The sequence below is a fragment of the Pteropus medius genome, unplaced genomic scaffold (assembly GCF_902729225.1).
Source record: "Pteropus medius unplaced genomic scaffold, Ma_sr-lr_union100, whole genome shotgun sequence".
Taxonomy (NCBI): domain Eukaryota; kingdom Metazoa; phylum Chordata; class Mammalia; order Chiroptera; family Pteropodidae; genus Pteropus; species Pteropus medius.
This window is the reverse complement of record NW_024352787.1, coordinates 16,082,326-16,212,734: the sequence shown is the minus strand read 5'-3', so window position 1 is coordinate 16,212,734 and position 130,409 is coordinate 16,082,326. Positions and strand designations below refer to the sequence as shown.

Genomic DNA, 130,409 nt, shown 5'->3' with positions numbered 1-130,409 from the left:
GAGAAAAGTCAATAGATCCCAAAGTGGATTATGTCTGTTGTTTAGTTTGAAGCTATAATAATAAAACTACCATTATGGAGCACAGCATTTTCTTGAAAGTTTTACACTCACTATCTTAGTGAATCCTTGAAGTAGGTATTAGCCCATCATACATATATATGAAGAAATGGAGGCCCCACGAGCTTAAGCAATATTCTGATGTCCCAGAGTTAGTAAGTAACAGAACAGAATTGAAATATGTATTTGTCTGACTCTAAACATTATACTCTAATCATTAGTTCAGGGATACCACTCTGAAATGTCCATGACACTCAGATATAGTCTCCCATTATAATACAATCTTCCATTGATGACTGTGGCCTTCCTTGTGCATGAGCTATGATTTGAGAAATAGGAAATAATAGCCACACTCAGATTTTGTGTCTGTTCAATCTGTAATCTTTCCTTTGGGTCCTGCTGGCCTCAGGATACCGGCAACTGCAATGTACTCTACTATATCTTAAGGTCTGTGTCTGGGAAAAGGGCTGAGGTTAAGACACTCCATTCAGAAGTTTAGATCATAGGGAAATAAGATGTGCTGACTTTAACAATAAAAAACACTTGTACAAGAACATTTAAAATCTGGAAAAGGGAATGTTTGACTAAACCATTAGCTATTTCCCTTAATTTTGCTTGTACTGGATGATTTCTATACATTCACGAGGATGGAGATAAGACTGATTTTAAGCAGAACCACGTGGTTGTGACCACATTCATAACTGTCTCATTTATGAATCTCAGCACACCCATTGAGTTTAATGAAGTAGAAAAATTAGCCCAGAGAGTTATTGAGCTCTATGGCTATGTGCAAATACAATTAATGCACATCTCAGTAACGGTGTTGAGGAAGTATTCTTACCTAATATCCGATTCAAGCCAATCAACAGGACTAACCCAGTGCTTTGTCTGAAGAGACATCTAAAATACATCAAGGAAACAAATTAACTGTCAAAAACTTCATTTGTTCTACTGAGATTATAAAATGCAGCCAGAGAATTCATCTGAAAGATAGCTGTGGGAACTCAGAGGGAGTTGTGGTTAGTACCCACCATAGAAGGTCTCCAGCTGAGGTGAGGAAGCCAAGGATGAATGGAATGAGGCAGACCTGGCATGACTGTAGAACTCGAAGAGAAGAGTGATTTGAGAGCAGTGAACTAGGGCAAGTTATGGCCAGTGCTGAATTACCAGCACAACTAATGCAGTTGTGGTAAATACCTCTATTCAAGTTTTTTGAGGAAATAAGTCATACTCCGTTCAGCTTTTTCAGAGTTGCCAAATCTCTCCCCTCTTGGTTCTTAAGATTATTCTTTTGTGGGTAGTATATCAGGGGAAGTTGGGGAGGGACAAATGTTTTAAGTTAATGGTTTTCTTTTTCAAATGCAAATTTTGTACTGCAATTGCTTAGGGATAAAACCAAGGGACAAACAGGTGAGGTGTTTTATTTCATTAGAAAGTGGAATGAGCCACATGTGACAAAAGGAACCCATGGAGATTGGGCTCCATGATGAAAAAAATGGGCAGTATAAACAGTGACACTTTTGCACTGTTTACACATTTGTAGTCTTTTAACAACAACCCTTTCCTCTACCCTTCTATCATGAATGTTCAAGACTCAAACCTTTATTCCTTCTCCCAATACTCTACAGCATGGAGCATACACTAGGTGAGCAGCTAACACCTGCCACTTGCCAGTGCTGAACTGTTATCTTCTCTAATCCACTTAGGAACCCTGTGAAGACATAGTATCTCCATTTTGCAGACAAGAAACAGCAGTTTGGTAGGTTTAAGCAGCTTACCCAGGGTCACCCAATTAGTAATGGTGAAGCCATAGCTTAAATAGCAGACCTATTAAAAAGAATAACTAAAATATTAGAATGGCCTATCTGAATTAAATTCGAATGTCTTTACAAAAGGAGAATGATCCTGATGTTTAATTAATCTTGAAGATTAATATTTGTGGATAGCCTGCAGAGAAAAATTAACCCTAGCAGAGTAACAAAGCTTCCAGAAAACATAAGAAAGGTATAATATATATAAATAAATGTGCATATAGGGACAAAGATGGAGGGAAAGAAGATATTTCCAAATGAGATAATGTTTTTCGAACATTGACTAGGAAAAAGCAACAGGTCAGGGGAGAAGATCTGAAAGATGAGACATGAGGACAGAGAATCAGATGATAACTAGAGGGAACATGGGCACAACTGCTCCATGAGCTTATCATTCCTCCTTAGCAGCTCTGCTCTCCCTGGTTTAACTGGGCCCTAAACCCAGAAATTCCACAAACTGTTCTTGGGGTAGTTTTGGTTAGACTAGAAGCAGGAAACATTAGAACTCTTACAAGGAAATGATTGTCTTGACAATTCCTGCCCTGAAGATTCAAGGGGCTCCAGCAAACCTCTAAACTTGAGGAAGATTGGTGAACTTCCCCAGGTTCACTGGATCCAGGGAGGGAAAGCCCTAAAGGCTGACAGCAGATCTCACCAGCAGCAAGGATTTATGAGCCACATTTCAAAGGACATGCATTTTAAGAATTTCTTGCTATGTGAGAAACCAATGGGACAAAATGGAGAATGAGAAAAATACACCTGATTGTAATTAATGCTGACAGTAATCTCCAGCTTTTATTCTGAAAATAGCTAGATAGGAAAGTTGGAACTGTTAATAATAGAAAATGATGCCATCCACAGTTCCTGGAGTCATAACTCTTTAAAGACTGTTTGGATTCCAAATCTCTACAGAGTGGCCCAAGCCAGCTGCTACTCAGACTCTCCACAGCTGCGGGTTGTATGAAAGGAATCAGAGAGGAAAGTTGTATTCTTAGTCCCCCAATCCTGATGAGAAATCTATGTGTGGGAGGCCTAGAGTTGACGGAAGAGAGGTAGGTAAGGAAATGGCAGGAAAATGTGGGGTTGGACTGACATTGAAATATCTTAGCTAATAGTCTCCTTGTACAGGCCTCAGCCAGGGAGGAGCCTGGGAATTGTGTGGGGTCCCAGCCCAAATGAGGTTTAAGACTCGTGTTGGAAAATGATATCCTCCACTGGCCTGACAAATCTGGCCCAGTAGAAATCAGGGTGGGGGTTGGGCCTGGGGTGTTTGAGTTGGAGGATGCATTACTATTATAGGAGGGGGAAAAGGCTGCAAGGAGACAGCTTCCTGAGAAGCTGTCTTTCTCCCAGGAGCAGCAGCTGTGAGGTCATCTCCCTTCCCTTTCTGACTGTCCAGAGAGATCTCCACAGAGCTGGAGAAGCCATGGACCCTGCCTGCCTGTGTGCCCAGTGGTTGGGTACGTCCAGGAGCAATGAGGGAAATGAAGAATAGCACCTCCCACCCCAACCCATGCTCCCATGAGATCTCAGAGAAAAAAATTGGGTGCTAAAAGATTTTATGGCCAGAGAATTCCTAGGTCAGATATGTAACATCTGGGTCCAAGGTGGCCTTTGACAGCAGAGGGCAAGTCCTTGGTCAAAGCAGGCAGAGGAAGGGTGCTGCTGTGAAAGCTCTCTACTCAGTCCCTTTCCTGTTCTTTTCTAGAGCATGGTGGGAATCAACAACACTAAAGTCCTCTGGCTTCGTGGACATTTGCAGAGGGAGGGAGGTTACAAGGACATGGGAGGCCATGCAGCCCTTCCAGAAGTTCAGCCTGACTAGACAAGCCAGACTAGAATTGGTGAGCAGCACCTTGGGAGGAAGAAAGAGGCCACAGATGTGAACCCTTTCACACTCAGAAAGAAGCACTTAGCCCTTAGGGAGCAGCCTGTGAGGCATTAGGGGAGGTAGAGGTTAAGCAACAGAAAAGGAAGGAGATAAATTTCAGCCACAGAATGAGAGTCCTGTGTTCCTGGAGAAGCTGCTACACAAGAAGGTGAGCACTCAGCTTTGCGGGCTCCTCCTACATAGCTGCTAGAGTAGGAAAGCACAATAATGGAGTGCTCCCACAGGCTGCGGGTGGAGGAAGCCCTTTTAAAAATGAACTTACAATTACACTGAAATGTGTGGCTACACTTTAAGAATGGATGTGAAAGCTCTGTGTGTTCAAGGATTTCTGGCACCGGGCTGAGTGAGGTGTCAAAATCCTTGCTAGGCTGGCAGAGATTGGTCTGTAAAGGTCTGTAAAGGTAGAAGGACTGAGAAAAACAACAGATAGGGGAAAATATTCAAGCAAATACTACTGGCAACCCAAACCATAAAAAAATGGGGTTGTATTTCTACCAAATAACTAGATTTAAAAAACCCAACATATCTTTATTTCGTTCTCATAAATATATCCTAATAATTTTCACTGACAGTTGGGTAAATGGGGGAAAACATGAGTGTGGAAAGCCAGGCATTAGGGATAGCCTCTGAATGGGATGTGCTTAGGCAGAGGAAGGGTGCTGCTGTGAAAGCTCCCTGCTCAGTCCCAAAGGACATTAAGAGTAAAAAGTCTTAGTAATATTTTAATCTAATTATTTTCAGACAGAAGAAAGCTTTTCTTCCCCAAATAAAATCTCATGGGGAACTATACATAGATAATAGTAGAGTAGATCTGATCAAATCCAAGACCCTTCTCCCCAGCAGGCTTCCTCCTGCCCCGTGGAGTGGCCACAGATGTCCCTTCAGGAACCTAATGCCTGGGAGGAGCAGTCTGAAAACCATGGACTTCATCAACTTCTCATTTTGAAAATAAGGAGGCTGAAGCAGTTTAGCTAAAAAAAAAAAAAAAAAGAGAGAGAAGAAGAAAGACAAGTTAGAGGCAGGAGTGGGTGAGAACTCCTTGTGCCCTCCCAGAACATCTCTCCAGAGCCTTGGCCCTGGTTTCGGGCTCAGTTCACCCTTGGTATGGTGCTGGAACCACAGAGAGGAACTGTGGAATACACTTGCCACAAGGGTTTGTAGATTCTTCTGTTAAAGTAGATTTCTATATATTACAAACCTGGCCAAACCCATGTCAGTCTCACAGCAGCTCTGCCTGAATGAGTGTACCAGGAGCATGTTATGAAACCCCATGGTGCCATCTGGTCACCTTTGCCTGCTGATGCAGTTTTTCGAGTAGTGCCCTTTAACTCAGGTAATTATAGAGCCCAGGCCTACTCAGGGGAATTAGATGAAGCAACAGCTCTTGTTTTCTTTCTTTGCAGCAATAATAATATGTAGTACCCCTGTGACACCTTTCATTAGGAGACTTCAAGCTACTTTCCAGGCACTGCTTGATTGTAAATCCTTTACCACTGATTTGCAATAAAGAAAATAAAGAAGAAAAAAAAGTATCTTGTCAACAAACAAGTATCAGCCCAGCAGTAGGAGTGGGGAGGCCTCTAAGATAAGGGTCTTAGCTCTGCTTCCCCAGACAAAGTGAGAGACTGCCTGGACAACAAGGCTGAGGTTATGGACACAGATGGATAGGTGGGTGGGGCTGAAGGATACAAAAGGTAATGATGAGAATTGCTAGAAAGCCTCAGCATGTCCACAGTGCCTCCCAGGTCAGCACCACCAGGCTCTAGGCTCACAGAGAGGGGGCTGAGAGAAACAGGAGAAGGCCTGGGATGTTTAAACAAGTTCACTGAGTTCAAAAAAGGCCCCTGAGGAGATGGGCTGACTAAGACCACAAAGCCATGGTTTTATAAAGAAGCCCATAGGGACACACAGGAAACTGCAAGCCAGTCAGTTTGATATGAATTGTGGGACACTTTGAACTTCTTTTAAGAGTCAAAGAGAACATTTGGAAGGGTACAGATTGACTGCAGTGACTGGGCTGTCTTCAGGAAGGAAGGGGCATTAGATTTCAGGAACTAAGGGAATTCTTTATAGATCTGACTGGTCTGGCTGACAGAGGGGGCAATTCATAATGCTTGGAAAACTCACCTCCCAGAGGCAAGTAGACAGCATCCACGGTACAACTGTGCTGAGGAAGTTGTGATAAGAAATGAAGACATTATAACAAATAGAAAGGATTTCAAAGATTTCTCTATCATGCACACTTCTATTAACCTTTGCCATCAATTAACTCAGAAAACAGAATACACGACCCTTTTTCCACAGTGCATTTTGCAAAATGTGTCCTCAGAATCCTGATTGTGTGTGATGACCCTTGAAAATTGTTTCATACTAAAATAAATTTGGAAATGCTGCAGAGTGCTTAGATTCCTCTCTTGAAGATGAATAATACATATTAGCTTATTAAAGGACCTAAGAATTTATGTAGGAAAGAAACATTTTAAACTCTTTATCCTTGTGTTCCCAAAACTAAATTGGCCATAGGACATTTTTCTCTTTTGCTAGCACTTATTGCTGTCTCATAGAATAGCTGGTCCTCAGAACACTATAGAGCAGCATTAATATGGAAAAATGATGTCATGGCCTGTCCAGTCCTATTTACTGTTCAGGCTGTCAAAAGAGCAGAGGCTGTTGCTTGAGGCACACTGGGACCACGTGGTAGCCCTGGGCAGGTAGGAGACAGGAGGGCTGGGAGGAGTCCTGTTCAGTAGTGTAAGAGAAGGTCCCACAGCATGCAACCCAGTCACAGAGGCTGGCTCCACATGAGACAGATGAGCGATCAATAAAACAATGTTCAGAGAGTGGTGTGAACTTAGGTGTGGACTGGGCATGGGCATCAGTGAAAGGCAGCCACCAATTGCCGGAAGCGCTGATGGAATTGTCACTGTCTGAAGGAGTCATAGTAAGAAAGATAAGCATTTGATTGTTTACTATGTGCTTGGAAACAGTCTTAAGCACTTTATGTGCTTGTATCTCACTGAAACCTTTTAAGAAGGGCATGATGTCGATACTAGTAATATATCTGAGAAGTCAAGTGATTTGTCTAAAGCTGCACAGATAGAAAACTGTTAGAGCTCGAATATAAACCCAAACATCCATCTTCTGAGCTTTCCCTCTTAACCTTTATCAGGGGTTGGCAAACCACCGCCGTGGGTGAGCCAAGTTCAGATCACTGCCTGTTTTTGTAATGAGTGTTTATTGGAATATACTCATTCATTTACCAATTGTCTAAAGCTGCCTGCACTTCCTCAGCAGAGTTGAGCCTTTGTGACAGAGACTGTAAAATCCTAACATATTTGTGCTCTGGTTCTTTATAGAAAAAGTATGCTGATTCTGCTTTGTTCTATTCTACCTCTAGCTGGGGTCTGGGAGCACCTGGAACAAAAACTGTCTTCTGGGAGAATAGAAACAGTTTCTCAGGGTCTTAATGAAATGGTTGACTATCCTACAGCAAAAAGATAACTGGGCAGGTAATGTGAGGGCCCGGTGATGCCCATCCCAGGCATTGAGTCGATGCTGTGGGGTGGGCAGAGGTGGTTTGTGACTTGGAGTATCACAGTTTCGTTCATTAAAAGACTTTTGATTGAGTGTTTATAATATGTCTGACACAGCTAGGAGATCCCTGGCATATCACAGAACTCAATTCTGAGCCGCACCAGAAAGTGGGTTTCAGCTGCTGATAATTTTTTGCCCAGTCTGGATTGCTGAGAGCTGAAGTTGTCCCGGGCCTGTAATTATTTTCTTAAGTGCACCAAATGTAGCCTGCAGTTGGGTGTCTCAGCAACTTTAGCCCCAAGGAGCTGGGAAAGACAAGATTAATGCAGGAGGTGGAGTCTGGCACAGGTCCCAGTTTGAGCTACAAGCCCCTAGCTTGTGACCATAGGAAGCTGGAGCTCTTGTCCCATGTGGGGATGAATTCCTGGATGGGTGCTGAGGATTAGCCTTGGGGTAATGAGCCTTGTACTAAACTAACTGTATTCTCAGTTTTCAAGTCATTTTGTCCTGTGTACTCCAGGCCTTGGTGACAGTCTTAGATATGGCGGCCTATGCAAAGGCTGGGAAAATAAAGCAAAGCTCTGCTGAGATATTTTGATTCAGTCTTTCCTTCTTTCTCTGACCCTTGCCCAAATCAGGCTAACTTGCAGACCCTGAGAAAGAAGATAACTACTAAGAAGAGTTCCTGGAGACTAATCGGGCTCAAGTTAAAACAAACAAACAAACAAACAACAACAACAAAAAACCCAGAAAAACAGAGCCTAGCAGCCCTTTCTATACAGGGACTTCTCAAGCAAGCCATACTTCAGGGATAAGCCTGCACTGAACTGCCTACCTGCATTGTTTTTTGCCATCCGAGCCAACACTTATAAAAGAGTTCTTGGAACTGTATTTCAACCAATAAGACTAAAACATTCCTCATTCAATGGGAGCTGCACGGATATATCCCCATCAGCATTTTCACCGACCAATCAGAGTGGGTCCATTCTGACCAACTGGGACAGTGCTTTTTAGATCAATCAAATTGAGAAGATTTGGAGTCCTTATTTGCATGAAGACAGACCAATCAAAAACCAGAGGCAGGTATTTTTCTATATAAGTCATCTGTCCTCTGGCTCAAGTAGTGTACTTACCTCTTTGACTATAGACTGGAATTCCCCAGCTGGAGCTGAAATACTGAAGACTTTTTACAGAAGCAGAGTAGAGTAGACTGGCCCAGACTGGCATGAAGCAGGGCAGGGCAGGGCATTGCAGAGCAGAACAGAGTTGAGCTGAACTAAGCTGTCTAGCCAGAGAGGGTCCTTGCACCAGGGCCACCTCAAAGCAGTGCTGTTTCATAATTGAGCTATAATACTATTGAGCTGTTCCATAGCTGTGCTATATCATAATTGAGCTGTTTGCACTGAATAAAGTTTCCTTCTTCACCTCACCCCAAATTAGGGAGTCCTACTGGCATTGAATTTGTACCAGTGACAATTGATTGACACTCCAAAGATTTTGCTTCATAGAACCTAGGGTGGAACCCGGCAATCTGAATATCTGACATATAACTTGGGATTTCTTACAGTGTTAATTCTTGGACCACATTTGAACTCTAGTGTGAGCTGGCTGCAGTTCCCTTCTCTGCACCTCCCTCCCATGCTGGCTTGTCCTGGCCCTCATCTCTTCCAGCTCTACTCTTGAGGCCACCTTGATGGAGAGCCCCCTCTGTCCTCTTTCATGTTGTGACCTTCATGTTGTAAGACTGGATGCCTATATCATGGTACTCCAGATGCCTAAGACTTTATGTGCCACAAATTTTAGCATCCTCTCTCACCCTAAATGAAAATTCTTGGCTTCAGACCCCAGCTTTGCACAATGCTATTTTCAGGTTGCTCCAATTTCCACATGTCCTGTGAAAGTCATAGATCTGGGCAAGTGCATTAGGGTCTACCATTCCCTGCCTGTCTCTTTTCTCTCCACCCACCACCCAGTGGGGCAGGAGGTGAGAGCCTAGCCATTTCTAACCCCAAACCAGAGGAAGACACCTCTCCTATCTATCAACTGACTTACATTCCTTCCTCTGAGAATGAGGGAAATAGGTGAGAGTCTTAGTGAGCTGACAGGGTTTCTCCCACAATGGCAGCTGTTTATGGGCATGTAGGTGTGGTATGAGGGCTGTAGAGCAAATGTCCCTTCCAGGGACTCTTACAAGTGGGAAGTTTCTCCTTCTGTGGAGCCATTGTGAGAATTCTGGTAGCCCTATAGCACAGATGTCCAAGGTGTCCCTATAGACTTTCACCCCTGGTCCACTGGCATTGCAGGCCCAGTTCAATGAAGGACCATGAGAAGATCACAGGATAGAGCTTTTCTGGTCACCTATATCCTCTTAAAGTACTTTTAGGTGTTCCCAGTCTTATAAGACTTTCTTCAAAATACAGATATTCATTACTTCACAGAGACATGTAGCTGCTGAGTTGTTGGCCTTTCTTTCTTGTCATCAACCAAAAAGGTCACATTTATAATCATGGTCAATTGGGAGGTGGAAATGAGAGGTTATTAATTTAGAATGTATAATAAATGTCCCATTGCAACATTTACATGTTTTTTTAAATATATGATTTTTAATTTGGAGCAAATAAAAATTATATAATAATAATAGTCTCATTCATATTGTCTTTCATCTCCTACCTTGCAATGACCCAGCAGTATCCAAATTCATGTTTTTCCTGGTGAGTGTCAGCCACTTTGGATGCTGCAGCAGGCTAATATAAATGCAAGCAGAATATTTGAATATTTTATTATTTTAGTTACTAGTAAGGACTGAGATTTAATCAAAACAGTATGAGGCTTGTCCCAGCCAGAGATCCCATATTGATTAACCAGACTCTCAAACCACCATTTGCTTTTTCTTGTGCCTCTGGGCTGAATCTTCAGGTGTACTCCCTCAGTTTTATTCTTCTCCTTCTTTCTCAAGGTGAAGACTTGCTTTATAAAGCCAGTGGCCTCTGTGCACACACTTTCCCAAGCACAGGACTCTTTGCTCTTGCCAAGGACTTTGAGCAATGGTGTGATTAGGGAAAAAAATGTAGGACAGGCAGTTTATGTCATGGCTTGGACACAGGCTAGCAGAGAGAGACTAAACAAGTAACAGTAGTCCCCCTATCTGAGGGGAATAGGGTCCAAGACCCCCATTGGATGCCTGAAACCATGGATAGTACTGAACCATGTATATACTGTTCTTTTCTATATGTACATACCTATGATAAAATTTAATACATAAATTAGGCGCATTATAAAACATTAACAACAATAGCTAAAATGGAACAATTATAATAATATACTGTAATAAAAGTTAGGTGAGTGTGATCTTTCAAAATATCTTATTGTACTGTACTTACCTTCTTCTTGTGATGATGTGCGATGATACAATGCCTTTACGATGAGATTAAGTGAGATGAATGACTTAGACATTGTGACAATAGCATTAGGCTACCTTGACCTGACAATACATTGGAAGGAGGATCGTTGAACTATGATAATGTTGTTAGTTGGATATTAGGAACAGACGATGTTTATAGATCCTTGATAGCTGAAAAATTTTTTAAATATTTTCACAACACGGGTGACTGAAACCGCAGAAATTGAAACCATGAACAAAGGGTGGGAGTGACTGCACTTATGTACTCTAATCCTCAGTTTCTTTATTTTGGAAACGGAATTTTTGGTAAAAATTGAAAATGAGGTAATATATCTAAAGTCCCTCACCTGAACTATTTAAATTGGTAAATAAATAACCTAAACTATTATTTTGAACACTAATATTATGACAATGTACTTAGGCTTTCTATCTACTTCTGTGCTGCCTCTGGTGTGCTCTGATTGATCCAGGCTTGTGCCAATCCTCCTGCATTCAGTAAATAAATTAATTTCTTTAACAAATATGTATTAGAAGTCTGTTATATATAGATCCCAAGCTAGATATGGAAAATACAGTGATTTCAAGGAAAATAAGGCTACATTTCTGTCTTCAGAGAGTGCTTAGACCAGTGATTCTAGATTGGGGTTTGCTCTTCCTACACCTCAACAGCCACTGTCCCCCTCCTGAGTTGAGGTTACCGCCTCCCCCCGCCCCTCCCACCACTAGGATATTCTGAAGCTAACAGCCCTATCTCATTTGCACAGCTGGTTCAAGGGTATGTTTAGTAGTAGCCAGCTCTGCCCAGTCTATCTGATCTCTGTTAAAGAAATGTAGGCAAAGAAAACAACAATTGATAACATTAATAAACCCTCACTATGGACCGGGTACTATTCTAAGCATTCTGCATGAATAATTCCATTTTTTCTTACAACTACTCACTGAGATGGGTGCTATCTTTACAGTAAGGAACCAGAAGTATAGACATGTTACCCTGCTTAATGATCTACAGCTAATCTTCCAGTAGAACCAGGATTTGAAAATATGACTTACTGTTGAATAGTACACTTGAAACTTATTGTATTTCGTTAACCAATGTCACCATAATAAATAATTAAAAGAGAAGAAAAGAAAAAAGAAAAAAGAAGCAGCCAAAGTCCAGCACCTGTGTCCTGAACTCTGCCTTACCAGCTCACATTATCATTTGGCACTACTTCTTAGACAAAGACCTCCTTCCAGCAATCCCCTGCTTTATTAGAGCAGCTGCTGCTTTAGTTAATTCTTCTCTATTGAGGAATGCTGAATGTGAGATGACTGCATTCTCCAGCATTGATTCTTGCCTACTTTGATGATCAGTGGGCAGGATCATAGATTTGGCGTCCTATTTTTGCCTGTTATTTTTTATTTCACTAGGTAAATAAGTTGTCTCCAGTGTAAAGAAAGGCAAGGGGTCTAACTTTCTTTTAAGATGTTGTCATATTAATATTTATTGTCCCAGTTCCATCTTCATAAAATCCCTATGAAGATGAACTACCCAGATAAGATGGCAGATAGTTAGGAGCACATTATTTGCCTCTCTAAATTCTCATTGAAATAATTATGAAAATTGAGGGAAAGATAAAAGCTCCCACAGTACTGGAAATGAGGAATACAGACTAATGATTTGTTAGATGCTGGGAGGACTTTCTACCAAATAAAGATTGGTTGGTGCCTGCGGTAGACAAGTTGGATCAAGCAGAAAAATGTTGAGAAATTTCTATTCCATCTTACTGAGTTACGCAACCTAGAATTCTGGAGCTTTCACCAATTAAATGGTGAAGCAATTGCTCTCTGTCCTGACTAAGGTCATTTCATCCAACCAAATTCTTTCATTGGTACTTGTCTTTTCAAATCCATTTAGGGAGTACCATTTGGTAATGCTAGACAGTCAGGTCAGAAATAGTCTGATAGGGATAGGACGCTGACAATAATAAATGAAGGAAACAAGGAAATAGTGAGAAGAGTGTACTGTGGGAATAGCGATCTAAGCCTGCACCTGAAAAGGAAAGATATGCAAACTATCAAATTATCTATGAATGAATTGTGTTTCCCGTATAAGACAATAAGGCTGGGAAGCACACCTCTTATCAATTCAAAAGGGCTATACTATATCATTGATTTTTAAAGACTGCAAATTTAGATGGAGCTCTACAATAAAGCAGCCTTCCAGTTTTGGGTGTGGAAGGAAGATCCCGATGGTGTTCAGATGATAAATGATGAAATAAAGTGACTCCTTATATTTGTAAATATTGGCAAACTTCAGGCATGGAGGACCGTCAGATCATTCAAGAATGCATAAACTGGAATAGAAAATCCCTCTTAGGGCAAATGAAAAAATAAAAGAAATGTAGCATTAGTGTTACAGAAAGAAAATGTAATTCTGAATAAAGGTTTACTATAGGACAAGCTCATCAAATCAATCACCTGTATACTCCTCTGAAAAATGCTCCAAGACATGTGGCAACTGATAATAAACAAATTAAAATTAAACAGGTAAAGTAGATAAGTAGTGGTACTGTGGAAGCCAAATAAATATTGTGTTAAGGTCTAAATAATTGTTATAATTGAGATTAGAATATTGAATGAAAACGTGAAAACAAAGGAGGGAGAATATAAATAATGTACCTAACAGTGATAACTATAAACTTCATCAGAATTATGATCTATTCCGAGGGAACCAGGAAGGAGGAAAAAAGGAGGGACAGTTACATAATGATCATTTGTCATCTTATTTATTAAATGCAAATAGTCAACAATTCTGCTTTCTTTTTATTTTACAGAGTTGGACTTGGTTCCTTTATGGAAAAACTGAAAATATAATAAAAAATAAAATAAAACCAGTTTTTAAAAAGGCAAATCCTGGAGTTTCCACCTCTTGCCTCTCCAAGGTGATGAGGCCCTGACCCCAGGGCAGCAAAAGAATGAGGGCTTTCTGTTCCTCCTCTTTCCCCATCTTTATCTCCACAGTGGAGATGCCAGGAGGAACCAAACCTGGGCAAAAGTGCAGGAACCCAAGGCCCCGTGGCCCAGGGAGGGAGGCTTGTATGCCCTTAGCCCCAAAGCTCCCGGCTTGCAAGGTGGGTGAGGGCAGGGCCCCTCCTGGCCAGGCCCAGTTGAGGTTGGGACTATTAGTTCCAGATTTTGAGGAAGGAATCCCACGAGCCTGTGGCCACAGCCATGCCATCATCAGTGACCCCAAGGCAGCTCACAGAGTTGTCATGGCCGGAGAGGATACCTGTACAGTTGCCCCTCATGGCATCCCAGATGTTCCACTTGAAGTTGTGTTAACCAGGGAGCAGCAGATGGCCACTCTGCCAGAAGGTAACAGAAATGATGTCGCAGATGATGTCATGGATATACACAAGGAGCTCCTGATCAGCCCGCAGGTCAAAGAGGTGGCATGTGGCATCATTGGAACCTGTGGTAAAGGCATAGGCGTTTGTGAATAAAGCATTGATGTCAGATTCATGGCCGATTAAGGTCTGTGGGCTCATCGAGTCCCACACATCCTACAGCTTGAGAGAGGCATCACAGGCATCTGACACAAAGGTGTGGCTGTTGGGTGTCAGTGACAAAGACATCACATCCCCATTTATCCAGCAAAACCTACTGTCTGTTGGCCTGTCTCAATGTCTCACAGGGCACAGGCAGTGTCCCCAGAGCTGGTGATGATTTAGTTGTCATCCAGGAAGCAACAGCACAATAGGCACCCAGTGTGGCCAGGCAGCTCTCAGCTGATCCTGACATTACCCTATGGGTCTTGAGACTGTAGATGGTGCAGATGTTGTCTAACCCCCCACAGGCCACAAAGTTATCTGAGGGTGTGTAGACACAGGTCAAGACTTTGCAAGAGCACAGTAGGATGACTTGGACCTTGTATAGCTGTCTCAGATGATGAGCTTCCTGACCTGGAAGGTGCTGACCAGAAACTTTGAGTCTGTCCCTCAATGAATAAGCACAGATTTTTGTCAGGTGCCCAAGGAAAGTCCTCTGTATCCTCATCTGCATTATCCCTACTGGCTCTAACCCAGCTGTGATCTGAGTCAGTGTTGAATCCCCAACACTGCTTTTCGGGCATTCTGGATCTGATTCTGGAGCTGCTCAGCCTCCTGTCTCAGTTGCTCCAGCTAGCTTGTGGCAATGGGCCTGTGGGTGGGATTGGGGATGGCTGGGGGGCTGTGGGATGGGGGTTGGGGGAAGAAGCTCCTTGCCTCTGGCCCAAGGCCTGTGTTGGTGAGACTCAGCGTAGGGTTGCCAGAGGTGTGCAGAAGGTCCTTCTGCTTCTTTTTTGAGAGAAAATTGTACCCTGCAGCACTTGAAAATTTACACTTGAATTAATTTTCACTGTACCTAAAAACAGAATATACGTCTTGAAAATTACCAGATTACAGAAAGATTAGAAAACATTTCCCCTATAGTAAAAGACTAAAAAACGAAAGTGACAGTCACAAATTATAAAATACATAAAGCATAAAACATAATAAAAGATATACTATACATTACTAACACAGTAAATGTAATTGGATTATGTTAAATATGGACATGTACAGGAGGCATAATGAAATAAGAGAAACAGATATACATAAAATTTTAAATAAAAATAAAATAGAAGTGGATAACTATATGAACCAGAAAGCTTTTTAAGAGGATGCTTAGAAAATATTAACGTTTAAAGGAAACTATTTATTCATTATTAAAACATAAGAACTATTTTCTCACTAACTCAATGGGTACTGTCTTTCAAAAACTCAATATTGAATACTATTTTCTTTGATATGCATGGTATTCTCTACCCCATAATTTTCTGTAACTAGGTTTTCCAGTCATCTTCACATCTCATCAACTGAACCCAACTTTTATTGCCCATGAGCAAGGGTAAAGTGGGTTCTTATAGCCCAGTTTGTGATTTTATAAGTTCTACCTTGGATAATAGTGTGCTGAATTGTTCAAGATCAAACTTTGGTATTGTGATTAAAACTAAGCTCATATTAGAGCAATTATTCAGTTGTTTGTACCTAGATATAATCATCTTAGACAAAAAATCCTATGCAAGTCAAAATGTCAGTCATCATCAATATCACTGTGGTGTGAAGTAAATTCTGCAGTTAGTATTTCATATACAGTACATTCTGTACTTATTTACACCTTACTCAACATAATCCCTTTAGGCCAAATAGATCCTCATGTGATCTGAATGTCAGCATGTTTCTAGGTATATGTGAGAATGAGGGTTTGTTGTCATTATTTATTTGAATAGAATCATTTTAATTGAACCAGTCTTATTATTTTAAAAACAACTACTGGTGTTCTAAAGTGTATGTCTATGTGCAAATATTAAAATGTTAAAATGATCTAATTCTGATATTCTTGAGTAATTCCTTGAGGAATCTTTAAGCTTACATTTGCTTGTGAGCTGACTCTTAGATTTAGGATCTATCTGTACTGATGTCTTCAGTAGCAGCAAGCATATACTGACATTTGCTAATGTGTTAGATAATCACAGTTTGGGATTTACATTGAATTTGATCATAACACATAAGTCAATGTGTTGGTGCAGCAAAAGAAATAATTTATTTTTCCACCAGTAATGCATTAACTAACTTTTATGTGTTAGGTACAACCATCATTGAGTTTATATTTTAGCTATAAGGAGCTATAAAGTTATAAAGATCCCTATATATAAAGATCCAGGCAGAAAGTCCCCACAAAGAGATTCAGATGAAAGGCTAGGTGAATTGAGAATGAGTTCTGGCCTACAATGCTGAACCCAGGCTTCTGATCTTAACAGTTTTGGGCCCTACTGTGCATCCAGGCTATGGATGATTCAGGGATCAGATGGACTACGCTGACAAATCGAAGGTCTTCAGGACTTGCCACTGACTGGAGCTGAAGAGTCAAGGATTATTTTCTGAAATTGGCTCTCTGTTTTGTTATTTTCCTTGTACTTTTCAAATCTCACAAGCATTTGGCAGTGTCTACTAAATGTTAGGCAAAGAGTGATGAAATGGAGTATATACAGAATTGAAGGGACAGAGCTAACTTCAAGGATCATAGATTACAATGAAGAACACACACTAACAAATAATTTAAAAGTATTTGGTGTCTACAAGATACTGAGCAGAGAGGAGGGTTAATTAGAACAAACTGGTTGTTTATGGATGGTTCCTTGAGGATAGTAACATTTTAGATTGATTGCTAAATGGTCAAGACAATATAGTCAGGTGAAGAAATGAGGAAAGGGTGTTCCAGGCAGAAGAAAGAGCAAGAGCCCTAAGACTAAATGATGTGCACAAATATTTGCCTACTACCCCCTTGAGCATTGCTCAATCTGGGTGGGCCTGTGAGGAAAAACAGTGGGCTTGCAATTGTGGTCCATGGAGCTGTTAAGGATAGAATCCATATCTTGAGGAGAGTGGCCAAGAAACCAAGGGAAGTTCCTTAGTAGTATCATCTCACAATTGAGGGAGAGATGTTATTGAAGAAGAGTCTCCGGGGCAGTCAGATGCAGGCTGTGGACATCTTTTGAAGGGAGTAATGTTCAGCTTTACTGAATGGGTCTGCAAAAATGTTGAAGGAAACAGAGGTGGATAAAATGGAATTTGTAAAATTATGAGTGGTTTATATTATTAGCGTACAAACCAGCAAAAGGTGAAGCCAAGAAGGAGGTGAGCAGGGTATAAATAACAAGAATTTGCCCAGTGCTCTCCTTTACTCTGTAGGTAACGAGGAGTCTTTTGTTTTGTTTGTTTTTTAAAGGGATCTAATCAGATCTGGTTTTTGAGAACATTTCCAGCTAAATGTGTGGAGAATGTATTAGAGAGGAAGAGGAATGGTGGGGAGACAAGCTGGGGATGTTGAGCAAGGCAGGATCTGAGATGCTAAACTAGGTAACTCAGGCTGGGGCACAGAGACAGGATGTATGTCTGTGCTCCCTTCTCTTCAGGCTTCCTAGTGGGCTTCCTAGTTCTACTGCCATCTAGGCATGAATGTGGCCTGCCATAAGGTATGCCCCCTTAAGTGTCAAAACTAACACCCCCAAATTAGCAAGGTTCATAAAGATTAGTTCTAGCCTCTGTGCACACATTCCTACTACACAATTTTCAACAAGTGGCTAACAAGCTGCTACTCAAAAACCTATCTCTCCAAACTTGATTCCTGGGACTCTCTTCCATAACCAGTGTGCTCCAGATGTTCAGGAGCTGGCAAAGCTCTTTCCCTGCCCTAGGTTTTCATACATGCTCTCTCCCCTCCCCAGAGACTACAGGTCTGGATAAATGGGCACCTCCTAGAGAAGCTATCTCTGACTACTTTTTCTAAGCATGTTCACTATACCCTTTTATTTTCTACTCTTACACCATGTACTTTCACTTGTGCCACTTGAAGTAGTTGGAAAACATAATCTATGTTTTTTTAAATCCACTTATTCTCTTCTTTTCCCAAACTGTGAACTAATTACACAGTGATGCAAGACAGGGCAAATTTAACTGAGCTGGGGGGAGACCAAGCCCTGTACCAAGAGAAGAAGGGGGTCTTCTGGCGGAGAGTGTAGAAAGAATTCAACACACATGCCAAAGTTAGAGTCAAAAGGAAAGTTTATTAGAAAAGGGCTAACATTCCACAGCCAGAATGTGGTCTCCTGTCAGAGGCAGAGAGCGAGAGGGACCCTGAGTCTGGGAAATTCAGTTTATATTTATATATCATTCTTTAGTTCCTATTTCCTTTGATAGGACATACAGTGAAGAAGTGGAAGGAGAAGAGTATGTAGCCTGAAAGGCCTGCTGGCAATTTACAGCCTTTAATCCATAGGTTCCCCATGGTTTTAGCCATAGGGAATGAACAATTTTATTTGTGTAAGGCAGCTACTTAAAGACTCTGTTGTTCTTGTTTTTTCCCCCTTCACAGATGTGGGGAATGGGTTGTTAGTAATCTCAGTAGAAATCTTTCTTTGCTCTGAAGGTGTCCTCTTGGCCTGGCTGCAGAGTTGATGAGCATGTTGCAGCCTCTGAATGTAGCTTAATTAACATTTTAATTCTCTTGCCTCTTCTCTACAGTAGGAGGGCATGGAGTATATTTGTTTTATGCACTAGAAAATATCCAACATTTTTCCATAGATCTTCATTGTTTTGAAGTTCTTAAATGTGAACCTAAACAGTCTATCCTCTAGTATCTAAATCTGCTTTACGATATCTACTTGAAGTCAGCTCTCCAGCTCTACAAGTTCTTAGTTCCTGGCCACTGAGGAAAGCTCACTGAGCAATATGAACTCTTCTCTGGTCCCTCCAGTGTCCTCCTAACTCCTTGGGGATCAGCAAGACATGACTGAAACCTACACTGGATTCTGAAAGCAGGTCTTGCTAATTTAGATCAATTTTTTGCCTCTCAGTAATAAAACTTTTCATCATTTAAATGATTCTAAGCTTCATAAGGGAGAAGATGCTGGTCTATTACTTCCAAATTCTCTCTCTGAGGATATATCCAAAATGGAATTGCTAGAATAATGGAATTGCTAGAATAATAATTAAACTCTGTTTAATTATAGCCCAATAAAAATATAAATCAGATTATCAGTCATTTATAATTACCTCTTGATCTGATCCTCCTGGGAAAGAAGGAGTGAATTATGTTCCCTTTGGAGGTAAATTAACCCCTTTTCGTCTCCTTATTGCGATACAGCTGTAATTTTCCAAGTGCAATGCTTGCAGCAAAACAGTTCAATTATAACACAAATGCGATCAATTTACTTACTAGTAGGATCTGTGCCTTTAGTTCATATTTAGGAGGAGTCAAACATCGGATGGAACCCTTCTCTGTTATAACCACTATGGCCAACATCATTGGAATGTGGTCGAGACTTGTTTAGAATTCAGAATCTCTAATAAGTGAGGGCCCAGCCATCAGAACAAAATGGCCCAGCTGGAGAGCCCCACACTACATGGTACTAATGGCCTGGAGCCTGCAGCTAAGAGGGCCAGTGGTGCAGATCTGGTCTTCGTCCTTCTTCAGTCCAAATTATTGGGCCAAACTATGGTGCTCTGAGAATACAGTTCAGCATATTTGTGGTCAAAGCCACGCCTGTGTCTCCTTGGAGGCTAGCACAGATAGGTCCTGGGATAACAGTGTTGTGGACACTATAAGATGGGAGGAGGACTGAGGGGCACAGGCCATTTGGCAAAGAAAAAAAATGGTTAACGTCAGAAAGATGCCTTCAAATACAGCAAGATTGGGGACAGAGAACCATAGGTCATTGATCCTGTGTTTCCTGTAAACATGCTCTGACACAGCCTCTACCTGGGGAATAACTGCTAAACAACAGTATATGGCCACCTGGAAACTGAGCAGTTCTCACAGAGCCCAGGAGCCCATCAGAGAAGGATACTCAGCTTCCCCTAAAAGTGGCCTTTGGCATTGCTGGGATGGCACTGAATAGCTTTCTGTCATTTTCTCTTAATCCTCATTAAGTGAGCAGAAAATACAGATCACAAAGTGCAGTGATAAAAAGCAACACTGTCACAATGGCTTTGGGTTGCAAGGAGGTTAATGGAGTGTGGAGGTGACTTTGGTCAGGCACGGAACTGGTTGTGTGAGGGTTTTCATCCAGCTCCACCCCTGCATCACCAGTTGCTAGTTAAGGAAGACCCTTCATTCGTCTCCAGGAGCCCCAAGTTGAGTTGGAGGTGTGGAAGCTAAAGAAGCAGGGCTGGGTGAAGTGTTGAGTGACACAGTCTATCAGTGAGCCCAGGTCACCTAGCTCCTTGTCAGGATCTGGCCCTCACTGGTCCTGACCACTCCATGAGGAATCCCCCTGCATTGACCACTACAGAGTTTGCTGCCTGCTGCAGCACTCGGGCCGATTGGGTGGCCTTGTCTGGTTTCTATCCTCTCCAGCTTTCTGGCTTTCCCTGGCATCTTGTTATGGAGGGGAGAAATTATACTTTCTTATTCATTTTGAGGGGGTGTTTAAAAAATTTTTTGCCAAAGATTGCATAAGGGCATTCAAAGGGAGGAAAGGAAGCAGAAATGACACTAGGGATAACACACAGATATTTGATTACATGCTATGCCTTTTCCTTCTTAACAGATGGCCCTCCTTCCTTGGATCTTCACCTCCTGACACCACTCACCCTGGCCAAGGGATCTATTTTAGCTCTTTGTTTACACAGGATTGTGCTCACAGTTACTCTCTGTTCCCTGTCATCAAATGAATCTCAGCCTCAAAGATTACATATTATTGAATAAGAGCTTCATGGGCATGTCTTCTGCCAATCACACTGTGCTAGGTGCCAGACTCCTCTCCACCTAGTTGGAAATACAATGAATGCAAAGAAAACTAGTAAATTTCAAGTCAAGGCCAGGCTGAATAGAATTTAACAGCAAAGAAGGTTAATTGTATCTGGAGCAGCCCAGAAAGCCAGATACTGGGTGGAGGGTAAGATGTAAAGCAACAGATAGAGGGGAGAGAGTGTCCTATGAAGCATTGACACATAGGCGAAGGCAAGACATCTGGAATAATATCTGTTCCAGAGTGAGAGAATGTGAGAGCGGCTGGAGTAGGGCCTTTATGTGAAGGTAAGGGCTGTCTTTGCTGGTTGCAGCCAAATCATGGAGCTGTTGCTCAGGAGTTGGGGAACTATATGTTGAGAACCACATGGAGAAACAAAGAGATGTTGAAGCTAGGCAACAGTCTTCTGAGATGAGTCTTGGAATATTGCTTTAAACAGTCAGTACACTCTTGTGAAGGGCAAGAGCTGAATGTTGAATGCAGTTATCAGGATCTGGGTTGGAAGCTAGTCGGGAAACATGGGTGTCCCAGGTGGGCGAAGAGTTTGACATCCTTTCACACCAATACTTTACATTTGGTTTAACATTTAATTAGTGTGTGTGTGGAGGGGGTGGGTATAAACTAATTTTTATAAAAATTTTAATTCTTTTTTAAGTTCAAAATAAAAATTTATTAAATGAACTTCACCAAATACAAAATGAACTTTTGAAAATTATTATTTTATTTTTTATGTTACTCATAATCGAACACTTCAGTTGTTTTTATTCACTAAAGATATATTTATAAAGTGGTTCTTAAAATATGTTGAAAGCTCCTTTTCCCCCCCTTGGATGGGAGGTCTGTAAATTCTGCATGGATTCAGGGGATATAACACACTCAGGTCACAGCACATTATAGTGATAGGAAATGATAAGGAGGACAGGAGATGCAGATTTTTCAAGGTCTTAGTCTGGAAGCAATCACTGCAGTTGAGTTGAGTATTCTCTGAAAAGAAAGACAGGGAGATTACAGAGCGGGAGGAGGACAAAGGCTGTGCCCATGTAAGGGTATCAGGTAGGGCTAAAATTCATCTACACATAATAAGATTGGTGGCTTAATCAGCCCTGGTTGCTAGAGAGGTCCCCATGATGACTTCAGTGGTCTATATTCCTTCAGTTTTTCTTCATTACTATCCTTTGCTTGTGGCTCACAGTCTTAAGATAGTCCCTGCACCTCCAGGCATAGTGAGTGCCCACATTCCAGTCAGGAAGAAAGAAGGAAGGGCAGAAGGTTGAATTGCCAGATCAACAAATAAAAGTACAGGGCACTCAGTTAAATTTTAATTTCAGATAGATAATGAATTATTTTTTAGTGCAAGTCCTATATTTTATCTGGCAACATCAGTGGAGGACAGGAGGCAAACACTTGAAAAAATATAGACTGAGTCTAGCTTCTTCACCAATTTTCCTGCATGCTTATCCAGGATTTTTGCTCACACATTGTTGATGTGTGTGAGACAAGAGTCATATGACCATCCCTGGCTTCAAGGTCCTCTGCGGAGGTATACATTTTTAACCAGACTCATTGAAGTCTTGGATGAAAAGATTCTGTCAATGAGAAAGAAGGGGGAAAAGGTACGAGGCAAGCAACCAGCAGTATCTGTCAGAGGGGAGAAACTGAGTCCAGAGGCAAAAAGAAGCAGAGGATCTTATAACATTTCAAAGAGCTAATATCTCCTGAATACTTAGTATTGAGCGATCACTGTTCTAGGTACTTTACAAATAACTACAACTACCTCTAAAGGGTAGATAATATCATTATCCTCATATTTACAGAAGAAGAAATTGAGGCACAGATGCATTAGACAATTTGCCCAAAGTCCTCCAGATCTATGTGACAGAACCAGAATTTGAGCTTATGTTACATGGAACAGGTGTTCAGGTAACATCCACATGCTTGAGACATGTGTGTCAGACCAGAACAGTGGGGACTGACAAAGTTCTTCCTGCAGCAGATCCAACGGTTTCTCTCACAATCCAATTGTGAGAAACTGTACAGTTTGGAGCACATGCTTCCTCTGGAATAGTGTGACCATGTCCTGTTTTCTCTGGGACTGAAGAAGTTTCTGAGATGTGAGAATTTCAGTGCTAAAGCTGGGAAGTCCTAGGCAAACTGGGATGTGCTGACTATCTTACTCTGGAATAAAAGACTGACCTTTCTTATTGGATCTCATCTTGGTCCTAAATCCTAATGGGGAGATGGAGATCTAGGTTAAAAATGACTCCAGTCAAATAAATGTCCTCATGAAACTATTTAAAACTATTTCAATAGATCTAGTGGAAAAGACATGATCTAAAAGTCAGGGGCTTATTTCCACCTCTGCCTCTACTTCTAGCTTAATATGGGATCTTGAACAATTTTCTTTATCATCCCGGCCCTCACTTTCTTCATTGACAAAATAAGGAGGGTGAATTTGGTCCTTTTAATTCTCAAATTTTAGAACCAGATAGTCCCTTAACGCAGGAGACTATGACTGTGTGAATTTTTGTCTAGAAACAAGTTATTTCCTTGTTCCCCTAGGAATTCCTTTAGGTTTGGAAACAAGTCTATTATGGCCATTGGGAAAGGAAAAGATAAATTTAATTAGAAAATTTTGGTTAGATCTGATGATCTATGAAAAGTCATAGCAAGAACTCAGTGGCAACGAATGAATAAATATGGAAAACCTAAGGTGACATATTTGCTTTCCCTTTTTGTTGACTCCTTTCCAAAGAATGAGACTGAAATGATCCCTTCTTTGGAGTTTTAGCTTACTAACTGTCTGTAGTAAGTATTTAATGCTTAATCTATATACTTTGTGTTACATTTCTAGCTATGTTGATTTTGAAAAGTGCAATATATGTTAGGTTTCTACTATGAGGCTGCATTGGGGTACCAAAAGCACACCACATAGTTTCTCATCTCAAGGAATTAACTGAGAAGGAGTTAAGATTTATATACACTGCAGAGAAGACAGAAACGAATATGAAAAAGTACAAAAAAGAGTATCTAATAAAAGTAAAAAATGTATATGTTGTGAGGATTGTATTTTCACGGACAACCTTGTTTTCAAATATTCTGCCCTTTTGTTCCTATCAACATATCCCAAGCATAGCAGCATTTTTTAGCACTGAAGTTATAATTTCATTGTTTCCCATATCCCAAAGTAATATATAATATTTCTTAGATCGTGTTCTGATTTTTGGTACTGAAATATGAACTTATTATGAATGGAAGAGATCAGTATTGGCTAAATTTATATGAGTGTCTTCATAGAAGAAGTAGCACTTAGATTTAGGGGTGTCAAACTTAGGTGAAATTTCAGAAATTTTGTAACCTAGCCATACTTTGTACAAGCCAGGGAGATGAATAAGCATGTCCAGGCATAATTCTAAGAAGTAATGGAGTCAAGGATGGAAAGCAGAGTTTTTGACTCTCAATATAGCTTTTGCAGAAGTGCCATTCCCACAATGGGCTGCCTTCATTAATTTAAGATATAATGACTCTGTTCCTACTTCCCTCCTAATAGGATGAGTGATAAGAATACAACCTTGTGCTTGTTCATAAATAATGACAACACGTAACAGTACATGCTAAGGGCCTAAGTGAGATATATTTGGAAGATTAGGAAGTGGGAATGAGCAGTAATTGGGAGTGGAAGGATATAGAGAAGAGAGGATGGTGATTGCAGACAGCATTAGATGGAAAGGAAGAGCCTTACCATGGAGAGCCTGGAATCCAGAATGAGGAATTGGGACTGGACTGCCTAGGCAAGGTCGAGAGGTGGAGTAGCATAAGGCGGAGTTAAATTATCTGGGTTTAAATTCTGGTTTTGGTTTTAAGACCTAGTTTGCTTATCCATGAAATGATAATCTCCCCAAAGGAGAATCTAGTGCAAAACTTTATGATACAGCATGATACTTGACACATAGAAAGAGACTCAATAAATGTTTGTCTTTTATCATTATTATGTATAAGGGCTAGCAGTATTTTTTTTTTCCTTGAACAGAGGTTGAGCATGACAAAATTAGTTCATCTCTTGGAAAAAGATGTCTAAGATGAAACTGCCCAATGTTTCCTGAGAGAAAGTTGGTATAATCCTTAAGAAGAAATGGTATAAAATGTAAGGATCTGAGGATTCTGTAAACAACCACAGTGTGGCTAGCTTCCCCCCATGAAGATGAGACAGCTGGGTAACACTAGGTGATGTGGAGAGAACAATGCAGGATAGGGAGAGGTGGAACAAGGAGTAGGTAAGAGAATAGGGCTTCCGAGTGTGGCTGCCCAGGGTTAACATTTCACAGAGTCCTGTGCAAGGAAGACAAACATTAACAAGGGTTTGGGGCAAATAATCAAGCAGATTCTGGGATTAGAAAATGAAAGATGAAATGGGGCCCACTAAGGAAATAAAGTTCTGAAGTCTGCCTAGGCTTGCATTCAGTTTCTACCACTTATTCACAAAATTTCTGGTGGCTCTTATCGATCTAGGAGTTTCCCCAAATTAAGTGTTTCCATAAACCACATTTGAGTCTCATTAGACACATGGATCCGGGATTTTGATTTTGCAGCTCCACGATAAGGCCCAGGAGTTCATACTGTAACAAATTTCCAGGTGGTTGCAGGCAATTGTTAGGCCAAACACAGAGAAATGCTGACTTATTTCCTCTGAGCTTCGCAAAGTCCTCATCTTTAGAATATAGGTAATAATATGACAGCCATACACCTGTTGTGAGTTGAATTTTGTCCTCCCAAAAGAAATGCTTAAGTCTTAACCCGCGGTATCTGTGAATGTGACTTTATTTGAAAGCAAAGACATTACAGATGTAATCAAGTTAGGAAAAGGTCATACTGGGTTAGAGTGGGCCCTAATTCAATGACTGCCATCCTTATAAGAAGGGGAGACACGACACAGATCGATGGAGGCCATATGAAGATGAAGGTAGAGACTAGCATGACGTATCTATAAGCCAAGAGTAGTCAAGGATTGCCTGTAAGGACCAGAAACTAGAAGAGGCAAGAAAGGATCCTTCCCTATAGCCCACAGAGAGAGCTTGGCTCTACTGATACCTTTATTTCAGATTCTATCCTCCAAAGCTGTGAGAGAATAAAATTCTTTTTTGTGTGTTTTGTTTGTTTGTTTGTTTGTTTGTTTTTAACGCCTACAGCACCCGGTCTTCCTAGACAGTCTCCCATCCAAATACTAACCAGGCCCAACCCTGCTTAGCTTCCGAGATCAGATGGGATCGAGCGTGTTCAGGGTGGCATGGCCATAGAAATTTCTCTTGTTTTAAGCCACTCAGTTTGTGGCACTGCTATGGCAGCCCTAAGAAACTTGCACAGTTCCTTGCAGAAGGTGGAAAAAAATCAATTGAATTGTTATAACAGTAAATCAGTACATTGTATGCAGCTAATATTTTAAGGAAAGAAGGTAGAAAGCATTTATTTAATTGCTTGTCACATGGTGTCAATTTTAACATGGTGGAACATCATAGATAAAAAAAATAATTTAGTAATTTTGCAACATATAATAAAGGGAGAGTGACATAAATTTTGAAAGAACATTTAAATAGGCATTGAGTTCTAGTCTCAGGTCCTCCATTCACAGGCTGTTGACTTTGGCCACGTCAGGTAAACTTCCACTTCTCAGTTTACCTGTGGAGATGAGAAAATGCCCTCCTTCCAGGGCTGTTGGAAGATGAAATGATTTAATAAATATACAAAAGTTGAAAGCTCTTAAACTCCAAAATGCCATACAATTTATTTTTTCTTTAACTTTCAGTAGGATTATATTTGGAAGCTTACTGAAGGAGTCACTCTTGAAATACTACTTGATCTGGACCTTGCAAATAAATTAAGGTTCTTTTGAGTGAGGATAAATTTCAAAGCCGGCAGGTTACAGAACCACAGGGGTATGTGGGTGATGGGAAGAAGAAAGAAAAAGAGAAGGGTATTTTGTGAAGAGGCACTTCTGACTTTGAGAAAAGTGGTTTTGCAGATAGCAAGGTGTCTGTCTAAGGCTATTCCAAGGCCTCTGAGTGGATCTTAGAGAGGACGAAGACAGAAGCAGAAATGGCAGGTAGATATCCCGTACCATCTCTGTGAGGTTAGGGCCAGCCTGCTAGGGTGTGACACATCAGGGCAAGAAATCTGGTTACTCCAGCAGAATGACTTTAACATTATGTGTCATGAACACAGATCAATTTGGAGGTGAACCACAGGAAGCATCTCCAGGGATAATAGGAATGTGTGCATGCATCAGCCCATGAGTACCTGACCAACCAAAGGATGCCAGGTCAGGACAGGAGACAAAGCAGGTTGCCAACCCTGCACCATGATTAAAAGGCTAGTCCAAGGACTTTTGTGATCCTGAGATATCTGTCAGAAAAGATTGAGATATAAGGATGAGTGTAAAGTTGGGGTTGAGTGAGAGTGAGGGGAACAAGGCCATGTCTAAAATAATTCTCTCCATGCCTGCTCGTTATGGCTCAACTGTGCCCCTCAAATCTACATGTTGAAGCCCTGATCAATCGATACCTCAGAATGTGACTTCTATGGAGCTTAAAAGAGGTAATTAAGGTAAAACGAGTCATTAAAGTGGGACCTTATCCTATCTGACTGGTTTTCTTAGAAGAAATTTAGACACACAAGAGAGACACCATGCTGTGTGCACATGTGGACACAGTAAAAAGGAGGCTAACTGCAAGTCAAAGAGAGAGGCCTCAGAGGAAACCAAATGTGCTGTCTCCTTGATCTTGGACTTCTAGAGTCTAGAACTATGAGAAAATAAATGACTTTTGTTTAAACCCCACAGTCTGTAGTATTTTCTTATGGTAGCCCAAGGAAACCAATATGCTGCTTTATCTTTATTCTCTATTAGAGCCTAAAGGAAATTTTCTTCTCAGAGAGAAAAACTTCCAAACAATGATGAGACTAGCATCCTCCCTTTCCTTTCAGTCATTTCTGAAATGCCAAGGAGAGCTATTGGCCTCTTTGTAGCTTGTGACAGTCCATAGAGTGAACATAGAATTCTGAGTGAATGTATAAATGTGCCCTAGCAGGGGTTGCAGACCATAATGAGCCAAGGCAAGCACTTCTTGATTTGGTAATAGTGTTGTCTGATTCTAAAATTTACAAGCGTATAAAGGAATTTTATAAATACTTCTAGAAAGGCATATCTCTTATCCACATGCTTTTTATGTTTCACCTCCAAATTTGTTGTAGAGATATCACTGGTTGTCTACTTCATAACTAGTTACTTCAAGAAATTCAGAAACATCTTTTCCTAGGCTTCCATGGTAATCAAATTGAAAAGGGACATGAGATATTTCTTTTCTTTTCTTTTTTTAGATTGTCATAAAGAAATGTATGTTTGAGATTTGATATTGGAAAGATGACCCTAGCAAACAGAAGTAGGAAGTAAGAAAGAGCGAGACAGGGAAGTGAGAGAAGAGAACCGAGACTGCGTTGATGAGCTGTTTACTGCTATGAGCAACTGGGCTTGGTTCCTTAGAGAGTCTCTGAGGACCCATGGAAAATTCACCTCAGGATTGTCTCACCGAAAGTTGGCAGGCTGGGTATTTATTCATTAAATCTCATCTTCCACTGCTTAAGGATGCAGCTGGCAAACTAACTTTCCTGGGAGGCTGCACTCAGGCTCTGTGGCTTTCTGTGGCTTCAGAGATATTCCTGTGGTTTCCAAGCAGAAGGATGCAGTGGTATGCTCATAATGTAGGAGTTGGCGACACACGTACATGAAACAGTTCATCAGAGATGCATTGAAATCAGGTGGGTTGAGGGCATGGAGCATGGTGAGGAGCATTCCAGGCAGAGTAAAGAGCCAGTGCAAAGGCCCTGAGGTGAGAGCGTGCCCGAGGCATTCAAGAAACACCAGAAGACATGTGTGGCTGAATAAGCAAGAGAGTAGTAGGAGTTGCAGTCAGAGAGGCAATGGAAAAGCTATCCTAAGGGCAGACTCTGGTTTTTACTCTGTGAGAGATGCAAAGCCTTTGCACAGAGTTTAACCTGGTCCAATTTATGTTGTGATGAATGTAGACTTGGGTTGGGTGAAGGGTAGAAGTGGAGGCTGTTTAATAATCCAGATGAAAGATAATAGTGGCTTGTACTGGAGTGGATACAGTGAGGGGGCGAGGAATGATACACATTCTCTGATTTCCTCGATAACCCAGACAGATATTCTAATTTTTAATCCTCAGAGTTCAATTTTTTTTGAGAGTTTTAAATCTCTTCCAGTTTATAGATAAGGTAACCATGAATCCTATAGGTTAGGGAACTCATACAAGTTTCTTTCCCCAAAAAGTGGTAAAATTGAACTTTCGTCCAGACCTGCAATTCCTGAGCCTCCATACTTTCTGACTCTTTCCCCAAAGATCTCAGAAAGCCTATTTACTTTTTGTCTCCTACATCATTAGCCATTAGCCTAGATATGCTTACTGACAAGCAGTAAGACAGGATAGGAAGAGTAAATAAAAGGACAAAAAGTCCAAATGGTTTTTCTAACAGAGAGCCCACTTTTTGCCTCACATTCCAAGATACTGAACAAACTAGACGCAAGACCTCAGAAATTATATAACAGCAAATTATTGAGTTGGGAAGTGATAATTAGAAAGGAAATGAAGAAAATGGACATTGGGGGCTTTAATGTGAAATATGACATTGATAAATCAAAGGAAGCCTTGAATTAGAGATGTGGATATTTCAACTGATTATCCAGGATAACTCATATCCTCCATTAACCTCGTCCATCTTGTTTTGCTTTTGTGAGGACAAAGAGAGTCTTTGCAAATTGCTAGGCCACAGGATTATGTCTCCAAAATGTTTATTCAAAGAGGGCAGTTGAAAAATAATTTGCTTGTTAAGCAGCCTAGTGGAATGTTCTTCTTTCCACTGCGTCTAGTATATTTATGGGTAAGATAATAGAGAAGCTTATGATAGATTTTCACAGTACGTCAAAAGTAGACAATCAGTCCAGGTCAGAAAAATTAGATTCACATACTTGTACTTTTGATACTTATCCTAATAGTTGAATATAAACAAAATGTCACTTGACTGTGAAGAGTAAAAGTTGCTGAGCTGCTTTCCTTCCTGACGATTCCAAAGCAAATGGAGTTTATTTGGAAGACTTTGTTTTTATGTCTTTTCTTGTCCCTAGATGTCACTAAGGACAAAAGCCATGTTGGGACATTAGTGTGACCACATGTCTCCAAATTGTTTTGATTCATGTGATGAGAATCTAAAGGAGACCAAAGAAGTGGGAATAAAAAAGACCTGACTGGATAATTTCATTTTAACCACTCCACCCTTCCTGGCAGGAGAGTGTCCCTCCACAGAAGATGTAATGCCCAGCCTTAGCTAAATATCCCAGTAGTCTGGAAACTCTGACAATATGACAGAAATTTGAACTGGAGCCAGGAGACACCTCATAAAACCTATTGGCAGAGTTAGAGGATTGGATTTGTTTTGCATGAGTGTGTTTCTTGGGTGTTTTATAAGTGCTTTGGTGCTTGTTTTATGGCAGGTGACCTTGTGCAAGATCCCAGAGAATCCCTTCTGGCCTTTTTCCAGACCTGTGACTATTTCTCTGTTCTGTCAGGTGTTGTTTTTATGACTAGAGCTGTCCAATGCCAGGCTTCATGGGAAGTTGGTCTGATTTTCCAAGCAACCTAACAGCAATTAGAGATTCTTTGTTCCTGCTTAGCTCTGGGAACCAGGGTCTGATTTTGCAATAAGCATGAAGGCCTCAGGTCTGCTAGAACTGACATATTGTGCCACCAGTGTACTACATGTGGGATGTTGGGACTCTTCCTCATTCTCAAAATTAGCTTTCACTTAATTTCAGTCAGCCTCCTTATCATTTTTTACATATGCCCACTTTTAATCTTTAAAAATTTTTCATGTGATACTGTCCTCCTAAATTGCCTTTTACTTTCCTTCTTATTATTTATAAACCAAATATATATGACTTTCTTGAAGAGTTTTTCTATGTATGTTTAATAAATGTTGAAAGTTATGTAACTCATTATTTTTCCCATTTTTTTACCTTGGCTTATTAAAAATTCAGGGTGAAAACTAATGATTATTCTTAGATACCTATTAGTATTTTATTGATACTTTTACTTGCTTTTTGTACATATTTTCTCCTATTTCAATTTTAAGTTTTAAATATGTGCATCCTTTATTATAAGCTTTCTCATACTTTCTTATTGAAGCAGCAGAGACATAAAGCAAAAATGATCACACGATATGGTTTCCCACCTAAAGAAATCAACTCCACCAAATCTGGAGCAGTTGCGATGTCTTGCAATGGGCAGCCTCAGCTATTTGTCAGCATAAGTGAGCCCACAGCAAGAGTAAGTCTACAGCAGGAAGGCACATGGCTACTGTCTAAGATCAATAGGCATCCTCTGACCATGTTACTTGGTGCATCTGCCGATCCCATGGTTCTCAAAGTTCATCTCCAGACCCAGAGCACCAGTATAATCTGACTACTTATTAAAATGCAATTTCTCAGGTCATACCCCACACCTACTGAATCAAAATGTCTTGGGAGGGTCTCAGCAATCAGTGTTTTACTGAATCCTCTAGTTGATTCTAATGCATGCTCAAGTCTGAAAACCACTTGCTAACCCATATATTATATGCCTAATAAGACTATTAGAGAAAACTTCCTTCTGGTTCTACCTGCTCAGTTTGAACTTTGATATACCAGCCACTGAATATGCATTTTATTTCTCTTTGTACTTTCTTGCTCAGTCTGAGTTTCACTGATTCCTTTTCATTCACTTAGGGGTCATTTCTCTGTGTCCCTTTTGCTTGGCCCACATAAATAAACACTGACCTTAGTTATATTTTGGACCCAGAAACTTGTTTGTTTCCTTTAACTTACATGTTACTGAGACTTCAGGTAGATTCTTCGTCTGTGCGCACATACTCCTCATTAATTCATTCCTTGGTGGCCCTGCTGATTCATACTATTTTCATTCACTGTTCTTATCATCTAGAACTTTAAGACAGGTATGAGTAGGCAGGGAACTTTTAGGTAAGTGGCTATGAAACAATGAGAAGCAAAATTCCAAAGCAGAAATTACAAAAATATGAGCCTTTCCTTCTCCTGGCTCATGGCATTTGCTATAGGTACAGGAAGCAACTGTTGAGTAAACGATTTCTGAAAAATGGAGAAAGTCAAGTAACACTCAACCTTGAAGTGAAGTGAGCTCTTCTCTGCCTAAAACCAAGGATGTTTGTAATACCCTTTTTACTACATAAGTGCAAAGAAGGCTTTATTTTTTCCTCGGCAGACATTTGACAGAGAGCAACCACAATGGAAGAAAGTTATTCTCCACTTATCATCGTTGCACAAAAACATTAGTATGCTCATTTATTTATTAGGGATTCTGAACAAATAGCCATCCATGACTGAAGTAAAATTGGCCATCAAGGACAGAAATAGGTTAAGGCCTATACAAGTGAAAGCAGTGAGACAGGCAGCTCAGATCATCTGCTCAGAGTAGGGTTTGTTGCCTTTTAAATGTATTGCCATCTGTGAAATCCCCGCTCTTATTATCTGTGATATTGAGTGCCCTCCTTTAACTTCTCATCAGGCTTTTGCCTTCCTTGTCTTCACCACATTATTAGCACATAATCCTCAGGTATTCTGAATGCCATGATGCCAACTCTATTGTGAAGATAGAAGAGTTGCAACATCTTATATTAAGCAAAGAAGAGTAATCTCGGCTCACCTGGTTAGGCCTCAATTTCCTGAGCAGTTGCCATCATTACACCTAACCCAGCATTTTTGTGAGGTTTAAATGAGATAACGTGTGAGAGACGGACCTAATTTGCCTGGTGTAGTATGCACTGGATAAATTTTACATTTCTTTCCTCCAATCCTCAAGGATCAAATTACTATATGAATATTTCTTTACTAGGCCATGAACATAATGGCATTATAAGGGTCGAGGTGCATTGAGGCCAGTCAACTTGCCGTGGAAATGGCGATAGGGAACATTTTGTTTTTAATCAGAATTGGCCTCCTCATTAACGCCATTTTTTCTTTCAACTGCTTTTATTCCAGACTCTCTGAAACAAACACATCTAGATGCCAAACACAAGATTTTCACTGGTTTTTTTTTTTTTGGCTTGTAGATTTAGCCAAAGCAATCTAAACAGCAATGAAGGTAAGAAGGAAGGTACTCACTATTTTATTTTGGGTTCCGAACAAATAGGCATCAATGTCTTAAGTAACTATTATAACTCATGTTTAGGCAAAATTATGTTTAAAAAATCTATAACAGTTGAGATAATACCACTACTTTCATTAACATGATCAACGCAGGGAACAGTATGTCCTTATGAAGCATAATAAAAGATCAGGAATGTGATCTGTTTCCTAGCTAAATATGTAAATCACGTATCTTTTTAAAAAGTTTATATACATTAAAATATTCATTGAACAGTTATGAGCAAATAGGTACAAACTAGATTTTATAGTTACTCTGTTCTGTGAGTTTGATGATATTGATTTGATTCGAAGCAGACATTTCAACTTTTCAGAACCAGGATTCTTTATTCTAAATGTTAATCATGTAAACAGAACTACTCAATCAATGGTTATTCACAACATTTTAGACATAAATCTAGGTGCCATTCCTATGTTATCACATTTTTTTTCTCCTTTCTTCTCAGTGAATCCACTTAGTCCAAGACTCCTTCCCAGTGGATAGTCACTAGTAGAAATTTCATTCCATGGATAAGGAAAGAATAGACAAACTCAGAGCAGCTATTACATAGGCTTATCAGGGGCTTATAAAGAAGTTTACTGTAAATAGAAGAACTCCCTTAAACTTCTTGAACTAGGAATACAGAGATAATGAGGCAATTAGTTTCTCTTCAATGAAAGTTGAAGCTTTCAGAATGCCATGTAGAAGAGGAAATTTATGGTTGCCGTAATGGGCCATATGCAAATTGAACTGACCAGGGACAGAAGCAGAATATATACAGTACAGGCATTATGTAGAGTAAAAAGTATAGATGCTTGTTGGCAACAAAACAGGAAAAAAACAGATGCCCAGAGGGGCTGAGTTGTATCAATCAACCTTGTAACACTAGCACTGAGATAGACTTCTACTGCTAATGTTTTTAGAGCATCCCTACACTCAGGGCTCTTCCAGTCTAGTGTCCATGATACTTGCTCCAATTATAACTCCTGGTTACCCACTCTCTGTTATTACCCTCCATGAGTTTTTGCTTCTCTTATCACTCCATGTGTGTCCTTAGTAAATGATTTGTTAAGTTAAACTATTTACTTGAGTGTGTCTCTTAAACTTGCAACCAAAAAAGGTAATCATATTTTATATCTTAGCTGCATGTTTAGCCACATTAAAATATTGAATATTATCACAGATTTAGCCTTTGAGCTCTTCTTACCCCTTTCTTTTAAACAAAGAAGGATGCTTCTTCTGGCTTCTAGAAAGCAGCATAACAAAATTTTAACTGAAAATCCATGATAAGTTTTTTTACTTTTTACAAACAGTAATCTCTATTTTGCCATTCTTCTGTAAATTGGGCTTCATGGTTTCAAGTCTCTTTGTGAATTTTCTTAGCTCTGGTTTAGGCTGGCTCACATATTATGTTACAATGGCTCAGAGCCCTTTTATTCTCAATGTCATCTTGCCTCATGTAGAAGAAGACCACGATGAAGTCAAGTGCTATTTTAGAAGGGTCACCTTTAAAAATAATGTCTTATATTTTTTGTTATAAAAGTTATATATGGTTACTGAAAAGAAATGAAGACAGCAGAAAAGTAAACAAAAAATCATCTATAATCTCAGAGAAAAAAATCAGTTAAAATTTTTTTTAATTTTTATTTCATTGTACATGTCAAGAAATAGTTGACATATGGCACATACAGTACCGAAGTCTCATACTTCACTTAACATTATAATGCATACATCTTTCCAAGCTTTAGAAAGCTCTTTGTAAACATCAGTTTCAATGGCTGCACAATAGTCCAGCAAATAGAATTTCATCACTTTCTTTATACCTAATAATTCTAGTGTTGAACATTTATTTATAATATTAGGCTAATATAAATAATTATGTAATGGACATTTAATCCATATTTTGGATGATTGTTTTCAGATGGATTTCTAAATATGCAATCACTGGAAAAGTTTGCTTTACCATTTGTAAGCCCTTTAAAGGCTCTTTTCAAACTAAGAGACATTTGAGATTAAACACTATGTCTTCTGAGGAATCATGAACTATCATGAAAATTTGGTAGCTGGATAAATATCACGAAACCTAGATGTCAGACCCTCTGATAGCTAAGACTGCTTCTATGCCTACCTATCATTGTGGTTTAGAAATATCACACAGGAGACTTTCGGTCAAGATGGTAGAATAGGCAGGCACTGTGCTAACCTCCTCCCATGACCACATAAAATTACAACCAAATTACAGAACAACCATCACTGAGAACCACCTGAAGACTAGCTGAACAGAAGTCCTATAACTAAGGATATAAAGAAGAAGCCAAAACAAGACTTGTAGGAGAGGCAGAGAGGCAGAGAGTCAGAATGGGCAGGTCCCCTTAACCACCCACAGTGGGGTGGTTAAGAAATGGGAGGGATAACTTGGCTGTGAGGTCCCCCCTGAGGAGTAAGGGGTTCCAGCTCCACATCACGCTTCTCAGGTCAGGGCTCAAGTACCATGCAGAGGAGTCCTCATAACATCTGGCAGTGAAAATCAGTGGGTATTTTGGCTGAGCAAGATGGAGGACTGCTGGAGACCAAGAGTTTCGGGTCTTAATGGGAGGGTGCACAGACTCACTTGCTCACAAACTCACTTGTTCTGGGCTCCACTTCTGGGGTATCAGCTTAAAAAGTGGTAAGAATTATGGAGGGGAGTTGAATTGACTAGCTTCAAGGTGAGGGTTGGAGGGGCAGGAGTCATGGTAGCTTGCTCTGGGGACAGAAGCACCAGCAGGCACCATTGTTTCCTTATTGAGTCTTCTCTCTACCTAGCTAGAAGGCCCAGGTGGTGCCAAATCTGTGTCTCTGGCTACCACTGCTCCACTTGCCTGGAGAATTCTCTGAGACCCTGCCCCAAATCACGTGCCTAGCCCAAACCTCTTTTAGCAGATTTTCCACATGAGTAGCCTTTCTCAGATTGTGCTGTAGACTCTTCTCAAATATCTCAACAGTCTACAAACACCAAATAAGCAGCAGCTTACCTCAGCCTGCACTGTATCTCTTGCTAAGAGGCCCCAAGCTTGGCACTAGTGGTAGTCAGCCTCAGTTCCTCAGTTCCTAATCTAGGCTCTTTGAGGTTCCTCTGAGTCTAGCACAGGTGGCAACCAACTGCAGATCACTTCAGAGCTTTTATCAGGTGGCCCCTGACCAAGTACAAGCAGCAGCTGACCATGGCTTGCACCAGGGCCCCTTCAAAGAGGTCCCAAAACCAATACATCCAATGGCTACCTTGAAACCACAGCAGAGCACCACTCAAACAGTTCCACAAATGACACATCTAAAGGGTAGACTTGGCAGGCACCAGAGCTCTGCTAAAATGAATTTGACTCGGTGGGGTAAGCTCCTACAAAATAGCTCATCAGATGTAGTCGCAGCCATTTCTCATAAACACTCTGCTAGAGGGCTACTAATACCCATTGACATCCCATCAGAAATTGAGGCTCTAAATGAACAAAAAGGCATACAAAACCCACACAAGAAACACTTCTGGAACACCCAGATCAGATAACCAGTGAGACCATGCCATTGGGCCCCATAGGACACCTATTACATAAGGCCATTTTACCAAGACTGGAAGACATAGCAGATTGACCTAATACAAAGAAACAAACACAGAGAGTCAGCCAAAATGGGGAGACAAAGAAATATGTCTCAAATGAAAGAACAGGACAAAACTCCAGAAAAATAATTAAAGAAAATGAAGACAAGCAATCTGCCAGATGCAGAATTCAAAACACTGTTTATAAGGATGTTCAATGAACTTAGGATAATAATAGGTGAACTTAATGATAACTTAAACAAAGAGATAGAAAAAATAAAAATGGAGACAGCAAACATAAAAACCAGCCTGAAATGAAGAATACAATAATTGATGAATACATCAAAGGGAATTAACAGGAGGTTAGATGAGGCAGAGGACTGAATCAGTGATCTGGAAGCACAACAGTAGAAAATACCCAATAAGAACTGCAAAATAAAATAAATTTTAAAAAATGAGTATAGTTTAAGAACCTCTGGGCAACATCAAGCATACCAGCAATTGCGTCATAGGGGTACAAGGAAGAGAAAAAGAGAGTAAGGGATTGAAAGACTATTTGAAGAAATAACCAAAAACTTTCCTAACCTTGCAAAGGAAATACATATACAAGTCCTAGAAATGCAGAAAATCCTATACAAAATGAACCCAAAGAGACCTATACCAAGACACATCAAAATAAAAATGCCAAAGTTTATAAACAAAGAGAGAATCTTAAAAACAGTAGGAGAAAAGCAGTTAGTTATCTACAAGGGGGATTCCATAAGACTGTCAAATGATTTCTCAACAGGAGAACATAACTCTCATTAACATCTATATACCCAATATAGGAGCATATAAATGTATACAGCAAATATTGATGGACATAAAGGGAGAGAGCAACAAGAGGACTTTAACACCTCATTGACATCAAAAGATAGATCTTTCGAACAAAAAAATCAACAAGGAAATCATGGTTTTAAATGACACATTAGATCAGACGGATTTAACTGATATTTTTAGACCATTTTACTCCACAGCAGTAGAATACACATTATTTTCAAGCAAACATGGAACATTTTTCAGGATAAACCATATGTTAGGCTGCAAAACAAGTCTCAATAAATTTAAAAAGATTGAAATCATATCAAGCATCTTCTCTGATCACAATGGTAAGAAACTAGAAATCAATTACAAGGAAAAAAAAAAACCTGGAAAACAAAATAACACATGAAGGCTAAATAACATGCTACTAAATAATGAATGAGTTAACAATGAGATCAAGGTAGATATCAAAACATACTTTGAGACAACTGAAAATGAAAACACAGCAACCTAAACATTTCTATAAAATACAGCTAAAGCAGCTCTAAGAGGAAAATTCATAGCAATATAGGTCTACCTCAAGAAACAAGAAAAATCTAAACAATACAATCTTACATCTAAAGAAACTAGAAAAACAAACTAACAACGCCCTAAGTGAGTGGAAGGAAGGAAATAATAAATATGAGAGTAGAAATAAATGAAATAGAGTTTTAAAAAATAGAAAAGACCAATAAAGCCAAGGGCTTGTTCATTGAAAAGATAAACAAAATTAAAAAACCTTTAAGCAGACTCATCAAGAAAAAAAGAAAAAAGACCAGAATGAATAAAATCAGAAATAAAAGAGAAATGACAACTGACATCACAGAATTATAAAGGATTATAAGAAAATACAATGAACAATTATATGTCAACAAATTGAACTACTTGGAAGAAAGATAAATTTTTAGAATCGTAGTCTTCCAGGACTGAGCCAAGAAGAAACATAAAATATGAACAGAGAAATAACTGTAGAAATCAAATCAGTAATCAAAAACCCCCAATAAACCAAAATCCTATACTACATGGCTTCACAGGCGGAAAAACCAATAACTGCTAATTAAATTAAATCATTAATCAAGAAACTCTCAACAAACAAAAATCCTGGACCAGATGGTTTCACGGGTGAATTTCACCAAACATTCAAAGAAAAATCAATACTTATTCTTCTCAAACTATTTCGAAAAATTTGAAGAGAGGCAAAAGCTCCCAACCTTATTTTACAAGGCCAGTCTTATTCTAATATGAAAACCTGAAGAAGATCCTTCAAAAAAAAGAAAATTATAGGCCAATATCCCTGATGAACACAGATGTGAAAATTCTCAACAAAATATTAGCAAACTGAATTCAGCCATAAATTTAAAAGGCCATACACTATGATCAAGTGGGGTTTATTCCTGGGATGCATGGTTGGTTCAATATTCATAAATCAGTTAATGTGATACACCACATAAACAAAGTGAAGGATAAAAATCATATGATCATGTTAATAGATGCACAAAAAACATTTGACAAAATCCAGCACCCACTTATGATAAAAACTCTCATCAAACTGGGAGTAGAGGGAACATATTTTAACATAATAAATGCCTTATATGACAAACCCACAGCTAACAACATACTCAACAGGGAAAAGCTACAAGAGTTTTCTTTAAGATCAGCAACACGACAAAGATGCCAACTTTCATTGCTTTTATTCAACATAGTATTGAAAGTCCTAACCACAACAATCAGACAGGAATAAAAAATAAAAGGCATCCGAATTGGAAAGGAATAAGTAAAACTGTCACTATTTGCAGATGACATGATAGTATATATAGAACCCCGAAGATTCCTCCAAAAACTATTAGAATTGATAAATGAATTCAGCAAAGTAGCAGGATACAAATTAATATTCAGAAGTTGGCTGCGTTTTTATACACCAACAAGGAACTATCAGAAAGAGAAATTTTTTAAATCCCTTTTACAATTGCATCAAAAACAAAAAAATACTTAGAAATAGATTTAACCAAGAAGATAAAAGACCTGTACTCAGAAAATTAGAAGACGTTCAAGAAAGAAATAGAAAAGGATACAAGTAAATGGAAGCATATACCATGCTCATGGATAAGAAAAATTAACATTGCTAAAATGTTCATAGCACACAAGCAATCTAACGACTCAATACAATCCCTATCGAAATATCAATGGCATTTTTCACAGGACAAATAATCTCTAAAATTTATGTGGAACCATAAAAGACCCTGAATAGCGACAATATGGAGGTTCCTCAAAAAATTTTAAAAAAGAACTACTTTATGACCCAGTAAATTCACGTCTGAGTATTTATTCAAGAGATTTCAAAACATTTATTTGAAAAAATATATTCATGCTATGTTCATTGCAGCGTTATTTACAATAGCCAAGATATGGAAGCAACCTAAGTGCCCATCAATGTACAACTGGATAAAGAAGATGTGTTACATATGTACAATGGATTATTATTTGGACATAAAAAAGAATAAAATCTTAGCATTGGGATGACATGGGTGGACTTGGAAGGTATTATGCTAAGTAAAATAAGTCAGACAGAGAAAGACAAATACCATATAATTTCACTGATATGTGGAATCTAAAGAATAAAATAAACGAATAAACAGAAACAGAGTAATAGATCAGAGAACATACTGATAGTTGCCAGATGGTAAAGTGGTTGGAGGACTAGGTGAAAATGTGAAGGAATTAAGAAGTACAGATTGGTAGTTACAAAATAGTCATGAGGATGAAACGTACAGCATAGGTAATATAATCAATATGTTGTAATAATTATGTATGGTGTCAGATAGGTACTAGACTTATTGGGACGATCATTTCATAAGTTATATAAATGTCAAATCAGTAGGGTGCACACCTGAAACTAATATAATATTGTATGTTAACTGTAATTGAAAAAAATATTTAAAAAAACCCAAAATGTCATAGAGTAATAACCTAATTTTCTCCTCAGAAAGTTTGACTAAATGAATAGTCTTGGTTAACCTCAAGTAGGAGTTTGGTGAATTAGACTTCTGTGTTGAGTTCTGTACAGATTATTATCAAAAGTAAAACAGAATAAATCAAAAGTTTTTACATACATGTATACACATTATAAAATGCCCTCCTCCATCTTCAAGATTGCCTGCTTGGCAGTAGATGTGGGGAGCTAGAATTGAAAAACAAATGCTCAACCTACCCCAGTCTCACCTCAGCTTCAACAAGAGGACTCTGCTTTATCTTCTATATATTTACCCTGTAAATGAACTAGCTTTTGAAGAAACGTACTTGGAGTTTGGAGGAAGCAAGAACTCCAGAGCACTAATCTTGAGGATAAGTTCATAAAAGAGAGACTGAAAGAGTTTAAAATCATTTGGAGCATATTTTCAAACTTAGGTGAAAAATACAGCTTTTAATACATGTATCAAAATCCATAAAAGGAAATATTAATGATAGAGGATTGATTATCTGTCATTTAGTTTTTTCAATGTTTCTGTTTAAATTACTTTAAAAATATGCTGTATTATAGATATGGGCCCTTTAAATACATATCTCTAGAAATTCTAGAAATATTGAGCCATTGTGGTACTTATAGTCTTCTAGAACTATTCTTAAAACTAATCAACTAACCAACCAACCAACCAACTCAATCAATGAATATAAAATGAAACAAGCAAACAAAAAAGAAATAACAAAAGCATCTCATAGAAAAGAAGTTACAGAAGCTGGGGTAGCTCATTTATTCAGTTAACAAGTCCAGCTTCAAAGGGTCATTGCAGGACAATAAGAAGAACAGATATTTGGCAAATAGATGCTTGCCCTGCCCTATATATAGGTCAAAGAGGTTACCTCTGATAATCTCTTATTATGAGCAAGGCCTCTAACTCAGGTTCTTATAGGTAGTTAAGGGAATGGCAGAAGTTTCTCTTGAGCCTATGGCTAAAGTCACCTTTGGCTCAAAACAACCCACATACCATAGAGCACATCTTGGGGTGACTCATTCTGAACTCTTATCACCTAGAAAAAGAATTAAAGTTTAATTTTTGAGGTGATGGCATCATCTACTAAAGTGCCCAATTTTTTGCTTAATTAAAATTTATTTGCACAATCCCATTCCATGAACAACCAAAACACATGGGTCCACTGGTCATGTATGCCTGTTGAACCAAAGATGGGGCAGATACCATACAAGTTCTCCTGTGTAGGCTGGGGCTGTGGGCAGGAGACCAGTAGGTCACAAGTTCATGTTGCTTTGTGTTTGGACCGGAGTGCCTAGGACTTTGCTTCAAAAGAGAGACCCCGTTTCCTTTGCAGTTCTTTCTTAAAAGTGGAATGAGAATTCAAGTGACCTGGTAGTCAGGAGATTAACATTTGGGCTTGAGCATCAGACAGTCTGGGCCCAGATGCCAGATGTGTAGGGGGATGCTGAGAAATGTCAGCAGCTTTGAGCTTGGAGATGTGGAAGACCAGGGCCTGATGGAAACTGAAATAGGTGCAGTCCTTCCCCTGGCAGACCTAGAGATCTGAGTATAACTGTGCTCTGACTAGCTACCTAACAATACCATGGCGGTGAGGTCCAAGAAGCATCAGCACGATGAAAGGTGACAGGCCTGCAGCGACTGCAGGGGTGAGGGCTCTGAGTAGTTTCCCCGGGGCGGGGTATTACTCAGAGGAGAAGGAATATAAAAGTCTAGCTGTCTCTGCCAGGCTGCTGGGGTGGCCTGGAAGGAGCGAGTGCATTACTTCTAGGAACATCCACCCTCTGGGCTGCTAGCCCCAGAGTACTTTGAGAATGGGTCACGTTTATGGAAAATCAGTCTTCCCCAGTGCTCTCCGTGCGGCTGTGATCACAGTCAGTTCGATGCTCTCCAGCCAGATAGCCACATTCAAGGCCAGCCTTTGACAAGGTGTCTCCAGGAAACAGCACCAGAAACCATTCTTATCGGGGCTGCCCCTGAAAATCTTGCCTCTGAGACTTTAAGTTTCCTTAGTCTCCTCTTGAGGGCTTAGGGGCTCTGGCTCCAAAAGGCCCCTCTCTGCAGAGTAAGTAATTTTCAAACTGCCAAGCTGAGTTCCTAGCCACCTCCTGTCAGGCGACTTCAAGAGGCCTTCACTGTGTGCTTTGGCTAGTTTTCAACACCCTAAATCACACGCACTCAGGCAGGGCGGTCTCCCCGGAAAGGGAACAGGATTTATTGCAATGGGCGTGGTGCATGCTGCTCCTGAAATGAAAGAAGGCTTTGAGAAAATGTTAAGCTTTTCACTTGACCTATTACCTTTCAAAGTCTGATTAATGCATCCACAAGCAGAAAATTAACCTAGGCATTTTCAAATACTTCTGGTTATGTAGCCTCTCTGTGAACACTGAGATGAACTCTGATGCTCTCTTTTTCATTACGTGTCTCTGGAGCAGGCAAATCTGGCCCCCACCACCTGGGTCTAGAAGCCAGACTGGCAATGCTTCCCATCAGACAACTCTGTTTTGAGCCACCATTTGAAACTATCCCCAAGGCTATTGTGTTCAACCTTTATTTAAAGATCATTTCTAAGAGGCAACCAATGTCTGCTGCTCCCTTGGGCTGCTGTTTACGACAGGCTCCACAGTATTTACTGTTTATAGTTTTGAGTTGACAGCTATTTAAGGGCAAGAGATTTCAGCTGCCACCTCTTCACAGCTTTTGCCACCAAAGCATTTGCCAGATGAAACTAGCTGAATCTTTGTGGAACCAAGGATGCAAGTTTTATATGGCACAGGAGAAAGAGTTTAGAATTTGGAGTTATTTTCCTACTGATATCTTCTGTGTCCTCTGTCCCATTGAAATGTGGGGGAGGGGGAGGCTTGTTATTAGTGGCATCTGTATGGCTTACAGTAATAATCATTTATTTGTCATGCTTCTGGGGTGGTTGGCTCTGCTGGGGTCACATTCTTGGCTGGGGTGAATGGGCGACTGATTTCTGCTCCCCAAACCTCTAAGCCTCCAGCAGGCTAGCCTGGGCGTGTTATCAGAGTGAAGGAAAAGTGCAGCAAAAACTTTCATAGTTTCTTGAGACCTAGGCTCAGAACTGGCACACCCTCAAGTATAAAGAATTCTTTTGACCACAGAAAGTCTCAAGGTCAGCCCATTTTTAAGTCATTGGAAAATGAACTCTGAAAACTCAGAAAAGAACTATAAAGTCACAAGACAAAATGGACGGATACAGGGAGGGTTGAAATATTGGTACTATCAGTCCAATCTACCACAGTTGAATGTGTGCCACTCCCCTCTTCCCAGGAGTTCTTTAATTGTGTCTAATTCATTGTTCTTTCTGCCGATTCCTAGGACAGGACTTGTATGTAGTCATTGCTAAGTAAGTAATGTATTAGTTTGAGCACAGCTGTACCCAGAATAGGCTCTGATGCTACAAGGGCATTTTAAGCTTTTTCTTATAACAGATACATCAGTGTTAGACATGCCTCATTGTTTTCCACCCACACCTACTTCTGGTATTTCCTCTAAACATTTCCCTATAATATGTCTAGGTCTGAATTCTTTTAATTTATCTATTTGATATCCAATATGGCTTTTCATATATTTCCTCATTTCGAGAAAATATTTAACCGTTTTCTCTTTGACTTTCTTCACCATTCTCTCTATTCTCACTTTCTGGAATGTTTATTAGTTATATGTCAGACTTTTCTCATTTCATCCTTAATGTTCCTTACTTCTCTTGTATATTTATCATCTCATCATTTCTTTTTTCTCTTCTGTCTCAAGCTGTGTCTAGTTTGATTATTATTATTATTTGTTATTTTCTCTCTTCAGCTATGTCCAGTAATTTATTTAACAAAGTACTTCACAGTGCTGGCTGCATCTCTGAATCATCTGGCAAATGAAAAAACATATTACTGCTTGGTCCTGCCCCAGAGTTTCTGCTTTAGTTGATATGACTCAGGGAATGGACACCAATATTTTTTAAAGCGTGAAGGTGATTATGTGTAACCAGAGTTAAGAACCATAGATGACATGCAATACATGTCATCATCTACTATTAAAAAAAAAAAAGATAAAACGTTTTTTAGATTTTTTTTTCAGTGACCATATCTTTCGTGTTCAGCATTTCTTGTTTTAAAAAATCCACTGGTTCTTATTTCATAATCCCTATTTTGTTTTGTGGATACCATGTCTTCCTTACAACATTTTAAATATCCATAATTTGATTATTTTAAAAATTATTCCATTATCTGTAACTTTCAAAATGTAAATTCCCCCATTGGTGGCATCTGTCAGTGAACTGCCTCACCAGCTTTGTCATTTTTGACTGTGGGTTCATCTTGCATCCTGTGCCTTGGGATATGAGGACCTCCTAATGGGCTGTTTTCACACTTGCTTGTAGCTCATCCTGTGGATTTCACTGGCTCCAAGTCAATTTTTATGTAAGTATATCTTCTCGGGGTTTATATTGCACATACAGCTAAAATTCAGAGTCTGCATGTAGTCACACATGGGCTTAGTATTCTGAACACACACAAGTTACACATTTCATATTCACTACCTAAGGCAGGAGGCTAATTTCTAGTCTGGAAGATAAAGATATCTGGGCTCTTATTCGTGAACTTACAAAGTATTTCTGGATTCCAGTTCACATGCAGAGCCCAGTTCTGTCTCGTTGGCTGGTGTTCCTGATGGGCATCCCTAGGCCCAATTCCTGGGCATTAATTTGGCCACACATCTTCAAAGTCTATGCACAACTATGGGTTTTCTCTCATTTCTCTCATGTGGCAATTTCCCTTTCTTGCTCTTAAGATAATGTGTATTCTCTTAATAAAAATTCTATTTTATTACAGTTTTAGATTTAGGGAAAATTGCAAAGATAGGTGGGGCTATTGGTGTTTGGAAGGAAGAGAGGTGGCATTTTGTCACATCAGCTCAAGGGTACATACTATCAATACAATATAAGGATATTGATGGTAATCTTGATTTCCTGCTGGAGGTAGTGCCTATAAGGTTTACCAACTGTCAAGTTACTTTCTTCCCTCTTTTGGGAAGGAAGTCACTAAGCTCAGTGGACACTTAAGGAGTGTAGAATTATGCTTCACCTCCTCAAGGGAGGAATGTCTGAATAAATTCTTTGGAATTCTGCACAGAAAACTTTGTCTATTCTTCCCCATTTGTTATTTTATTCAGTCACTAATTTACTTACGTCAGTATGGCCTCATGAATATTTCACACTTTGGGATATAATCCAATACTATGTTACTTATTTTTTGCTCAAAGTGTTTTTGCTTTTACTATGGGAAGCTGTTTCAATTGGCTCCTGTTTCTTTGACATACTCCCATCACTGCATTTTTTTTTTTTCTTTTGAAGAACTTACTTTCTGGCACTACAAGATGTTTCAAACTCATCGTACATAGTCTCTGTGTTAGTCCTTGAATAAGCCATTTCTCCAAAGATCCCTGGTTTCTTTTATTGGAAAGTGGTATCAGAAAGTAAGATCTGGAATGCTTGGTGTGCTGGTTGCTACTGGGGTTTATTGCTTCTAAGCTCTCCCAGCTAACAGAGCAAGGAAATGTATGTGTATATACTAATCCATCTATATACATATGTCTATAAATGTTTCTATATGTATCCATTTCTCTGTATATGAAACTAAACATGAGTTCATATATACTGAATGACTCCAACTCTAATTCGTTGCTACATAGATCATTCCTGCCCCACCTTGTATGTCTTTACCTACTGCCTGATTCCTACCATCCACCATCCATTAACTTAGTTGTATAATTTCAGTATTTGTATACCGGTTCCAGAATTGTTTACCTGTATCTCCTTGGGAAATAATTTTATCAACCCAAATACAGTACATATGTGCAATTCCCTTTGCCTTTAACTTCACTCGTTTCCAAAGTTACTTAGGTTAGCGCCTTTTCCCCCATCCCCTTCAATGAGGTTATTTTATGCATTTGTAATAGAGTTAAATTCTTTTGTCACAATCTGCATTTCATCCCTTGGATATAAGACCTCCTAAATGATTTTTTTAATTGCATACATAAAGATTCATTTTGTATTAAAACGTTCTATAGGTTTGGCAAATTCATAGAGTTGGGTATCCACCATTCTGTCACACTGAATAGTTTCTCATTCTAAAAAATTCCTTGTGCTTCATCTATTTAACCTTCTCTTCTACCCAAGCTTCCACTACTGACCTGTTTGCTGTGTCTATCATTTTCCAGACTGTCATATAAATGAAATCATACAGTATGTAGCCTTCTCAGAGTGGCTTCTTTCACTTAGTAATATGCACTTAAGATTCATTCATATTTATATGTAGCTTGATATACAAATAAAAAATATTTTTAATGCTGAATAGTGTTTCATTGTACAGATGCACCACACTTTATTTTTTATTCACCTATTGAAGGACATTTTGTCTCCTTCCAGTTTTTGGTGATTATAAATAAAGATACTATAAACATTTGTGTGCAGGTTTTTGTCTGTATGTAGCAAATGTTTGTCTGCATGTTTTAAAATGTATATAGACATATTCGCTTTAATAGTATTTGTACGTGAGTTTGTGAAATTTAACTTATGTTCATTCTAGCACCTTGATACAGAAGCCTTTGAGAATTAGTCCAACATTCGGATCTTGAAATCTTAAAAGGGTTCCATGCTCCATAAATAATTGGACCTATAGTGACAGAAAATAAGAGTTATACTCAAAAGTTGAAGTTGTCATGTTTCACTCATTTAAGCATGGTCATGTTGAGCAAACAGACCTGTATGCAGACAAAGGAGCTCTATAGTGGAATAATCATAGATATATAAAGAGAAGCAAGACAAATAGAGAAAGGAATAGAGAAGGTGTCTGTCTCAGTTTCTGATTAGCTTTCCAGTTTTCAATTTACTTCCTGTGGTGTCCTGCTATCCTTTCTGTTTATATTCTGTGAGACTCCTCTTCATTTGTTCAATAATCTTCCTTTTTACTTGAGTTAGCTTGTGTTCTTTGCATCAAAAAAAAAAAAAGCAAAAAAACAAAACCTTGAGAAGAATAATTCTATTGGTTGTGTTTTTGATGAGAGAAAGAAAGAGAAAGAAAGATTACTGGAATCTCCAATCCCCAAATCCTTACCAGTTCCTGCCTGTGGTTAGAGATACTCTGCTAGGTCCCTGAGACAATTTCAACAGATTTCTTCAGGGACTCCAGGAACACTCTTGATAAAATTAGAGCATAATCCTTAATGCCTCAGTGGCATTTTTCCCTTGTTATCTAGATCATGCTACTTTTGTACCTCAAGAAGCTGATTCATTTACCTGCTCTATTTTCTTTTCTCCAACTCCAAATTAGTTCTTTTAGAACTTCTAAGGACAAGGAACTCTTTTTCCAAGCATCCTTAGCACATAGTTATATAGGAGCTATAGGAGTGAGCAGCAAAATCCAATAAAAGGAACCAAGAGGAAGAATTATTATTATTTTTTTTTTACCTTTTGAGCCTCCTAGAGTAATCTCCAACCCTTGAACATACCCTACTGTTTTTCTCTTTTATGTTATTTTACATTTCATTTTATTTTCTGATGAGGAATAACTAACATAGAATAATGTTCACTAATCTTAACGGTACAGCTTGGTGAATTTTTACATATATACACACTAATCTTACCACCACCCAGATAAAGATTTAGAGAATAATCATCACTCCAGAAAGTTCCCTGAACATCATGTAAATGGAATCCCATAGTATGTAGCTTTTGATATTTCATCTATATTGTTGTATGTATCTATCAGTAGTTATAATTTTGTTGGCTGTGTAGTATTCCACTATATGAATTACCACAATTTATTTATTCATTTTTCTGTAATTGCATATTCGAGTATTATGAATAAAGTCATTTTGAGCATTAATGTACAAGTCTTTTTTGTAGGCATATGCGATAATTTCTTTTGTACACGCACACACACCCCTATGGGTGGAATTGTTAGAACATAGGATAAGTATATGTTTAGCATTTTTGCCAAACAGTTTTCCAAAGTGGTTGAATAAATTTATACTCTACCATCAATGAATGACAGTTCCAATTGCTCCGCATCTTTGCCAATATTGATACTGTAAGTTTCTTTAATTTTAAACATTCTAGTAGTTGTGTAGTGGTATTCTTTCTCTTTTCTCCTTGATCCATATCATGACTCTTCCTCTTCAAACTTAGTTCTTCCCAAAGGTAGCTGGTTTGGCAAAAGAGATTCTTCTTCTATAATAACTTCCTTGGATTAATAATGGATTCCTTTGGAAGGAGAGACATGATTGATTAATGATGCCTTTCACCACTCAAAAAAAAAAAAAAAGCTTTTTAATACATGTAAAATATTTATTGTCCTGAGATTAAATTATGCCACTAACAAATTTTGAGGAGCCGTGATGTGATCTGTTCTTTTCTCCTCTAATGTGTGAAAGCACACAGTCAGCTCTAAATCCACAAGATCTTGTTGGATTAGTTAATAGACATCTCACAGACATATTCTATATTTTAGGAATTGAATTATTAATAAATGAGTGAAGAATGACCTCAGGACACTTGTTGAAGAATATAATGTAATACCTTCACTTATCTTTTGATGCTGATTATCTTTTGATTAACTCTTTCTGTTAGATCAGAGAAAATTTTCTCTATTAAACACAATACTCACAGACAGAAATTGGACCATTATATTCAAAAGTAAGTGGCAAGTAATCAAATAAAACTAATTAACTTAATGCTATTTTAATAATTAAGCTTTTAAAAATATATCTTAGATAATTATATATTTTTTTCAAATCCTGAGTGATATTTCCAATGTTGATCTATTATGTGTGCCATTTTAGGTGTAACAGTAGGTGTAAATGAGGTAATATTCTATAGACCTTTAATATTCCAGAGAGATCAAAGCCTAGACTTTTCACAAATATGGAAATCAATGACTTGAAAATATATAATTTGTAAACATTTCCAATTCACACTTCATGGGGCTTTTTGCTCATATTCTTACAGTGTGAATAAACCACATTTTAACTTTGCTAATAGAATTTTTTTGGGGGATGTCACATTATGGCACAAAATTAGTTTATTTCACAAAATCATGATGTAAGTAATAAAGAGTGAAGAAAGGCAAAATCAGGTAGTTGTCTGGGTTCTTTCTGAAAGTAATGCTCACTTTATATGACCACCAAAAATATTCAAATCCATGTTTCAGGAAAATTTCAATTATTACATTTCCAAAAATATTTATTAAATGAAATAATGAAAGATATTGTGAGGGACTTCTGCCAGGCTCAGACACAAAGGCCTGAGATATCCAAACAGGTGACCTTGTCCTGACCTCTACCTTCCCATAGCAGATTCATCATCTTGGCAATGATTCACACCTTCACAGACAGCACATTTCATCTGCTAATCACTGAACCACTCCTATTCGTATGAGGTGCTGTTACATTAATCATATAACAAAATTTCTAATACAAGGGATTCGATGCATTTTTCTGTATTGTTGTGATCTGAAATAATCCCCCAGAAGACTGAGGTAGCTCCTTACATCACTTACATCTTTATTATGAATATGGTTTCTGCACAATTTTCCTTGGCATAAATATCACTGAGTAGCTTGATAAAAACCCATTTTCCCGCATTAACCAACAACAAAACTCGGCTTTCTTAAGAGGGAAACGGGCATACATGGTTCCAACAAGCATTCTAGATAATGGTTATGATGTACTAAGTTTTGGAAACACCTGTATAGTGGCAGAACTTTGATTTTCCCACAGATTTTACATACAGTGCATTTGAATCATGGCATGCCCACTTATTAAAAAATTCCTCTATCACTCATTTTTCTCTTTGTTCCTTTATCTGTCAGCACATCCATCCATCCATTCATGATTTTTGATTGTTTACTTAGTGTTTTAATCAATTAATCATAATTTTACTGAGTTGCTAAAAAAGACATGACAATAAATTTGTGTGACTTCGGGGAAAATTAGCCTCTTTGAGCTTCAGCTTTCTCATTTATAAAATAAAATGAGAATATTTATATTTCAGGTTTTTTGATGGCAAAATAAAAAAAAACATGAATAAATGCAAACAAAGCCTCAACAAATGTTAATTCCTTTCACCCTTTCGCTAAAAGATTATAAAGCTTTATGGAAGCACTTCAAATAGTGGTCCACATTTACTCTTTAGCATTTGATGTTATTAATTTTCCTCTAAGCATTGATTAACTGCAGCCCACAGATTTTGATATGTTGTATTTAAATTTTCGTTCTCTTCAAAATATTCTCAAATTTCTCTTGTGATCATCTCTTTGATCCACAGATTATTTGTTTTATTTCCATATATTTGAAGATTTCCCTTTTATTTCTGTTACTGATTTCTAGTTTAATTTTTTTAAGTCAGATAACATAATTTATATAATTTTAATTGTTTTAAATTTAAGTTTTGTTCTATGACTATGTCATCTGTCTTGTATGTTACATGTGCACTTAAAAAGAATATATATCCTGCTATTGTTCTTCTATATCCTTGCTGATTTTCTGCCTACTAGTGTTCTCAATTACTGAAAGAGTAGTTTTAAAGTCTCGATAATGTGTGGATTCTTCTATCTCTTTTCAGTTTTTTTTTAGCTTTTTGTTTCATTTTTTAAAAATCTATGTGTTAGGTACATGTTTAGGATTTTGACGTTTTCTTGGTAAAGTGACTATCAATACGTAATGCTTCTCTTTATTCCTTGTAATTTTCTTTGCTCTCAAGTCTAGTTTCTCTGATATTAATATAGCTACTCCAGTTCTCTTTTGGTTAGTGTTTTCATAGAATATCTGTATCCATTCTTTAACTTTTCACCTATCTATATCATTATATGTGAAATTAGTTTCTTGTAAAGAACATATAGTCAGTCGTTCTGACAAACTGTCTCTTAAGTGGTATACTTTGACCATTTATATTTAATGTAATTATCATGTTAGGACTTTGTCTTTTGTTTTAATATCATTTTCTGTTGTGGGTTGATTGTTCTATTCTTTAAATACTTAAAAAAATGCCATTCCAAATCTATCTGGATTAAATAGTATTTTATAAGAAATCATAATCTTTCAAATACTGTTTTTAGCAATACATCATTTTTCTTTGGCTGTTTCCAAGATATTTTCTTTGTCTTTACTTTTCATTGATTTAATTAAGATATGTCTGGGCATGATCCTTTTTATGTGTGTGGTTTATGTAGTTTGGAGTTCATTCAGCTTCTTTAATTTTTTAAAAAAATTTTTATTATGGTGACATTGGTTAATGAAATCTAGTAAGTTTTAGGTATATAATTCAACAGTAAGGCATATATATATTGCATTGTGGGTTCACTGCTCACAGTTAGATTTCTGTCTGTCACCACATATTTGACTTTTTTTACCCCATTTACCTCCCTCTCCTGCTTTACTTCTTACCCTCTTGAAACCACTTGTCTATTGTCCATGTTCATGAGTCTCTGTCCTCTTCGTTTGTTGCTTTTAGGTTTATATCACACATATAAATGATATCATGTGATTTTCAACTTTTTTTGTCTAGCTTATTTCGCTTAGCATGATTATCTCAAGGTCCATCCATGTTGTCACAAATGGCAGTATTTCATCTCTTCTTATGGCTGAGTAATATTCCATTGTATATATGTACCACAGCTTCTTTAGCCAATCATTTACTGTAGGACACTTTAGTTGCTTCCATGTCCTGGCTACAGTGAATAATGTTGCTATGAACATCAGTGTGCAAACATCTTTTTGGATGTGAGTTTTCAAGTCTTTGGGGTAAATACCCAATAGAGGGATTACTGGGTCATATGGTAGATCAATTCTTAGTTTTTTGAGGAACCTCCACACTGTTTTCCATAGTGGCTGAACCAAGTTGCAGTCCCACCAGCAGTGAATGAGGATTCCTTTTTCTCTGCATCCTCTCCAACATTTGTTATTTCTTGTTTTGTTGATTATAGCTATTCTAACAGATGTGAGATGGTATCTCACTGTGGTTTTGATTTAATTTTTCCTTAATACCTAGCGATGTTGAGCATCTTTTCATATATTTTTTTGGCTATTTGTATATCTTCTAGGAAGAAGTGTCTGTTCAGGTCTTCTGCCCATTTTTTAATTGGAATTTTTTTATTGTTATTGAGTTGTATGAGTTCTTTGTATATTTTGGATATTAGGCCTATATCAGAGGCGTTGCTTACAAATATATTTTCCCATTCGAATGATTGTCTCTTTACCTTCTGAATAGTTTCTTTTGCTGAGCAGAAGCTTTTTAATTTGATATAGTCTCATTTATTTATTTTTGCTCTTACTTCCCTTGCCTTTGAGGTCAAATTCATAAAATCCTCTTTAAGTCCAAGGTCTATGAGTTTAGTCCTATGTTTTCTTCTATGCAATTTATTCATTCAGGTCCTATATTTAGGTCCATAGTCCATTTTGAGTTAATTTTGGTGTGTGGTGATAGACAACAGTCTACTTTCATTCTTTTGCATATGGCTTTCCAGTTTTCCCAGCACTATTTATTGAAGAGGCTTTCCTTTCTCCACTTTATGTTTTTTGCTACTTTGTCAAAAATAATTTATGCATATACATGTGGGTTTACTTCTGGATTTTTGATGCTGTTCCACTGGTCTATGTATCTGTTTTTCTGCCAATAATCAAAACCATGGAGTTTTTATTATTGTCACTTTGTAGTTTAATTTGAAATGGGGCAGAGTGATACCTTCTGCTTTGTTCTTTTCTCTCAGGATGGCTTTGGCAATTTGGAGTCTTTTGTGCTTCCATACAATTCTGATGATTTCTTGCTCTATTTCTTTAAAAAATGCCAATGGGATTTTGATGGGGGACAGCATTAAATCTGTATAATACTTTAGGTGATAAGGTCATTTTAAATATGTTGATTATTCCACTCCAAAAACGAGGAATAGCTTTCCATTTCTTTGTATCTTCTTCGATTACTTTTAATAGGGTTTTATAGTTTCCATTATATAGGTTCTTCAAATATTTTATTAGATTTATTTATAGGTATTTTATTCTTTTTGGTGCAGTTGCAAAAGGAATTATCTTTTTCTACTTTTTTTTTTCCTGATGCTTCATTATTAGAGTATAGGAACACTATAGATTTTTGAATGTTCATTTTGTATCCAGAGACTTTACTGTATTTGCTTATTGTTCCTAGTAGTGTTCTTGTGGACTCTTTAGAGTTTTCTATATAGAGAATCATGTCATCCACCAATAGTGACAGTTTGACTTCTTCATTTCCTATTTAAATGCCTTTCATATCTTTCTCTTGTCTGATTGTACTTGCTAGGACCTCCAATGTTATATTGAATAACAGTGGCAATAGTGGACAGCCTTGCCTTGTTCCTGAACTTAGAGGGAAGGTTTTTAGTTTTTTCGCCATTAAGTATAATGTTGGCTGAGGGTTTGTCATAGATAGCCTTTATTATGTTAAGGTATGTTCCTTCTATATCGATTTTGCGAAGTGTTTTGATCATAAATGGATGTCATATCTTGTCACAGGCTTTTTCTGCATCTATTAATATAATCATATGATTCTTATTTTTTAATTTGTTTATGTGATATATTACATTAATTGATTTGCATATGTTGAACCATCCCTGTGCCTCTGGGAGGAAGCACACTTTATTGTGGTGCATAATCTTTTTAATATGTTGCTGTATTTGGTTCGCTAGTATCTTATTTAGGATTTTTGTATCTATGCTCATGAGAGATATTGGTCTGTCATTTTTTTTTTTTTTTTTTTGCTTTATCTTAACCAGGTTTTGGTATCAGAGTAATATTGGCCACATAAAATGTATTGGGAAGTATTACCCTCTCTTGGATTATTTTTTGGAAAAGTTTGAGGAGAATAGGTATTAAATCTCCTTTGAATGTTTGGTAGAATTCAATGGTAAAACCATCTGGTCCCGGACTTTTACTTTTTGGTAGGTTTCTAATGATTGTTTCAATTTCCATACTGCTGATTGGTCTATTTAGATTTTCCAGCTCTTCTTGATTCAGCTAGGAAGGTTGTATTTTTCTAAGTACTGGTCCATTTCTTCTAGGTTATTAAATTTGGTGTTATACACTTTTTCATAGCATTCTTGTATGAGCCTTTGTATTTCTGCGATGTCAGTCGTAATTTCCTCTCTTTCATCCCTGATTTTGTTTATTTGTGTCCTTTCTCTTTTTTCTTCAGTGAGTCTAGCCAGAGGTTTGCAATTTTAATAAACTTCTTAAAGAACTAGCTCTTTGTTGCATTTATTTTTTCTATTTTTTTGTTTCAATTTCAAGTATTTCTGCTCTAATTTTAATTATTTCTTTCCTTCTGCTGACTTTAGGACTCTTTTGTTCTTTCTTTTCTAGTTTTTTAAGATGAAGCATTAGGTTGTTTATTTGGTCTCATTCTTGTTTTTGGAGATAGGCCTGTAAAAATATGAACTTTCCTCTTATGATCGCTTTTTCCATGTCCCAAAAGTTTTGATACATTGTACTATCATTATTATTCATTTCTGTGTATCTCTTGATCTCTTTTTTTTATTTCTTCTCTGACACAGTTATTCTTCAGTAGCATGTTGTCTAATCCCCATGTATTTGTGGTTCTTCCTGATTTCTTTCTGCAGTTGATCTCTAGTTTCAAAGCATTATGATCAGAGAATATGGTTAGTATGATTTCAACTTTCTTATATTTGTTGAGGCTATCACTGTGTCCCAATATCTGGTCAATTCTTGAGAATGTTCCATGTGCACTAGAGAAGAATGTAGAAGCAACTGTTTTGGGATGAAAGACTCTCTAAATGTCAATTATGTCCAGTTGGTGTAATGAGACATTTAAAGATGTTATTTCCTTATTGGTTGTCTGTTTGAATGATCTGTCCATATCCGACAGTGGGATATTTAGGTTCCCTACTCTTATAGTGTTTTGGTCTGTTTCTCCCTTTAGTTCTGTTAGTAATTGCTTTACATATTTTGAGGCTCCCTGATTAAGAACATAGATATTAATAAGTGTTATGTCTTCTTGGTGCATGATTCCCTTTATCATTATGAAGTATCCCTCAGTATCTTTCTTTATCTTTTTTAAAGTCTATTTTGTATGATATTTGTACTGCTACTCCCACTTTTCTCTGAATGCCATTTGCTTGAAATATCATTTTCCACTTTCGCTTTGAGTCTGTATCTGTCTTTGGAGTTGAGATGTGTCTCTTCGAGGCAGCACATGGTTGGGTTTTGTTTTTTGATCCATTCTGCAACTCTATGCCTTTTTATTGGTGAGTTCTGTCCATTTACATTTAGGGTGATTATTGAAATATGAGGTCTTCTTATAGCCATTTTATCTTTTGCTTTCTGGTAGCTCAGTGTTTTCATTACTTCCTTGTCCTTGTGTTTCTGTTTTCTTTATTTTGGTTGGCTTTTGTGGGTTTTGCCTCTGGTCCTTATTGTTTTATGTTATATATTTCAGTTCTGGATCTTTTGTTTGTGGTTACCATTACAAATATGTAAAGGATAGTTATATACATATATACAGTCCTCCATTTTCTTCTGCATGTGTCTTATCTTCATTCCTCTTTGCAAATTTGGATCTTTGAATCCCCCTTTTCAGTCATTGTTATCTCAATTTGTTCCTATGTATGCTGAACGTTCCTTACTATCTTGTGATAACAATTCTCTTCTTATTATTTAAGTTCATAATGCCCTGTTCTTAGTAAGGATTGCACTCCTCTGCTTCTATTTGCTCGATAGTCACTTTACTCCTAATTATGTATTTTTTTGTCATTTTGTTTTAGGTCAATTGACCCCTTTCAGTATTTCCTGTAGTGCAGGCCTCATGGTGGAGAATTCTCTCAATTTTTGTATGTCTGGAAAGGTCTTAATTTCTCCTTCATATCTAAAGGAGAGCTTAGCTGGATACATTATTCTAGGCTGGTAGTTCCTTTCACTTAATAGTTTAAATATTTGATTTCATTCCTTTCTGGTTTGTAAGGTTTGTGCTGAGAAGTCCGAGGATAATCTAATGGGTTTACCTATATAAGGTACCATTTTTTTTTCTCCCTGGCTGCCCGGAGAATTCTGTCTTTGTCATCGATTTTAGATAATTTTAATACAATGTTTCTTCATGAAGACCTTTTTGGGTTGAGATAATTGGGTGTTCTGTTGACTTCTTGAATTACAAGCTTCAGTTCATTCCTTAGATTTGGAAAATTCTCGTCAACTATTTGTCTGAATATTCTTTCTAGTCCCTGCTCCTTTTCCTCGCCTTCGATAATGCCCATTATTCTTATGTTCCCTCTCCTGATGGTATCAGCTGGTTCTTGTATTTCTCTTTCGTTATTTTTCATTCTTCAGTTTCTCTCTTCTTCCTTCTGATTTATTTCTAGATTTCTGTCTTCGATATAACTGATCCTTTCCTCCATTTGTTTGACTCTATTTCCCAAGCTTGCTATTTCATTTTTTAGCTCTTCAGTGTGTTCTTCATCTCCAAAAGTTCTATTTGGTTCTTTTTGAGGGTTTCAATCTGTTTGTGCTGCTCATTTAGTTGTTTTTTCAATTTCTGAAATTGTTGATATGACTTGTTCCAGAACTCTCTGAGTTTTTTTAGGAGTACCATCCTGAAATTTCTGTCATTTAAGTCTCATATTTCTATGTCTGTAAGCTTATTTTCTGGAGATTTTTCTAATTTTTTTTGAGGTGCCTTGTCACCTTGGTCGTCCATGGTGTTTAATGGACTATTTCTCCTCCTGGGCATTCTTGAATCTTTGTGTTTATATATTTTAACTAATTTGCGATGTATTAGATCAATATTTATTTACATATTTTACTGCCTTGTGTGCTCTTTTTTTTTCTCTTTCTAGAACTACGATACCATGTATTAGACTTTTTGTTTTTTTTCCCCACAGCTCTCTGGGTCCTTGTTCGCCTTTTTACTCCCATTTTTTTTTTCTCTCTTAGCTATTCAGATTGGATAATTTCTACTGGTTTATCTTCAAATTCACTAATTCTTTCTTCTGTCATCTTCATTCATGCAGTTTTTTATTTTGATTATTAGATTTTTCAGTTAACATTTTCATGTGTTCTCTATATCTTCTATTTTTTTTGCTGAAACTTTTTTTTATCATTCCATTTATTTTATTACTTCTTTGAGCTTTTTCATAATAGCTGGTTTTATATTCTTGTCAGATAATACAAACACCTATGTTCTCTCAGATTTGGTATCTATTGATTGTCTTTTACCAAGAGTTGAGATTTTCCTGATTATTTTTATAATGAGTAGTTTTGGATTGAATCCTGCACATTTTGAATATTATGTTAAGAGACTGAGCTATTTAATCTTATGGAGAATGGCATTTTTTTTCCAGGCAATCAACTTTGGTTTAGGCTGAGGGCTATGATCAATCTTCTGTGTATTGTGATTTTAATGTCAGCTCTGTCCCAAGTGTGTGCCACTCATTGACTAGTCTGGGATCTATGTACTGTTCTATACTTTAACGCAGTTCTCAAAGTATTTTGTATGTATTTAATATCAGATCTATACATGTACAATTCTGGAATGATCCCAGGAGTTCATCGAAATCTTTAGGGAGTCACGTTCCTGATGTCCTATCCCTCCACTATCTCCTTGGTACTTTCTTGTCTCTGGGACTCTCTTTTTTGGTGCTTCAGTCAAAGAACTGGAATCATCACTCTATTATATACTTCCTATAAACTATACCCATGTCTAGTGCCAAGCAGCAGGGAGACACAGAGAGAAAAATAGCAATGAATTTTCTGGACCCTGTTGGAACCATACCGCCTTTGATTACTCCTTCAGATATGTCTTCTGCTGTTACTGTTATTGCTACCACCATTGCTATGGGATTGCCTGGGGCTGGAATGTGAGAGAATGGAGGAAAAAAACTTGAATGAAAACAGGGGTTACCCACCACTCTTTGTATCCTAGAACTTTTCTTTCCACTTCTTAAAACAGAAACAGTGGAGTTTCCCTGGAATTCTCTCAGTCTGCATCCTGTTACCTACCACCCTGGTACTCACTTTCAAGTTTTGGGCTTTGTTGAGGTCAGCTAGTGGGATATTAAAGGAAAGATAAATATGTTAGATTCACTGCTAGTCCAGGTTTTACAGCTGCATTCATTGTGGAGGATAGCAGACAGCCTATTCCATTTTACCCTGAAGAAATGTCTGTTTTATTTTGTCACCCCTCTTTTCTCTCTACAGGTGTTGCTGAGGTAGCTCATCAATCAGCAAATGAGTAACAGCCCATTCTCTCCCTCCTACTGATTGTGGGGAGCTTGGTGGTATCAGCCTTAGTGACAGGTGGCAGCGATAGCAACTTATGCTTTTATTTTTAGTCCTTCTCATAGACTTTGTTTAAATGAGTCAGTAGTGTACATTGCATATTTGGGTCATGTTTCTGGACTATATTGTAAATCCTGTTCTTTTTATTCACCTATGTTGATACAATATGTTAGAGCATATTACACATAATATACAACATATTACATTATTCATTCACTTGAATCTTTATTATTTTTTACTTTTAAATTTATTATTCAGTATATTAACTTCTCACCTTTTTCCTTCCAAATTTTCCCCCTTGATCTCTTTGCTAGATTAAACTCATCGTCTAGTAGATTGTTCAAGAAGGGCTTGTAATTTCAGAATTCACCAAGTCCTCAAATATTTAAAACTGTTTATCTTGATACTTAGAATATACTTTGACTGAATATAAAACTCTTGACTCATATTTTATTTCTTTGAACTTTTTTTTAGTGCATGTTTACTGTTGTTTGTATGTGTTTTTATGAGAAGGAGGCTTTGACAATTTTTTTATATTTAAGATTTAATTGTTTTACTAGAATATACCTAGAGATTAATCTTTGTGTGCTAATTTTCCCTTGTACACGGTTTTTCAAAATGTTGGTGTGTGTTTTATTTCTATAGTATTGTCTTGGGTTAAACTTCTAAATATTCTTTTTCATTGTTTTTTTTTTTTCCTATTCAGGATCTTGAATTCTATATAAATTGGATCCTTTTTTTCTGTCTTCTACTTGAGACGCTTTATCTATGAACCTCTCTACTTTTCCTACTTTTGGTCTGTCTTTTGGTTTATGTGTTTCTCTTTTATTTCAATGCCCCTTATTAAATATCTGTTGAAATCCATTTCTTCTTGGGTACCATATAATTTCTTTATTATTTGACATTATTTTGTATTTATCTACTATATCTTTCATGACTTTAATCAAATCTTATTCCTTTCTTAATGCTTTTTATTTATTTCCTTGTTTTTAAAATTTCCCAAATGCTTTCTAGAGAATATTTAATTCAGGCTGAAGTGCTTGTTATCATTTTCTTCTGCTTTATTATTTTATTATTTATTAAAAAATTGACAAATAGCACTAAAATATACAATATTTATAATTATATAAATATAAATTTAACAAAAGACTTATAAGAACAGTACACAGAAAACTTTAAAACATTCCTGAGTGACATATGTTCTTGTACTGGGAGGGGTTCACCAGTTGAAAAATTTTGATTCTCATTTCTGTTAAATTTTATTTTCAGTTTATTTTGTTGTTTTCTGTTCTTTTTAATGATCAATTGATTTGAAAAATTTTAAATTATGGTATTCAATATATTAGTTTCAGGAGTATAGCATAGTGGTTAAATTTACAAAGTGATCCCTTTCATAAGTCTAGTACTCCTCTGACATCATACATAGTTTTAACAATATTATTGACTATATTTTCTATGACATACTTTACATCCCTATGACTATTTGTATTTCTTAATTTCTTCACCATTTCTACCCAACCACCCAAACCCTTCGCAATCATCAGTTTTTTCTCTGTGTCTATGAGTTTGTTTCTGTTTCTCTGTTTGTTTATTTTGTGTTTAAGATTCCACATATAAGTGAAATCATGTGGTATTTTTTCTTTTTCTGTATGATTTATTTTACTTAGTATAATACCCTCTAGGTCCATTCATGTTGTTGCAAATGGTAAGATTTTATTCTTTTATTATGGCTGAGTAATATGCCATTGTATGTATGTACCACTTCTTTATACAAGTGTCTGTTGGTGGACACTTAGTTTGCTTTCATATCTTGATTATTGTAAATAATGCTGCAATGAACATAGGGGTGCATATATCTTTTCGAGTTAGTGATTTGGATTTCTTTTGATAAATACTCAGAAGGGGGATTGCTGGGTCATATGGCAGACCTACTTTTATTTTTTTGAGGACACTCCATACTGTTCTCCACAGTAGCTGCACCAATTTACAATCCCACCAACACTGCACAAGGGTTCCCTTTTCTCCACATTCTCATCACCACTTGTTTTTGATTCATTGATGATAGTCATTCTGACAAGTGGGAGGAGATATCTCATTGTGGTTTTAATTTACAGTTCCTTGATGATTAGGGATGTTGAGCATCTTTTCATATATCTATTGGCCATCTCAATGTCCTCTTTTTAGAAATGTCCATTTGGGCCCTCTGCCCTTTTTAAAATTAAATTATTTGGTTTTTATTTTTTGGTGTTAAGTTATATGTTCCTCATATATTTTGGATTTTAATCCCTTATCAGATGTATTATTGGTGAATATATTCTCTGATTCAGTATGTTGTCTTTGTTCTATTGCATTTAATGCTACTTATTGAGTTTCCTTATTGAGTTTCTGTGAATGATCTATCCGTTGATGTCAATGGGGCCCCTACTATGACTATTTTACTGTCTGTCTCTCTCTTTATGTTCATCACTATTTACTTCATATTTTTGGGTGCGCCTATGTTGGGGGTGTAAATGTTTACAAGATTATATCTTCTTGTTAGATGGATCCCATTATCATTATGTCCTTTTTTATTTCTTGTTACAGCCTTCAATTTAAAGTCTACTTTCTGGTATAAATATTGCTATTCCAGCTTTTTAAAATTTTCATTTTCATGAAATATCTTGTTCCATATCTATTTTCAGTCTCTGGGTGTTTTGATCTGAAGTAGATCTCTTTTAGGCAGCATATGTATGGGTCTTGTTTACTTGGAGCATTTAATCCATTTACATTTAAAGTAATTACTGATAGGTATATAGTTATTATATTGTATTATTCATGTCTCTTCTTCATCTTCTCCTCCTCCTCCTCCCTCACCTCTTCCTTCTCCTACTTCTTTCTCTTCTGGAAGTCCCTTTAACATATCTTGTAATACTGGTTTTGTGGTGTTGAAGTTCTTTAGCTATTTTTTTTTTTTTTTTTTTTTTGGTCTGGGAAGCTTTTTATCTGTCCTTCGATTCTAAATGATAGCTTTGCTGGGTAGAGAAGTCTTGGTTGTAGGTTTTTACTTTCCATTGCTTTGAATATTTCGTGCCAATCTCATCTGTTCTGCAAAATTTCTGTTGAGAAATCAGCTGACAGTCTTATGGAAACTCCTCTGTAAGCAAGTGACTGTTTTTCTTTTGCTGCTTTTAAGATTCTCTCTTTGTCTTTAACCTTTGGCATTTTAATTACGATATGTCTTGGTCTGAGGCTCTTTGGGTTCACCTTGATTGGGACTTTCTGCTTCTTAAACTTGTTTGTATTTTCCTTGCCAGGATAAGGGAGTTTTCAGTCACTTTTTCTTTACACAGGTTTTCAATTCCTTGTGCTCTTTCTTCTCCTTCTGTTACTCCTATGATACAAATGTTTGCCTGCTTGCTATTGTTCCAGAGGTCCTTTAAACCATTCTCAATTTTTTGGATTCTTTTTTCTTTCTGCTGTTCTTATTGGGTGTTTTTGTTACCTTGTTTTACAAATAACTGATTTGATCTTCTGCTTCATATAATCTGCTACTGAGTCCATCTAATGTATTCTTTATTTCGGTTATTGTATTCTTTATTTATTTCTTTTCTCTCTCTATATATGTTTATATGTGTATATATATATGTATATATATACATATATATACATATATATATGTTTATGTGTGTATATATATATGTATATATATACATATATGCAAATCATTTTCAACAAAAAAGTCAAAAACATACAATGGAGAAAGGAAAGCTTCTTCAATAAATGGTGTTTGGAAAACTGAAAAGCCACCTGCAAAAGAATGAAACTAGACTGCTATCTATCATCATATGCTAAAATTAACTCAAAATGGATCAAAGATTTGAATAAAAGACCTGAAACAATAAATTGCTTAGAAGAAAACATAGCTACTGAACTCATAGACCTTGGACTTAGAGAGGATTTTATTAATTTGACATCAAAGACAAGGGGAGTAAATGCAAAAATAAATAAATGGTACTATATAAAACTAAAAAGTTTCTGCACAGCAAAAGAAACCATCAACAAAACAAAGAGGCAACCATCTGAACGGGAGAATGCATTTTCAAACAATACCTCCAATAAAGGCCTAATATTCAAAATATACAAACAACTCATACAACTCAACAATAAAAGAGCAAACAATCCAATTCAAAAATGTTCAGAGGACCTGAACAGACACTGCTCCCAAAAAAGACACACCAATGGTCAACAGACATATGAAAAGATGCTCAACTTCACTAGATTAGGGAAATGCAAATCAAAACCACAATGAGATACCATCTCACACCTGTTAGAATGACTATCATCAACAGGACAAATAATAACAAGTATTGGAGAGAATGTGGCAAAAATGGAACTGTCATACACTGCTGGTGGAAATGTAAATTAGTATAGCCATTATAGAAAACAGTATGGAGTTTCCTCAGAAAACTAAGAATGTATTCTTCATTTCTGATTTTTTTTTCTGGTTTCTATGTCCCTTTTTATATTTCCTATCTCTTCGTGTAAATTCTCAGAGAGTTTATTTATTGTTCCCCAAATTTCATTGAATATCCTTATAACCAGTGTATCTGCTGGATTGCTTTCCTCCATTTTGTATAATTCTTTATCTGGAGCTTTGTTCTATTTTTTTCTTTTGGAATATCTTTCTTTGTTTCTTCATTTTGGCTGCCTCCCTGTGTTTGTTTCTATACATTCGTTAGATCTGCTATATATTTCAATCTTGGCTGGGTAGACTTATTTAGTAGGTCTCCTGTAGGACCCAGTGGTGTAATCTCTTTTGTTACCCAAGCTGAGTGCTTCAGTGCTGTCCCTTGTGTAGGTTGTGTGTGCTCTTTTGTTGTAGTTGAGCTTTGATTATTGTTGGCATACCAGTGCACGGGATTGACCCTCAGGCTAACTGACTGTGAGGACTGGCTATAACTAGAGTGGACAAGTTGTTGTGTGGGAGCTGACCCCATAGAGTGGGATTCACTCTAGTGGTACTCTGGTGCCTGCTGAGTCAACACTTTGGGTGTGTCATTTGTGGAGCTAATAAGGTAGTACTCTGGTGTGGTCTAAAGCCAGCCACCTGATGTGTTGGTTCTGGGGCCTCTTGGGAGGAGCTCCAACGTGAGCCAAAGTAAGCCCCTGCCTTTGCCTGGCTTGAAGCCACCTGGTAGGAGCTATAAAGCGATCTGCTGTTGATAGCTGCTAGTGCTGGGCTTGGATGCACCTGGGAGAGGCAATGCTGAGAACCAAGGCTGGCTGCCACTAGTGCTGTGCTGAAAGCACCTTACCATGAGGGAAAGGACATGCAAAAGACAGCTATTGTTGTTTGGGGTTTGTGGAACTTTCAGAGATTTTGGAGAAGTCCATAGCAGGGGTCGAGGATAGCTGCTTGTGAGTAACAGTTGCTGAAAGGGGTTCTTGCCTGTGAGAGAGTTGGGTGGGGTGGGTTCTCAGGGAATCCCCATGGCTAGTTTGATGGAGACTCATATTTGACTTCTGCCTGCACCTGCAGGCTGGGTTGAGGGAGGGCTCAACAAAGGAACAAAAAAGCAAAGAGAGCTGCTCCTCAGTCCTTGCTCAGAAGCCAGACAGTTAAATTTCGCCCTGTATGTCCTTGGCACTTTTTGAGCTGCTGCCCAATGCTGGAGCACAAGGTGAGTTTGTCTGTGAGTAATTCCATGTGTGAAGCCGAGAGGAATGTCTGGGACTCCAGCATCTGTCAGTCTTACCCAGAGGGAATCGCTGCTGATTTTCACAGTCAAATGTTCTGGAGACTCCCCTCCCTGGCATTGGTGGTCTGGTCCAGGGAGTCTGGTTGCTCCTAAGGAGGACCTCTACAGGATAACCCTCCTGATTTTTAAGTGCCACATGAGGGTGTGGGAGCAGTTCTTTTCATGTCTCTGTCCATCCTACCAGTCTCTACAGTGGCTTTTTCTTTATATTCTTAGTTATCAGAGTTCTCTTTAGCTAGTTTTCAGGTGGTTCTCAAGGTGATTGCTGTATAATTTAGTTGTAATTTAGTTGTGGTCATGGGAGGAAGTGAGCACTGCTTTTATCTGCTTTGCTTCTCAGTTTGGATTCTAATTTTCTATTTTCTTTTTATACTAGTTTTATATAAATAGATATTGCTAGATAAATAGATATAAATAGATATTATATATGCATTTTGCATTCAGGTCTATTGATATTAACTGATTTCTAAGATTACTAGTTTGAGATCATTCTCTTTTGTTAGAATAGCAAAATAAGGTTTATTACCTAATTTTTTGCTTGATAAAAGAAATGATCTTATGTCCATATTTTGATATTTTTTTTTGTTTTGCAAAATCCTAACTATGTCTCTTGCCTCTTTTTTCCTTCACTGCAGAATTTCTAAAGTGCCTTTATTGCTTTTGTTTCATACTTGCCTTTGCATAACTGCTTCCTTGAGATTTTTGAACCTCTTTTCCTATAACCTGTATTCATAGATCAGGATTCTTTTTCAATCTTAACACATAGGGTGCACTTTCTCTTCCATTAGTGATTTTATATCAATCTTTGGCTTCCTACTATCTACTTTCTTAATAATTCTGCATAGTTTTCCCCAATTGCCCTTTCTCTCCAGTGAAGCTCACAGAGGGAGTGCTAGAGACAGCCTACGGTGTTTATATATGTATTCATAGGATATTAAAGTGTGGATGTTCTTTTTTTTATGCTGGAGGTAGGTTTGCACAGTTATATTTTTCCTTATTATTTTTCTTTTTTTCTAGAAGATAACTTGAAATTTTGGGATTTATATCCTTATATCCACATATCCTTACATCATGCATAATGGTGAATATTGAACATTTCCATCATGGTGTGAAACCAAGTATGAGTGTTCACTTTAATTACTTTCTGGAGGACCTTCAATGCAATGAAGTGATACAAAAAATTAAAAGTAATGTGATTGTAAAGGAAGATGCAAACTGTCTTTATTTTTTCAGGGATCATATCAACTTTTATATAAAAAAACTCTGAAATATTCAAAATTAAGGCCAATATATAAAAATAAACTGTATATTGATATAATAGAAGCAAACACTTAGAAAATGAAATTAAAAAACAATTTAATTTATAACAGCATGAAAAATATACATTTATAAATATAAAATTTAACAAAAATCTTATATAAACTATACATGGAAAACTATAAACAGTCCAGAGAGAAATTAAAAAGACATAAATAATGAAGTGACATACATGTTCTTGTACTGGAAACTTGTATTTAAGATGTTATTTTTCCTCTAACTGATTTATAAATTTAAAGCAATAGCAATTAAAATCTCAATGCATTTTTTTTTTGGTAAAAATTAACAGGTTAATTCTAAAATTTATATGGAAATGCAATAATTTATATGGAAATTCGAAATTCAAAAATTTATATGGAAATGCAATTAGAGTATCCAAAAACAATCTTAATAAATAATATAGAATTGGAAGATTCATTCTATCTGATTTCTGATTAAAAAAACTTCCTGTAAAGCAATAGTAATAAGACAACATGCTAATGACTTAAGAATAGATAGATTCAAGGTACAAGAATGGAGAATCCGAGAGTAGATCCTCATAGATACTTTCAAATGATTTTTGACAAGGCTCCAGAGAATTTAAATATGGTAAGAAAATTCTTTACAATAAGTGATATTGCAAAACTGGATAAATGTAAAGAAAATTAAACCAGATGTACACTCCATATTCCATCCAAAAATTCCTTCAAAAAGATCATAAACCTACATAAAGAAGCTAAATATATAAAGCTTTTGGAAGAAACTATAGGAGGATAACTCAATGACTTTAGCAAAAGAAAAGATATCTTTAAGAGGATACAAAATGCAGCAAATTTTTAATAATTTAATAAACCAGACTACATTAATAATTTAATAAACCAGACTAAATTAAAAATTTCTCCTCAGCAAAATACAGAATTAAGATGAATAAACAAGTCACAGACTGAGAAAATATTCACAATATGTACATCTTAACATATACATATATATTTTAAACAACAGTCAAATATAGAATATATAAATATCTTAAAAATTAATAATAAAAGACAAACATCTCAACTAAAAATGGGCAAAAGAATCAGACAATTTACAAAAGAGAGGAATTGCCAAATAGCACATGAAAAATTGCTAAATATCACGAGTCATAAACAATACAGGTTAAAATTATAATGAGACACTACTTTAAATCCACTATAATGGCTAAAATTAAAGATGGCAACACCTGTTAGGAGTATACAGCCACTCTGGAAAATTCTTTGGCTGTACTTATTAGGTTAAATATATACATACATTAAAAAAATAGCACCCCTAAGTATTTACCCAAGATAAATGAAAACATATGTCCACAAGAGACTTATATAAGCTTTAATCATAAGAACCCCAAAATGGAAATAACCAAGTGTATTTAATCTCATGGAGGTAAGAAAACTACCTAAGACAAGGAATATAAGGTATTTCCCAGAGGACTGAAATGAGTAAGTGGAAGTATGTGGTCAATACATTTTTTTTTCCTAATGAAGACTTTTACTTACTCAAATTAAGTGTAACACTGTTTTTCAGAAATACTTTCTCTGTGCCTTCTATTTCTGGATCTGTATGTACTACTTTGCTTGTTTTCATTAATCCAGATGTGAACTCACTCCATCATCAGTTTCACAAAATTCTCCTCATACTAAATATTTGGTGAATTTGGTAATGCTTACCTCTTTTATTCTTCCTCTTTTCTCTTTTTCTCCTTCATCGTTGGAGAAACCAGAACATTTCTCCTATCTATGATGTGCACAAAGGTGCTATCTACATGAACATCCCTTTGAATATCATTTCCATTAGCACATGTGTGTGTATGTATATGTGTATATGCGTATATTTTAGAAAAATATAATTTTCTTTCTAAGAGAAATATGGTGACGTCTTGATTTAATAGTATTTTTCTGAGTATGTTGCATCTATCTACTTTTTTTCTACAATATCTATATTCACATATATCATGCTATTTTGGAATGGGTTGACCATGACACTCTAACTGTCTGACATGCCCATAGTCCCTTCCTGACCAAACAATAATTGCAAACAGTTCATTTCATAATAAGGGTAACCCTGCTGCCCTGGCTGGTCATAGCTGGAGAGCAGGATTAGTTTTTTACGGCTCTACACTTGAACACCCATTGAGTGTTAAGATCTGCAGTTTAGGGAGCTTGAACAGTAAACTCTAGAAGATAGTTGTGAAACAAATGGTAAACAGAGAGGAGACAAAAAGAGAAAGCCATGAGGTGGCAAAAGGCACAGGAAGCAGAAGTCCTGAAATGAGTATAAATCAGTTCATGTGAACAGACCAGCGAATAGCTGCATGCGAGAATGAAAGGGTATGGAGGAACCATAATTGGCAACCACTAAAAAAACAATCAAAGAGCCAGGTTGCTGGAGCTTAGTGACTCCTTAATGATATTCTCTAGAAAGCTTGAGTTCCAATTGCAAATGTCATCACTCTGTAAGACCCAGCTCTAAATCTGGGCATTTATTTATCTTCTAGCCAATTCTCTTACATCTTGCACCCTGAAGTGTCATGAGGGTCTCTCTCTGTCCTTTGCAACAAGAAAAGGCATCATCAAGGCAGAAATAGGAGAGCCGCTGAGATTTAGAATTCAAAGAATCTGTCCATTCCTGATTCTGGTTTATTTTCCCTCCCTCCCTTTTTCTCCCTCTGTTAGGTAGCTAGTTAGACATGACTGACAGGGGAACAAAGGAATAGGGGCTCAGCCTAGAGATTGCCCAAAGAACACCCTATTGGTAATTAGAGAATTCTTCCTGTACCCCAGAGACAAAGGACAGGAAGGTCATAGTCTTAGGTGGCCTAATCTGGCTATGGATGCCTTTGCAGAAGATGCTACTCTAATTTCCCTATAATTTAAGCTTTATTATAATACTTTGTTTATGCCTGGAAGTTCATGAATCTAATTGTAATAGACTGTATTCTGGATAAGCACCTGCTCACTAGGCAAAGAGTTATAGAGCAGCCAGTCGTCAATCAATGAATTTACTTGCCAATCACTTAGGAATGCCTTTGGAAACACCCATCATACTCCAAATATAAGGCAGATATTCCCACTTCTGGCTCCTTTTCTTTTGTGGTCCGCTTTTTTTTTTTTTTTAAATGGCCTTTTTGTGTTGTTTACAGCGCTAGGACCATGCACCTCCTTGGGGGCATTCTTTGTCTTTCTAAAATACACTTTTAATAAAACTATTAAATCTCGATGACCTGTGATTCTTCACTGCATCACTTGAGGAAGAACAGAGGGAAAATGCTAACTACACTTCTGCACTATTGTTATCCCTCTCCCTCCCCGCCTGCCATTGGGATGACACTGAAATCTGATTGGGCCCAATGGTGACACCTTCATCTCCTCTTCCTCCTCCTCCTCCAACTTCTCTGTTCTCTCTCTCTCTCTCTCTCTCTCTCTCTTTATCTCTCTCTCTATTTATCTCTGTCTCTGTCTCTGTCTCTCTCTGTCTCTCTCTCGCTCTCTCTCGCTCTCTCTGTCTCTCTCTTTTTCCCTCTCTCCTCTTAGAAGCAGAGTTTTACCCCCTTAGCTTCTTAGGCATCTCCTCTGCGGCCAAATATGAATAGAGCAGGGATGTTCCCTTAACCAGGAAAAGCCTTTCTCATTACTTACTAGGATTTTATTCTGCAATTATTCAGGCTCAAGGGAGAGAGCATGAACTCTGACAAAGCTTTTCTCAGACTTGATGCTCAGGATCTCATTTCTGCTCTAGCATTCCTCATCCGTCTGTTAAAATGGTAGAGCATAAATGTTTTCTATGCTCTCCTAACACCCAAACACACACATGTGCACTCAGGCCCTTCACTGCAGATTAATGAAGTCTCTTCCCATTCTCTTCAGCTCAGATGGCCTCCTTGTTCATTCTTTCTACTATATCTTCTTCTGAAGCTACTGCAATTCTGCATGGCTCTGCCCAGGCCCTGCTCCTGCTTGCCTTTGGCCCTAATGCTCTTCTGTGACTTCAAGGCATGTTTTCCTGGGATTTCCTGCTAACTTACCACCTTCATCAATGCTGACACCTTTCATTATTCCTGGGCCCATACAATGCAGTTATGCCCAGAGGTGACTGGACTTGGCAGGGATTAATGACTCCTTCAGACAAATAACTTAAGGTCTTACACGTGGCCAAATTACTTATACTTGGTCAGTCAACTTGATGCAATGTTACAGGGTACTATGACTTTTGAGGAGTGCCCCTTTATCAACCTTTGGTTCTCCAACTGAGAACTGTGACTAAGGCGCTCTTGGGAATGCCCTCTGGGAAAGGTCCCCTTTGATGATTGGAATGGGGAACAGGCTTATTTACTCATGGAAGATTTAGTTTGCTAAGTAGCTGAAGTCCTTGGGATCCTTTTTGTAAAATATTTGTTATATCTCTTCCTGTTTGCTTTTTGTTCTCATATTTAAATGAACCTCAGGTATGTGATTATGACCTTCCTCTTCTCTTTTCTCTGAAGACCTGGTGTATTTAGTCCTATCAGGACTATTTACTCATAATCTTGTCCAAAGATACCACCCAAAGATGGATTTCATATAAATCTCTAGTACAATTCTAGTTCAGAGAACCTATATATCAAGTGAGTTTTCTCATAAAATATTTTTTTTCTTTTGTATAACAAGAAAAAAATAGAAAGCAAGTAAAGGAAAAAAAATTAAGATTAAAATAGATCAAATGTGGCTAGAAAAGTTTCTGTAATGTCACAGGAAAAATCACTGAATTTTCCCCTCCTACTCTAATTATTACCTTCCGTTTTACTACAGAGGCTAAAATATCACCACATGACATTAAAATATCATTGGAAGCTAGCCAGCTAGGCAGAAGTTGGAGTTTGGTAGAAATGTCAAGTGGATAAATATTCTAAGCTTTGTGAGAAGGAAGGGCAAATAGGAAATTAACTGGACTTGAGTTCAAGCATGTTTATTTTGACTTACAATTTTTACAAGATTGAGAGTCCATGTATGGATCCTTCTCACAGTCTGAGCATTGCCAGCTAAAAGGCAGACCACACAAACTTGTTAGTCCACAGATAATCTTTGAAGAAGCATGAGTAAGGATTACCTTAGGAATTCCTTATGTTACTCACTCCTTCAATAATAAACAATGACAGGAGCCTTTTAGGGCCTGCTCTCATGTCCAAACCTCACATGCACTCTATGTACTAACTAGAACACCAGTCATTTAGTTGATTCCTTCTTGTTTTTCAGGTTTCAGTTGAGACGTCCCTTCTTCCAGGAAGTCTTCCCTGACAGTTTTAGTCTAGGTTCTTTGCTCAAATTCCTTCATCTTGCTCTCTTAGCCCCATGTATTTTTCCTTTTTATATCAGGTATCATAGCTCACTTAAAATTATTTCATTCAGACCAGATTGCAAACTGTTTGAAGTTAGAGAGCATGCATTTTTTTTATAGTTCTTGGCATTTAATGGGTATATTCTGTTCAATTTCATAGAGAAAGGGATTGAATATAATAGAATATTATATGTCTCTATGAATATTAACTTATCATCAGGATCAGAGCGCACAACACTTGGTGGGGAATTTGAAGGGGAGAAAGGAGTTGGTGTGATGAAGAGAAAGAATTGACTTTTATAGAATAGCTATCTGTTCCAGGCAGCTTGCAAGCTACTTTCTACATGTTGTCTATTTATTCTTTACAGCAACCTTTAGAGATCATCTAATCCAACTTTTCACAGATGAGAAACTGGAGAGAATCGTAAAATGCCCTTACTTATGTATATGTGTATATTTTCGCACCTTGTTAAATTACACCTAAGGCTTTTTCTTGTTTCCCCATCTGGTGTGCCCTTTATATATTAGTCACTCACAAAGTTCACCTTATCCCTCAGATTCCTGTTCAAGCATTTCCTCCACCTTAAATCTTCCTAGGAGAGACCTTCCTACTCCACTACCAATCCTTTCAATCAGAATTAAGGATTGTTTCCTTTGAACCTCTTTCGAACCAGAATTCCTATCAGATACATGAATACAGTTGTTCAACACAGGGGCTTTGCACTCAAATCCCTGAGTTTAAACGTTCTCCCCTCATGCATTAGCCCCATGACCTTGAGCAAGTTACTTAACCTCCCTAGCTTTGTTTATTCACTTATTGTATCAGTCAGGGTTCAACCAGAGAAGCAAAATTAGTATGGAATATATATTAAGAGATTTATTGCAAGGAATTGGTTTATGTGATTGAGAGGGCTGGTTACCCAACTCAGAAATTTGTAAGGCAATACCGTGAGAAAGGGCAGTCTGGAACTCTAGGACACCAGTTAAAGTTGTTATCCAAAGTCAGAATTTCTTCTTCATCAAGGAAACCTCAGTTCTTCTCTTAAGGTCTGTCAACTGATTAAATTAGGTCCACCCAGATTATCTAAGATAATCTTTCTTACTTAAAGTCAACTGATTATGGGTTTAATCATATCTACAAAGTATCACCATAGCAACATCTAAAGTGTTTGATTGGATAACTGCGACTATAGCCTAGCAAAATTGACACAACAAAAATCTATCACACTAATAAAGGAATATGAGGAGGGGGAGGAGCAACAATAAAACCTTCCTCATAGGGCCAACATAGAGATTAAATTGGTTTATCCATACCATATATTTAGAACAGTGTTTGGTAAGTGAAAGGTCTCAATAAATGTTGACACTGAATAAAGTGTACATTATATTATATTATCATTATTTTTACATGTATACTTTCCTTCCTAGACTTGAATTCTTTTATTCATGTGTGCACCTCAAGCTTTGCATTGAGCCTGACCTACAGTATGCAATGGTTAAATTCTTTGAATAAATAATCAATTTTATTTCAATTTTTAAATGGCTCACAGACAACCTAGAATGCCATATGAAAGGTCCATATGGCATAGCATCAATGAAGACTACTTCTCTTTTCGGAACTTTTTCTTTGCATTAGAGACCAAGGAGATATAATATTTTGTACCATTTTGCGAAGAAAGAAGAGGCACGATGTTATATACCAAGTTCCACAACTTCCTTTTTAATATTAGTTTCTAATAATATTACAGAGTGTTAGAATTTGACATCAGATCAGATAAAAGAAGGTCCACTCAGAGGTCTAGGGATTTGAAAAAGTATTAAGCTTAAGAGAGAAAGTTATTTGATTTTCTGTAGAGTCATTGTGCAAAAATTATGAAGTGACATAGCAAAAAAAATGTTCTACTTTCTTTTATGTTCCAGAAAGAAATTTACCTCATCTATATGTTATACCATAATGAAAGATTTTCATTCCACAAAGATTAAATAATGACTAAGGCTAAGGTCACATATCTCCAAAATAAGAAAATTAAGATAAGATTCATAGAGGTGCCCAAAACTTGTGGAGTATCATTTCTTATATCTCCTCTCTTCACATTCTGGAGGTAGATTTGTTTATACAGTGTAACTTAATATAGTAGGAGGCTGAAATTCATCACTAATCTCTTCTTTTGTGTGGCAAGGATGTTGCAATATCTAAGATCCAAAGGATATGGTTGCAGTATAGGGGATTCACATTAATTCTTCATTTTTCATATTCTTTGGATTTTATTTTCATCTGTAGAAGTTACTTAGACTTAGTGTTTGTGTGCGAATATCACCCTTAAGCACAGTTGCAAAGATATCTCACTGGGGTGGCTTTAGAATGATCCTGTTTGGAAGGCTAAGTGTAAGCAGTATTGGACATTTAAGAAATGAGGATCAAATTCAGGTGCTGGTAAACAGTTTATGTGTTTACTTGAGCTGAAATATCAGATAAAAGTGTACAGTTAACTTTTCTTATTATCCAACAGTTTGCAACAGTTCGGATAGCATATATGTGCTCTATATCAGTTTAGGAATGAGTTGTCAATAAAGAACTGAAAGTACGCATCAATTGTATTTACCCAGGTCTTGTGTAAATTCCATTCTTCACAAAATTTTTGCATATTACATATCTATAAACAACAAACACATAAAATAAGTGTGATATAATTCTTAATTTCCTTTGTCTTAAATTAAATTGCCTTTAACCAAAATATTTTCAGGGCGGCTAAGTTTTTAAAAAAAATTTGTTAGAAAAATCATTCATGAAGTACCTAAATTTGGTATTAACTACATGAACAATAGATTATTCATTTACTCATTTACTTACTAGACATTTATCTAGTGCCTACTAAGTGAAGGAAAGATGATAGGCATCAGTAATACAAAGAAAAAATAGAAATTCCACCCTAGTAGACAAGCTTTCCAAACAGTGCCAGGTAAGGATGGAATACCAGAGGAGAGCATTAGAGAGGTGCCTAGTGTAAGTGTAAGCAGTATTGGACATTTAAGAAATGTCCAATTATAAGACATTTAAAAATTAGAGAAAGCTTCCTGGAGGAAATGACTTCCACACTGAGACCTGAATGAATTCATAAGGTGAAGTGTGTGTAGGTGTGTGAGTGCAGAGAGAACAGAATATGCAAGGGCTCTGTGACCCATAGGAGCGTGACACATTCCACTTTTACTGTATTTTGTACAACTGAAATATAGTATGTTCCCAGCACGTTTGTTAGAGGAGAGGGCAGAAGAGATGAATGGTAAGAAGACTGGAGAAGTAGAAATCTAACAAAGGAGAGCGGTAGATGGATTCAAGAGATATTTAAGAGATATATTTCAGAATTCTATTAAAGATAGGATTTCAGTGGTAAGGGAAAGGGTAAATCAAAAATAGCACTCAGAGTTGTAGTATGAATAAGTAGGTAAATGGTGTCATTTATTTGAAAAACAAAACAAAACAAAACAGATAAACAAACAAACCAAGCTGAGGAGATGAGGTTCTCAAAGAAAGACAACAAAACTGGATAGGATTTTTAAAATTTGAAATGCCCAAAGGATGTCAAGTGGAAAGGCCTTACTTAGATATATGGCTCCCACTAGAGAAACACATTTGGTATTCATTATCATATAGACTAGAGTTTTTTCACCCTGACACTTTTGACATTTGGAACCAGATAATTATTTGCTGTGGGGGCCATCCTGTGCACTGTAGGATGTTTAGCAACATCCCTGACCTCTACCCACACTACCTACCAGTAGCATATCTCCCAAATTGTTACATTAAAACATATTTCCAGATGTTGTAAAATATCTCCTGGAGGACAAAATCAACTCCAGCTGAGAACCACTGATATGGATGGTACCTAATCCGTGAGTCTGGATGAATATAAAAATTAAGAGAAGAGATCTCAGGATAGAATACTGAAGGATAACACACCATTTAGGGACCAAGAAGAGAAAGAAAACCCCATAAAAGAGACTGAGTTGGAGTGGTCAGAGAAGTAAAGCGAAAAACATGGAAGCTATGGGGAAAAATGTTTCAGTAAGAAAGACATGATCCCTAGCAGCAAATGTGTCTAAGAGATTAATTAAAATGAAGCCTACAAAGCTGTTTTCTGTTTAGCAGCTAGAATGTCATTGACAACCCCGGTGAAAATAATTTTGGTGGAATAGTGAGCAGAGACCAGAGGGCAGTGGGGTGAAAAATAAATAAATTTATATTGTATTGTTATATTATTTTATCTGGCCAGGCCTGACAGCCTAGGTAAGAGTATATGGACTTTTTAAAAGAGTTTGGGCTGTGGTTTTGAAAGAGGGTTCAAGGGACAGTCCAGTGGCAAATAGAAGCTGACAATATTGACAAGAGAATGATTGAAGTGGAGGACCATGGAATGTGAAATGGATAATGAAAGAAATGAATACAAGAGAGAATTGACATAAGAAAGAATTGAACACAAGAGAAAAAGTAGAGCTTAGATTTAAGGCCTCTATGAATGTAGGTAAAGTAAAAATTACTGAGGGAAAGATTTGAATTGTACATCAGTAGATCAATCATTAATGAAATTGAGCCTTGTTTTCTTTATCTCGAAGTTCAAGAAGTTAACCTAGATCCCTTATCCCTTCAAATTTGATCAATTTAGGACAATAAAAACTTTTCTGATTATGTGATGTAAATATGATTGCAGAAATGAAAGATATGTGTATATTGAATTTATGTCTATGAAAGCTTATTGATATCACAATTCTTAGTGTTCTCTTTGATTTGGAGCCATCCTAATTTTGATGCTATAAATTTAATGCTATAAATTAGGATATTTTGTTCTCAACAATTAAGTATAATTGACTTTGATAGATTCTTTAGTTTAGAAAGAGGAAAGCCTAGATACATGAAAAAGTTTGGGGTGGGTCGATAGCTTTATTTGGAGAGAAGTATAATTCCAAAGAAATACAAACATCAGAGAACCTTGGGTTTTGTGGGCTTTTTTCCTTATTAGCATACTTTTCTTTGTGGTATCCCTTCATCTCCTATGATCCTTCTGATAAGTTAGCAATAATAAAGGATTTGTGTTTTATAGAAAAATGAGATGGCTATAAAACAAGGTCAGAAAATATGAAGGACATACACATCTGCTTTGCTTTCTGACAGTCCAGTCAGACATCACTAATTGAATTCGGCACTCTTTCTTCCAGAATATGGACATATGCTTACAGCTATAATTCTTATATCTGGCTGAGAACCAGAATCACTTGTGGAAATTAAAGAAGGAAAAAGTTTCTCAGGCTTCATCTTAGATTTACTCAATCAGTAACTTCAGTGATTCTGATGTGTTTTGCCTAAGACAAATTTTCTACACATGGCTCCAGGTAGATGGACTGAAGTTGGCACTTGAAATGAGAGATATATTATTTCAGCTGGACAATAACTGCCAGCTCTAACCCTCTTCCCTCATCTCTATATTTCCACTTTCCAAATTGGAGAAGTATTTAACTTTTAAAAACTTTTTAATTCCAAATTAGAACAAAGTAATTAAGGATCTAGAGCAAGACTGAAAGTAATTGCAGCCAACCCCACTCCCATCTAGTTATTATCCTTAAGGATAACAGCATCAACCAGGTCATAGGAAGATTATTCTATTGAGAGCCTATCATTAGTTAATTTATTCCAAAAACATATATTAAGAGCTGGTTGACTCTAAAGATGGCATAAATTTCAGGTTGTAAGCAGAATAGGCAATAAAAACATATATTGATGCAATTAATTACTTCTTGTTCATGCAATTAATTACTTCTTGCTCACTTGTGTTTCCCCTGCAAGCCAACAAAACTTTAAATCAAAATACCAATCATCAAGGTTTCCCTAAATGAGGGATATATGAAAAGCTAGAGCAGGAACTGTAATAGAGTCAGCCTATCTAAGGTTGTGTTCCAAGAAGATTTCCCAATGAAGCCATGTCCATGATTCTAACAGAGAAGCCCTAGAAGTCAGGGTGGAAGTAGATCTTTCTTGCTCCTTAGTCTTCCTCAGTGTGGTGATTGTCTTCTTTCTTGGGAGGATTAGAATTTCTAGTGCTTTGCTGTGCAAAGGCCAGTGCCCATTTCTTAATAAAATTTGTTACACTTTTATTAGGACTTTTTTTGTACTATCCTCCAAATCTTTGACTGAATTTTTGCCAAATTGACAAATTATAAGACCTTGTTCTTACTAAACGTCTCCTCTGAGATAAGAGGTTATCTCATGTTCATGCTTCACCTCCTTTCTGGAAAGAGAAAGCTGAGGCAGATTTGATAAATGGTTCACTGGTTGCTCTTTGGAGCTACCTGAGTTGGGGCAGTGTTAGATCCACAAGGGGGAACAGACAAGAAGGAAGCTGAAAGGACTGAGGTTCCCCAATGCCACTTCATAGAATAAAGCTCTGGATTGTATTTTACTTATCAATATTTCAAATAATTGTGAATAAATATTATACTCTCCTTAAAATGTGTAAAAACAGCAACAACAACAAAACAACAAAACTAGAGTCCTGAAGCTAAAGAGAAAATATCCTAGAACAGTGGTTATCCAACTTCAGTGGCATCAGAATCACTAGAGGGCTTGTTAAAAAAAAAAAAGATGGTGCTACCCTTAAATTTTCCAACTAGTAGGTCTGAAGTGAGGCCAAAATTTGCATTTTAACTAGTTTCCAGATGAGGTCTGATACTGCTGGTTCTGTGATTATACTTTGAGAAATACTGCTCTAGAAATATGAAGCTATAAACAGTATTGATCTTGTGATCTGTGGTTTCAGTGAGACGTTTTTAGTGTCATCTGAGATCTGTATGTACACAGACATCAAAACTTTGTGTAGCCCTGACCTCAGTCTTCTCAACCAGATGTTAGAAACTCATTTGCCAAATGAAAGTTGTTCACTTTTAAAATTAGATGCCACAATATTCTGTGAAAGATTTCAAATACAAATCTAGATTTCTAGCTTTTGAAAAATCAGACTGAATAAAGAAGATGTGGTACATATATAATGGAATATTACTCAGCCATAAGAAAAGATGAAATACTGCCATTTGCAACAAAATGATAGATCTTGAGATTATCATGCCGTTAAGGGTGGAAAATTTTCAAGTGAGCCAACTAGCTAAGTCAGCTACAGGGAAGAAATATCTTTAGATACCAGATGTTGTCCTACTTGCTTGTGTGTGGTTTAGGAAATGTATTGTATAAGATATGAAGATGGCCGATGTCTGCTTCTGTAATCCATTTACTTGTTAATTAAGGGTGTTGTTCCGGGCAAAGATATGCTAACAGCCAACTTCCACTTCTGTAATCTGTTTGCTTGTTCAGGAGACCACCAGGATATGGTCTTAAGCTTTATCAGCTGCCTCCTCGGAAAGCTCAGGGCTGATCTCCTCTAGCCCTGTGTGGTAGAGAGTCAGTTGCTGGCCGGCTAATAAAGGCTCATAATTAATCTCAATTGGCTCCGTGGGTCTCAGAATCATTCGCGCCATGACAATGCTAAGCAAAATAAGACAGAAAAAGTTGAGAACTATATGGTTTCACTATAGGATATAAAACTAAAAGCAACGAATGAAGAAGACAAACACTCATAGACATAGACAAGTTTAGTGGTTACCAGAGAGAAAGGGGGAGGAAAGGAGGTAGATAAAGGTAAAGTAAGTCAAATATATGATGACAGAAGGAGATTTGACTTTGAATGGTGAACGCACAATGCAATATATAGATGATGTATTATAGAATTGTACACTTGAAACCTATGTAATTTTATTAATTTATGTCACCTCAATAAATTTAATTAGAAAAGAAAAGAAAAATCAGAATAACTAGCACTACTGTGCCTGCATTGCCACCCAGCAGCCCTCTGCTGGAGAGGAGGTAGCTGCTGCCCTCCTTCACCTCAGCTTCTCTCTCAGCCTCCCCGAATTCTCAAGAAATCAGACACACTTGTATTCAAATCTCAAAGCCCGTTGGAAGCATTTTTGGAGTTATGCAACCAAGCATTTAGGATTATCCCCGCCCTACTGCCATTGCTGAAAGGCCTTTGAATAAAGAATGATGAATGAAAGCCATTTCCTATTGTGTTTGCTATATACACTATGGTATATCATAGTGTTAAATGTGAATATATTTGCAGGAAATTAAGCTTACTGTAAATTTACATGAAATATATTATTATTCTAGATGAAAACAATACCTCAAGACCTCTAATGTGGCTTGGAGGCCTGAACTAGTACAATACTTCACTTGGGGGTTTTAAAGGAAATTTTATTAAATTCTATGCATTTGCCAAAGCTGGCTACTCCCTGAATTCATATTAAAAAATGAATCTGTAGCATAATGGCTGGAAAAACAAACACATTTAAAATTCTTAGACTATTTGTAGAGTCTATTGCTGCCTTTGACTCTCTGATATTTTTCTAAATTTTTTGGAACAAAGTCCTAGCCTCCAGATCTTTCAAAGAAAGGATTTGCACTAAAACTAATATTCCTAGTCCATGCTCATCAGGGTCAGAGGCTGCCTTTTCTGTTGAGGTCTTAATATTCACAATCATTTCACACTTTAATTGGGACTGTTTCTTGAAATTCAAAGGCAGAAAGTTTCATTGGAACTTGCTTTGTTTAACAAAAGAAGCTTTCTTCCCCAAACCCCTCTGGCTTTGGTGACTTGGAAAATCTTATTAGCCAGATAAAAAAAAAAAAATCACGACCAACTCTGGGACTCCAACAGCTATTTGTAGGCTTGTGAAGAGCGGGAACCCAATTAGGCAGCTCAGCTGCACAGGCCCTGGTGTAGTGCGGCAAACCCGATGCCCTCGCACACCTCGTCCAACTCTGCCCAACTGATCTGCCTTTAAGCTCTCTGTCAAAATGGCATGAGTCTGAGTGATTCATTTCCCAACTACAAGACACCAGTGGAGGGTAAAGCTAATGCACGCTGGAAGTAGCCGGATCAGGGAGATATGACTCTGATATCTAAACAGAGATTTGGATGGAGCCGAGGCGGGCTTAAAACAACTTTCTCATAACAAAATAGAATGGCTAAATGGAACAACAAAAGCATTTTCTTTGACCTTTTTGTCCTTAGCTTCAAGAAGAACAAATATGTTCTACTCTCTTTGTTAGATCTCTTATCTGAGAAAAAAATGACCCTTACCCTCAAGAAGTGTGCTGACAAATCTTTTATAGGTCTGATTTGAAAAGAAATGAAGTTCAGGTGGTGGTTGAATCTGCAGAGAAATCAGGAGAGAGATTTTGGCCAGGAGGGGTTTCCTGGCTGGAGGCCAACTGCTCCATGCAGGGGCAGGGATGACTTGAAATATTGAAACCTAAGGTGAGAGGACTGAGACTGGAAGCTGGAGTAGATTTTTCCCATGATTCCTACATGCTAGTGTTACCTTTAAAACACTTTGAAACATATTTTAGAAACAAAACCACATAACACTTTATTAAAATTTATGTTATCCCTGCTCATGTGAAAGAGTTTCAACAACTTAATTCAAATCAAAATCCATTTCCCATGAAAAAAAGCTTTTGAGCCAAATTTAAAGTAAATAATGTTATAAATATAGTTATCCAATAACTTGAGACCTTGATTTCTATGATTTTTGTCTTAATTATCCATTTAATTTACATTTGTTATATGCTTTTCTGTATTCTGTCTTGAATGAATTCATCCAATAATTTTCACACCTGCATTCTGTCTTCTGATCTGGGTTTTTAGTATCTATCATGTACCAAATAATCTATTAAATACTAAGAGGCAAACAGACAGGGTTTTTGGTTTTTTTTTTTTTAACATGTTTTGCTTTATTTTTTCCTCAAAGGAATTATAATTTAGCTAGGGAAGTGAATCTAACATAAGAACTATTAAGAAAATTTATAGGCAGATAGGATTCACTTTTACATTGTAACGTAACTCAAAATTTTACCCTTGACCTCTTTCTCTACTCATCTACCCACTGTCTGGAGGTGTTCCCAGTTCAAGGCCTGTTTGCCAGATGCTTCAAAAGGCCAAAACTCAAAATATCAGGGTTTGGAATAAGGGAAGTTTTATTGGTCAAGGAGGTGCCAATAAAGAAAATGGGAGACCTAATCATGCCTCAAATCCATCTTAAAAGAGCCCAGAATTCAGGCTTCTTTATGTCAAGGAAAGGGAGAATGGGCTAGACAAGAGGTGGGATCCGAGGAAGAGCAGGAAATCTCCAAATCTCTTTGTTTTCAGTGGGTTCTTGATCTTTTTGACCCCCACTGATCTGAGTCCCTCTTGTAAATCTTTGATAAACAGTCGTTGATTTGCATATCTTTTCCCACCTGATATTCAGGAGGCTGTTTTTGTAGAATTCCTCAAGTCAATTAGCATATCTACAATAGAAACTATTTGCCTTTAGACCCTGGGAGAGATGCTGGCTAGAATTTATGGTAGAAGTCAGATAGGAGAGAAGCAAAAGCATTCTACCTATTACAGAGACTCTTATATGTACCCTCAGATGTCTGCTCTACTATTATCTCCAACCAAAAATTTCTCCAGACATATGAATTTTTATTTTAAATCACCCCTGAGTTTCCCACAAATAGTTCAGATTCAACCTACCTAGAATCTTTCTAGTCATTTTCTTCTGCAAGCCTGTTCCATCTCATGCATTGCTTTTTATCATTGTGATAGCATTGTTATGTACCCAGCTGACCAAGCAGAGACTAGAGAATCATTCTAAGCTCCTGCTTCTGTCCCTTTCAGATAATCACCAAATATAGGCAATTAAATGAATGACCATATCAATTTCCTGTCTATTCCTACTAATCTTTCTGTTTCTTAGCATCGATGAACAATCTCATTCACTTCAATGGGTTAAATTATCACCTAAATGCTAAATCTTCACAAATATTTATTTTCAGTCCAGATCTAATTCTTGAGCTCTACTTATATGTTCAAATGTTTATTTGAATTCTATTCTGTATCCATATTGAACCTTCTTTAGATCCTCAAATGTGTCTTAGTATCACTTGACTGGGTCATTCACTCAATTGCTTCCACTGTGTTAAATAATTTCATCCTTCCTTCCTTGACTTAGTAGCACTCAATTTTTAAGCATAAATGCACATATTTATATATATATGAGCTTTTCCCAGAAGAATTCCTGATCTCTTTCTACTTGGGTTATAGGGAATGGTCTGTTTTCTCAGACTTTTTTGTGTTACGACTATATCGTATATTGCTTGTTTACTTGCAATGGTACTTTGAGCTCATACTATAGTTTTCTCTACTTTATCCTCCACAAACACATGAGCAGCAATAGATAAAATATCTTTAAAAAAAAAAATCAAAACACATTGCTGAACTAAAAAAAAAAATTAATATCTCCATGGATCTGAAATTAATCAGGAGTCCAGAGCAGTAAGTATAAACAGAAGGAATGTAACTCTTGGGGTCTAAAACAGGTAAGATCAGTTGACATCTTAACATTCTCGGAGCCTGAAAAAATGTGGTTACATTCCAGTAATGTAACTAATGTCAAGCTGCACATCTAAGGTATATGGAGGAAACAGAGGGTTTTATATACCCTGCCAAGACAGAATGAACCTGAACTAAAATTCTGGTTCAGTATTGAGACTGATGACATGTACAGCAAGAGCGTATGAAAAGGTTTATCACTCACATAACAATGCCTTTCAAGGACAGCAGAGCAGGTCTCCTAAGCTCATTTGAAAAATAGCTTGCGAATGTAGAGAAAAGATACTGGGTTGGGTTTTAAGGTGGTTAGAGTGCAGAGTTGGAGTGAGGGTTCTAGAGGAGGCCAGAGGCTTAGAAAGTCTGAACCTTCCATCAGCGCCAAAGGAGGAAGCACCTGTCACTGGAGCAAGACAGGATCTGTCTGCCTGCATGAGTCTAAACCAAAGAAGAGATATGTGCATGTTTTGCAGCAAAGAAAGTAAAGTTTATTTAGAGAGTTGCAAGTCCAGGAGACAGAGGCGAGCTATTGCTCTCAACAATCTAACTCCCTGGGAGTCTCAGGAGTACAGATTATATAGGGAAATATCAGTAGTCATGGAAATTAAGGGAGTTGGAGTCACAGGTGATACTGATTGGATGATTGGATGGTGATGGGATAAGTAATCATTGTGTTGGGTTGTGGAATCAACCATGGCGCCATCCAGTCTGGTCCCATGGCAGGTGGGGTTGTCCTGCCTCAATGGGCCTGGGGCTGAAACGCATCTAAAGCCAAGACCTAAAATTTAACTGAAGCCTATTGTCCTTATGATTATATCCTTGAGGCTCAGTTAATCTTAGGTCCTAAGGCTTAATGATTAAAAGAGCAGGGATACAAAGGTGGAAGTATAAGGGTGGAAAAAACAACTGAGTCACAATGCCATTATCTGGGCAAAACCAGCTTGATTCAGAGAAGAATAATTCTATATTAAAGAAATGAAGTTTGTGTACGGTTACACACCTGGGCTTCCTCATCAGCTTGCCCAAATGTGGAACAGAAAGAAAGAGAGGTGAGGCTCAAAAGCCAATAGCAATCAAAATTAAAAAAAAAAATTAGTTAGATTCTATTACACAGAGACAATGGCAAACCCCAAACACAGATCAGATCAAGACAATTCTTGACTTAGTACTAGAATCCTGAAGTATCTCTAAGGAATAATTTCCCTGAGCTACAAATATAAGATTGAGTCTTATACTGGTACTGTGAGAGAGTAGGTTCAGGGAAAAACTAAAAATTTTATATAGGGAGTGTTTATAGGACAAGAAATAAGAGTAAAGAGAGAGAAGGGAGTGCAGAGAGAAAAATTTCTTCAAAAGTTGAATTTGCAAACTAAAATTCTAAATACAGACACTTGTATGCTATCTTTCTAGTACTAACAATTTCTGCTTCCCCTTTCCTTTTGGACATCTGCTCCTTAGAATTAGACATGACTTTCATACTGAAGAAGCTGAGTGAAATCTCAATGTTTTGTTTTCTTTTTATGATAAACATTGAAGATGAATTTTGGGTGGCAGTGTCATAAGAGTGGTAGAGTGTTCAGAAACCCAGATCTCTGAGTGACTACAATTCCCCTGCTGATATACATAAAAGAGAAAAAAAAAAACTCTTTTAGTTGTTCTTTTAAATAATAATACATATTTAAAGTTGTTACTTCAAAGTGAAGAATAATAACCTTATAACAGTTCTGAAATTCCCTTGGCAGAAAGAGTGAAAGTTCACCTTGCGGGTTTCTTGCCCAGCCCCTAAGTCTACACAGAAAGGAACCTCTTTATCCACTGATCTCCATGGTCCCTTCTTCCACCCTCAAGAAGATTGGTTCTTTCCCAGAGTTTTGCTTGGCCACATCTGGGGTGGTTATCATGGAGCATGCCCTTCTTGAAAGATATATAGACCTTGATGATGCCTACCGTTCATGGAAGATTGGGGGTAGGGACAAAGGTTAATTTAAAATTCAAGCAATAAAATTCATCCCTAATCTAGGCTTGTGGTGTATTTGACAATTAAATTCACTCAGAAACTTAGAAAACTCCTGATCTGTTTGCTTCTGGTCAGCTTCTTATGCCAATAATACACCTAACATTCTTTAGGATGTAGTTCTCAAATCTGTTCTTTTTTCTATTAACTGCATGCCTTTCTCACCTGACTTAATGGCAGCCAACTTGAGACCAGATGAAACCAATAGTATCACATTATATTCTGTTTCCTACTTTTTACGTTAGAATATAAATAGGTACTTACTCTGCTTTCCACGTTACAATAGGAAAAATTTTTATTAATGTTTTGTCAATGTTTATTATGAATCTGTATCTTTCCAGCCTTTAATAATGACATCCCTAGTATGTGCTGCTAGAATTTTCCATAGACCAGACCTTTAAAGTTAAGAAAAACATTGACAGAACATTTTCCCAGAAAAAAATAGATATTAAGGCTATAGCCGTTAGAATAAACATTAAGAAATTCTTTAAGGTAGGAGGAAAGCACAACTACCAAAGTTTCATGCTAAATATGGCTGCCTTTAAGTCCCCCCAATTCTAAATGTCTTCTGATCATAAATAATAATAATAATAATAATAATAAACATAAGTTTATATTGTATTGGTAAAACATTTTCTATTTTATGAAGATCTTTTGTACAAATAAACTTTTAAAAATTAATACATTTTTAAGAAAAGTTTTAAGTTTACAGAAAAGCTGAGCAGAAAGTAGAATTCTCATATAGCTCCTCAACCCTCTCCAGTTTTCCCTATTGTTAACATCGTGCATTACTGTGGTACAGTTACTATAACTGATGAGTTAATATTAATAAATTATTAACTAAAGCACATAGTTTACATTAAGGCTCACTCTTCGTGTTGTACCTTCAATGGGTTTTGACAAAGTTGTAATGACTTGTCTCTATCATTATAGTATCATACAGAATAGATTCACTGCCCTAAGAATCTCCTGTGCTCCAGCTATTTATCCTTTCATGACTTGCCCCTGACCACTTGGCTAAAAACTTCTTAAAGACAAATCAAATAAATTAATGTTTTCTTACCTACTTACAGTAAAGTACTCAAACATTTAGTGCACAGCCTGCTAACTATTCACATATGTTCATTGGAATGATCCAAACAATATAAAATATATGAAGGTGAAAAACTGAAAGTTAAAAGACCTAATTTTACACTATTGAGCTGACTACTACTAATAATTCAGTGGGCATCGTCCTAAACATTTCTTTCTGTATAAATGAACATACACATATAAATACATGCTTACAGAAATGGGATTACAAGACCTATGCAATTTTTTATCCTGCTGTTTTAAAGGGTATGTTTTTTTTAATGAAAAATTATTGGAGTGACATTTATTAATAAAATCGAATAAGTTTTAATTGTATCATTCAACAATAAGTTGTATATATATTGCATTGTGTGTTCAGCACTTACAGGTAGATTTCCTTCTATCATGAAATATTTGACCCCTTTTATCTTTATCTACCTCCCCCGCCTCCTTCCCTCTGGTAACCACAAATGCACTGTCCATGTCCATGAGTCTCTGTTTTTTTGTCATGTTCGTTTGTTGCTTTCAGTTTTAAATCCCATATGTGAGTGATATCATGTGATTTTTAACTTTTTCTGTCTGATTTGTTTTGCTTAGCATGATTATCTCAAGATCCATTCATGTTGTCTCAAATGGAAGTATTTCATCTCTTCTTATGGCTGAGGAATATTCCACTGTATATATGTACCACAGCTTCTTTAGCCAATCATCTATCATAGGACACTGGTTACTTCCATGTCCTGGCCACTGTGAGTAATGCTGCTATGAACATCAGGTACATGTAACTTTGCAGATAAATGTTTTCAGGTTTTTTGGGTAAATACCCAGAAGAGGGATTGCTAGATCATAAGGTGATTAAATTCTTGTTTTTTCAGGAACCTCCATATTGTTTTCTATAGTGGCTGTACCAATTTGCATTCCCACCAGCAGTGTTTGAGGGTTCCTTTCCAACACTTGTTATTCCTTGTCCTGTTAATGAAAGTCATTCTAACAGGTGTGAGGTGGCATCTCATTGTGGTTTGTATTTCCCTAATAGCTAGTGGTTTGATATGTATTTCCCCAATAGCTAGTGAAACTGAACATCTCTTCATCTGTCTGTTGGTCATTTGTATGTCTTTTTGGGAGAAGTGTCTGCTCAGGTCCTCTGCCCAATTTTTAATTGGATCGTTGTTTTATTTTTGTTGTTGTTATTCAGTTGTATGAGTTCTTTGTATATTTTGGATACTAGGCCCTTATCGGAGGTGTTGTTTGCAAATACATTTTCCCATTTGGATGGTTCTCTCTTTACCTTGCTGACTATTTCTTTTGCTGTGCAGAAGCATTTTAGTTTGATGTAGTCTTATTCATTTATTTTAGCTTCTACTTCCCTTACTTTTGAGGTCATAAAATTCATAAAATCCTTTTTAAGTCCAAGGTCGATGAGTTTAGTTCCTATGTTTTCTTCTATGCATTTTATTGTTTCAGGTCTTATATTTAGGTCCTTAATCCATTTTGAGTTAATTTTGGTGTGTGGTGATAGACAACAGTCTAGTTTCATTCTTTTGCAGGTGGCTTTCCAGTTTTCCCAGCAATATTTATTGAAGAGGCTTTCCTTTCTCCACTGTACATTTTTGGCATTTTTGTCAAAAATTATTTGCCCATATAAATATAGGTTTACTTCTGGACTCTCAATTCTGCTCCACTGGTCCGTGTGTCTATTTTGCTGCCAATACCATGCCATTTTGATTACTGTCGCTTTGTAGTATAATTTGATTCGGGTAGAGTGATGCCTCCAGCCTCCTTCTTTTTTCTCAGGATGGCTTTGGCAATTCAGGGTCTTTTATGCTTCCATACAAATCTGATTATTTTTTATTCTATTTCTTTAAAAATGCCAATGAGATTTTGACCTCAAAAGCAAGAGAAGTAAAAGCCAAAATAAATGAATGGGACTACATCAAACTAAAAAGCTTCTGCTCAGCAAAAGAAATCGTCAAAAAGGTAAAGAGACAATCATCCGAATGGCAAGATATATTTGCAAACAACACCTCTGATAAGGGCCTAATATCCAAAATATACAAAGAACTCATGTAACTCAATAACAACAACAACAACAACAAAATAATCCAATAAAAAAATGGGCAGAGGACCTGAACAGACACTTGTCTCTAGAGGACATACAAATGGCCAACAAATATATGAAAAGATGCTCAACATCACTAGCTATTAGGAAACGCCAATCAAAACCACAATGAGATACCATCTCACACATGTTAGAATAGCTATAATCAACAAGACAAGTAATAACAAATGTTGGAGGGGATGTAGAGAAATAGGAACCCTCATTCACTACTGGTAGGACTGCAAATTGCTATAGTCGCTACGGAAAACAGTATGGAAGTTTCTCAAAAAACTAAGAATTGACCTACTATATGATCTAGCAATGTCTCTACTGGGTATTTACCCCAAAGACTTGAAAACCCATATTCAAAAAGATAGTTGATATCACTCCTTTGTGGGATATGAACCTAAAAGCAACAAATGAGCAGGACAAATAAACAGAGACTCATGGACATTGACGATAGACTAGTGGTTGCCAGAAGACTATAGACTAGCAGTTACTAGTGGGATGGGAGAGGAGGGAGGAGGTAGACGGGGTAAAGGGGATCAAATATAGGGTTTAGGGGAAGGGCGAAGTGGGTAAAGGGGATCAAATATATGGTAGCTGAAGGAAACTGGACTTTGGGTGGTAAACACACAGTAGAATATACAGATGTCAAATGATAATGTACACTTGAAAATTATATAATTGTATTAACCGATGTTACCCCAATAAACTTAATTTAAAAAAAGCAAGGACTCTAGTCTAGGATTTGTGTCCATTTTAATACACTAAAAATAGGAAAACAAACTAAATACAAAGCAAACGGTAAGAATAAGACAACAAAAATCAGCAGATAGAAGTAAAATTAAAAACAGAAATATAACAAAGAAAATTAACAAAAGCGAAAGCCAGTTTTTAAAAGTATCAAGAAAATTGCTAAACTTCTAACCAAACTAGTCAAAAAAAAAAAAAAAGAGAAGACACAATTACTAATATCAGAAATGGAGGAGGGAGCATCATCACTACAGATATAACAAATGAAAACAAGAATATTAATGGACCATTATGAACAACGTCTTACCAATTAATATGACTAAAATTAACAAAGTTTTTGAGAGACACAGCATATCAAAGCCTGCTCAAGAAGTAGAAAACCTGGATGATCCTATATTTATTAAATAAATTGAATGTATAGTTAAAAGTCTTCTTCCCACAAGAGAGATAGGTACGTAGATAGATAGATAGGTAGATAGATAGATAGATAGATAGATAGATAGATAGATAGAGAGAGAGAGAGATAGAGAGATAGAGAGATAAAATTAAAACCTCAGGCTGAGATAGCTACACAGATGATTTTTAAAAAAACATTTATTGAAAAATAATATTAGTTTATAACATTATTTTTCATAAAGTTGAAGAGGATAAAACTTTTCCCAAATTATTTAGTGAAGTCAGAATTACACTGATACCCAAACCAAACAAAGACATTTCATAAAAGAAAACTACAGATCGACATCTTTCATGAACATTGATATAAAAATTCTTAGCCAAATATTAGCAAATTGAATCAAGCACTGTATAGAAAATAATAAATCATCACCAAGAAGGGGTTAGCCAAGAAATGTAAAATTGATTTAACATTCAAAAATAAATTACTATAATTTACCAAATCAGCAAAAAAGTGTATGTATGTGTATAAAGACATATATATGTGTATATGTACATATACACATAGATAGATAGATAGATAGATAGATAGATAGATAGATAGATAGATAGATAGATAGATATGTGTATATGTACATATATATGTGTTTGTGTATTTAACATCCATTTATGATGGCTAGGTGTAAACTAGAAACAGAAAGAAAGTATTCAATTTGAGAAAGAATATCTATAAAATATATCTTGTTAACTTTACACTTCATGGTAAAAGACTATATACTTTCCTCTTAAAATAGCTGCCTGTTCTCATCACTCCAACTCAACATTTTTCTTGGAGGTTCTACCCAATTTAACATTGAAAGTTTTAAAAAAATAAGACACCTATAAGAACAGAAGAAGGGAATTGTCATTCCTTGACAATAATATGATGATGTACATGTAAAATACTAATAAACCAACCTCAAAACAGCATATTTTAATAGTGAATTTAGCAAGGTTTGTACACTGAAACTTTCTGTATATCCCCATAGCAGCAGCAAACAATTAAACATACAATTTTAGAAAACAATTACATTTAATATCCAAAACATTAAATATTTAGGAATAAATTTAACAAAAGCTATGCAATATTTCTACACTTAAGAATACAAAAAATTGTTAAGTAAAATTAAAAGAGATGTAAATAAATGGAAAAAAATATAATATGTTCATAATTTGAAAGCCTCATAATAATGTAGATGTCAATTCTCCCTCCAAACGATCTATAGATTCAACTTAGTTAAATAAAAGTCTAAGCAGGCCATTTTGTAGAAATTGATAAGAAAACTTTAAGATTTGCATGGATAAACAAAATCTTGAAATAGAAGAACAAAGTTCTGGGCACATACCACCCAATTTCAAAGCTTTCTATAAAGGTACATATTAACATACGTGTAGTATAAAGATCAATGGAATAATACAGAGAATCCACAAATGGACATAAATATATATAATCAATTGATTTGTGGCAAATGGTGCAGGAACATCTAGAAATTTACATGCAAAAAGATAAAATTTAATCTATATCTCACACCATTCAAAATTTAATTCAAATTAATCATAGATTTAACTGTAAAACCTTTAACTGCAAACTTCTAGAAGAAAATGTGAGACAAAAATTCTCTGTTGCTTTGTGGCTAGGCAAGTTTTCCTAGATAGGGCATAAAAAAGCATAAACTATAAAAGAAAATAGAAAAATAGATTTCATTAAGAATTAAAACATCTGCTCTTTGAAACACACTTTTAAGAAAATGAAAAGAAATGATGAGAAGGCTTCCGGTTAAGATGATAGAGTAGGTAAACACTGTTCTTGTTTCCTCTCATAACCACATCACATTTACAACTAAACTACAGAATAGCCATTGTTGGGAATCACCTGGAGTCTGGTTGAAGAGAAGCCCCACAACTGGGGACACATAGAAGAGGCCACCTTGAGACTAGTAGGAAGGGCAGAGACATGAAACTGGCTGGTCCCACACTTGCGAGTGGTGATTGAGAATCAGGAGGAATATCTTGTCTGAGGAGGTCCCCCTGAAAGAATGAGGTCCTGGCTCCACACAAGACTCCCCAGCCCAGATTTTCAGTGCTAGGAAGAGAAGTCCCCACAACTTCTGGCTGCAAACACCAGTGAAGATTGTGGCTGAGTGAAATAGAGGGCTGAGGGAGTCACTGACTTTCCTCTTAAGGGGCCCATGTGTGAACTTACTTGGTGATGGACTCACTCTGAGCTTCAGCTCTGAGGCAATAGCTCAAGAGATGCCAGGGACATATGGAGAGGAACTGAGTTGTCTGGCTTCAGAGAGAGGCCTGGGGAGGGGAGAGGCTTTCTCCTGGGCAAAAATGCTGGCAGAGGCCACTGTTCATTTGTTGAGCCCTCCCTCATCTAGATTGCAAACCCAGGTGGGCGCCATATCTCAATCTTTATCAATGTAGCTAACGTAGGTCTCCCCAGCCTGCTGATTCTGAGACCCCTCCCCTCTCAACTTGTAGGTCCACCTAAGCAGTTTCTGGTATATTTTCCATACAAACGACCTGTTTTGGTCCATGCTGTGGACTATTCTAAAATCTCTCAAAGGTTTACAAAACTTAAACAAACATCTGGCCTTGGTGTTCCCCCTACCTCTTGCTAAGCAGCCCCAAGCCCAGCAACATCCAGCCTCAGTTTACGGCTTGGTCTCTTGAGGCATTTCCAAGCTCAGCATTGTTGGCTTCAGGCAGGGCACAGGCTGCAGCTAAACTTGGCTTGTGGTAAGGCATCTCCCAGAAAGCCAGCCTGCATGCTCGGTGGCTGGCTTTGGTCTGAGCCAGGGCATCGCGTGGGTCCACATCTGAGGATGACATGCCCAAAGGACAGACAGGGCAGGAACCAGAGCCCTGCTAAGGGGAATCCTGTTCTGTAGGGTCAGCGCCTGCACAACAGCTCTTCCACTAGTCATGGCCAGTCATCACATCCAATCGCCCAAGATTTAATCCCTCCCATTGGCAAGGAAACAGCAACCACGGCTCAACTACAACTGGAGGACACACACAATTCATACAAGGGACATACCTGAAAGACCTAGCTCAAGTGATCAGGGAAGACTCTGAGGCTGGGATCTATAACACACCTACTACATAAGGCCACTCTGCTAAGACTGGGAGATATAGCAGTCCTACCTAATATGTAGAAAAAAATACAAGTAGGCAGCCAAAATGAGAAGAAAACAAAACATGTCCCAAATGAAAAACAACAACAATAACCCCCCCTCCAAAAATAAAAAAATAAAAATAAAAGCTAAACTAAATGGAAACAAGCAATTTATTAGATGCAGAGTTCAAAACACTGTTATAAGGTTGCTCAATGAACTTATGGGAAAAGTAGAAAGCTCAATGAGAACTTTAACAAAGAGATAGAAAACGTAAAGGTGGAGACAGAAAACATAAAAAAGAATCACTTAGATATGAAGACTACAATAACTGAAATGAAAAATACCCCAGGAGGAATTAACAGTAGATTAGATGGAGTGGAGGATCAAAACAGTTATTTAGAAGATAAGGTAGCAAAAAACACTCAATTAGAATAACAATAAGAAAAAAAGAATCCAAAACCATGAGGATAGTTTAAGAGGCCTCTGGGATAGCATTTGGGATACCAGAAGGAGAAAAGAGAGCAAGGAATTGAAAACCTATTTCAAGAAATAATGACTGAAAACTTCCCTAATCTGGTGAAGAAAATAGACTACAAGCCCAGGAAGTGCAGAGAGTCCTAAAAAAAAGGAATCCAAAGAGGCCCACACCAGGACATCATAATTAAAATGCCAAAGGTTAAAGACAAAGAGAGAATCTTAAAAGCAGCAAGAGAAAAGCAGCAAGAGAGAATCTTAAAAGAAGCAAGAGAAAAGCATTCTCCCCTACAAGAACGCTCCCGTAAGACTGTTAGCTGATTTCTCAACAGATATGTTGCAGGCCAGAATAGACTGACAGCAATTATTCAAAGTGATGAAACGCAAGATTACTCTACCCAGTAAAACTATCATTTAGAATCAAAGGACAGATAAAAAGCTTTCAGACAAGAAAAGGTAAAAGAGTTTATCTTCACCAAGCCAGTATTATAGGAAAAGTTAGAAACTTCTTTAAGAAGAAGAAGAAAAAAAAATAAGAATAATAAAATGGCAATAACTACACATCTAGCAACAATTATTTTACATGTAAATGGATTAAATGCTACAATCAAAAGATAGGGTAGCTGAATGGATAAGAAAACAAGATTCATACATATGCTGCCTACAAGAGACTCACTTCAGACTGAAAGACACACACAGACTGAAAGTAAAGGGCTGAAAAAGATGTTTCATTAAAATAGAAACAGACAAACAAATAGCTGAGGTAGTAAAAGTTATACTAGACAAAATAGACTTTAAAACAAAGGCTATAACAAGAGACAAAGAAAGACCCAGCTATCTCACTTCTGGGTATTTATCTGAACAAACTCAAAGCACAACTTTGAAAGGACACATGACTATATCTTCATTGCAGCATTATTTACAGTAGCCAAGATATGGAGGCATCCTGGGTGTCCATCAATGGATGAATGGATAAAGGTGCAGTGGTATACATGTACAATGGAATATTACTCAGCCATAAAAAGAATGCAATCTTGTCATCTGCAGCAACATGGATAGACCTAGGGGGTATCGTGCTGAGTGGAGAAAGTCAGACAGAGAAATACAAATGTCAATGGGAATCTAGATAATAGGATAAACAAACAAACAACAAAAACAGGCTCATAAAGAGAGCATTTTGATGGTTGTCTGATTGGGAGACTGAGGAAAAGGGGAGGGGATTCAGAGGTACAAATTGGTAGTTACGAAATTGTTATGAGGATATAGGGTATAGCATGGGGAATATAGTCAATAGTATTGTAATAACTATGTATGATGTCAGATAGTACTGGATTTATTGGGGTGATGACTTCAAAAATTACATAAATGTCTAATCACTGCTATACATTTGAAACTGATATAATATTACATGTCAACTATAATTGAAAAAATAAAATATAAAAAAATAAAAATAAAGAAAATGAAAGGAGCCTTTCTACCTGTCCTTCCTCCTCCCCTATCCTTCTTATGCCCCAGGGCACCCTCCGGCTACTTTAGCTCCCCAGGAACTCAGAGCTTAGCAGGGCCACTTTAGTCTCCTTCTAGCCGCCATCATGATCATCCATCAGGACCTAATCAGCCATGAAGAGATATATGTTCTTCAACAACTATAAGATCCAGGAGCTCTAGATGAAGGTGCCTGGAGGTAGAGGGGAAGATAGAAGAATGGAAGGTAACATTGATGACTTCCTCATTGGTGGAAATGCCTCCACTGAAGAACATGAGGGTGGAGGTACCTGAAAGCACAATAATCATTGGTGTTGATATTATCATGCACCATCACTTGCAGAAAAACAGCTTCACAAAAGAAGCCTATGAGAAGTATATCAAAGATTACATGAAAGTGAAGAGAAATTTGAGTAGAGACCAGAAAGAGTATAACTTTTATGACAGAGACTGCAGAACAAATCAAACACATCTTTGCTAATTTCAAAAAAAAAACTACTAGTTCTTTATTGGTGAAAACATAAATCTAGATGGCTCTGCTGACTACCGTGAGGGTGGTATGATCTCATATATGATTTTCATTAAAGATGGTTTAGAAAAAAAAATATTAACAAATTTGGCAGTTTTAATTTATCATTGTCATCATCAGAACTGGCTGCTGCTTTTCATCCATATACCAGAAGTAAGACAAAGAGGACTGATGTTATCTTAAGCTCTTCATTTACTTGACCTTAATTTACTTGGAGTGGAGACATTGTTTTTAAGAAAAACATGTCACATAGGTTGTCAAAATATAAAATGCATTTAAATTCAAAATATAGTGAAAAGAGACTAAAATAAATACTTGTGAAATGCATATTTGTTAAAGGAGTTGTTTTAAAAATATATGAACTGTTATAGAGAAATAAGAAGACAAATGACCAGATATTTTTAAATGGGAAAAATATTGGGACAGTCATTTACATAATAGATAGATGGCAAATAAGCCATTAGAAAAATGCAAAATAAAACTGTAATGATATACCACTACACACCTGCTAGAATTGATAAAATTAATACAGCTGATATTACTGAATTTGGTAAGTATGTGGTGTAACTGAAAATCTATATGTTGCGGGTGGGAATGCAAAATGATGCAACCACTTTGCAAAAACACTTTGTTATTTTCTTATAAAATTAAATATGCTCTTATCACATGACAGTCATTTTTTTCCTAGGTATTTATCCAAATGAAATGAAAACATATGTCTACACAAAGACCTATACATGAATGTTTATAGCAGCTTTTTCATAATAAAATTCTAGAAAGAACCCCATTGTTCATTAACTGCTGAACAGATAAACAAAGTATGGTCCATTGATACTATGGAATAGTATTTAGTAAAATGGAAAGAACTATTGACACATGTGAAAACATAGATTTATCTCAAATAAGCTAAAAGAAAGAATCCAGATACAAAAGTCTATGTAATGTATGATTCCACTTATCTGATATTCTTCAAACTGTGAAGCCATAGGGACGGAAAATAGATCATAGATTGCCAGGAACTGGGATTGGAAAGAAGGCAACATTTACAAAGGGTCATGGTTCATGAAAGATCTTTTTAAAGTGATGGAAATGTTTTATATATTGATTTTTGTGCTGGTTACATGACTCTACACATTTGTCAAAATTTATCAAACTGTACACTTAAAATTGGTGAATTTTATTGGCTATATATTATACCTCCATAAATTTGACTTTAAAAAAAGCAAGGGAACAGTAAACTCAAAATTCAGTACAGTTATAAAACACATTTGACCGCATCCAATATTCTATTCAGGGAAGTTGTTTCCTCTACCTTAAGCTTCAGTGATTCCAGTTAAGTGGCTTCTCAACTATGCCTTTTCGCTCTAAAGTACTCAAACCCTAAACAAATGAGTGTATTATGTTAAGATTACTAGTAAGGTAAGACATGGGTCTGATAACATGGGGAGAAATTCTAATGTAAGAATTTAAACTAATCCTATTTTAAATATAAATTACTGAAAAAGAGTACAATCCTCCTCTCTAAATTGCAAATGGACAGGAAAGGATGAAAAGAACTGAAACTTCATGGAGAAAGCTGATTATTAGAAATACTGATTATTAAAAATTATTAGGATTTTTATCATTGAATGTGTATATGTGAGCTTTGGGAAGAAAAATTGGCCCATCTTTCTTGGCTTGTGAGCATCAAGCAAATGGTTACCTCATGGGAGCATGGGTAAGAGAGAACTTTGGGGAAGACCAAAGAATTGCAGAAAGTGAGGATATAAACAGAAGCGAAAAAAAAAAAAAAGCAAGGATAGAATATTTTCAATAGAAGAATGAGATGCAGAGATTTAATAATTAGGAAAAATACTACTAAAACAAGATAATAAAGTCAGAATTCTCCAAAAGAAAAATAATATATGATTTCAATGTAATGACGATTATCTTGTGTAGAAAATTAGAATAAATCTACTTAAAAATTTTAAAAGAAACCAGATTTTATCTTAGTCTGAAGACTCATAAACTGGTTTTCTGGTGTGGAAAGCACACATTAGCAAATCCCAAGTCTTATTAAGGGGATTTTGAGATAATTTAGATTCTTCTCTAAAGTACAAATATATCCAAAAAAATGTCTTTACTGGGAAAAATGAAGACTGAGATGGATAAATATAAAATTTTAAAATACTTTTACAAAGGTAGGTAGATTAAGTTGCATATGCAAAAAGTAATTCATGTCTTAATTATTTATGCTTTCTTTGAAAAAGATATTCTCTTACATAAACACAAGATCATTCTCACATCACATAAATATTTTTGTTGAGATATAACTGATATACAATATTGTATAAGTTTAAGGTACAAACGTGTTGATTTGATACATTAATAATATTGCAATAATGATTGCCACCATAGCATTAGCACCTCTGTCATGTCACATTGATTATTTTTTGTGATGAGAACAATTAAGATCTAGCCTCTTAGCCACTTTGAACTTTATAATACTGTATTGTTCGCTATATAATCACTGTATTGTGTATTAAATCTCCAAAATTTATTTATCTATTAGTTGCAAGTTTATACCTTTGGTAACCACCATTCTACTCTGCTTTTACAAATTCAGCTTTTATAGATTCCACGTATAAATAATATCATATGGTAATTGTCTTTTTCTGTGTGACTTATCCCACTTAACATAATGCTGGCAAGGTCAATGCATGTTGTCACAAATGGCAGGATTTCCTTCTTTTCCATGGCTTAATATTGTATACCACATATTTTTTATCCATTATCTATTCCATGTCTTGACTATTGTGAATAATGCTGCAATAAACATGGGAGCACAAATATCTTTTTTGATACCCTATTTTTATTTCCTTTGGATATATACTTAGAGTAGGAATACTGGATCATATGTTAGTTCTATTTTTAATTTTGGAGGAACCTCCATTTTCCTTTTCATAGTGGCTAAGTCAATTACATTCCCACCAATAGTACACAGGGTTTTTTTTTCTACACATCCTTGCCAACTTTTGTTGATTTCTTGTCTTCTGAATCATAGCCATTTTCACATGTGTGAGGTGATATCTTATTTGGGTTTTGATTTGCCTTTTCCTGATGATTAGTAATGTTGAGCATCTTCATGTACCTCTTGGGCATTTGGATGTCTTTTTTAAAGAAATGTGAGCTCTTTTGCCTATTTTTTCATCAGATTTTTTTTTTTTTTAGTTTGTTATTTAGTTCTATGACTTCTTTATATATTTTGGATATTAACCCCTCATTCAATATATGATTTGCAAATATTTTTTCCCATTTTGTAGGTTGCTTTTTCATTCTGTTGATTTTTTTTTTTTTTTTGCTGTGGAAGCTTTTAGTTTTTTGTAGCCCACTTATTGATTTTTGCTTTTGTTGCTAATGTATTTTTGTGTCACATACAAAAAAGTTATTGTCAAGGTACACAGGACAGAGAATGTTCCTTGATGAGACCCAGTTTTGCTTTCTTCATCCATTGCTCTCTACAGATCTTGATTCTGCCTTCTATTCTCTTGACTCTATCCTCTGAGAAGTACATTTTCTGTTCAGATGGCTATGCCTACAGTTAAATAGTTCTCTTAGCCTGTTTCTTGCACATAGAAAATTGAGGGCCTATAGGCCTGTTTGTATTTTGAATTGTTCTAGCCCATTTTAGTCCAAGCTGTTGATGCTTTGTCTAAAGTCATTTTCTTAAAAACTTTTTTGGTTTTCTATGAATATTTTTGGGCTTACTCCATGCACTAAAAGCCTCATCCATAATTCCTGCCAAACAAACCTTTCTACTTTCGGTGTGTCATACTAATATATGACAATATTTTTAAGAATCTAGAAGTCATTTTGTCTTGCTTAGAGGGTATAGGAGACTGCCTTAAATCTTTCAGAATTTTAACAAGCATCTCACATCTACATTCTTAATTGGCTTTTTACTTTGAGGCCATATTCTACTCAATGTATCTTGGATTTGATCTTTGCCATGAGGCAATATCTCATTTTGCTCTCTGGAGTGACTGTCCAGAGCCTTCTAGATTTTCTCTGGATTTTTCTTACATACCTTATATTTCTTTTTTTAGCTCATTTCTCTCACAGTAACTTATCACATTCTGCTGAAAGAAGCCAAATGACATGTTAAATATCCTGCCCAGAAATCTTCATAACTAAATCCACAAGTTGATTTGATATATTTTCTATCTTTCTCATTACCACAGGAAATGGTATTGACAAAATTCTTTCTCTACACAACAGAGATTGTCTTGTATCTAGCCTCTATTAGTAACTTTGTCATTGCTTTTCCAGCCTCCACGGACAGTTTCCTTGTCACCCTACCAGTCTTTGACTCATACCTAGTGTCAAGACTATGTATCTTAGAGCATTTATTTATTTGCTTACTGACAACAGCAGTACCCTAGTTCCAGGTACCAATTTCTGTTTTAGTTACCTATTTCTATGTAAGAAACTACCTCCAAACCTAGTAACATAGAACAACCACCATTTATTTACTCATGATTTGTAGTCAGTGTAAAGTTTGTTGGGGTTAGATTACCTGTTTTCCCTATGGTGTTGACTGGGTTTGCTCATGAGCGTGGAAGACCTAAGATGGCTTCACTTTCATGTTTGATGCCTCAGCTGAGTGGCTGGGAGGGCTGTGTCTCATTGGTCCTCTATTCCTTTATAATCTCTCATTCTCCAGAGCCTCTCTAAACATGGCCCCTCTTTTCAGGAGGGTCATTGTACTATTTTACACTACTGGCTTCCATGGGGTCGAACACAAAAGATGCAAGGATCCTGAAGACTTATGCTGTAGAACAGGCACGATGTCACTTCCAGCATATTCTCTTGGTCAAAGCAAGTCACAGGGCCAACCCAGAGCTCATATGAGAGATGATATGGACACCATCCCTTGATAGGCAGGGTGGTAAAGAATTGTGGCCATTTTTAATCCATGATAGTTACTAAGTTTGATCAGCCTTAAGAAACAATTGAGATGTAGTTTATCTATCATAAAGTGATGCTCTATGTAAAAGGAGTTTACTACTAGAAGTCTGAATCCTCTAGTCTTCCAATCTAAAAACCACTCGCTCTCCTAACTTTGAGTTGGACACCTTGTTCATTGCCTACTGCTGAGCAGACTTTTGCTCTCCTTTCTTTGTCACAGGCTTTACACTAATTTGTCTTGCATTCTTTCTCCATCCCCACTATGAGTTTCACTTTGGTTCACTTTCTAAAAGCCTCTGGGACACCAACATTAAAAGCCGCATCAATATATTATATGCCCATTAAAATAAATGTAGTTGGATAGAGGTATGGGAACCCATGGTCATGTAAATACATGTTTATCACAGCAAATTTTACTTCACCTAATTTGATTTCAGTAATGATACGTAAATACTATGCTGTAATTTACCTGGCTGTGTCACCAAGATTATATAAAATAGTACAAAGCATTTTCATGTAGGTATTTGATACAAGAACTATTTAATATAACCAAAACTAAACCATTAAAATTTCCGCTTTAAAAATATTACCAACTAATTGGTTGGTAATTAATTAGACTAATTATTTATTAGTTAAAATTATTATTTAATTGTTTATTAGTTATTAATAAGTTAACAAGTTAGTCTAACTAATTATTACCTAATTATCAATTAATTAGAAACTTAACAACTAATTTCTTGGAAGATAAAGAATGGGGTGCATCTCATGTATAGGTTGAAATTCAGAGATGAAATGAGGAATGGTATAGTCTTAGAGAGAGGGTAAGGATGAGACAAGAATAAGGTATGAGATAAAGTACAGGGACGAGATGCTAGTTGAGTAGAAATAAAATTCAGAAAGAACTGAGATTCAATTATATGACAAAGATCAGGAAAGTTGTGCAAATTACCATGTACTAAATTATTATTATTATTTATATTTTTGTCATAGTTTTTTAACAAAAAACTTTGAGAAACTCATCAGAAAGCTATAAAATGTTTTTCTACTACTGCCCATTGCCTTCCACTCATATCCTGCTCATCTCCATGCTGATGCCTCTCTCTTGCCATTCCTCCTCTCCACCAGCCATATTCCAGCAATGCAGTAATGTTTGCTCAAATGCTGACCTTTTAGAGAGCTTTCCCAGGAGACCAATTCATATTTACTGACACTTTCGACACCTAGACTCAGTACCACTTCAATAATACTGGCCTTGTCTGAAACACATAAATGATCACATCAGTACTTGTTATATCAATCTATGTAATGTACTACTACTTTATTTCTTTATTATTTCATAAATGTGTCCCCTTTACCTTATCTAGATTAGAAACTATTCCTTTTGCCTAGTAAATGCTCTACAAATACCTTTTGAATTAAATGCTATTAAATTGCTACACGAAATTGACTAAACAGAGAAAATTTATTCCATTTGTGCACTGTACCTCTCTGATTCTCCAATTAAACATTTTAATTGCAAAGGAGCAGAGTGGTAGAAAGAAAAAAAAAATAAAAAACTCAACCAGTCCTCAGAAGTCCTGGATTCTAGCTTTACCTCTCACATTACAATCTTTGTGGGTATCAGCCACTCTTGACCTTTCAGATTTTCTCCTTTCAGATTACTCTGGCTCCCCTACTGGGATGCATTACTGATAAAACAGGTGATGACTATAAAAAGACTTTGAAAATTCTAAAGCCTTACTTATTGTCATGTTACTTGATAACAGAAATCTTCATTTACTCAACTTTGTGCCCCAAAGTTTCTAACAGTACAAGATATACAATTTGGTTTCTATAAAAGTTGTTTGAATTGAATATACATGTAATGAATACCTAGATTTTCTAATCTATATTAGATGCTCCTAAATCTGGTCCCAAACGTGATAGGTCTTCAATGAACTGCTTTCTGTCATTTGTGTTTTTAATTCCAAACAACTATCCCAACGAGCTCAGCAAACCCATCTCAAATACTCTCAATCTTTTCTATATGTCAGCAATCTTTGTTACTTGTTCTCATACTTAGGGATTCATCTTGCTCTTCAAAACAGAAACTTGAACATGTTTTACTCAATATTCTTCCCTTGAGTACAATTAAGACATATTCCCAGTTAATAGTTCTATTTTATGCTGCCTCTCACTTCAATATAGATAGTTGCCTTAATTTGGCTTCTCCCAGGAGACCTGAAGTAAATGATTAAAGATGATCTCAGGATTGGTAGGGGAATAGGAAAGTGACAGAGGAAAGGGTATGTTCCCAAGTCAGTGCTACTGTGGTGAATGGGAGCGCAATCCTACAAAAGAACTCTGGGAGAACAAGTGGGGCACCTGCCTCTGGGTTATCCCACCTAAGGACTATGGGAATTGGAGATTTATTCACTCCCATTAGTCATTTGTGAAGGGCTGCTGGGGTGGGTGTTGGCATTTTCTGGAACTTCCAGATTTTCGTGTCTTTGTACTGGGTGGGTTCCAGTTGCCAGAGAAAGCCCTCAGATGGTTGGAATTTGGGCTCTCATGCAATTCTATATAATGGGATGCAGGTGAACACCGTCTGCTTCAATGGCATTCTCTCTCTGTGCTCTGTCCTTGGACCTATGAGAACTCCTGTTTGAATAATGTATATTCTCATTTTAAAACCTGTTCAGGACTACCAACCTACAACTGAGAGAGCCATGCTGTCATGTCACTTTCCTTTGCTCAAATATAAGCATTTCTCCAACAGATAATCCTTAAAAAAATCAGCTCCACTAATGATCATCGTGAATATGTATGTTTGCTTTGAGATTTTGATGGAGTAAGCAGCAGTAGGCTCTGGCAGAAAAATGAGAGGCTGTGGTTACCAATTAGGTCTCTCTCCAATCACTGTACTACCAACAACCTGTTTTTCTTTTGAAGCACAAGAAAAATGAAGCATTTCTGCCTTCCTATTCTGCCTAACATTTTTCTCCAGCCACAATACCATTCTTGTTCCTTTGCAGGTCTCTTTCTGTCAAGGATTTTTACATGATTTATAAGCAGACTGTCTCAACTGACTTCACTCTAACAGGCACAGCTCATTTGCAATACTGCAGTAACTTGTCTTTAGTCACCATCTTCCCTTAGGATGAACTCTTTATTGCCAGTCATTCTTTTTTCCCCACACATTTGACCAGCTTTCTCCTTGTTCATGATCTTACCTCCTTTACCTGACATGGCATTGTTGGCTACACAAGGTCTCCTTTCTCACATTATTCCTAACTCCATTCACATATTTTTGTCCTATAGCCAATGCCTTTATATCATGACATATTTCTTAGAAAAGAAGTCAGAAAGTTTTTTCTGGAAAGAACAAGATAGTAAATATTTTGTTTGTAGGCCATATAGTCTCTGTTGCAACTATTCGCCTCTACTTTTTTTTTTTAAACAAAAGCAGCCATAGATAATACATAAAGGAATGTGGTGTATTCCAATAAAACTGTTTTTGTAAACATAGGCAGTGGTTCAGATTCTGCCTGGAAGCCATAATATGTCAACCTCAGCCTTATTAAATACAAATAAAGTAATAACTTTCTTTTAGAGTTCCTAGTATATATGTGCTTAATAAATGTTAAAATATTGAGACATACAAAAAAATTACCATTCTTATCTCAACTGAGATATTTAGTAGATAAAGCAAATTTTCATACCAATATGTAAAGATATTTACATAATCTCTCCTCCATTTAAATAAACAACTAGCACACTATTTTTAAAACAAAATAAATAAAAAATTTTTGAATGAAAAAATCAAAACAAAAATTTGAGGATCAAAATAAAGGTTTGAATTTTGTTTTTAAGTTGCATATGGATGTTCAGTTTATCAGAATCACTTGTTGAAAAGACTATCTTTTCTCCATTGTGTTGCTCTTGTTCCTTTGTCAAGAGAGAAAAGATAGATAGATAGATAGATAGATAGTTAATAGATAGATGGATAGATAGATAGATAGATAGATAGACAGACAGATAGATAGTTATGTTTCTCTGGAGATCCTTGACAAATACTATTGGGAAGTGATTGGATGTTTGGCTGATTTAAAGAGAAGACAGAATAAAGGAAATTAAAGAAGGACTGAGAGGGCCTTAGCATGTAGGGTCTTTTAGGTCATTCTAAGGACTTAACATTTATTCTAAATAGGAAGACTTTGCATGGTTTTGAATTTAAGGTGACTTACATTTTAAGAGGATCATTCTAGCTGTTATGTGAAGAATAGTCTGAAAGGGAGAAAGAACAGAATAAGGAAGACCCGTTCAGAGGCTATTTAAGAGTCTAGGTGACTAGAGTTCTGGCGTTGCATGGGGAGCTGGTGAACTTTGCCAAATTTTGAATATAATTAATTTAAAGATAGATCTGACAGGGGTGTGGAGTGTATGACAAAGAAAAATTAAGATGGACTCTAAATTTCTTGTCATAGTAACTGAAAGAATGATATTTCTATTCATTGAAGTGGACAAGAATATGGAAGAAGCAGGTTTTGAGGTGCTGGAGACACCAACAATTTGAGTGGAGCCATGTTAAGTTTGAGAATTTTATTAGACATCTAAGCCAAACAGAGATATGCTGTTACAAAGTTAAGTACACAATGATGAAATTCTGGGAAGAGATCTCAGAGATATATTTTGAGATACCAGAGTATAGGTGGTATTTATTGCGTGAAACTAGATGAGATCACCAAGGAAGTGACAGAGGCCTGGGGACTCCAATGCTTATAGGTCAGAGAAATGGGATCCAGTAAAGAAGCTGAAAAATGTGCTGTTAGTAAAGTGAGAGAACCAAAATGGAATATATTCACCAAAACCACATTGAAAACCATTTCAAGAATCAAAGAATATTCAGTGTTGTCAAATGCCATTGATAGGTCAAGTAGAATTAGGATTTGGACTGTATCTAATCACTGGATATAATGATATAGGGTCAGAAAAGATCTTGAGAAAAGCTGTTTTGGTGGAATAATGCATCAAAAAGTTTGTTTGGAATCAGTTCAAGAGGAATGAAGAAAGAAGACTAGAGGCAAGAAAGAAATATAATTTTCTGAAAAGATTCTCTAGAAAGGGGAGCAGAGAATTGGGCTGTTAATAGGAGGGAAAATATTTGTTTATATGCTGATGGGACTGATCTAATAGAGAGGAAAATTTGATGATAGGGGGTAGGGCAAAGATGAAATGTCTTTGGATGTGCAAGAGGGGATGGAAACCAGTGCCCAAGGGGAAGGGTTGGCTTTGGATAGGGAATAAACTATTTATTTGCAGTAATAGGAAATAAGACAGAAAATATAGACATTGATTGGGTAAGTAGCTGTATTAGTAGGAGCTTGTGAAAATCCTCTTCTAATCACTTCTATTTTCTCAGGGATGTAAGAGGCAAGACCAAAAATGGAAAGAAAATAGAATAGGAATTGAAATTTTGGAGAGAGAAGTTGTGAAATCTAGAAAATACAGAAAGTAAAAGAGTGACTAGATTAGAGAATCGTATTATTCTAATGTTTCTAACAACTTTAATATCTAGCTTAGAGTTGTCAATAATAAATTTAAAGTGAGATCAATGAGTATTGTCATGCGTCTTTCTTTAACCATAGTCAGCTATTAGTGCAGGTGTGCATTAGGCAGAGTTGAATTAATACGGCAAGGGAGTACCAGGTAAGAAAAATGAGGGAGAGTGAGACAAGGGAGAAGAGGTATATGTGAAGGAGCATTTATCAAAATGGGCATAGAATCTCTGTCATGCAAGAAAAAAATGAAGACTTTAGGGAAGGAGAGTTAGTTATAAAATGTAGTAAGATCACTATCTTGTTGGTCTTGACAGTTTGAACAATTGTTGAATTGAGAGAGTGAGCTTTACTTTTATTTCTCTGTCTCTAATTCTCCATGTCCACTTTATCAGCAAGTCACATTGACTCTACTTTCCAAATATATACAGAATCCAAGCATTTCTCACCATTCTCCAGATCATCCTTGGCCATCATTTCTCACCTTAATTATTTCAGTAGCCTCATAACTGAGTTTCCTACATTCATGCTTGCATCCCCTGAACCTCATCTCGAGGTTACTTTCCACACAATGTCTAAAGTAATTCCTTTAAAAGAAAAAAGACCGCTCCTTTTGTGCAAAACGTTCCAATAAGTAACCATCTTACTCAGTGTAAAGATCAAGGTATTTATAGTGACCTCCAAGGCCCAATATGAATTGTAAATCATGTCTCCCTGACTTCATTCCCTGCCTTTCTCCCTCCTTATTCTACTCCAGCAACATTCATCTCTTTGCTGTCCTCAAACACACCATCATACTCTTACCTCGGGGCATTCACACTCGACTGTTCTTCCTGGAAAACTTTCACCAGCATGCAATCATAATGGTTTACTCTCATTTCAAGTCTTTGCTCAATTTTCACCTTATCAGTGAAGCTTTTCCTGACCATTAAGTTTAAAACAGTACTTTGGAAAGGTCAATGGAGATGTGCAATCACTATGCTTTGATTTCATTTGGAGGGCATTGAAAGACAAGATTTTCTTTATTCCCTAATAAGAATCAAGCCAGCAAATTGAAAAACTAAGATGATATTTTTAAACAGAGAATTTGCAAACACTGTATTTATTCCCCTTGATCATTCTCTACTTTGTAGCTAATATTTTGGAGGAAAGGTACACAGATAGTGATATAATTGGTTTAAAACAATAGTCACATCAATAAATTCCATCTATTTCTCAAAAGAAAGAAAAAATGTCATTTTATGGTTATATTAGTGGGTCTTAGTATTTTTTTCAAGGGTCAATCACATAAACTGTGTTTAAATTTTCAGGTTACTTTCCTTCATCTACAAAACTTTATAGAATTATTCCACTGTCTTCTGGTGATTTTTCTTGTAAAGGGAAATATAAGGTCCCCTTTTTTTTTTACTTATAGATTCTACATGTTATAGATTTTTGTATTATTTTGGGGATAAAATATAATTCTAGGATTTACCTAATTGTGATTATATTTGTATTTATCATAATTATGTTGATGTTTTTAAATTCGTATCCATGAGTTTTTTTCAGCTCATGAAATTTTCCTTCAACTGTGTTATCTTAACTATTTCGGTTGCAATTGCTGTGGAGCCTTCCTTAGGAATATCTGTAGTTCTTTAGGTTGTACCTCTGATTCCTATTCCCTGTACTTATCATATTTGTTTTCCTTTCTTTTCTCCCTTTCCTCTGAATCATGGGAGATCTTTGTCTTTGGCATGATTGCCATGATTTTTTACACTGTCAATTCTGCCCTTTACTAAGTCCAATAAAAATTACATTTCTGTGATTTTATTTTAGTTGCTTAATAAATCATTCCTATTTCATACATTTCCTAATTTTTCTTTGCATCTCAGCAATATCTTTACGTCTTTAAGCTCCTATATGGAGGTAATGCCAAACAGTTTCCCAACAATTTCTCCTGGTTTCAGTATTAAACGAATTTTAGAAGTCTGTGCTTCTAAATTATCAGAATAATATTTCCTTTCTGTGGTTCTACAGAATTAATTCATGGGTCCTATCATCGTATGTTCCAATGCTCACAGTTTAAGAGACCTGACAAGACATGCCACTCAACAATAGGCAGATTAGGTGAGTTGTCCTCTGGTTCCTATTGTCCAGTAGGCCCTGCTGGCTTTGAGCTGGTGTGGCAGAGACTACCAGTGTTTACTTATAATCCCTACCTTTCTCCCCAACATTTATCATCTGTCCTTGTAATTAGATTGATGATGTTATTAAGTTCTGGGCAATAGCATGTGAGTTAAAGTGATACGCAACACATTGACTGGTTTCACGATGGTGCTCAGGATCTTTTTCATATGCATGCATGCGCGCATGGCCACAAGCACACACACACACACACACACACACACACATCTGACTAGAAGATAAAATGGTAAGGCCACACAACAGAAGGAGCATAAATCCCTGAATTACCACTTGGAGCAGAGTTGCCTTGAAAAGCTACATGACTCACATCTAACTGTGATATGAAAAAAAATACTGACTTTTTTGAATATAGATAGATATAGATATAACTTTACCTTTAGACTTTCACTCTCTCCCTCTCTCCTTCTAATTTATTGTTGATGTGGATTTGTAGGATCTTCTGAATATTGAAAGGCAGGTTCTAATGGGGAAAGGGTGGAGGAAGAAAAGAATAGTTCCAAGGCAGTAAAGAAGTAAATGCATAAGTCATGATTTTGCTTTCTGAATTGAGGTGCAGAGATAAAGTTTTTTTCTACTAAATTTCAGTAAGACTTGGGATAGAAGCACTATTAAGTATGTATTTTAATCTAGCACTCAGATTTTTTTGTACCTTCATAGGGATTTTTTTAGTTACTCTTCTGTGACTTAACTTTTAAATAATTTCAGACTTACAGAATAGTTGCAAGAATAGGGAAAACAATCCCTTTTCATTCTTCATAAATTTCTCAATAGTTAATGCTTAATTGCATATGCTTTATCATTTTCTCTTTATATGTACAGATATGATTATTTTTTCTGAACTATTTGCAAATAAATATACAAACATAGTATAATTTTTATAATCAAGAAAATATCATCAATATAACACTAATACGAGAACTTAATCCACATATTTACAATGGTCCATATTCATAGCAACTGTGTGTGTATGTGTATGTGTGTTCCTGCTTGTGTGTATATTCTACTCACCCTCCAGTTTTGGATACAATCTAGGATTGAGCACTGATCAAACTTTTGCATTTAATTTTCATGTCTCTTTAGTCTCCTTTAAATTGAGACAGTTTCAGTCTGTCCTTCGTAATCTTGATAGAGCTGTTTTTGCAGTCTGTCCCTCAATGTGGATTTATCTGATGATTTCTCATGATTAGATTTAGGTTATGCATTTGTGATAGGTATTTTATGTATCAGCTTGACTGGATCATGAGGTGCCCAGATATCTGGTTAAACATTATATTGGGGTGTGTCTATGAAGGCGTTTTCAGAAAAGATTAGCATTTGAATTGGTATACTGAGTAAAGCTTGTTGCCCTCCCCAATGTGGACGGGCATTATACAATCCATTGATGGCTTGAATAGAAGAAGAACATAAAGAAAGGGAGGATTCCCACTTGCTTTCTTTCTCCACCTGACTGTTGAGCTGGGATATCAATCTTTTGTCCTCAATACTCTTGGTTTTCAGGCCTTCAGACTTGGATTGGAATTTACAGCATCAGCTTTCTTATGCGTTCTGCTTGCAAATGGAAAATTGTAGGACATCTTAGCCTCCATTATCATGCAAGTCAATTCCTTATAATAATAGATCTCTCATTATATATGATTTTATATGTATATAATTGCAAAATTACCATTGAAGTGATCCTGTGCTCATCTGACTTTCTAAGTGCATAATATCAGGAGGCACATGATGAAATTTGTCCTAATTCTGGTGCTTTAACTTTTATCATGTGGTTTATATTGCCTGTCTATAAACTTTATAAAAATAAACTTTTTTTATATGTTGCTTAAGCATTATGTTTGTAAGTTCATTTATTACTCGTGTGTGTGTGCACATGTGTGTGCAATAGTTCATTTATTCCTAATGCTGAGTAATATTCCTTTATATAGATATATCATAGTGTATTTATTCTTTTTTAATGAACATCTGAGTAGTTCCAATTTTTAATTATTATAAATAATGTTACTATAAACATTATTTTTTATGTCTTTTGGTACATTTTTGCCTTTTTGTTGGTTATGTATCTGTATTATTTGATATTTATAAATTCAACAAGTTTTCTAAAGTGGTTGTACTAATTTACAGTCCCACAAGCAGTATTTGAATATTCTTATTGCTCCATATTTTTGCTAACACTTGGTAAGGTCAGTTTTTTAATTTTAGCCATTTTGATGGGTAAGTGGTAATTTTCACTGTGGTTTTAATTTTCTTTTCCCTAATGGCAAGTGAGACCAAATATATTTGTGTATCCTTCTTGGTAATTTGGGTATTTTCTTTTGTGATACAATTGTCTGTCTTTTTTACTATTTTTAATGGGCTTATCAGGTTTTTTTCTTACATATGTTGACAATGCATCCTTTGTCAAATATATGTTTTGCAAATCTTTTCTGCAATCTGTGGATAATATTTTTACTTTCTTAAAGATGCCTTTTGATGAATAGAACTTGATTATGTATGTAAAGGCTCGTTTTCAAATAAGGTCACATTCTGAAGTAATGAGCATTAAGACTTCAACATATGAATTTACAGGGTGTCGGACACAATTTAACAAAAGGATCACTTTTCTAAACCTCACTGTAACAAGTAACTGAAAAACTCAGGCATTTCTTAGTAAATAAATATTTCAGATTTATATTATTTATCGGGGGCATTTTCAATCTGTAACAAATAATTTATGGCAAACTCTAATGGAGTTTCTTGTTATAGCAAGAACCATTTTAAAGAAAGAAACAAAGGCAAAGAGAGGACCAACAATATGTCCAAGGTTATGTAGCCCTGAAGTGTAAATTTGGCTGAAATGTGGCCACTGGACTTATAACAGGTCCATCATTAATCAGCCTTCATCAGCTCTATCTAGAATTTATTGTTATGAAACATTTTTTTTTTTTGCCCAGCATTTATTAGAAAACATCCTAATTGTTAGAATCATAAATTGGAACAGTGCTGAGTGTAGGTGGCTTCTTCTAAGGTTTAATGGGCAGATATATGTTTCCCAAGATTTGACATGGTGCCTAAAATTAATATATTGCTCAGTATTCTGATTAAGGCACTGATGGTACCTCTCAAAATGCAAATATTATCTGGCAGAGAATAATGTATTAAATAATGGTGAGCATTAGTACTCTAATGAAATAATTTCTCAGAAATTAGATAACAATTTATTTAGTGGAGTTCTGAGGAAATGAGAATGCAGCAGGTAGTTTAGATAAGAGAGAAGTGATTGAGCAAAATTTGGAGTATTGAGGCTATAAGAGAAGATTTTAGCCTAATATCAAATTAATTTATTTATTGCTGTATCTTTGGTCGATTTCTCCAACTTTTTCTGTCTATTCTTTTTTTGTTATTATTGTTTATGTACTTTTATCTAACCAAGAAGCTATGGGATAGGCCAAATACTAGCATGCCATAGAATAAAAAATCAGAAACAGAGGGCTCAATAGGAATAAAAACGATCTTGTCAATATTTCTCAGTTGTATGTTATAATGTAAAAGAAATTGACTGTTAGGAATTATTCTTCTGGAATAGAGAATGTGAAAAAGGACTGTTCAGAGTGATGCCAATATTCATCTCTGTGCACATGTGTTGTTTCCACAGACTAGTCTAATGGATAAACTGAGATGGCTTGGCCCACTCGTTTGTGGTGCACTAATCATAAGAGTGGTTCCAGAACAGGCATCTGGGGAGAGGAATCAGGGATCATAGTGAAAGCATGAAAGAAGTGAGAGATGAGGTGGGCACAGGAATTGGGATAAAAAAAGAGGACCAAATGGGAATAAAGATGAACTTTGCAACTTGATGATTTTGATATGGCTGAACAACTACCAGCTGTACACACTGCTAATTACCCACCGAACACTCAGTCAAGAGCTGTAGGCAACAATGGTTGATGTTCATGCAATGTTACTTAAATCTATATTTAATATATTAGAGGTTTGTTATTCAAAGATAATCATTTCAAAATATTCTAAATGGAAAAACAATAAAATATCAGTAAAAAATTCTACTTTCTCTGAAAATAATAAAAATTCTAGCTATTCAAGCAAACATACATACTCAAAGTCTCATAGATTACTTTCTTTTAGGTTTGAACCTTGAGATTCTGCATTAACTTTTAATATATTTTTCAGGTCTGAATTTATATGTCTATGAAATCTGAATATAAATCAGAATCAAAATCTTACTGCTGGGTCAAAAAGAACCTTAAATACTATCTGAAGAGTCCACCCTAAATATAATGTTTTAATCTAATCTACATTTGGATAACTGTGGTGATGGAGAATTCACCTTATCCCATTCTTTCTGGAGATAAACTTCATTCTAAGGAAAATACAATTTATTTATACCTTCCATCCATTAGTCTTAGGACCATGTTTCACTTGCATAAAGACAATTTCATTTCTTTCTTAAAAATATCTAAATATCAGTTATCAGATTTTCTGCAACTCGAGTAGGACAAAGGTTAAAATTTCCTGATCAGTTTTTTTATATAAAAAGACACTGATATAATTTTGAGTTACTTTTCCTTCCATCAAGTTTTCTTTCTGAAAAATTATGTTTTTTATATATTGAACATTAATTGGACAGTTTTTTTTTAAAACAGACTTAACTTAGTATGCAGAATTCCAACTGCAAAACTAAAGTGCTTTTTAAAATATAATAATTTGAAAAGGTCAATAATTATTATCAAGAATATGATCTCTTGAGCAAAAACAGCATTATTACTTATAGGCAAATATTTAATAAGCTTAAAGCAGAATAGCTTATTTATCTAATAAATAGATCGTCCTTCTGCCAGATTCTGTGCTTTGTCTTGGAGATTCAGTACAAAAAAGAAGACACAGCTACAGCCTCAAGGTGCTATTCCTGGGAAAAAAATTACGGGAGAACAGGCAATAACAGTACAGTGTGTTAAAGACTATAAAAGGAAACATGAAGTTCTACAGGGAAAAAGGCCAGCTATCTTAACAAGTCGTGGTGTTGAGGGGGACAGATGTCAAGGAGAGGGTGTATGGGACTTAGCTGATAAAGTGGGCCATGGTGGTATTGCAATTGAAGAGTTGCATAATGTGGAGGAGATCCACCCAGAAGAGAGATATTGGGACAAAATTTTACAAATGAGAGAAGTGACATATTCAGAAAACTGCAATTGTTTATACATGACTTAAAATAAGGAAGAAGAGGATAAGGAGAAGAAAAAGCAGGGAGAAGAGAGGAGAGGAGAGAGTTAGAGTTGGGAAATGGAGAGAAAGTGAAGATCAGAATGAAGAGCTAAGGTCACATTATGAAAGTCCTTGTCAGACTCTATCTTAAGGGCAAAGAAAAAGCACTGGAAGGTATCAAAGGGATTCTTATTTTAGAAAGATCGCATTGATCAAAGAATGAAGAAGGGCTAAAGGAGATCAAGAATGGATGCAGAGACATCAAATAGGAAACTGTAGGAATGATCTAGGAGTGATGGTGGCCTGAACTGAAGTAGCAGCTCTGACCTGGAGAGATGTGGGAGAATTCAAAGTGTACTATAAAGAAGAATCCAGGTAAGAGGAAGAAAAAAAAAGAATGTCAATGCTGATATCCTGGTTTCAGCTTGAGCAACCAGATACATTAAGGTGCCATGAATGAATTAGGACACAGAAGACAAGTGGTGGATCAAAAGGAAGATAAAGCTTGCTTCGGTTGGAGACTGTGTTAAGTTTGATGTGCTTTGGTGAGAATTTGAGTAAAATATATAGTGGCAGTTAAAATATAAAGACTAAAGCTCAGGAGAAAATTTTAGGGGTAAAGAGAGATTTTAGAATGCCAACATTTGAGTAGAAATTAAAGCCCAGGTATGGATTTCATTGCCCAGGAAGATTATGAAAGGGGCTCAAGGAAGGCTCCCTAAGGAAAGTCAGATGATCAATAAAGGGCAATAATCCAGAGTGTTGGAAAGACTGGTTATAGAATGAAGAAAAATGTGTCTCAAAATAAAGAGGGGAAAAAATCTTTCCAGAAAAGATAGTCAAAACTAAGAGTGACTAAGCTCCAAAGAAGCTGAATGATTTGGTAATATAAGGACATAAAGGTAGCCTCTGGACTTAGTGACCAGAGAGCCCTTGGGAACCTGGAAGTGAGTGTTTTCACAGTGGTGACAGGGGCCAAACTTTGCATGCCTTGAGATGTGGATGGAAGGTAAGAATGTGGAAGCAGTTAGTGTAGGCAGCACTCATAAGAGCTTGGCTGTGAGAAGAGAGAAAGCAGAAGCTTGAGAGAAACTGGGGATTGAGGTGAAGGCCCTTGGGAATGGATGGGATTCTGGCACATATGAAAATGGAAAGAAAGGGTGCGGAGAGGGTGAGGAGCTGAAGATACAAGAGAAAGATTACAATGATAGAAGGAGATCTCTGAGAAAAGAGGGAGAAGTGGGCTCTAGAGGACAAGGGGAGGCTAAGACTGGAGAAGGAGAGAGAGAAATTGCCATTGTCAAAAGAGGGAAGGAGAAAGGGGTGAATATGTTTGTGGCTAAGTTTGTTGCAAAAAGTTGTGTGTCTTCTTTTCTCTGTGACATTGGAGAGGGCATATCAGCTTGCATTCTCTCAGAAGCAGATATCAAGATGGGATTAGACATGCAGGAGATTTATTGGGAGAAAATGCTGGTGATAGTAAAGGGAAGAGAGAGCAGTAGTAAATTGTGAGAGCCTTAGACTGTGATATGATCTGACACATATCAAGGAAAAGGGAGAAAAGAGATTGAACAAGAAGAGCCCCAAACTGCAATATAGCTCTGAAAACATCTTGGGCTGGGTGTTGGAGAGTCCTCAAGCAAAGGCTGCCTGTTAGAAGAGTCCTACATCAGACCCAGATGTTCTGTCTCTAGTAGCTCGCATATTCAGTCAAAAGCTGTGTGTGGAGAGAGTGTTGGCTTTAACCCGGTCACCATGGAAGAGCTGAAGGTTGGGCAGTTGGAGGTTCCTTGCAGCTTCTCTCCCCAAGACCACCACATGGGGCATTTCCTGAGAGAGAGGAAGATACAGCAACTCCAGCTTCTGCTCCCTGCAGTATCTCTACCAGTAGCCATGTGGCTCTGACTTCCAGGCTCCAGCTTCCAGGCTCCAGCCTCCAGTGTGATTCTAGTTCCCAAATGCCTGTCTCTGGCAGCTGCTCTCCTCCCAAGGTCTCTCCAACCCTGGGCTGTGCAGCTTCTTGTTGTCGTTAATCTCTAATTGCATCATCTTTTTCTGTTTGGCCTCTTAGCTCTTCTATCACTGTGTAACCCATTCCATGCATGAAATTCAATCTGTGTGAAAGACTAAAAGTGGTTTCTTTTCTGGATGGACCATGAGACAAAGTATCCCATATTCACACCTCCCCACTTTCATTCCCTTCTCCTAAAACCTGACATAGAGTTACTTATTTTGTTTTGTTTTGTGGTTTCCTGCCTACATTAAATAGGAGCAAAAAGTACTAGAAACCCATCTGAAATGACTGGTTCTAGCAAAAATTTAAAATCTGGGGTTTTAAAAGGGGCCCAAACATTGTAATTGGAATGAATACAGTCACTAGGTTTTGGCCATTATGAGCTCAGTGTCTTGGTTACATTACTCAATTCCCATAACACAATCTCCATTTATTCCTCACAACAGGGGCAATGCTCTTCTTATTCCTTTCTTGTTTCTTCAGTTCTGGAGAATGCAATATGTCTGTTAAAAATACAATGAGGAATAATAACTTTGTGTTCACTATCTTCACAACTAAATATGTGCTTTGAATATTCCTGCACAGTGTGCCTGGCTATGCAGTATGCTGATTTTCATTGGGCACAGGGAAAAGGGTAATTTTTCTCCTATTATAACCAACACCTAAAAGGAAGAAAAGATACTTCTTAAATACAAGATCATTCTGGGGCCCACAGTAAGGGCAGAGAATAATATACTTTTTCTATTATTTTTTATTCTTTGTTTTTTTCCAATGAAATAGCTATATTAGGTAAAAAGCCATAATTCCACCCAAATATAATTTGCGGAGCCATTCTGTAAGGACTGTGGGTTACATTACCCACACCTGGCAGTACAGCAGCTGGCCTCTCGTTTGCTACTGTCAGTTGTAATGAGGACTTGTGTGCCAGTTTTTCTAATTTTTCTAATCATATTTTATCAAGAAATAAAACAAAGAGAGGTGGATATTCATTTCTAATCATATTTTATCAAGAAATAAAACAAAGAGAGGTGATATTCATTCAGTGGCTTGCACAAAAAATCTGGTTGTCTGGGGGTAGATTCTTATAATAATGGCCCCAATGCGTTCATGCCTCTCTGTATGCATGTCACCTTACAATGTGACTTTGCCCACAAGAGGTGAAATACTTTTCCATTCCTTGGCCAGAGACTTGCTTTGATGGATGTGACAGATACAAAAATAATGCAAACAGAGGCTTGAAAGTCCCTTGGCTCTAGAACTTGCTCTCTTGTGTCAGGATCCTCTGTCACAGGTGAGCATGCCCAGGCTGAAAGGTTGCAGGATGAGGACCCTGTGGAGAGAGCAGACCAGCCAGCCAGCTGAGACCCTAGACTAGATAAACTGTAATATTGCAATGTGAGCTCTTAAGGATATTTTCATGCCCCTCCAGACTGAATTCTCTCACTTTCAATGGATATTTGGTAAAATTTTTAAAATACTGTTCAATGTCATTTCTCAATGAAATTACATACTTAATTTCTTGTAGATAGTTTCATTTTTAAGTCTTCTTGTTTTTTTCATTAGCAGAGTTACCAGCGGATTATATTTGTATACAAGCCCATTTTTTGCTTTTTAATAGTGTATAAAATCATGAACATACATAATATTATTGTTCTGATTCACTAAGCTTTGAGAGGTTTATGAAGTAGCAAAATCTAATAGTATCTAAGTGAGATAACCTATGTGAAATGCCTAACACAGACCTAATGCATACTAGGTGTTCTATATTTGTTTGTTGGAATGATTGCAAGGATGTCTAAGTCATTCGTAAAATAGAAAATGAAATATTTCTCCAGCCTTGAGATCCTCTTAGAAGAAACTATAGTGTACCCCCATTTACTTCTTCATATATTTTTCTTAACCAAGATAAGTTAAATTTAGATATGCACAGATTTTTACCCACTTATCTAAGGGAGCATTTAAAAAGGGTAGAAGAGCAAGAAAAGGAGACAGAGCTGAAGGAAAGTGGAAAGAGAAGTTTTTATAGTGCAGTCTGGCTCAGCTACAGGAAATGAACACAAAACAAATTGGGCCTTATAGCTATTCTTAGGAATGGATTGGGGAAAAAGAACTGATAGACATTTAAGAACTGAAGGAATCAGGTACCTCTGCTACAGACTTGTGTACACTTAAGGTAGAGGTAAGGCTGTGTTTATTTCCACATTTGGGAGAGAAGCTGAGAAATGCCTACTCAGCTCTGACAATGCGACTGAATTAAATAAACATTTCCCAGATAGATTGTATCTCAGGCTTCCAAATTAACTTCAGTGTGAGCTCTTAAAGGCATGTTTCAACAGCTCCTAAATATAAAACATTGAACATTTTAATGGAAGACCAAGAACAACAACAACAACAACAACAACAACAACAACAAAATACCAAACAAGTGTTTGATAGTACAAGCATTTGTTAATACTTCGAAGAAGAAAGATCTTGAAATATTTCAATCACACAGAACAGAGGTTGGCAAACTACAGTCACAGACCAAATCCAGTCTTGCCCCCTTTATTTTAAAGTTTTATTGAAACACAGACTTGCTCATTAATTTACATGTTGTCTGTGGCTGCTTTGAGACTACAACAGCAGAGTTGAGCAGTTCTGATACAGACCATATGGCTTGTAAAACCTAAAATATTTACTATCTGCCACCTTTACAGTAAATGTTTTCCAACCACTGACATGGAAGAGAGTAATGGTAACTGCATGTATCTATGACTAACAGTAATTGAAGATGTTGAAATATCATGATATTTTCCTTAGCTTTCTTTGTTGTTTTATGTTAGTGTGGGTTCCAGCTTGAGCACAAGCCTCAGACATATCTAGATAGGAAAGTGGGAGCTCTAGAAATCTATTTTTATGGGGACTGAGAAGTATCTTTGGAGAACTCAAGGTGATGCAAGACAGAATCAGGAACTCTGGGCCACAGTAAAAAGGCATTGGCTAGGTGACCCTGAGACCCACAGAGGGACAGAGGGACAGAGGGACAGGACAGGAGGGAACACCAGTGGGGCACAGCAGAGCATGGGCCATGCCACTCACAAGGGAGGGAAAAAGGCCTGTCTACAACTGGCTTCTAAAAGCTCAAGAGCAACTTCTTTCAGGGTTTCAGAGGGGAAAAAATGAGGGCAGTTAAAAACACTTCCTCAAGCTGAATTGAAAAATATGGCGTAGATGATAGAGGCTCTGTTCATCCCACCGGCAACCAAATCAAAGTTGTGACGGAAACAAGAAACAGCAGCAAGGAAAAATCACCTGGGATCTAGATGAATAAGCCATACAACTACAGAGAAATCCAAGAAATCATGCTGCAATGGCAGAAGGTAGGACGGGGTGAAGACGTGGGGCTGCTCGATTCCCAGCGGCTGAGTGAGACGAAGGCTGCAGCAGTGGCAGTGGCAGAAGCCTCTTAAAGGGGCTGCATCGGCGAGCGGATTTTCATGGTGATGGACCAGCTCACTCTAAGCACCAGTGCCCATTTGGCTGCGTGCAGGGGGCATGAGGGACTTGCAGAGAGATATTGTTAGAGTGAGGACCAAAGCGAAATTTGCTCCTTACAGAAGTGCCGGTGGTATCCATTGTTCCCTGTTGAGCCCTCCCCACTACCAGTGCACTGGACACAGCGCCACCATAGCTGTGATGTCATCAAACTGGATAACAGAGGTCACTCCACCCAGAGGATTCCCTGAAACCCTGCCTCTCCCAACTCAGGCCCTACCTAAGCCACATCCAGGTATATCCTCAATGAATCAGGTACTCTTTGCTGAGCAGCATCTTGACACACACTAGAGGCAGCTGGCCTCAGTTTCTGGTGTGGCCTTTTGAGGCAACCATAAGCAAGCATCTGTGGATTGCTTGCTGAATCTTGCCAGGTGGCCCCAGAGGGGTAGAGGCTTGGGCTAAATTTGATCTGCAGCAGAACCTTTCTCAAGACTGTGCCACTGGACACCTACTACATAAATCCACACTAATAAGACCAGGAGACTTAGGAGTTTTGCTTAGTACATAGAAACAGACATGGAAAGACAGCCAAAATGGGAAGACAAAGAAGAAGAAACCATATGAGAGAACAGAACAGATGTAATGGAGTCAAGTAATCTAACAGGTGCAGAGTTCAAAACACTGGTTATAAAGATGCTCAATGAACTTTTGGGAAATGTAGAGAACTCCAACAAAGGGATAAAAATGGAGATGGAGATTATAAGAGGAAACCAGTCTGAAATGGAGAACACATTATCTGAGATGAGAAGTATATTAAATGGAATAAACAAAGAAATAAACAAGGTGAATAAAGAAGAGGATCATGTGCCCTATCTAGAGGACAGGAAAGCCAATCAGGACACTCAGAATGGTGAGAAAAAGATGCCAAGAATATAAAGATGATTTAAGGAGGATAAGGGATATTATTAAGGCTCCAAATATTTTTATGATTGGTGTAAGTGAAGAAAATCAAGATGTTGAACAGCTGTTTGAAGAAATAATGATGGAAAACTTCCCTAATCTGGTGAAGGAAATGGACATAAAACCCCAGAAACCTCAGAGGATTCCAAAAATCAGAAATTCAAAGAAGTCCATACCAAGACACATCATAATTAAAATGCCAAAGGTTAAATACAAAGAAAGAATTTTAAAAGGTGCAAGAGAAAAACTAATAATTACATATAAGGGAACACTCATATGACTGGTAGCTGATTTCTCAAGAGAGACTATGCAGGATAGGGCTTGGCAAAAAAAAAAAAAAAAAATGACAGGATGAAGACCCAGGATCTACAACCAAGAATAATTTATCCAGCAAAATTATCATTTAGAGTTGAAGGACAGATAAAGAGCTTATCAGACAGAAATAAACTAAAAGAATTACCACCACGCCAGAATTACAGGAAATGTTGGAGAGACATGTTTAAGAAGAAAAAACATGTAGCAAAAACAGGAATAAAGAATGGTAACAACTACATTTCTATCAATAAGTGCCTTAAATGGAAAAGAATTAAGTGCGCTGACCCAGGGATGGAGTTGCTGAAAGGATAAGAAAACAAGACCCCTACATATGAAAAGGAAGGGAATGGAAAAAGATATTGCTGTGATGAACCTAGAAGGTATTTAAGTCAGATAGAGCATGATAAACACTATATGATTTCATTTATATGCGGAATTTAAGGAATAAAAAGAACAAACTAATCAAAAACAGACTCATAAATATAGTGGACAATTTGGTGATGGACAGAGGGGAGGGGTGTTTGAGGGGCTGGGAGAATGGGGTGAAGGGTTAAAGAAGTACAAATTAGTAGCTGATGGATGGTCACAGGGATGGGAAACACGGCATAAGGGATGCAGTTAGCATTAGTACATTGGCTAGGTGAAGGGTCAGAGGAGGGAGGGAGCAATTGAGGGAATTATTTTACTAACTATATAGATGTCTAACCAATATACTGTATACTTGAAACTAATTAAAAATTTTTAAAAAGTCATTGGCTGTCACAGAGGGGCATGATATGATTAAAATCGCAAATGACACACTTAAAGACTGGACTTGGCAGGCACCAGAGCCACTCTGGGGTCTATCCTACTTTGTGGTGTCAGCCCCCATTGTGGCCAGTCTTTGTAGCCAGTCAAACTGAAAGTTAACTCTACTCACTGATGAGCAAACAGCAATCAGGGCTCAACTACAAGACAGCAAACACAATCCACACAAGGGACATTCCTGGAAGACCCAACTCAGGTGACCAGGAAGACTGTACCAAAGGGCCCACAGGATATCTACCACATAAGAACACTCTGACAAGACTGAAAGACACAGCAGATCTACCTAATGCATAGAAACAAACTAACAACAAGAACAAAAAAAAACAGAAGAAAACTCCAGAAAAAGAACAAAACAAAATGGAGGAAAGCAATCTAACAGATACAGAGCTCAAAACATTACATATAAGGATGCTCAATGAACGTAGGGAAAGAATAAGTCAACGTAGTGAAAACTTCAACAAAAAGATAGTAAACATAAAACAAACTACAGAAACCATAAAAAAGAACCAGTCTGAAATGAAGAATACAATAACTAAAATGGGAAATACACTAGAAGGAATCAAAATCAGATCAGATGAAGCAGAAGATTGAATCAGAGTTTTGGAAAGCAAGGTAGCAAAAAAAGCCCAATCCAATAGCAAAAAGAAAAAAGAATAACAAAAATAAGAATAGTCTAAGGGGCCCAGGGACAACATGAAACATAGCAACATTTGGATTAGAGGAGTACCAGAAGGAGAAGAGCAAGAGAAAGGGATTGAAAATTTATTTTAAAAATAATGACTGAAGTGACATCAGCAACATGGCAGAGTGAGAGACGTCCCAGATTTCTACCCTTAAAACAGAAAAAGCTGAACATCTAAAACTCAACAAAAACACCCAAACTGCACACCAGCATGTCTGAGCGTGGGATCTGTGCATAAGAGCTACCATAGGTCAGAACCCCAGGAGTTGGGCAGTAGACTGGGAGAAACAAAGAAGCTGCCTCTCGTAGTCAAAGATCCATGCAGGATGAGAGGCAAGGGAGAAGGTGCTGTGGGTTCCCTGAACAACCCTGCCGTGAGCTCCACATTGCCAACGGCAGTGCCCAGGGATCAGGGCAGAAAGCAGAGAAGTGGGGATGGCAGAGAAGTGAGGATGGCGGAGAAACAATTGATTATTACCAGTTGTGGCTGCAAAACACAAGGCTGAGCCACAGTCTCCATCTTCCAACCCAGGAGGCCACTTCCCCCACATCCTCCAAGACTGAACACTGCGGAGCCCAAGGGGAATCTGAGTAAATGCTACTGAAACTGTCGCTAACACTGAAAGGTACTGAGACTAGGGTAGAGAATGTGGTTGAATATCTATTTTTAAAAAAAAAGGAATTATTAAGATTTTATATAAAGCAGGAATCAGAGAGGCTTAGATGCCACCTACTGGAAACCAAAAAAAAAAAAAAAAGCCTTCTTTGCAACAAGCTAAAGAGAGAACTTTATATAATAAATCTTTCTGGAAAACAAAACAAAACAAAACAAAAACAGAATACACTTCCATTAATGCCCAGGAGGAGAAATGGACCATTAAACACCATGAATAACCATAGTGACAAGACAGCTCAGAAAGAAAGAGAAAAATCTCCAGAAAAATAAGCTTAAAGACAAAGAAATATGTAGCTTAAATGAGAGAGAATTCAGGGTGGTATTTCTGAAAAAACTCTATGAGATCCAAAACAATTCATATCAACAATTTTAGAAATTGAAAAAACAAAAAAAAACCTAGATGAGCAGAATGAGTTCCTTAACAAGGAGATTGAAACCCTCAAAAAGAACCAAATAGAACTTCTAGACATGAAGAACACAATGAAAGAAATGAAAAATGAAATAGCAAGCTTGGAAATAGAGTCGATCGAATGGAGGAAAGGATCAGTGATATCAAAGACAAATATCTAGAAATAAATCAGAAGGAAGAAGAGAAAAATCAAAGAATAAAAAAAAAAATGAAGATCAGAGGAAGATGGTGGAGTAGGTAAGAGCAGGGTTTGTCTCTTCCCAGGACCACATTGAAATTACAACCAAATTATAAAATAACCAACATGGAGAATCACCTGAAGTCCAGCTGATCATAACACCTACGTATGATAATATAAAGGAGCCACATTGAAGCTGGTAGGAGGGGTGAAGTAGCTAATCAGGCTGGACCCACACTCGCAGGTGGTAGAGGATCGCTGGGAGGAAGAGCGAAGCTGCAGAGGCTCTTATGAGGAAGAAGTGGGTCCTGGTTTCATCTGGGTCTCTCCAGCAAAGGGTCCCAGCACAGGGAAGAGGAGATTCCAATAACTCTGCCTGTAGAAACTGGAGGGGATTCTGGCCGTCTAGGTGAGACAAAAGACGACTGAATCCCTAGACATTCCTTTGAAGGACCCATGCAAAGGCTTTCTGACCTGCGGACGTTCACCTGGGGCACCAGTGGTTGTTCAGAGACTCGCTCGGGATTCATTCTAAAAAGGTCTCCATTGCCTGGCATCTGAACGAGGGCTGGAAAGGCAGCCACCATTGTGCCTTAGTCTGGCCCCCCTACCAAGCAATCTACAGCTTGACTGTGAAGACCCCTCCCACAGGGCCATTTGGAAGCTCTTGTCTGAGAGCTGCGTTTCTAATCCCAGCAACAGCGGCCAGTACTGTGAGCTACATTTCAGAGATAGGGTCAGGCAGATCGCAGCTGCCAAAGTGAACTTGGGTGGATATCAGGGACCTTTAGGCCAGTCCCAGACAGCAGCTGGTCTTGTTGTGATCTAGGTCTCATCCGGGAACTCAAAACAGTTGCTGTGATCTGAGTCTCATCTGGGAACTCAAAACAGTTACAAAATTTGCAGCAAGACTGAGGATGAATTGATATGATTGCCATTGTCTCTCTGAGACCCTGCTCCACCCAACCTGCAGACTGCATGGAGCAGTTGTTGCTGGGTGGTTGTCAAGCCCTGCTCCAAGTAATTCAAACTATAAGTATTCACAGCATGGCAGCCATTGCTGTGAGGCATTTCCAATCCCAGCAACAGCATCAGCTCTGTAAGCTACATTTCCATTCCCAGTGGGCGACCGGCACTGTGAGTCACATTTCAGAGGTAGGGTTAGGCAGATCACTGCTGCCAATGTGAACTTGGGAGGATATTGGGAACCTCTGGGCCAGTACCAGACAGCAGCTAGTCTTGCTGTGATCTGGGTCTTCTGTGGGAACTCACAGTTACAAAATTTGCAACAAGGCTGTGGCTGTATTGATCTGATTACTGTTGTCTCTCTGAGACCCTGCCCCACCCTACCCACAAATTGCCCCAGAGAGCCCATTGACAGTGAACTGCCACAGCCCTGCCCTACCCCTCCCCTGATCTCCTAATCCACACAGGCAACAAACTTTGGCTGGCACAGGATAGGCACTGCACTAAATCAACGGCAGGTAGACCTTTGCTGCCTGCAACAGTTGCAATATTATGTCCTGGGAGCACAGGGGTTTGTGGGAACGCCCCTGACAGCAGCTGGTCTTACTGTGATCTGTGTTTACAGTGGGAATGTCCAGCCACAGAAGTTGCAGCAAAACCGAGGCTGTATTGGCTGAATGGACCTTGTCTCCCTGAAATCCCACTTCGCCCAAGCCACAGAGTGCCTGCAGTCCATTGACAGGCAGCGTCTTGTGCCCTACTTGGCTCTGCGGTTGAGCAGTTAGCTTAAGCAACAGACCTTGACTAGTGCAGTGAACACATTTCAAAGAAAACAGTTGTGGACAGACCACTGCTGCCTGTACAAGCTGCAATATCTCTTAAGGGGTTTGAAGGAGTCTGTATTGGCCTAACGGCCCTTGACTCCCTGAGCTCCTGTCCCATCCAATACACAAATTGTCCGCTGCACATTGGTAGGCAGCTGCCCCTGCTCTGGGGTAGCACATTTAGGCCCAGGGTGGGCAGCAGTTGACCTTGCTATGAGTGAAAACTTGTATAGCGAGCCACAGAGACAGCATGGGCACATAAAATGACACTGCAGTGGAAGGGGGACATTTACTCACTAGACCCAGGAGACTTCCAGGGTCCCTTCGCCACCCAACACGCATGTCACCCAGAGGCTCATCCAGTTTCAGAGACTTACAGGCATCTGATAGGCAGTGTCAGGCCTTGAGGAACACCGGTCCCTCTGTTCAACTGCCATAGGTCAGGGACGGGGGATAACCAAGAGCTGCCTATGGCGTTTTCTCTTCCACTTACCTATAGATCCAGCATAGACAACCAACAGCGGATCGCTTTGTAGTCCTTGAGCAATCAAAAGCAGCAGCTGACCTTGGCCTATGGGGGAACCCCTCCCAAGGGGCCACAAAACCAACGCATCTGGAGGCTAGCACCAGACCACAACGGAGCAACTCCTGACTAGCTCCAGTAGTGATACACACAAAGGGTGGTTGCAACAAGTACACAAGCCTGCTAGGGCAAATCCCACTCAGTGGAGTTAGACCACAAACAACAACTCTTATCCTGAGGGGGCAGCCTATTCACACAATTAGTCAGCCTGAACATTAATCCCATCCACCAATCTAACAACAATAAAGGCTTGGAGACAAAAGAAGATCATACACAAACTACGCAAAGGTCACGTCCAGAGCTCCCAGCACAAGGGATAAGGGAGAGTGCACCACTGGGCCACACAGGACACTTTCCACATTAGGCCATCTGGTCAAGGCTGAGAGATGAAACAAATATTCCTAACACATAGCAATGAACACAGAGAGGCTAATAAGATGAGAAAACAAAGAAACATGCCACAAATGAAATAACATGATAAAACTCCATAAAATAAGCTAAATGAAATGGAGGAAAGCAACCTAGCAAAGACAGAGATCAGCATAACGGTTATAAGGATGCTCAACGAACTTATGGAAAGAACAAATGAGCACAATGAAAACCTCAACAGAGATATAGTAAGCATTAAAAAGGACATAGAAATCTTAAAAGAGAACCAGACAGTAATGAGGAATATAATAACTGAAATGAAGAATACACTAGAAGGATTCAACAGTAGATTGGATGAAGCAGAAGATCGAATCAGTGAATTGGAAGACAAGGTAGCTGAAGACATCCAATCAGAACAACAAAAAGAAAAAAGAATTTAATAAAATGAGGATAGTTTAAGAGACCTCTGGGACAACATGAAGCATAAAAATATCTGAATCATAGGAGTACATGAAGAGGAAGAGAGAGCGCAAGGGATTGAGACTCTATTTGAAGAAATAATGACAGAAAACTTCTCTAACCTGGCAAAGGAATTAGATAAGTTCAGGAAGCACAAAGAGTTCCAAACAAGAGGAATTCAAATAGACCTACACCAAGACACATCATAATTAAAATGCCAAAGGTCAAAGACAAAGAGAGAATCTTAAAAGCAGCAAGAGAAAGGAAGCTGGTTACTTACAAGGGTACATCCATAATGTCTGCTGACTTTTCAATGGAAACTTTGCAGGCCAAAAGGGAATAACAAGACATATTAAAAGTTATGAAAAACAAGAATCTACAACCATAGATATTCTACTCAGCAAGACTTTTGATTAAAACAGAAGGTGAGATAAAGAGCTTCCCAGACAGAAAAAAGCTTAAGGAATTCATCATCGACAAGCCAGCATTACAAAAACTGTTAAAGGGTCTTCTGTAAAAAGAGAAGGGGTAAAAAAGAAAATGGAAATAACGAATATGAATAATAAAATGACAGTAACGATGTACCTATTGTAATCACTTTAAATGTAAATGGATTAAATGCTCCAATCAAAAGACATAGGGTAATTGAATGGATAAGAAAACAAGACCCATGCATATGCTATCTACAAGAGACCCACTTCAGATCAAATGACACTCACAGTCTGAAAGTAAAGGAATGAAAAAAGATATTTCAAGTAAATGGAAAAAAAAGAAAAAAGAAAAGCCAGGGTAGCAATACTTATATCAGATAAAATAGACTTTAAAACAAAGACTATAATAAGAGATAAAAAAATGGCATGACATAATAATAAAGGGATCGATAAATCAAGAGGACATAAACCTAGTAAACATATATGCACCCAACATAGGAGCACCTACATACATAAAGCAATTATTGACTGACATAAAAGGAGAGATCAAAAGTAATACACTCATAGTAGGAGACTTTAATATCCCATTGACACCCATGGACAGATCTTCCAGGGAAAGAATCAACAAGGAAACAATGGGCTTAAAAGATACACTAGAACAGATAGACATAATAGATATTTTCAGAGAATTTTACCCCAAAGCAGCAAAATAAACATTCTTCTCAAGTGCACATGGAACATTTTCAAGGGTAGACCACATGTTAGGACACAAATCAAGTCTCGATAAATTTAAGAAGATTGAAATCATATCAACCGTCTTCTCTGATCACAATTGTAGTAGATATCAACTACAAGAAAAAAGAATAAAAATACACAAACACATGGAGGCCAAATAACATGCTACTGAATAATCAATTAGTTATTAATGAGATCACGGAAGAAGTCAAAAGATACCTAGAGACAAATGAAAATGAAAACACAACGATTCAAATTTATGGGTCACAGCGAAAGCAGTCCTAAGAGGGAAATTCATAGCAATACAGGCCTACCTCAAGAAACAAGAAAAAGCTCCAATAAACAATCTAACCTTACCATTAAAAGAACTAGAAAAAGAACAGCAAATGAAGCCCAAAGTGAATAGAAAGAAGGAAATAATAAAGATCAGAACAGAAATAAATGAAATGGAGTATAGAAAAACTCCATATAGTTCCATTAATACAAAAGATTAATGGAACTAAAAGCTGGTTCTTTGAAAGAATAAAGAAAATTGACAGACCCTTAGCTAGACTCATCAAGGAAAAAAGAGAGAGGGTTCAAATAAATAAAATGAGAAATAAAAGAGGAGAAATAACCATGAACTCCACAGAAATATGATGGATCATAAGAAAATACTACAAGCAATTATATGCTAACAAATTGGGCAATCCGGAAGAAATGGACACATTCCTAGAAACGCACAATCTCTCAAGATTGAGTCAAGAAGATACAGAAAATCTGAACCAACTGATTACCACCAATGAAACCTCCCAAAAAACAAAAGTCCTGGACCAGATGGTGTCATAGGTGAATTTTACCAAACATTCAAAGAAGAATTGTCACCTATTCTTCTCAAACTATTCAAAAAAATTGAAGAAGAGGGAAGGCTCTCTAACTCCTTTTATGAGGTCACTATTATGTTGATTCCAAAACCAGGCAAAGACATTACAAAAAAAGAAAATTATAGGCTGATATCTCTTATGAACATTGATGCAAAAATCCTCAACAAAATATTGGCAAACTGGATTCAGCAATACTTTAAAAAATTACATACACCGTGATCAAGTTGGATTTATTCCTGGGACAGAAGGTTGATTCAATATCCGCAAATGTGATATACCACATTAACAAATCAAAAGATAAAAACTATGATCCTCAAAAAGGAACCCTCATACACTGCTGGTAGGACTGCAAATTGGTACAGCCACTATGGAAAACAGTATGGAGATTCCTTAAAAAACTAAGAATTAATTGATCTACCATATGATCCAGCAATTCCTCTACTGGGTATTTACCCATAAGACTTGAAAACTCATATCCAAAAAGATATTTGCACACCAATGTTCATAGCAGCATTATTCATAGTGACCATGACATGGTAGCAACCGAAGTATCCTACAATAAATAATTGGCTAAAGAAGCTGTAGCACATATATACAATGAAATATTACTCAGCCATAAGAAGGGATGAAATACTACCATTTGTGACAACATGCATGGACCTTGGGATAATCATGCTAAGCAAAATAAACCAGACAGAAAAAGTTGAAAATCACATCATATCACTCATATGTGGGATATAAACCTAAAAGCAACAAATGAACAGGACAAACAAACAGAGACTTACTGACATGGACTATAGACTAGTGGTTACCAGAGGACTATAGAGTAGTGGTTACTAGTGGGGTCAGGGAGTAGGGAGGGACATAGATGGGGTAAAGGGGGTTCAAATATAGGGAGATGGAAGAGAGTGAAGTGGGTAAAGAGGATCAAATATATGGTAGCTGAAGGAAACTGGACTTTGAGTGGTAAGCACACAGAAGAATATAGATGTCAAATGATAATGTACACCTTAAAATTATATAATTGTATTAACTAATGTTACCCCAATAAACTTAAAGAAAAAAACACATACAATCATATCAATAGATGCAGAGAAAGCATTTGACAAAATCCAGCATCCATTTATGATAAAAACTCTCAGCAAAGTGGGAATAGAGGGAACATATCTCAACATAATACAGTCCATTTATGACAAACCTACAGCTAACATCATACTCAATGGGGAAAGGCTAAAAGCATTTTCCTTAAGATCAGGAATAAGACAAGGATGCCCACTTTCACCATTCCTCTTCAACATTGTATTGGAAGTCTTAGACACAGCAATAAGACAAGAAAGAGAAATAAAAGGCATCTGAATTGGAAAGAAAGTAGAAAAACTCTTCTTATTCGCTGATGACATAATACTATATATAGAGAACCCTAAAGATTCCACCAAAAAACTGTTAGAGCTGATCAATGAATTCAGTAAAGTAGCAGGTTACAAAATAAATATTCAGAAGTCAGTGGCATTTTTATACACCAATAATGAACTTTCAGAAAGAGAAATTAGGAAAACAATCTCATTTACAATTGTGTTGAAAACTATAAATGACCTGGGAATCAAATTAACCAGAAGGTAGACCTGTTCTCAGAAAATTATAAGTTATTGAAAAAAGAAATTGAAGAAGATACAAGTAAATGGAAGCATATACCCTATTTATTGGTAGGAAGAATCAACATTGTTAAAATGGCCATACCACTCAAAGCAATCTATAGATTCAATGCAATCACTATCAAAATACCAATAGCATTTTTCAGAGAGCTAGAAAAAATAATCTTAAAATTTATATGGAGCCATAAAACCCCCTGAATAACCATGGAAATCTTGAGAAAGAAGAACAAAGTTGGAGGTATCACACTACCTGATATCAAACTATACTACAAATCTACAGTAATCAAAACAGCATGATACTGGCATAAAAACAGATACATCGATCAATGCAACAGAATAGAGAACCCAGAAATAAATCCACACCTACATGCTCACTTAATATATGACAAAGGAAGTAAGGATATACAATGAGATAAAGACGGTCTCTTCAGTAAATGGTGTTGGGAAAATTGGACAGATACATGTGAAAAAAAAAGAAGTTGGACCATGTTTTTATACCGTACACAAGAATAGACTCAAAATGGATTAAAGATTTAAATGTAAGACTCGAAACCATAAAACTTTTAGAAGAAAACATAGGCAGTAAACTCTCTGATATTACTAACAGGATTTTTTTTTCAAACATATCTACTCGGGCAAGGAAAACAAAAGAAAAAATAAACAAATGGGACTACATTAAACTGAAAAGTTTTTGTACAGCAAAGGAAACCATCAACAAAACAAAAAGACAACTGACTGTTTGGGAGAAGATATTCGCTAATGATACATCTGATAAAAGGTTAATATTCAATAGTTATAAAGAACTTATACAACTCAACAATAAAAAAAAACAAACAATCCAATTAAAAAATGGGCAGAAGACCTGAACAGATACTTCTTCAAAAAGGAAATATAGATGGCTAACAGACAAATGAAATGATGCTCAAGGTCACTAATCATCAGAGAAATGCAAATTAAAACCACAATAAGATATCACCTCACACCTGTCTTCAATAAATGGTGCTGAGAAAACTGGAAAGCCATCTGAAAAGAATGAAACTAGACTGTTGTCTATCACCACACACCAAAATTAACTCAAAATGGATTAGGGACCTAAATATAAGACCTGAATCAATAAATTGCAAAGAAGAAAACATAGGAACAAAACTCAAGGACCTTGGGCTTAAAGAGGATTTTATATTTTGATATCAAAGTCAAGGGAAGTAAAAGCAAATATAAATAAATGGGACTATATCAAACTAAGAAGCTTTTGCACAGCAATGGAAACCATCAACAAGGTAAAGAGACAACCATCTGAATGGGAAAATATATTTGCAAGCAATGCCT

At 37.1% G+C, this 130,409-nt stretch overlaps 1 non-coding gene and 2 pseudogenes across 1 annotated transcript; 1 reads left to right on the top strand and 2 right to left on the bottom strand.

Annotated features, from left to right (window-relative positions):
• Positions 1–13,857: 13,857 nt before the first annotated feature.
• LOC120591449 (guanine nucleotide-binding protein G(I)/G(S)/G(T) subunit beta-2-like) lies at positions 13,858–92,047 on the bottom strand (annotated as a pseudogene).
• Positions 26,183–26,301, bottom strand: LOC120591906 (5S ribosomal RNA). Its single transcript, XR_005650020.1, has one exon. It is a non-coding gene; the product is annotated as a 5S ribosomal RNA (ribosomal RNA).
• A 2,353-nt stretch (positions 92,048–94,400) lies between the features above and the next one.
• LOC120591447 (translationally-controlled tumor protein-like) lies at positions 94,401–94,891 on the top strand (annotated as a pseudogene).
• Positions 94,892–130,409: the final 35,518 nt, after the last annotated feature.